Below are 108,541 nucleotides of genomic sequence, written 5' to 3'. Positions count from 1 at the left end.
GGGGTTGGGGATTTAGCTCAGTGGTAGAGCGCTTGCCTAGCAAGTGCAAGGCCCTGGGTTCGGTCCTCAGCTCCGAAAAAAAAAACAACCAAAAACAAACAAACAAACAAACAAACAAACAAACAAAACAAAAAACAAAAATGTGTTTCAGAGCTAAACAGAATTCTCAAGAGAGGAATCTTGAATGACCAAGAAACACTAGTAATGTTCAACATCCTTAGTCATGAAGGAAATGCAAATCAAAACAACGCTGAGATTCTACCTCACACCCATCTGAATGGCTAAGGTCAAAAACTCAAAGGACGGCACATGCTAGCAATGTTGTGGAGCAAGGAGAACACTCCTCCATTGCTGGTGGGAGTGCGAACTTTTACAACCACTTTGGAAATCAATTTGGCAATTCTCAGAAAACTGGGAATAGTTCTACCTCATGATCCAGCTATTCCACTCCTGGGCATATGCCCCAAAGATGCCCCACTGTACCACAGGGACACCTTGCTCTACTACACTCATAGCAGCTTAATTTGCAATAGCCAGAAACTGGAAACAAGTTAGATGTCCCTCAACTGAAGAATGGATAAAGAAAGTGTGGTACATCCATACAATAAGACTACTCAGCCATTAAAAACAAAGACAGCATGAATTTTGCAGATGAATGGATGCAACTTGAGAATATCATCCTGAGTGAGGCAACCCAACCCCCAAAGGACATGCACAGTATGTTCTCACTGAAAACTGGATATTAGTCATAAAATACAAGGCACCCACACTCCACTCCACAGACCCAAAGACACTAAACTAGAGGGAAGGTCCAAGCGAGGATGCTTGAATCTCACTTAGAAGGGGAAATAAAATAGTCATAGGAGGCAGATGGGGGCAGACCTGGGTGGGAGAGGGGATGGGGGGGTTCAGATCATGAGTTGGGAGAGACGGGAGAGAGGGCTAGAGGTTCAGGAGAATGAATACAATTCTGCAGCTAGCAGGATTGGGGTATGGGGGGGCATCTTGAGGACATGCCAGAGACCTGGGAGGGTAAAGGATCCCCAGGAAACAATGGGGGTGACCTTACCTGAGACTCACAGCAGTGGGGATATGGGACCTGAAGAAGCTACCTCCTGTAGCCAGACAGAAACACCATTGGAGCGATAGGGACACCAACCCACCCACAAAACTTTCCACCCCAAATTTATCCTGTCTACAAGAGATGTAGGGACAGGGGCTGGAGCAGAGACTAAGGGAATGGCCAACCAACGACTGGCCCAACTTGAGACCCATCCCATGGGCAAGCACCAATGCCTGGCGCTATTAATGATACTCTATTATGCTGGCAGACAGGGGCCTACATGACTGGGAGACTCCACCCAGCACTTGACTAAAACAGATGCAGAGACTCACAGCCAAAACCTTGCAAGGAGCCCAGGGAGTCTTATGGAAGGGTTGGAGGAAGAATTGAGGGCCCCGAAGGGGATAGCAACTCCACAGGAAGACCAACCGTCAACTAACCTAGACCCTTGGGGCTCTCAGTGACTGAACCACCAACCAAAGAGCATACACAGCCTGGACCTAAGCCCCCTGCACATTTTTAGCAGATGTACAGCTTGGTCTTCATACGGGTCCTCCAACAACTGGAGCAGGGGCTGTCCCTAAAGCTGCTGCCTGTCTATGGAATATACTCCCCTAACTGGGTAGCCATGTCTGGCCTCAGCGGGAGAAGATGTGCCTAGCCCTGCAGACACTTGATGTGCCAGGGCGGTGGAGGGGGTACCTGGGGGAAGGTGCTCCACCCTCTCAGAGGAGAGGAGGATGGAATATAGGGGGAGGGACTGTGTGAGGGGAGACTGGGAGGGGGGCAGCAATTGGGATGTAAAGTGAACAAATACATAAATAAAAACAAAACCAAAAAAACAAAAAAAACAGGTGTATAAATATTGATATATATATATACATACACACACACACATATATATATACACACACATATATATATAATGTATCCTGATCATATCCTCTTCCCTCAACATCCCTTTCCTCTACCCTCAACGCCTGCCCACCTTCTTTAATGTTCTCCTCTCTGTCCTCTCTCTCACCCACTGAGAGCAATTAGTGTTAGCTGTTGGTGGCTACTGTTGCTGTCCGTGACTGCAACAGCTTTGTGCAGAAGATGTCATGCCACAGCTTCCAGTTCTCTGGCTTTTGCACTCTTTCCTTTCCCTTGATGTTTCCCGAGCCTTGGCTGAGTGTGCGTGTTTGACACAGACGTCCCACTTAGGGCTGATGACTTGCAGGTTCTCAGCACTTTGTCGGGTTCTGAGTCTGCCTTCTGCTGTCTGCTGCAGAGAGGGACTTCCCTGGCCACGCTAGAGAGTAGTCCAGATGTATACGGTGAATTGCTGGCGTTGTGTTGCAAGATGATGTCAGATCTCTCTGGCTTTAGAAGGTTCCATGTGCTGCTATGTGTGGGAGGGGTGAGTTCTGCAGTGTGGAGAGGGAGGTTGTGAGCCCTTTCCTGGCAGTTCTCTGGACTCCACTGTGACCTCCTCTGGTCTTAGCATGTGTCAGGCCCCATTCTCCAAAAAAAGAGGCCTGTCATGCGCTTCTTGAAGTCTGTGCAAGATTTGATGTCTCTTTTAAAAGCACACCCCCCTTGTTATCATCATTCTAACCTTTTAGATTGAGAAATAAAAATCTTCCTCACGCATAGCAACTGAATAGAAAACGCAGATCGTATTATGTTCTGAGCATATGATTAATCTTTAAACAGCAAAATTAAAGGATGAAATTTAGTCCCCATAGGACAACCTATGTTGAGCAATGTTGTTTTGTGCTTCCCTCCTGACTTGGCCAAGGAGAAATTCTACAAGGAATTCTTCCTCAACAGTAATCACTGCTCAGGGCCAGATAATTAGAAAGTATAATTTCCAATACAGCCCTAACTTTCATCATACCAATTTATTCCTCATGTGAGTGTCTTAGTTAGGGCTTTCGTTGCTGTGAAGAGACATCGTGACCTAAGAGACGCTTAGAAGGACAATATTTGACTGAAGCTGGCTTACAGGTTCTGAGGTTCAGTCATTATCAGCATGGTAGGAAGCATGGCGGCGTCCAGGCAGGCCTGGTGCAGGAGAGGGAATTGAGAGTTCTATACCTTAATCCGAGAGCAGCCAGAAGGAGATTGTATCTTCCCCGCTAGGTGGAGCTTGAACAACACAGGACCTCAAAGGCCTCCCCCCCCCCAAGTCCAACAAGGCCACACCTTCTAATAGTGTCACTCCCTGTAGGCCAAGCATTCAAAAACTTGACTGTAGGGGTCAACAAACCACTACCTGTGAATTGGCACCATTCATATATATATGAATCATCATATATCAGTATCAATATATCATCACATATATGATATATGAAGGGGGTTAGATAAATAGCTCAGGGGTTAAGAGCACTGGCTGCTCTTCCAGAGGACCCTGGTTCAATTCCCAGTATCCACACGGCAGCTCACAACTGTCTATACCTCTAGTTCTGTGCTGCTTCTTTGTAGGCTCTTCTTTCTTCCACCCTTCTCCATCCCTTTCTTCTACCCTTTCAACTCCCTAACACTAGATAGGAGAGAGAAAAATATAGAGGGGAAAGGGACAACATTATCATCAGTCCTCTTCCTACTGATTAGGGGCATCAAGTTTCTTGGGCTTGGATTCTTAGATTATCCAATTTATTCTTGTTTTTTTGCATACAACTACTTAACAAACCATGGCCAAGAGCAATTAACAGCAACTGACCACAACCAACCACAACCAACCCAACCAACCCTCCCAAGGAGCCAACAACGACCCACTCCCACCTTTTGGGGTGTGTGTGTGGGGGAAGCTAACCCTTATATACCCTCCGGGAAGTTCCCAGAATTCTAAATATCACACAATCACAGAAACTATCTGCAGCTGACAAAACCATGCCTCTGCTAGAGCACGAGGCAAATCATAGTCGGCTGCTGGAGATAATCTGAAGCAGCCCCATATTCCACACCTGAGATTAAAAATGAAAACCTTATAATATTTCAGTTTTTTTTTTAAAGAAACCAAAATTCTCCCAACACCAGGGGATCTGAGAACTTCACCCAGACCTACCTGCAGGCAAAACACCAATGCACATAAAAAAGAAAATCAGAACGTTGTGAGTCTTGTTTAGGTGATTGTAAAGTGATGAATGTCTAGTTGGCTTTTATGCTGCTGTGATCAAACACCTCTCGGAAGCCACCTGGAAAGAAAAGGGTTTATTTCTCATACAGGTATAGTCCGTCATCCAGAAACCTAGGGCAGGAGCTCAAAGCAGGAGCCCGGAGGCAGGGAGTGAAGCAGAGACCTCAGAAGGATTCTGCCTACTAGTTCACCCCTTCTAACACGTGCCGACAACTTGACTCAGCTGTTCTTCATTTCCAGTTTGCTGGTTTCGCCTCTTCCAGTAACGGTGACAGTAGGAAATGACTTTGAAGTTTGATTCCTTTAGAAATATTGATGCTAACGATCAGTTGTTTTCTTGGTGTCTTTCTTCATTGTCCCCAGATCCCTTTGAATCTGATCCCACAGTTTCTGAGGGACATACCCTAAAAAGAGTGCTGAAGACGGTCCCTAGGGGAGGCAAACAAAGAGCAACCAGGGGGATTCACTCATACTGCAGGCAATAGGGAGAAAAAAAAATCTCTCTAAAAGAATCAATGTGGTAGGAGCTCATTCATCTCTTTCTTGTAGTCCATGAAAAGGGTGACATTTATTTATATTTGTGTGTGGGTCTCATGGTATACATATGGAGGTCAGAGGGCATCTTTTTATGATTGGGGGGGGTCTTTGCTTCTACTTTATGGGTACCAGGGATCAAACACAGGTTGTTGATGGCAAATGTGCCTTTACTTGCTGATCCAATTTGCCATATTTTGTATTTGTATTTACTGAAAAACTAAGTATTAAATATTGACTAGATTAATAATCACTTATTAACAAACACACATTCATTAATATCTTAATAATTAACATATTAATCAATCTACTTATTAATAATAAATAAAAATTAAATATTTAAAATAAATATTTTTAAAAGACAGAGTAGTCTTGAACTCAAGGCTACTCTCCTGCCTCGGGGCTCCCATTTTCTGAGATTACAGGTTTTGTCCACCCCCTCACTTCCATTCATTTTATCATTAAGCAGTGGCAGAAGATAATCAGTTATAAAATCACACAACACTGTTTTCAGAACAAGGTTTTAAAACTATTTTATCTGAGTCTAAATGCGCATCTTCTTCGTCTTCTTCTTGTTCATTTGTTTTGGTTTTTCAAGACAGGTTTTCCCTGTGTAACCGAGCCCTGGCTGTCCTGGAGACCAAGCTGGCCTCAAACTCACAGAGATCCTCCTGCCTCTGCTTTCTGAGTGCTGGTTGAGGTCCAAAGAGGGCATCAGATCCCTTAGAACTGGAGTTTCAAGGAGCTGTGATCTGCCTTGTATGGGTACTAGGAATGGAGCCTCTGTCTTCTGAAGGAGCAGCCAGTTCTCTAACTGCGCAGCCATTTCTCAGCCCCTCCAGTTATGTCCAAATCCTGTATGCTGAGGGCCTACAACGTTATAAAACTCGTGCTTTTATAACTCACATTAGGTTCAATTTCAAATTATTTTGGCGGTAGTGGTCAAGCACGTCAGGTTTGTAGTCACAGGGTAAGGCTGTGCCTCACCGTGTAAGAAGTGTAAATAAACAGGAAGCCTGCCACTGTTCTTTAGAAGTGCCTTAGATGTGCAGACAATTAACGGCTTTAGGCTGAGGGGAGTATTTGTACCTCATGAGAGGCAGACATTAAGAAAAGTTCAAGCTTCCTTCCTGGCAAGTCAGTTAACCGCTTTGCTTCAAGGCTCTCGCGGAAAATCGAGGACACCACAGGGTTTAACTGACATCCAATATGACACAAAGATATACGTAAGGTGAAGGTATCATGAGATCTGAAGTCCAGTGTAAAGACAAATCTCTGTGATTTGTCTAGAGAGTTGGCTCACCAGGCAGAAGTTCTTGTCCAACAAGCCTGGCTACCCGAGTTTGAAACCCCCGCCCCCACCCGAACCCACTTAAAGCTAGAGGTTTGATCTCCAGAACCCACTTAAAGTTGGAAGGAGAAAACCGACTGCACCACCTTGTCTGCCCTCTGACCAGCACCGGCACATCGTGGAATGAGTGTGCACGCACGCAACAATAATACACATTTTTTTTTTAAAGAAAAAAAGATAATATCTCTCATAAACGCGAATTCACCGTCAAAACTAGCTCTGGCGACCTTCATTAACTCTGCCAACTCACGAAGGCTTGTTAAACCCACAATCAGTGTCACGGAATTTCGTTGATCTGAATCCAGGCCTTTTATTGGAGGAAAAAGGTTCACAACGTCACTAAAGTCCCAGGACTTGCCAGATGGTCAAGGATTTTGTGGAGCCTCCTGGACGCTCCGGGTCAGGTGGGAAGGAGGACTCGGGCGCGGCGCCCGCGGACGTGAAGCCGGAACTCCCGGCCTCCGCCCATTGGTTGGCATTTCGACCCCTGCCGGGGACTCTTTGCTGCCCGCGTGGCCGCGCCCTCCCGGAACTGGCGGGCGCCGCTGCGGTTCGAGTCATGGAGGTCCTTCCCGCGGGCAGGATGTGGGACTCGCAGCAAGCCGAGGAGGCGGCGGGGCACCCGGCGGGTGAGGGCGACCCGGAGCCGCAGCCCGACGGCCGCACCAGCCGCACGGCGTCCCTAGTGAGCGGGCTGCTCACGGAGCTCTACAGTTGCACAGAGGAGGAGGATGTGGCAGCCGGTGGGGACCGTGCGTCCCAGGGCCGCCCCCTGCGCAAGGACAGCCTGGACAGCTCCACTGAGACCTCGGGTTCCGACGCGTTCCTGGGCGGCCGCGGCGCTGGCGACTCCCGAGTGCTGCAGGAGCTGCGGGAGCGACCGAGCCTGCGGCTCCAGATGCAGTACCTGGAGCGGAAAGGTGAGCGGCGGCGCGGGGACTCCTGCCTATCACTGCCACCTGCTCCACTGCGCCATTTGCGGCACCTGCTCCAGGTGCCCACCTGAGCCATCTGCCCCACTTGTCTACCTGCGCGAGGCGCCCACCTGCGCCCACTGTCCCACTTGAGCACCTGCGCCATCTGCCCCGCTTGTCCACCTGTGCTAGTTGCCCACCTGCACCACGTGTACGCCGCTGCCCTTCCCGCACACCCGGAGAGTGTGGCGTCTCGGTTCATCTGACTCAGGAATCTACTGTCCCTCTTTCCCTAGACTATTTCCTAGTGCTCAGCCCCACCCCCTCTGCAGGTGTGGCTCAGAGCGTGGTCGAGTGTGCCCACGTCCTGCACAGCGCTCAGAAGATCAAGGGTAGGGGCAGTGTAGGCTCTAGCTTTACCTGAACAGCTGTTAAGATTAGTTTGGAGTTTCTTCGGTGTTTACTAGAAATTTCCTAGAGGACCCTGGGAGAAGAGAGGACTTCTAGGGCTTCTCACTCAGCCCCCTTCCCTAGCCACACTGTTTGGACAGGGTTTAACTAGCGAGGCAGAATAATTCGATAATGCATTTTGCAGCAGAGCGCGTGAATTCCGTGCCCGCCAGAGCGTGAGTTCCCAGCAGCTATGGTTTAATCTGGGACTCAGGATTGAGTGGAGTCTGAGCGCTTGGCCTTCGTGGTGCATTTAAATACTGCTGCTACCTTTCACCTGCCCAGAGAGTGGAGCTGAGAAATGGCCTTGGTTTCCTCAGAGCATAGGCTAATTTGATGTTTCTTTTGTTATCAAACTCTGAGGCTCACGTTCTGCTCGAGATTTTTTTTTTCTTCTCAATAATGATAGCTTACATTTCAGGCATCGGAACCAGTATAGTTGTCTTTTTGAATAGATCTAGGAAAACCTCAATTTACAAAATTTAGTAAGCTGTGGGGAACAGAAGGCCAGCCACTATCACATTTCTTGCAATATTGTCCTTGTGCTAAATGACCATGGGAGGGATAAAGAGAATTATCCTGTTTAGCTGGTTCCAGGAAAAAAAAAAAAAAAAAAACAGAAAAAGAATAAATCTGCTTGCTCCTACCTGTGTAAACAATTCTCAGCTACCTTTTCCGGCTTCCTAGTAAAGTGCCCCCCAACCCCCACTTTGAGCAGACATTTTATTTTATGTAATTACCTGACTCTGCTAAAAATTTGTGTTTATGCCCAAACTCATGCTGTAGGGCAGATTCTAACAGAATCAGTTTTGAAAACTGTGACCCGATTTCCTCCTTTTAGAAGGCTATTCACTTTTGTTACCAGGAAGCTTTGAGAAACTAATAATTTCCTTTTAGAAGAGGGAAACTGGCAAGCCAGAGTGTAGAGAGGCCAGCAGCCTGCGAGTGGGTGTGGCATAAGTGGCGGCTCTACTGATCACTCGCAGAACCTGCCAGCGTCCATTTCTTCCTAGTTCTCATCTCATTGCTGACCCCGTTGCCTGTGAACCCTTTCTTTCCTTGTAGTTGACTGTGTTGGATGAGCAAGATGCTGTATATCAACACACTGTTTCTGTGGACAGACATCACTACAACCCTGGGATCAGGGGTCACTGATGCAGCTGTTTGCGGAAATAATGCTCACTGGGTAGTTACCGGTTCCAACCTAAGGGCTGTGTTCACTTAGGGGGCCAGTGCAGCTAACCTGTGCACTGGTTTGCCTCTCTCCTGGTTTAATGTTTCAGTGTTGTATCCAGACAATGCTGGGTGTGGGTCTGTGGTCTAGGGACAACAACAAAGTAGCTTGTAATGGAACTTGGATTGTCTGTGGTGGAGGGGACGAACTGGGAGTCAGACTCCTCAGTTATCTCGCTTCCCCCCCCCCTTTTTTTTTTTAATTAGCTGTGCAGCCTCGGGCAGGCTTGCATCATTTCAAACCCATGTATCATACGAAGGGGAATTTCGAGAAGTTGGTCAGCTTTCGAGCAGACCATATTCTCCCATACCTAGTGAGAAGCAGGGGTCATGGTCCACACAGAGACAGGTTCCGGTGTGGGATGTTTATTTATCTTTTGATATTACTGTGGAAGACATTTCTACATGACAATCAGAATACATCCCTATAAGTAGTATATAATGTAGAGAAATAGAGACTTGTAGGTACTTTAAGAAACAGCAAAAATAAGTTAGGGTTTTCACACACATCCTACTGGTGTATTAGTTTTAAGGCTGTAGACTTTATTATTTTTATTATTAAAGTTCTAAGTTCTTTCGAGTTTTAAAAAAATCTTTTTAAGTGTTTGGGTGTTCAGTGCCTGCCAAGGTCAGAAGACGGGTCAGATCCCCTGGAAGTGGACTTGTAGAAAGTAGCGAGCCACCATGTATGCTAGAGTTGGACCCAGTCCTTTGGAAGAGCCAGCCAGCGCTCCTAACCTCTGATTCATCTCTCTAGCCCAAGAACGTAGAAGTATTTGATCCCTTTAGAGGAAATACATTTTCTGCCATGTATGAAAATTATTGCTGTTCTAAAATGAACTGCGCTAACCAGGCCATTCGAAGACCACATATTTAAAACAAAATCGGCATAGCCTCATTCATCTTCATTACCCAGTCTGCTGGTTACTTACTTTCAATTCACAATTGACAGGGTTCTTTTTAGCTGTTTCTTATTTTTGAGGTCTTGGGGTTTGAACCACCAGGACCTTGCACATGTTAGGCAATGCCTCTACCACTGAGCCCTCTCTTACTTTTTATTGATTCTTTGTGGGTATATGTGTGTATGTATGTGTGTACTTGTGTATGTGCCTGCAGAGGCCAGATGCCAATGGACCACTATAATGGCATTTTCTATGTGGTGCTGGTGTTGGTAAACTTGCACGGTAAGTACTTTACTGTCTCCACAGCATGTACGGTCTTGAGACAGTATCTTGGTTGTATCATTTGGCTTTGAACTAGTGATCCCCCTGCCTTATCGTCTTGAGTAGGTGGGATTATAGGTCTGTGTCACCAGGCTCAATAGCATTGAAAGGTAAATGCAGGCTGGAGAGATGGCTCAGAGGTTAGGAGCACTGACTGCTCTTCCAGAGGTCCTGAGCTCAATTCCCAGCAACCACATGGTGGCTCACAACCATCTGTGATGAGATCTGATGTCTTCTTCTGGTGTGTCTGAAGACAGCGACGGTGTACTCATAGACATAAAATAAAAATCTTTTTAAAAGTCCTACATTACGGGGTTGGGGATTTAGCTCAGTGGTAGAGCGCTTGCCTAGCAAGCGCAAGGGCCTGGGTTTGGTCCCAGCTCCGAAAAAAAGAAAAGAAAAAAAAAAAAAAGTCCTACATTAAAAAAAGAAAAGAAAAAAAGAAAAAAATAAGGCATACCTGGAGGTAAGAGTAAAAGCAGGAGTCTTTGCTTATCTGTTACATATTGCAGCAAGGAGAACGTTTATCTTATAGAATTTCTCTTAGGAGCAAAGCGGGAGATGAGTGGTGGCTCATTAGACTGGAACGTCTTCGCTGAATCCCGTACATGTTATCTGGGATGAAAAGCTAGAATTAGTGGATTTAAATTCATTTTCTAGGCCTGTACCTTTTGACTAATAGTGCGCTGGGTATTTACAGCCCTCTCAAGGGATTTCTTCTTTCTTTCCTGATAGACTCCAGTGAGCTGAAGACCATCCTTCGAGAGCTGAAGTCCAGGGTTGGCATCCAGTCAGCAAAGTTACTCCGGCAGCTGAAGCAGAAAGACAGGCTTCTGCATAAAGTTCAGAAGAACTGCGACATTGTGACCGCCTGCCTGCAGGCTGTGTCACAGAAGAGAAGTAAGTTCAGGGGTACGGGGTGTCTGTCATCCCTTGCCACTTTGGCTAGCAGTGAGCCTGCAGCAGGCGCTGTTTTGCACTGCTTTGAAAAGTCCAGGAACCAACCAAACAGCGCAACTTTTTGTTTTTAAATTTAAAATGAATGCTTGATGTCTAATGTTAATCCCTAGCTTTATTACTCACGAGTTGAGGTCACATTTCACTCTGACAATGGTTACTTTTTTTTTTAATGTGATACTAAATGGCTTTTTAAACAAGCATCAAATGGATGGGACTTAAAGTAGTGTCCTTGTTCCTTTGATCTCCGTGCTCCAATGATTAAACAGTGGGCCTAACCAACGAGAGCGGCTTACAGCCTGCTCTGAAACCCAAGAAGGGCAAGGTATTGGAACAAATGAAACCTTTGTCTTCTTGTCTTGCTTTTTGCTGAGAGCTGTTTAGCTTGGTTAATTGAATTAAAAAAGTGTTCAGTTACTGGTCCGTCTTACTAGATACTTGTGAGTTAATTTTGTGATTCTCCACACAGTCTCATTGTGCTTTACTCTGCTAACGTGTCCCTGTTTTTGTTTTGCATTTTTTTTGTTAACACGCAGCGTGGCAAAGCGGGGTCCAGGTATGGCAAAGACAGCTGCAAAATGTCCTTCTGATAAAATGCCTGGGGCAGTGTCTGGGGTGCATGTCAGAGTTGCTTTTTCTTATGCCTTTCTTCTGTCACAGTTTATATATAAAGTAACAGTTTATGTGTAAAGTAACAGATCAAAGTTGTTGGTTTTGTTTTGTTTTGTTTTGTTTTTTTTTTTGGTTCTTTTTTTTTCCGGAGCTGGGGACCGAACCCAGGGCCTTGTGCTTCCTAGGCAAGCGCTCTACCACTAAGCTAAATCCCCAACCCCGTTTTTTTTTTTTTTTTTTTATTCCAAAACGAAGATGTGCCTGTTTTCATGAAATAGTGTCCAGGGCTTGATTAGTTTTCAGTAATAACATTAGCAGCTTAAAATCCCATCTAATTGCCTCCTTCCACTTGCTATCCTCAACTTATCTATGGTTTTGAGATATAATGCACAGAAAGCCAAACGCTGTTTAGAGATCACAGTGGTGTGATGGTGGTCCACACCAAGAGGAATACAGCCGAGTAGACCGGCTTTCCTCTAGATGGGCACTTATCTGAAGAGCTAGAGAAGGATGAAGGCAGGGTGTGTGTGTGTGTGTGTGTGTGTGCTCTTGCACACGCACATGCATGCATGTTGGCATGCATCATATGTGATAACTTTTCATGGATTCTGACTGATTTGAATGTGTTAAGTAAAAATTATATCCCCCTTCTAATATGAGAGACTGGCTTTGATTTTTTTTTCAAGTTTGCTTTTAGTCTACTTAGTTATTACCTTTTCTATATGAAGCTAAAAGCATGGAGTTTTGAAGCCCGTGTAGGAAGACAGGTGGAGCAGGTGAGAGGAGGCGGGCTTGGTGGACTCATTGTATCTACTGGAGACTGATTAATGTTAGACTTTAGATGCATTTGATTGACAGAAGCACTAGTACTTGTGTCTTTTAGACAAATGTGCCCACTGGCACTCAACTTAATGTGTGAATCTCTGAACGCATCCTCCGACGTATTTTAAATATAGCTCTTCAATTCTAGCCAGCTTTTTGTTTTGTTTGTTTGCTTCATTCTAGAGAATGGGGATGTCCTGAGCCTTTCCCAACAGGTTCAATCCCTCCCTTGGTGGTAGAAATACATTAGAGTTACAGATGTTACAATTGTCTCCTTCCAGTATGTCACAGTCTTTCTAACAAAGTCAATAGCAAACACACGTAGAGTTCTAAGAACCGAGATTCCTTGCCACACAGAACACCTGGTCTCATTTTAGTAGTGTTTGGCAATGACACATTGAAATACAATGTGTTGACTTGCTTTGTTAAGTGCGGAAGTTGGGGCTGGGGAGATGGCTTGGTGGTAAGAGTGTTTGTGTGAGGACCTGATATGTTTGGATCCCCAGAACCCACGTGAAAACAAGTAACTGCGTATACTTAATAGTTTCTTACAAAAGTCTGGTGGTGTCTTAATTACTCTCCTATGGCTGTGAGGGGTCACCAGGACCAAGGTATCTTATGAAAGAAAGCATTTCATTGGGGGCTTGCTTACATTCAGACAATTGATCTTTGACCATCATGGTGGGGGAGGATTGATAGCAGGTAGGCAGGCATGGTGTTGGAACAGTGGCTGAGGGCTTACTTCTGATCCATGAGCAGGAGGCAGAGAGGGAGGAAGAGAAAGAAACTGGGGTTGGAGAGGAGAAGGGGGAGACAGACAGACAGAGACAGACAGACTGGGCCTGGCATGGACTTTTGAAACCTGATAGCCTACTCTTAGTGACACACCCCCTTCAACAAGGCCACACCTCCTAATCCTCCTCAAACAATTCCCCAACTGAGAACCAAACATTTAAATATATGAGACTATGAGGGCCATTCTCATTCAAATAGCCACAGACAGCATCTCTTCAACTGAGCCAGGATTAACACAAGCGTGATCTGCTAACTATGGGGGTACCTGAATGTACTTTTAGTGCTCAGTAGCCTGAAGCAGGAGGGTTGAGATTTTGAGGCTACACTGCCAAAAAATCTCAAAAAACCCAAAAAAAAAAAACCAAAACCAAAAACCAAACCAAAACAAACAAACAAAACAAAAAACCACCCAAAACCCCAAAAACCAAAACCAAAAAAGAAAAAACACCAGCAAGCAATGTAACAGGGTCAATACTTGTCTGACAGAAGAATGTATTTTCCTTCCATATCACTTAAAAATATCTACTTTTAATAATTATTTTAATACTTATTAAAATAGCAGCAGCTGCGGTCATTTATTGAGCGCATGCCTTATGGCCAACTTTTGCTTTCCTATCTAACAACAACTCCTTCATTCACACTGTGTGATAACGTCCAGATTCAGCAAGTTTGACTAATTGGTCAAAAGTCACCTTGTTGAGGGATTGAGAAATAATCGAAAGACAGCGGTCTGGAAACTCCACATTTTCCCCGTTTCCCACTCTAGTTCTGCAATAATTCTGGAGTGTTGCTGAGTTTCGTAATGTGCAGAGAACAAAACGATTCCTGGTTGATAACTAGCCCTGCTTTACAGCACAGTCTGCACAGGAAGGAAGTGTTTATCTTGGCTAAATGATTGCATTGTACGAGTGGTTTGGCGTGTAGGAAAACCCACTTAAAGGCTCAGACAATGAAAGGAATTAAAGGGAAGCCAGGAAGATCAACAGTTGGAGGTGAGACCGTGTTACCCAGTGAGACCCTGACTCATAATTAACAACTCGAAACCTCCCTCAAACTCTGAACACGCAAACAAAACATAGAAAAAGAGTGATTCGGGATCAGTATTTGTCTGACAGAAAAGGATATTTCCCTTCTGTGTTCATCTAAGAATGGGCTGCTGAGATTTTTTTTTATCTTTTCCTTAATCCCCTTCTCCTGAAGGCAGAAGCCATGTTAGCGCCACACAGCTTTACAATCTGCCTTGGTGCGGTAAATACATCAGGCTGGTTGAGCTAGTGAAATGCTATTACAAATCCAGCAATAAAACATGGCGGTGACGTTAAAGGTGTGATAAGAGAAAACACGAGCAAAATATGAACGTATCTAGCCATACGGAAGCCTTGCCAACACTCACAGGATTCCTGCATTTTTACAGTTTCTTAGAAATGCTTGTAAGGGCCAGGTATCTTGTCAAAAAGGTGAGAGTCCTTTTGTGTATATGTGCACGTGTGCAGGTGTGTACTTGTGCATGTGTGCATGTTGTTGTGCACACGTGTATGTGAAAAGCCAGAGGTCAGTTGGTGGGGGTTGGTGCTCTGTTTCTACTCTGTGGGACCAGGGGACTGAACTCAGGTGATCAGGCTTGAAGGCAGAGCCTTCATCCTCAGAGCCATCTCATTGGACACCTTCATCCTCAGAGCTATCTCATTGGACATCTTCATTCTCAGAGCTATCTCATTGGACACCTTCATTCTCAGAGCTATCTCATTGGCTGTCTTCAATCTTGGAGCTATCTTAGCTGTTTTATTGGACGTCTTCATCCTCAGAGCTATCTCATTGGATGCCTTTATTCTCAGAGCTATCTCATTGGACGCCTTCATCCTCAGAGCTATCTCATTGGATGCCTTCATCTTCAGAGCCATATCATGGTTTCACAGTGCGTCATTTTGTTTTGTCACAACATTATAATAGTAAACAGCGTTCTTTCAGTAATGGCTTACAGAAAGAACACATCTAAAATGGCTCTAATGCCTACATAAATTGGCAGACATACTTAAAAGCCCAGAGATATCTTCGTCCGCAGTTATCACATGCTAGTAGCTCTTCAGTAGCTCTTCCTCCACCAACTATGACAAAATGTTGAAGGACCCATTCCTGAGCAGGACACTATAGCTGCCAAGTTCATCTGTGCAGTGGTCACGTTATGGCTAGAAGATGGGATTTTACAGCAATCCTCCCCAATTCAGCCCTTACCGGCTTCCTGTCTCTTCTTTCACATTCTTCTTCAAGCCTTGGCAGGGCTGATGGTGACATTTAGGGACGAACATTCAATAGTTATTTCTTCTCAGCACTTTTTGACTAGTTATGAGTATAACTAGTCCCAACTGCTTTCCATGGCAAAATGAGGCTTCTCTGACTCTGACAGCAACACTATATTTTATGGGTTTAAATAAGTATTTACAAGACAATTTGAGGGCACAAGATACCAGTTTAGGAAAATAACAGTAGTAGCTTGCCCCCTTTAGGGTCTGTGACCTCCCCAGCATGGGCTTTTGATCAGGTTTAAAGTACCATGTGTGGATTTCCTCCTGTGGCATGGACATAAATTTACCTGGCCATTTGATTGTATAGCACGCAGCATCCACAACTAGTTAAGACTGCGTGGATTTCATTTTGCTGGTCATTCATGTAGTTTGGCTTTTTTTTGCATGATATTATAGGCTGTTCTGATAATATTTTATGTGAAGCGTCCGTTTCCCTTAACGAACAGTCTGACACTCACTGTGTCCCACCCACTGGCCCCAGCAGCTTGTGTAGCACCTTGTGGACTGTGAAAGCTGGCCAGCAGGGAGGAAGCATTCAGGCCGCTTCTAGCTTGATTTCTCTGTATGATCTTGAACTTTGGATCCTTCCATCTCCCAAGTGCTGGGGTTACAGGCATGTACCATCATACCCAGGTTATGTGGGGTTGCAGAGCAGACCTGGGGTGTCAGACCAGCACTGTCGTGTTGTATAAAACAATAAGAAAGAAGGGATACGTTTGGTGGAGGATCAGTAAGGTGTGGGGGAAGGGGGCGCCTCTGCCAGCCCATGCTGAGGCATCCTCACTATGGTATAGTATAGAATGGAGTTTATTTAGGGGATGGGGAGGAGAGTAGAGACAGAGAAAGGCAGAGCGAGAGAGCGAGAGAGCGAGAGAGCGAGAGAGAGAGAGCGAGAGAGAGATGAGTCAGGCACACCTGGTAACTGTTGCCAAGCAACTGTGGGGCGTAGCCTAGACAAATTGACAACAAACACTCTATCAGCTGAGCTACTTCCCTAGCCCCTCAATAACATTTCTGTGCAAGAGACTCAGTAAATCATGTTGTCAGCAATACGTTTAAGTCTGGTGTTTTTTCAGTCCTGTATAAAAAAATCTTTTCCTTCTTGTTCTTTAACCGCAAACTCACAAAGACGTGTTAGATTCTAGAAACTTTGTTTTATTTTACGTTATTTGTTCAGCGCCGAGGATCGAGCTGAGCTGCAACCCCAGCCTAAGAGCTTTATTATTTCATGAGTATTCTGTTATCCTGACACAAGCCCACATGTGGTTTTTCTCTTAAGACATCACACTGCATAACAGTTTTGTATCCTAGCTCTGTCATGTGCTTTGCATTTATAGGCATAAAATTATCAAGAATATTTGGGGGGGGGATGTTTTAGAGGTAGAGCTCAGTAGCCAAACTCTCTCATTCCCTCATACACACTGGTTCTGTAGTATGTCAAAAGGCTAAAGCAATTTCATCAAACAATTCACATACTCCTTACAATATGTTCTACTACAAAACGTGGCACTGTGCAGAGGGGCGTTTCAGACACTGTTTTTATTTTAAGGAATAACGAAGGTCTACATGTGTGGACATTTGCTTTTCAAGTTTAAGTAACAGACACTATGAGTCCTCCGGAAGCTCCCAGGTGCTCTTCACTGGGGGAAATCTCTCTTCTGTGAAAGGATGAATTTGACTTTGTTTATACTTCCGCTTTTATGTGTATTCCCAAGCAATGATGTGGTTCCGAAAGAGTGAGTAGCAAGGACAAGGCTGGCTGTGAAAGGAGAGGTAAGGCTTCTATCTGAGAGATAAAGCTCTCAGAAGAGGCCACAAGGCCTTTGGAGCTCGCTCTGCTCTTGGGTTGCTGGGAGAGTTCACATGCTGTCTCTTGGCGGGGGGCGGGGGGACCAGAGGGAAAAGTTAAAAACAACGTCTGCAACATCATGTGTCAGGCTAGTTACCAAATGACCAGCTAGGCTGGTAGGGTCAGCACTCCTGTCTCCTCTCTCTCTCTCCTCCTCCTCTTCTCCCTCCCTCTCCCTCTCCCTCTCCCTCTCCCTTCCCCCCCCCCCATTCCTAGCTCCATACTCTGGCTCAGTTAGCTCTTAGCATAAGTGAATGCCCATTTCTGTGGGTGTGGAGGGAAGAGCGAGCCAGCGTTTCAGTAGCACCTTGCAGGATGAAGTAACCCGGCCTCCTGGACATTCTGTCCATAAGTGTAGCCCAGCTTGTGTGTGGGAATGAGGACAGTGTTCACGAGTCTGCTCCTGCCTTTCACCGTTATGCTAGTTTGGGAGAAATCAAACGTCAGGTCATCAGGCTCGTGTGGCAAGTGACTCAGCAGCCCGGTGTGATGTATCTTTTTTTTTTTTTTTTTTTTTTTTATACTGTTCTAAATCTATTACGATAGAGATTGAAACAGTAACTAGAAAACAGCTGTGCGAAGTCCACTTATCTTACTTTTTGCACCCTGGGCAAAAGCAACTTGGAGGGGAGAGGGTTTCTTTCACATTACAGCTCATAGACCACCACAAAGGGAATATTAAGGCAGGAACTCAATGGAGGAGGCGATGCAGAGGCCATTGGATGAATGCTGCTTACTGGCTTGCTCCCCCTTGGCTTGCTCAGCCTAGCATTTCTTGTCTTGTTTGTTTGTTCAGGACTGTGTTTAGATCTCTCACTATGCAGCTCTGGTTGTTCTGGAACTCACCACGTAGGCAAGAGTGGCCTCTAAGTCACAGAGATCCGCCCGCCTCTGCCTCCCAAATGCTGGGATTAAGGGTGTCCACCGCTATGCCTGAATCAGACTGCTTTCTTATAAGACTTGCCCAGCAGTGGAACCGTCCACAGCGAGCTGGGTCTTCCCACATTGATGATTAATCAAGGAAATACCTTTACAGACTCGCCTAACCAGCAGTCTGATAGACACACTTTCTTGACTGAGGATTCTCCTCCCAGATAATACTAGCCTGTGTCAAGCAAGCAAACAAAACCAAACCAACCAGGACACCAGTCATACAGAAGGGAAGAAACTTTCAAAAAGGCCATTAGGTTTAGTCTTTTCTCAGTCGGACTGGTAATTCTGGCCCATCTGTTCATAGTAATGGGGCTCAAGGGCAGGGTCGACTGACTGTGAGGACCACTGAAAGTAAACTGGATGGAGGTTATGATTTTAAAAATCCCCTTTACTATATTTTTAGTGTGATTTCCCTACCTTGGGAATCAGAATCAGATGCACTCTTTCCCCATGGGCCATTGTAACCTCATGTTCTCTTCGTTTGTATGTGTACTCATGCTTTGTGTGTGTGTATGTGTGTGTGTGTGTGTGTGTGTGTGTGTGTGTGTGTGTGTGTGTGTAAGTCCATTCCATTTGGCGTATAAAAAGAAGCTAACATTTAGGTTATGTTTGATGTATAAAGAGAAGCTTTGTGTGTCTGTTCGCCTGTTTATCTAATCTTTTATATTTTAATATCAGTTTCTTTTCTTCAAGAAATAAAATGTTTGAGCATCTTATGGGTAAGAATTGTGTTTCCACTTGACACAATTTATTCCAAGGTATACTGAGAACTCACACCATGTTTGAGATGTTTCTGTGGATTTGAGATAAGTGATACATTTAAAAAGGACCAGAGTTTCAGGAAAACTATTTCAGGAGAAGGGGAATTCAGTGTGATCTCTCTTTACCCACAGGCCTTGGTTGAACACAGTGAGGCCCGAGGGTTAGAGTGTTGACACTCTCAGCTGGTCAGTGACACAGCCAGGACTGTGCTGTCAGATGCGGTCATTATCAGTTACAGCCAGCAGGGGGAGCACTCTTAGGCTTTCATAAGAAAGGTCTTAAAGTTCATATTACTCGTGTTGTGCTGTCCCAGGAGGTAAGAAAGCCTATAAAATGGGAACTGATATGGTCTGGGACAGAGTATATGAAAAGATTGAGGGAGTCATTTTAAAGTTCACTTTCTGGAGCCTGGAGAGATGGCTCAGCAGTTAAGAGCACTCACTGCTCTTCCAGAGAGGTCCTAAGTTCAATTCCTAGCAACCACATGGTGGCTCACAACCATCTGAAATGGGATCCGACTGATACACCCTCTTGTGGTGTGTCTGAAGGCAGTTACAGTGTACTCATACATAAATTGAATAAAATTCACTTTCTGTGCACACTACTATTTTCACATTTGGTTATGATTGAATACTTTTTGAAGTGAGATGTTTCAATCATTTCGAATGCTAAAAGGAACATCGCCATTTAAAAATATCCTTTCTAGACTATGTGTGTGAAAATATCACTTATTCACTGAACAGAAATTTACGTGTGTTTACGATTTGCCAGACATGGTGATAGGTGGTGAGCAACATGTCCAAGATTAACATCCCATGACTCCAAGCGCCTTTCACCCTAAGTAAACATTAAGATGAGTGTGAGTTCTCTTCCCCAAAGCATAGGTTGCTGTTTGTACAACAACGGTCTGCATTCTTCTCGAGGTGGGTATTGAGTCTACAGCAGCGCGCACAGTGATACGGTGACATACACTGAACGCTTGCTTGTAGGAATTTGAATACAGACTTCAATTCCATTCTTTGCGAGGAATAATTATCACAGGGCTCCAATTTTTTTCATGTCTATTGAAGTTATTTTGGGATTAAAATTAAAAAATCTAATGCTTGTCTCCCCCCGCCCCACTTCCCGACATTCAGATTTGATTGACGTGAATTGACACATTGATTTTTAAGCCTCTGGAGCTGTTCTTAGGGACAGAAAAGTTTGGAAACCCGTAAACTATTCCTCAACATGGACAGATCCCTGAAGAGAAGAAGGAGAACTTATTCTCCTTAATTCCTGCTTTGGAGACGACCTCACCGTTAATCCCAGGCTGGCTGCAGACTCTCAGGGACCACTACACTCAGCCGAATCCTGGTTTTGTGACTGTGGACAGCATACTTGACCTGGCGGGGATCACTAAGGACCATGGCTTGTTTAACTGTGTAGAGTTTACATCCTGCGTGTTCACAGTTCACTTCCATGTACATGCAGATCGATTGTCCCGGTCTCCCCTGGCAAAGCCCCAATCCCTATCTCCCTCATATGTCTAGCATCTTGTGTAAGCACCTGCTGCTGACTGTGACTGGAGAGACAGATTATCTGACCCCTCTTCAGCTGTGCGACCTTCGTTGTCCTATTTTATCTCTCAGGTTCACACCCCTGCCTCTGCCCCACGTTTACATCACATTCCATTTCCTTACCAAAACATACTTTAATAAGGGTTCTTAAAGGCTTTAATCTCCCTTCTAGCCCACCACCCACCTGAGGTAGTGGAAAGGAAAGGTTAATAGGGCAAAGGAGGATGCAGACCTGTTTAGGCATGGTTCTTTGGAGGTGATTCTAGTCTTCGTTGTCAGGATATCAGCAATTCAGCTCACACAAATCGGCAGCAGTAGCTCTGTCCACTCGCAGATGCTACTCATGAGCCAGCAATGCAGCACGATCCAGAAGAAACTGCAAGGCTCCGCCAACCGGCCTGAGTCTGTGGAAGCGACAAGAAGCCACTAGACTATCACGAGAAGTTCTCTGCTGTGTGTCTTTCTACAAGGTCACAACAAATGAAGGTCAGTGGCGAGGAAGGCCAGGTGACCCAGTGCCGCAGTGTTATCAGCAAAGCCTAGCAAAGGCCAGCAAAGAGCAGCAAGGCAAACAATGTCATCCAGCACCGCCCACTGCTCGTCAGGCTCTATTTATACCCTTTCCAAGCATCACATGTTCTCTCAGACGTCCACACTCTAGCAAAGTGTCATATGCCTCTTTCCCAGGCAACGTCCAGAAAATCACCACCATGTGTCTCTGTTCTTCGAAAAACATCCTCTCATAAGACAGTTTCCAGAACACCATCGCATGACACAACTGAGTCTCCAAAGGAACCAGAAATTTTCACTTCATCTTACTTTGTGTTTTTATAGACAGAATATAAGCCATCAAATACAGTTCTATAAGCCAGGTGTAGTGGGAATGCACCCATAAGTCCAAAAGGAGGCAGATAGTACATTGAAGGCTGACCTTAGCTATTATAGCAGGGGCCTATCTGAAAAGAATGAGAGAGGTAGACTGTCCTCACAGTTGTTGCATTAAATAATAAACATGGATATACCATACCACACTATGCTGGGCACCAGTGGGCCACATGGTACCAGTGGGGTGTTCTTGGCACACTCTCTGGCCTTTTTGCTCTGAAATCTCTCCACCTGACTCATTAAGTTCCCATGGCCACGCCAGCCCCATGCAGCAACCGCCCATCTTGAGGTCAGCTGTCACAAAGCCCTGTATCCTGGTAAAACCAAAACTCTAGAGGCTTGTAACTTATCAGTCAGATTTATATCAGTAAATTCTCACCCCACAAAACACCCACACAATGAACTCAGGGCCAAATGATGTTGATATAAGCTGCCCACCTTGACTGGACAAATTGTCTTGTAGTAATCCACCCCTTATATGATATTCATAGCTCTCTGCGGCTATTTAAAGCCACATGTATCTGAGTCGTCCTTCTCTTCCTCCATCTTCCTTCCTTCTCGCCTCTCTGTATTCTCCACCTGTCTCTAAAATTCTCCATGCCCCCCCCCTTTACTGCCCAATCACATGCTCTAGCCTTGTCTTTCACCTACCCTCACCTGCTTACAGGCAGCCATCTACACACAGTCCTGTCTTGAGTGGACATGCTCTCTTCCTAGGACTTGGGATAAACTAGCCACACCTTTGTGTATATTGGGTCGGTGGTTGTCTCTTCCCTACCCAGGAATCTCCACACTTCTTAACTGTTTGTTTGAATCATTTTTTTTTTGTTTTTTTTTTTTTTTTTTTTTTTGAGCTGGGACCTAACCCAGAATCAATTTTTTTTTATTAAAAAATTTGTTTTATGTACACAGGTTTTCTGCCTGCATGTATATCAGTGTGAGGGTGTCAGGTCCCTTGGAATTGGAATTACAGATGGTTGTGAGTGCCACGTGTGTGCTGGGAATTGAACCCAGGTCCTTTGGAAGAGCAGCCAGTGCTCTTAACCCCTGAGCCATGTCTCTGGTCCCTTTTTATCAGTTTTCTATCTCTATATATCTTTAATGAACACCGACACTAGGTTTTGGCCAACTAGTTCAGTGGTAGAACACTTGCCTAGCAAACACAAGGTCCTGAGTTCAGTTCCCAGCACCAAAAGATTAACTAATTAATTAGTTAATTAAATTGGGTAACTCAAGCATAGCGATACACGGCTGTAATTTCAATGCCTGGGAAGGACTGTGAATTTGCATAAAGTCTGGGTCACACAGTGAGATGCTGTTTCAAAAAATTAGTAAGTAAAATAAGTGTGGTATTGTAGGCCAGGCCTGGTGGCATACACCTTCAATCCCAGCCGTCAGGAGACAGAGGCAGGCAGCTCTCTCTGAGTTAGAGGCCAGCTTGACCTACAAATCAAGTCCAGGACAACTAGAGCTATTACAGAGAGAATCCCTGTCTTAAAAGTCCCCCAAACAAACAAACAAACAAACAAACAAACAAAGCAAACAGAAACTAACACTAAAATTGTACTTGAACATTAGACAACCATTCCATTTTTCTATGCTTTTCTTAACTTCTGAAATGAACAGTAATATTGATCTTACGAATCTTAAGAATGTTTTGGAAACAAAACTAGAAGTGTTTTGAAATGTAAAATGTGTATGTATGTATGTATATGTGCATGTATGAGTGTACATGTGCGTGTGTGTGTGTGTGTTTGTGTGTGTGTGTGTGTGTGTGTGAAATGTGGGTATTGGATACCCTAGAGCTTCAGCTGAGTCAGTTGTGAGTTGCCTGATGTGGGTGCTGAGAATCAAACTCAGGTTCTCTGCAAGAAGAGCCCGTACTCAGCTGCTGAGTTCTTGGCTTATTACAGGACTATAGGACATCGGCGTGTAGCAACTGCTTTCTTAGGTTTAAAGCCAGTGGCGGTGTCATCGAGCAAACCCTTGCCTTATGACGATGTCGATGCAATCTTTGCATGTGGGTGGAAAGACGCCAGTGAAAGAGTTGTTCCTGGGGATACAGAGTAGCAAGCACAGGTGAGTTGAGAATGTGCTGTTCACACATCACCTTTCTAACAGCATGGCCGAGTTTAATGAGTGGACAGTCGACCCTGTCTCTCTCCCTGGTGGTAGGAGGTAGTTTGTTTCTTTCCTTTTTAACCTGTTTCCATAACATTTTTTGCCACTGACATTTTACTTACAACGAATGATTTACCACTGAAGCATAATGCCAATTCCCCTCCACCCCCCGGAATGGGATGAGCAAATATCTGTTCATAGCGGTCCATATAGAGAAATTTATTTTGATGTTGCAGATGGAAATTTTCCGATGTATTTCACGCCTAGCTTACTCAAGTTCTTTGTATGTATGGTTGTGTGTATCTGGGCGCGTGTATGCCATTTCATGAATTAATTATTTTTGAGACGGGGTCTCTCGCAGATGTAGAAGTCACTGAATTAGGTAGGCTATCTGGCCAGCAAACCTCAAGGCTTGTCTCTTCTGTTCTGGGGTTACCTGTCTACACCAGAATGCTTGGTGTTGTTCTGGGGACCCAGCTCAGGTCTCCTGCTTATGCTCCAAGTGTTTTCCAACTGAGCCATCTTGGTAGCTCTCTCCCCACCCTCCACCACCCCCATTTTCTTTGTTCAATACTGTCTTCTCCATATATTCACAGAAAAGGATTCATCCAGGGCTTAGCTGTAAAGCATGACACGTGGCTGTGATCTACTTGTAAGGTTTCGGTCATGGATGGAAGTTGTGTAGATGGGTAATGCGGTTTCAGGGCGTGTCCGGGCCTCTCAGTTCAAAGTGGTAGGAAAGGTTACCTCACATCTTGCTGACACTACCTGGTATGTCCAGTAGAGGGCGAGCCAGCTCCTTTCCTTTGTCAGGGGACGTGGGATTGTGACTCCTTTGCTCTGATTCTATTTAGTTCTCATCAGTTTATCAACTTACAGGATCACCAACATTCTAGACTCAGTCGTGTGACTAAAAATTAGTAGGGAAGTGGTACAGAATTATTTTCTCCCCCGCCCCATGCAACTAGACATGTGAAGGAAGTCCCTCTTCAGTGCGCACTCGCGGCTCTCTCAGAATGTTCTGTCTTGAGGCTCTCCCCATAACAGGCATAAGGGACTCAACCTTAAGTCTCTGTAAATGGGAAAAGTTTGGGGTCTTCAAGTGTTGCGTGATGACTCTCAGTGGTTCATCACAGTGACACCTCCTGTTCAGGACCCACAACACTGTGGCTCTCTCTCCTACAGAAGCTATGATTTTTATGTAGCTAAACGTCTTTACGTATCCGTACAAAGAAGGTTTGCTGCTTCTGTTCTTGGAAGGTCTGATAATAATCGTCCCTTTACATGGAGAAGCTACATTTGTGAACAGCACTGGGCTATGAGATTGTGAAGTTAGGAGTTTTCTACTGTGTGTGTGTGTGTGTGTGTGTGTGTGTGTGTGTGTGTCTGCGCTCTTGTGTGAGCCTGCACATGCACCTGCCTGTGTTCTTTTGAGATGAGGGCTTACTATGTAGCTTAGGCTGGCCTTGAACTTAACATCCCTCTGCCTTTGTAGCCTGAGGGTAGTAGTTACAACTGTGCACATGGTGGCCTGTACTGTCTGTGATACTAGGACTTGTGTTGTCCATCCTAGCCCAGAAGGTCTGGGCTCAACTGAGACTCCAGCTTCAGCCTACAGAAGAGCTGGGTCAGTGGGTGTGTTTCACTGTGCCGGACTCTCTCTCTTTCAGGAGCCTGTATTTGTTTGTTTGTTTATTTTAGATCACCCTGCTTGTCTCATTTCACTGTTTGTAAAGCAGTCATTTACCTAGAGACTTTACCAGTGACCGGCGACTCCATTCCAGGCTATCTCATTGGAAGAATATCTTTTCTACATATTGTCTCTCGTTGGGTTAAGTCTACATCAGAGTTCCTGGGGAAATGGTCTTTTCTGCTCTTCTCCTCCTGAACCACACTTTAAAAAAAAATAGAGTAATTCATCATGACACATACCTGTAATCTCAGCCCTCGAGAGCCTGAGGCAGGAAGATCAACTACAGGTTCAAGCCCAGCATGAGCTACATAGCTAGACCCTGTCTCAGAAAATATAACTGCAAATTTATTTCTGTGGAGGAAAACTATTGTCTATGGTGTGGTTCAACTAAGCCCCCGTGAAGGCTAGTGAAATGGAAACACTACTGTGTGGACATCTAGCATTAGTGTCATGTACGAAGCCATGCTCACCACACAGGTAGTTGGGGTCAGGATTCCTTAAGCTTCTTAAATCCATTAACCACCCTCATGCTTCAGTTTTAATCCATGTTTTTCCTGGAAACTGTATTGACAGTGTATATCAGTGTCACAAATGTAGTTAATGTTAGAGGGATCAAATGACCCAAGTTTCCCCAAATCAGCATGAAGTCCTTCCTTAGGACCTGCTGGTTCCCTTCTGCTCCCATGACCTCGAGGCTTTGGTGAATGAAAGTTGTCCTCTTGCATTAGAGCCAACCCATAGCAAAGTCAGTCCAACCCCTCACTTCCAGGTGGTGCTCGTGCATGTGTGTGCATGTCTGTGTGCATGAGTGGGTGCCTGCATGCATGTGTGTGTGTATGTGTGTGTGTGTGTGTATGTGTGTGTGTGTGTGGTTTGTTTTAATGTTCTGCATTGGGTCATCCTACTTTACTTGTGAGATTTCTGTTCTCACTCTTCCTCTTCATTCTCCTGAGTGTCGCCACCATGAAGCTGGAAAGACACTTTGTTAAAGGTTTTGGGGTAATGAAGGGAAACTGTAGCACTGGAGATAATAAGAAATGGTGATAGTGTTGCTCTCAGCTGTTCTTTGATGTAGAATTCTTTAAGAACCTTCTCCTTAGATCTTCATAGTCTATCTTATAGCTCAGCTGTTCGCACTTTTAGGAATTCAAATTCAGGGCTTGGGCCTCAGCTCAATGGTAGAATGTTTTTGTTTGGAGTTAAAACCTCAGTCCTGCAGAGAAACAAATAAAACCCCCACCAAAATAATTGAACCTTACAACGTATCAAGTCACAGGTTTCCTGTCCCAAGAGGCAAACTTACATCATGGTGTAACCTATTTTTTCTTGCACAGAAGAGTCAGCCATAGATAACTTTGCTGCACATAACATCTGTCTGTGTGGTTGCAGTTGACCTGGATAAGTTCAAACAGGATAGTGAAGGAATTCTGTTCTAGTCTCATTGCTGCTGCTAAGGTGAAATACCTCATCAAAAAGCAACGTGGGAAGAAAGGGTTACTTAGCTCACAATTCCAGGTTCCAGTCCATCAGAGCATAGGAAGCTAAGGCAGCAGGAACGTAGAATGGCCACATGACATCCATAGTCAGGAATAAAGAGAAATGAATGTGTGCGCAGGCAGTTGTTTGCTCGTGCTCAGTGTTATTTCTCTATACTTACACAGTCCCTGCCTAGGGAATGGTGCCGCTCACAGTGGGATGAGCACTCCATATCAGTTATCTTAAGACAACTCCTCATAGGTCAACCCAGCGTGGGTTCTGTCCACTTGACAATTAAAGCTGACCTCCACACATTTTAAACATTTCTCCTTAACTAAAGTTCATTTTCAGCCAAACTGTGCACCAGGTACTGTAATGCAAACATTGGACATACGGCCCATGTTGACTCTATCAAAGCTTCAACATGATAAGTGATTCATGTGGTCTTTAATTTTCTAAATTAAGTAGCATGTAATACAATGCAAGATTTTTTAAGCACTTAAAAAAAAAAACCCAGGGCGTTTTAGGTTGAATCATCTCAAATGCTTTCTTAGTTCTGTGACACAGTGATTACAACAGCTGCTTCTCACCGAAGAGGCAACACAGCATTAGCACAAAAATGATTCCTAACTGATTATACCCGGAGTCTGCATCATGGACATCTCTGTATGGAGGGTCCTCAGTTTACCACTGCCTCGGTTAACCACCAGCCTGTTTTTTGACACGAGGCAAGTTAATTTTAGAAATCGATTCTGAAGTTTCTTGGGAAACTTGAAGGTTGACCAGATTTCTCTTGCGTAACTTAGAGGATGGGTTGTTGCTGAGAGGAATGTTTTAGATGTCTCGTAAATGTTTAGTAAAGCTTATCTCCCACGTCCTGACTGACCGCTGTAGGTCGCATCCTGGTGCCCCATGTGCAACAGCCAGGTCTCCTGCACTCGTCTACGAGCTTGTACATCCCCTCTGCTCTTCCGGGGTTTCAGGCTAACCAACGCAGCTGGACTGACCGTGTTGAAGTTGCGCATTGGTTTTCTGTGCCATCACTGTATTAATAAGTAATCTAAGAAGGAGCTGCAGCCTGGGTTTGGTCCCCAGCTCCGAAAAAAGAACCAAAAAAAAAAAAAAAAAAAAAAAAAAAAAAAGGGAGCTGCAGGCCTGATGGGTACCACACTCAGTTGGGAACACAAATGGGGCTGAGAGCAAATCTGTTTTAGAACTTTCCAGAATGCTCTGATCTTGTTCAAGTCAAGTTATCTGGCTGTATCTTATTAGCATAGCTGTTAGAGTATGGCTTTAGTATTAAACCGGGTTCATGTCCCAACTGACTAGCTGTATGGCTCTGGGGGAAGTTATTTCATCTCGTAACTTATTCCCGCTTTTTTTTTTTTTTTTTTTTTGGTTCTTTTTTTTCGGAGCTGGGGACCGAACCCAGGGCCTTGCGCTTCCTAGGCAAGTGCTCTACCACTGAGCTAAATCCCCAACCCCTACCTATTCCCGCTCTTTTTATTTCTCCTGTGGCATTTTCCTGGGAGATGTGAGCAACGTTTGTTCATCATGGAAGGGATACCAAAAGACCACAGAAGTGACTCCACCTGAGATCAGCTTGCTGAGCCAAAGAGATACTGGGGCTAGGTGTGCATGGACGAGAGCTTATTTACAGGACAGAAGGCAGCCCCATTGCCAAAAAGCCCACCCTAGCATGGGCGATGGCTCCTACTAACTGAACCCCTGTAGTTTCCTGTACAACCTATGGGCTGTTGTACCAAGGAGGAGGCTCCTTCCCGGCAGTTAATTACCATTGACATCCGTGGTGAGGGGAGTGTCTCAGAAACCAGATGACATTCTTCTCTTAGGATAAAAAAAATGAGTTCAAGAGAAAAAGAAAACGACAATTTGAAAAAAAAAATCCAGCAAGAGTTAACTACTTATATCTGTTGATTATGTTATGTTATAGTCATTTTTTTCTGTTCCTAATAAAATTCACCCTACTAATATCTGCACTTTCCCCTGAATTTCTGTGTTGCTGAGTTACATACATAGGCAAAGCACTTGTAGTCCAGTGTTTGATCCATGGTCAGCAGCTGACACCTGATGGTTAATACTGCTCTCCTAGACACCTGATGGTTAATACTGCTCTCCTAGACACCTGATGGTTAATACTGCTCTCCTAGACACCTGATGGTTAATACTGCTCTCCTAGACACCGATGGTTAATACTGCTCTCCTAGACACCTGATGGTTAATACTGCTCTCCTAGACACCTGATGGTTAATACTGCTCTCCTAGACACCTGATGGTTAATACTGCTCTCCTAGACACCTGATGGTTAATACTGCTCTCCTAGACACCTGATGGTTAATACTGCTCTCCTAGACACCTGATGGTTAATACTGCTCTCCTAGACACCTGATGGTTAATACTGCTCTCCTAGACACCTGATGGTTAATACTGCTCTCCTAGACACCGATGGTTAATACTGCTCTCCTAGACACCTGATGGTTAATACTGCTCTCCTAGACACCTGATGGTTAATACTGCTCTCCTAGACACCTGATGGTTAATACTGCTCTCCTAGACACCTGATGGTTAATACTGCTCTCCTAGACACCTGATGGTTAATACTGCTATTCTAGTTCCAGCTTTGCTCCTATTTGTAGGCATCTCTTTTAGGATATATAATCCTGGGAAGTTGAGGACGTTAGAAAAATGCTTTTTTGTTTTGAGATTTATTTTTATTTTATGTGTATAGGTGTGTTGCCTGCATGCATGTCTGTGCACCACATGTATGCAGTACCCATAGAGGCCAGAAGAAGGCATTCGATCCCATAGGAACTGGAGTTAGAGATCATAAACCACACTGTGGGTGCTGGGAATTGAACCCAGGGTCCTCTGGAAGAACAGCCAGTGCTGAAACTCCTCTCCAGGTCCCAAGTTTCTCCCCATTTTTGAAACAAGTTATTTCTCTTTTTAGTATGTATTTGGTAACTGCCAATTTGGGAGATTGTTGTTAGTACGTGTAGGCATGTGGAATTTACCAGAAAACTTATCTGTGCTGCAAAGAATGAAAAAAATAAATAATTCCAAAGACTAGAAAACTTCCTATAAATGGTGGGCCGTTTTTGGCAAACTTAAAAAAAAATACATAATGACTCAATTTTTGATAATTGCAGGCATTGTTTAAAGCTCTAATATTGGAGAGAGAGATTGAAAAGAAAGTGGCTCACTTAGATTCTGCTAGGAAAAATTGATTTCCTGTTTGCAATGATCTTGCCAAGACAATGGCTATGAAGTAATTAATATTGGGGCTTTATTAACTTTTGACGAATAGGAAAAAGCTGACTTGTCTGCATTGAAGCAAATGCTCTTTGAGTGACATCTTAGAAAACCAAGATGAGAGATGGGACCAATTTGTCAGTCGAAATGAATACTTTTGAAAATTGATTTCCTGGCATTTTAGATGAGGTCACCAGGTCAAGCTGGGAAGTAATGGAATTAAAAAGTACAGGATCCTGCTCAAGTGACCTAATGTCAGTGCTGGGAATCTGTGACAATGTTGCTATAAGACAAACATGCCAGTGTGGTAGCACATGCCTTCAAGCCCAGCACTCAGGAGGCAGAGGTCGGTGCATCTCTGTGAGCTTTCTCCAAGTTAGCCTGTTCTACAGAATGAGTTCCAGGACAGCCAAGGCTGCATAGTGCAATTAAGCAATTAAATAAGCAAGCAAGCAAACTTAAACAAGTCTTTAAGAGTAACCCACATGCCTTTATACAAGCCTACTACCAATAGAACAAGTAACATTTCTATAGAGAGCTCACTGTTTGACTGGCATGTGCTAAATGTTTTATCTGTGGTATTTTCTCCTCAGAGAACATCTATAGAGTTGGTACTTCACTTGTCCCACATTCAGGGTAAGGAGACTGAGATGCTTACCTAGGTTACCACTGCTACTGAGCGGTCGGAGCCCAGCTTCTGTTTGAAGAGTGGGTTTTCCGCTATTCCATGCTGACTCCCTTTGCATCTACACGGACAGGATGAGCAGGCACGTGTGTGATGGCTGAGAATTGCGCATCTTGTCAGGAGACCAGGAATAGCGTGTGGGCTTTTTTCATTGCACAAATGTTAGTCAAAATAACTGTCCATAAACACATCTGCTCGTTTCTCTCGTAATTGAATGGAACGCCAGTTTTTAGTGAGTGGAAAGCACACATCTCTTGACATGATGACTTTCTGATTTTATTTATTTCTAACAGTCATGTACTGGGTAGCAAGTAGGTACCCAGCCCCATGATAGCCGCGGGCAGGGGCAGAGAGAGATGGAAACAGTGAATAAAAATTCAAAGAAGCTTATGGTTTATGGAGGGGATAAAAGTCTTCATATAAATAATTCAACCACATTGATGAAGTACGCACGGGGGTGGGGGTGGGAGGTGCAGAGCATGGAATACAGGTGTCAAGGCAGGTGCCATTTTTAAATGTCATACCAGCAGGACCATAAACACACTTTGTGTTCTCTAGGCAGAGTTAAAAAGACATCTACAAGATGGGCTCAGTAGTGCACATCTTTAACCCAGCACTCAGGAGACAGAGACAGGAGGAGCTTTCTAAATTTGAGGCCAGTCTGGCCTACATAGCAAGTTACAGGCAGCCAAGGCAAGCAAGAGAATGGCTGTGTGTATCAGTTTTGATGTTAGAAAGCTATTTCCCATTTTCTCAGAATATACAGACTTAACAACCCTAATCCAGAAGTCCAAAATTCAAAAAAACTCAGTGCTAGTATGATGGTAATACAAGGAGAAAACTCCATACCAGAAACTTTATGTACAGTTTTTTTGTTTTTTTGAGTGAGGGTCTTACCAGGCAGCCTAACCTGGCTTCAAACTGTCCATTCTTCAGTCTCAAATTATTTGTTTTTTTAAAAAAAGGATTCATTGATTTATTTGTTATATATACGTACACTGTAGCTGTCTTCAGACACACCACAAGAGGGCATCGGACCTCATTCCACATAGTTGTGAGTCACCACGTGGTTGCTGGGATTTGAACTCAGGACCTCTGGAAGAGTAGTCGGTGCTCATAACCACTGACCCAAACCTCCCAGCCCCAGTCTCAAACTCTTACATGTCAGGATTCTAGGCATGGATCCCCATACCTGGACTCAGGACAATAAAAAAAAGCTGCCCAATGCCACCTTCCAGCCATGTGCTTAAGGCAAAAATAAACCTCAGGTCCCATCCTGTGGTTTCTCACTACGATAGCCAGATAAGTCTGAACCACAGCAACAACAAATCCAAGTTTGAAACCCGCGCGGCCGCAACCATCTTGGATAAGGGATACTGAAACTCTCAGGAAGCATCAGGTGCCAGAAATGTTTAAAATCACCAGGGGTAATTTTTCATTTAAAAAGACGTAATACGTTTCCTCCCCGGGAGCTGGCGCACATGATTGGGGTTGGCAACATGCCAGGTTGACACTCTGCCAGGTGATGCTCTGTGGCGAGCAGGACTAAAGCTGTGGTCATTAAAGGTGCCACCGTAGCTGTATTAGGTTCTCAAGTAGACCCTGCCGCCCTGCGTTGCTTCTCGCAGAGAGAAGGCTTGTAGAAAGAGCATCTGTCGAGATGTCGGCTTCCTTTTCGATCACCGACACTCCAGAACATAAATGTGGACATCGGCTAGGATGCATCTGTGGCTTACACCACCCCAGGCTTCTTTTCTAATGGCGTGTGTGCCAGGGGACGCCCTACATGGAGACTAAGTTATCAGCTTGCACAATGTCACATGTATCGACCTTGACCCCTGCCTTGCTCCATTTACATTCTCCCTCAGGTCGTGCCTCTCAAAAGTGCATTTCATATCTCACTTTTAAAATTGTGTTTTAGTGTTTGAGAATTTTTTTTTTAAGACAGGATGTCTCTACGTAGCCCTGCTTATCCTGGAACTTGCTATGTGGGCCAGGCTGACCTCAAACTCAGAGATCTTCTGTTTTTCCTGTGAGTGTTTGTGCTCCTGAAGGCTAAAACTAAAGGCTTGTTTGAGAATTTCTTACAATGTGTTTTGATCAAACCCATCCCCTACTCTTTCCCCTCCAATTCTTCCCTTATTGCCCCCAACACTTTTCTCTCCTAATTTTTTCATTAATAATTTTATTCCTTTACATTTCAAATAATATCCCCCTTCCCGTTACCCCACAATTCTCCCATCCCTTCTTCCCTCTTCTCCCCCTCCCCTTTGCCTCTATGAGGGTGCTCCTCTACCCACCCACCCACTCCCACCTCAGTGCTCTGACATCCCTCTACACTGGGGCATCGACCTCCACAGGACCAAGGGCCTCCCCTCCCACTGATGTTAGACAATGCCATCCTCTGCTACACATGCATCTGGAGCCACGGGTCCCTCCATGTGTACTCTTTGGCTGGTGGTTTAGTCCCTGGGAACTCTGGGTGGTCCAGTTAGTTGATATTGTTCTTCCTATGGGGTTGAAATCCCCTTCAGCTCCTTCAGTCCTTCCCCTAGCTCTTCCATTGTGGTTCCCAGGCTCAGTCTGGTGGTTGGCTGTGAGTATCTGCATCTGTCTTCGTCAGGTGCTGGTAGAACCTCTCAGGAAACAGCCATATCAGGCTTCTTGGCATCAGCAATAGTGTGGGGGTTTGGTGCCTAGAGATGGGATGGATCCCTAGATGGGATGGTCTCTGGAGGGCCTTTCCTTCAGTCTTCCCTCCTAATTTTTTATTCATTCTTTATCTCTCTCTGTTTCTCTGTCTCTGTCTCTCTCAGTTTCTGTCTGTCACATACAGAGTTTACATACTGCAGCTTCTTGTGTGTGGGCGTAGGACCATCTACTGGAGCATACACAGTATGTCTGAGGCCACATTCCTGAAGAGAGCTGCCTCCCCTCCTCTAGCAGCCACCAGCTGTCAGTAGTTCCTCAGGTAGGGGTGGGACCTCATGAGCCTCCTCCCAGCCATGCTGGGATTGAGAGTCCTGGGTACAACGGCCCTACAGAAAATACTGTTTTGTTGCCTATGTGTACTACCCATTACTCTGACAGTCTTTTTACCCCCTCATTGAAGATGATTGCTCTGTGTGTGTGTGTGTGTGTGTGTGTGTGTGTGTGTGTGTGCATGTACACCCATGCACAGGGGAGGGATGGAGGGAGGGAAGGAGTATACCAGTTTAAATACATGTACCTAAAGAGTTAAACCAAGCAGCACATGTGAGAAAGATGACTTGGGCACCATTTGACTGCCTGAACTTACAGAATCTGTCTTAGACTCATATGCATCAGAATAGTGACCTTAAAGGTATTTTAGGTATATGAGAGTTTTGTCTACATGTATGTCTGTGCGCCATGTGTGTGCTTGGTGCCTGCAAAGATCAGAAGAGGATGTCAGATTCTCTGGAACTGGAGTTACAGGCAATTGTGAGCCACCATGCAGGTGTTGGGAATCGAACCTGTATCCTCTGGAAGAGTGGTATATACTAATCATAGAGTCATTTCTCTAGGTCTGAAACATAAATTCTTAAGAAAGAAATAATTTTTCTTGCTCAGGATATTTTAGTCAAGAATACATAATATATTTATAAACCTTTTATAACGAGGAGGGGTTTACACCCAAAGGATTTTTTGCTTAAGTTTCAGTTTGTCTGAGAACATAACAATTACAGGTGTCTTCTCTAGATATTTGTTTTCGTGCAGCATTGCAGGATTCCAATGCAGTAATAGAATCGTTACTTACCAGCAGGGTTAACCACCGAGAACTAGAGGGATATGAGGGCACACAGCATGCTGGTCTGGCCTCATGTTAAGTGACATGTTCTTCCTAGTGTCCCACCTTGCAGCCTCTGCCCCCGAACTCTGTGGGAGAGGGAGTCTCTGATCCCAGAGATGTGTTTCGTCACAGTGGGAACATCCTTACACTTCTGCTGGTATCTATTTCTCTATAGATCTCACCATTCAGTTCAAACCTAATCCATTTTTGGAGAAGCACAGAGACAATCATTGTGTTCCTACGAAGCAAGTGAGGGTTCTGGGGTCAAAAACAAAGGACGATGGTGTCTTGGGCAGTTGGAAGGGATCTAGTGGTGAACCTGGGTCTTGCACTGGGCAGACCTCAAGGTATAGAACTCACAGTGCCAGGTTTTCCTTTCAGTGATGGCCACATGGACAGAAGGAAGGTGTAAACAGACACCATGACCAAGGCAACTCTTATAAGGACAACATTTAATTGGGGCTGGCTTACAGGTTCAGAGGTTCAGTCCATTATCATCAAGGCAGGAGCATGGCAGTGTCCAGGCAGGCATGGCGCAGGAGGAGCTGAGAGTTCTACATCTTCATCTGAAGGCTGCTAGCAGAATACTGACTTCCAGGCAGCTAGGATGAGGGTCTTAAAGCCCACACCCACAGTGACACACCTACTCCAACAAGGCCACACCTATTCCAAGAAGGCTATACCCTCTAATAGTGCCACTCCCTGGGCTAGGCCTATACAAACTGTCACAGTAGGGTACTTGAATGCAAGTGTCTTCTATGCTTGCTTTGTGCCAGCACTGGATTACGTGTTTGACTTTGTCATCAGTTCTCATCATAAATATCATCCATTCTAAAGATGACAAGGCTAAAGCCTAGAAACTAGGTCACCTGCTGTCATTGTTAGTGTTTCCATTGCTGTGAACAGACACCATGACCAAGGCAACTCTTATTAGCACGACATTTAATTGGGGTCAGAGGTTCAGTCCATTATCATCAAGGTGGGAACATAGCAGCATCTAGACAGGCATGGTGGAGGAGCTGAGGGTTCTACATCTTATTCTGAAGGCAAACAGGAGAAGTCTGTTTTCCAGACAGCTAGGATGAGGGTCTTAAAACCCACCTCACAGTGACAAACTTCCTCCAATAAGGCCACACCTACTCCAACAAGGGCACACCCACTCTAACAAGGCCACACCCACTCTAGCAAGGCCACACCCACTCCAACAAGGGCACACCCACTCTAGCAAGGCCACACCCACTCCAACAAGGCCACACCTCCTAGCAGTGACACTCCCTGGGCCCAGCATATTTAAACCACCACACCTGCCCAAAGACAAGTGTTGGTGTTAGAATTTAAACCCTAGCCTGCTGCGACTGCCCTGCCTGGACTCCTGGGTGGGGTTCAGCTGACACCTGTGTGCCCTCATATACCCTTCCTCAGTCCATACATCTGCACTGTCTCTGAACTCAGTTTGTTGAGAGAAGAGGTCCAGGCCAGCCAAGCCAGTGTTTTTGTCGATTGTAAACTTTCTCTGCTTTCTGATACTTCTTTTTCATTACCAAGAAAAAAAAATTTGAGACAGAGGGTCTTATGCATAGGCTAGCCTTGAACTTGCCATGTAGCCAAAGATGACCTTGAACTCTGATCCTCCTGCCTCTACCTCCTCCTGACTTCTGGGATTACAGACGTGTCCCATCACATCTGCCTTTTGTGGCATGGAGGACTGAACCCAGGGCCTTGTGCTAGATAAGCCCTCTACCAACTGAGCCCAGCCCCAGCCCCAATTGTGTTCCTTTCAAAGGCATTGACCTGCTCCAGTCCATCATTGTGCATATTTTAAGCTAAAGTAAATTGCATTAATTGGTACTGGGAAAGAACCATACAATAGTTTTCTGTAAAGTGTTGGGGGGATCCAAGCTAGATAGTTACAGCCATATTAAGCAGTGGTTTCTCTCTCTCTTTCTTTCTTTTTTTTTCTTTTTTCTTTTTTTTGGAGCTGGGGACAGAACCCAGGGCCTTGCGCTTTCTAGGCAAGCGCTCTACCACTGAGCTAAATCTCCAACCTCTCTCTTTCTTTTTCTTTCTTTCTTTTCTTTCTTTTTCTTTCTTTCTTTTTCTTTCTCTTTCTTTCTTTCTTTCTTTCTTTCTTTCTTTCTTTCTTTCTTTCTTTCTTTCTTTCTTTCTTTCTCTCTCTTTCTTTCTTTCTTTCTTTCTTTCTTTCTTTCTTTCTCTCTCTTTCTTTTCCCAAAGCAATGAGTTTCTTAGTCATCTGGAGAGATAGCACAGCAGTTAAGAATGCTCTCTGTTCTTTCAGAGGCTGGGGTTGGGATCCCAGTACCTTATCAAGTAGCTCACAAAATCCTCTAACTCCAGCTCCAAGTCATCAGATACCCCCTTCTGGTCAACCTTCAAGTTTCCCAAGAAACTTCAGAGATCATTTCTAAAACTAACCCCCCTCATTTCAAAAAGGAAACAGGCTGATGGTTAGTTAATGGAGGCAGTGGTAAACTGAGGACCCTCAAAAAGAGAAATCTTTTTATGGTCAACATAAACCTAGCTCAAGTACAGGAGGAAGATTGTCATTAGAAAATTCCAAATTCCGGGGTTGGGGATTTAGCTCAGTGGTAGAGTGCTTGCCTAGGAAGCGCAAGGCCCTGGGTTCGGTCCCCAGCTCCAAAAAAAGAACCAAAAAAAAAAAAAAAAAAAAAATTCCAAATTCCAAGGACTCCAAGACACAAAGTTCTTCAGCCGATGGGACGCCACTGCTACACATGGAAAGTTCCACATGACCTCATGGGATGGGCCATACTTAACACACAAGCAGGCTAAACATATTCTACCAGATAACCTCAACATCATGTGTATAAGATATGAGGGAAATAGAAATGCAGTTTAGACTGACGTCTACCTCCATGCTAACTCCATCTATATATACACATCTATCCATCTGTCCATCTGTCTGTCCATCTATCATCCATCCACCCATCCATCATCCATCTATCCATTCATCCATCCATTATCTATTTATCTATCTATCTATCTATCTATCTATCTACCTACCTATCTATCTACCTATCTATCTACCTATCTATCATCTATCTACTTATCTACCTGTATACCTGTGTGTAAATATTTTAAAATATTAACAAACCCTAAACACATTTGGTCTTGAATGTTTTGGATAAAGGCACCTGGTCCTCTAATAGTAAATCCATATAAACCATTTTGAGGAGAGAAAGTGCTTCACCTAAAATAATAGGTCAAAAGAGTAGTGGTGGGGTTGGGGATTTAGCTCAGTGGTAGAGCACTTGCCTAGCAAGCGCAAGGCCCTGGGTTCGATCCCCAGCTCCGAAAAAAAAGAAAAAAAAAAAAGAGTAGTGGCTACAGAGGCTTCATGTACACTCCCTAGAGTAATACTAAAAAAAAAAAAAAAAAAAAAAAAAATCAATTCTGCACTGCGAATTAAATTATAACATTAGACACATTTAAAAATTTGAACTTCTGATTTATAAATTAAGTGATTTCTGTTTCTTAAAATACATCTTCCAGAATGAGTGTGTTTAGGGAGAATTTATGCTTGGGAGTATTTTTTTTTTAAATCTTATTGAAGTGAATGTTTCTGGGAAGCATAAATAGCACCACAGAGAGTGGAAGGACGGGGCTGAGTGACTTGTTTTTGGAATCTCAGCGCTCCTTTGTTCTGCGTGTGTTGGTGATTTTTCTCTGCATTTAACAGAATATAAAAGCCACGCCTCATTGTCTTAAAAAGGACGCCTGTGTTTAAATAGAGAAAGTGTTCTTATGACTAAGATGAGAAACATCACATAAAAAGAAAGTAAAATGTTCCGTGTGCGTCATGTGACAGGGTCAGGAAATTGTGGGATTTTTTTTTCCTCCCCACTCAGTTCCTTCTTGCTATTCAGCCCCAGTGTCTCTTTGGTGGAGGAAAACAATGCTCATCACTGTGAGTTTGATGCAGATGGCTGCGTCCTGGGTAATGAGTTGATGGAACTACTTATTAAACTCTACTTTTAAGTAGGCTTGAGGAGAGTGTTAGCTTTCTAGGGAAGTGGCTGTCAGTATTCGGTCAGCTTTCCATCGCTATAACGAAACGCTTGAGATAATTAAGACATGAAGAGAAAAGGTTTATCCTGGCTCACGGTCTTGGAGGCGCCAGTCCATGATCTTGTTGTCTCTGTGCTTTGAACCTGAGGAGAGTCAGGAGTGCAAAATGCTTCCCTCATCACAAGCCACAGGGCAGAGAGAGTTCCCCTTCCCTTTCAAGGGCATGTCCCCAATGACCTCAGGAATGGCCATTCAGAGGCCCTTTCTCCAAAAGGCTGACCAGCTCTCACTATTGCCGAGGGCAAGCCCACCACTCACGATGAGCCAGGCTATAGCAGACACTGGGAGATGCATGGAAATGTTGCCTTTTACCAAGCAGTAGGGAGAAGGGGGAAGGAAGAAGCTTTTTCTATGCTGGCGGTTGCCTGTTGCTTTTAGTAACTGTGAGGGCAAGACATCCGTACTCATCTGTTGCCCAACATGAGGTGCCTTGGATGTGATGATCTGTGAGATCTCCCTGACCCTCGGAGGCTGCCCTGGGGATGAGCTCCAAGCCCAGGCTCCCACAGCAGCCTGACTCCCTTGTGGTTTCCCTTTCTCTGAGCAGCAGGCTTTCTGGGCCTCTTCTCCTTGGTAATTGCCAGGACCAGCCCTGTGCTGTCCCTGAGGATAAGCACGTAGGCCCTTTTTATTTTGAGATTTTGTTGTTAAGCAGAAATAGCAACAGGAAATCAGAAAAATGTCTCAGACCCAATTTCTTTTTGGAAGCCCCTTGGGATGAGGCTTTTATTTCTGGTGTTGGGCTTGCTTTTCCTTCAGACTTCTTACTTGTCTCCCATTCAAGGCAAAGTTTCTTTTCAAGAAGGCTCATTCCCAGCCAATAGGCTGAAGGATTCACAGAATGGTCCTTAAGTCACTAGTCAGCTTCTAGGAGGTTCCTCAAAATGTTCAGGATGCCTCCTCGAAATGTTCCCTTTCCTTAACAATAGGAGAGACACTTTCTTATGTGTGTAAAGGAGTATTTTGAGACAGAGTTTCACTGCTCAAGCTAGCCCAGGGCCTGACATGTAGTCTGCGCTGGCCTCAAACTCGTGATCCCCTGCCTCACCTCCAGACTCACCCACTATTTATTTTACATTGAGCGTTTCCACACATTCAGCTTAAATCATAGCTCCTCTGGATAGTTCCAAGGTGTGATTTACTCAAATGGGAATCCACTGACATTATTCAGTAGGGAGGGCCATTTGTTGAGGAGAGACTAATGATGGGTTGGCCCCGCTGCTGGTAGCGTCAGGCAAAGGCCACGCTGGTTTGTTTTTTGAGTTGACTTCAGATGACATCTTTTGCTTTTGGAAAACAATATCCCAGACATGAAATAAACCATGAGTCACATAATAAATATAATACCAGGCTTGTGCTGGGGCTACTTTTAGAGTATTGTATCTTAGCACTAACTTAATTATCTGTTTGCTACAAAAGTTGGCAGTCCTGTCTTTCCTCGCCAATGTAAACAAAATAACATTGTTTAATTCCTCCGCTATTTATTGCTATAATAGTAGAAACACTGCACACACACACACACACACACACACATACACACACATGCATACACATACACACACATGCACACACACACTCACACACACACTTACTCACACACACACACTCACACATACACACACACTCACACACACTCACACATACACACACATGCACACACACAGTGTTAACTTATATACAATTTGAGAATGGGAAGATTTCAAGGAAGCCCCCTTTTTTTTAAAGCTCATTTTCTCTTATAATCTGAAAGGAACAAAATGGAATGTTTGTTTGTGGGGAGTAAGCTCCTCCACAATGGGGAAGGAGAGCATTGTGAAGAATTTCAGAGAAAAGTCTTTTTGTCAGCCCTGACCAGCCCCTCACCCCACCCAGGGTTGGAGTTCAGCTGTAATAGCTCAGACCCTTGGTCTCCTCGGCCAGCTCAGCATCAGCTGAACTCAGGGGTGGTGGCTGTCATTTGCTGTGTTCAGTACGTTCATTCCCTTCTGGGCAGCAGCCCTTTCTGGAGCCAAATGATAATCAGAGGTTTGCCTGATGAGCGTGAGGTCTGAGGCAAAGGGTGTGGGGTGCCCTGAATGGCATGTGTCATGCAGCCTCGGGCTGTCCTTCCCACACCAGAGGCTCATTCTCTTGGCCCATGAGGCTGCCTCTCTTGCTGGCTCAGTGAGATGCAGCGTGAATAGCATCCTTTGTTAAAAGAAGACACAAAGCCCTCTAACGAAGGCTTGGCTGAGGAGAGTTCTGGAAGGTAAGACTGTGTGCATTGGACACTTGTCCTGGAGTTTTCTGCTCCTGCAGTTCATCATCTTCAGCCTCAGGACCCTCTAGAACATTGTGTAAAACACCAGACCTTCCTGTGGTCCTTAACATCACTGAGAGGCTGGGATGGCGAAGGAAAGCTAAAGGATAATGAATACACACAGTGTAAAAGCACTGGTCCAGTGAACGACAGACTTCTGTACCTGAGCATGTTGAGGAAGGTCAGATTTGATGCAAATCTGGAGGATACTCTGGCTTTATTTTATAAAGCAACGGTTTCTCTGTGTAGCTCTGGCTTTCCTAGAACTCACTCTGTAGGGCAGGCTGGCCTAGAATGATCTACGTGCCTCTGCTTCCCGAGTATTGGGATTAAACGTGTCTGCCACCACTACCCAGCATAAAGCAACACTTTAAAGCCACACTTTCTGGGAGTTCAAAGACAGGTCAGGCAGTGAAACCATGTATCCAATGTGCTTTGTATGTCCCACTTGCTTTAGCAGCTAACCTCATGTTTACAAAGTTTCATTCTTAGAGTTACACCATTCCTGGCAGTGTCCTCAAATCTGGGTGGGGCTCTTCACAAAGCCTGTGATGTGTGGACAAATAAGTGTGCTAGAGTCACTGGGAGAACTCCTTTGCCTGGTCCCTACAGCGTAGCATTATTAAAGCTCTCACAAGATGTTCAGGGTTTCTTCAGTCAAATGCAGAGGTCGATTTTTCTCCTTGATTTGTTTCATGTTTGCCAATGGAGGACCCTGTTTATGTGGCTTTTGTGCCCCTGTGATGTGACCTTATTCACTCCCAGTGCATCGAGAGGCTGTAGCTCACATGTGCTTTCCCTGGCTCAGGCCTGAGTCAGTCACTTTTCAAGGAAGCCATTGCTCCTTTTAGTGGGGTTTAGGGACCATGACCTGAGCGCTGGATTTTTACAACTGCAGAGTTGGCTGCCCTTAAGTTTGGATTCAGTGAGCCAGTTGATATTTGAGGGGAAAAATTAGTTTATGCTAGTATTTCCAATTTGTATACATTAATTGTAAGTCAAGTGTGGTATCATATATCTCTAACCCCAGTATTCCAGAGGCTGAAGGAGGGGGATAGCAAGCTTGAGGGTAGCCTGGGCTACATAAGGAGATCCTGTCTAAAAAAAACCAAAACCAAAAACAAACAAAAACAGAAAACTTCCTCCAAACAAATAAACATTATATAGTATTTTAAAGAAAACATTGTTCATTGTATAGTTATACACAATACTGGCTCCATTTGCCTTCTCCTATAGCACATGAGTTAAAAATACCAGTATTGATAACTGCTGAGTAAAATTTCAATTTTTCAGTTCTACTTTTCTTTACAGTATATATCCCTGTTTAAGTACAATCATTTCCCCCATATTTTTATGCTATAAATTTAGTTAGGTTCATTTGTTTTTCTTTATTTCCATAGTTTCATTTAAGAACTTAAATTTGTTAGCATTTAATTAAACATGATTTCAAAGTCAAAACTGTTTAAGGCAATCTAGGCAAATCTCAATTTTCCATCCTTGTATCCACAGTATTCCTTCTTTTGAAAAAAGTTTTTGTGTATTCACGTGTGTATGTACACATGTGTATATGTTCTGGGTACATGTGTGTGTACACATGTGTATGCATATATGTGTATGTGCACATGTGTATGTACATGTGTGTATATATATGTTTGTATGTGTACACACGTGTATATGTGTACATGTGTACTTGTGAATGTACATGTGTATGTGCATTGTGTATGTGCACATGTGTGTACATGTGGGTGTTTGTGTATACTTGTACATGTACATGTGTATGTACATGTGCATATGTACATGTGTGTATGTGTTTGTGTGAATGCAGGTATAGATGGAGGTCAGAAGACATTACTGCTCTTCCTCAGACCTTGTCCACCTTAGTTTTTGAAACAGAGACTCTCATTGACCTCCTCTTCCATGGTTTTAAAAATTCTACTTTCCCCCTCCCCAAGATTACCAAATACGAACCCTTTTGATGCTCCAGTGCTTTTTGAAGGCAAACACGCCATTGTGCTTTAAGAAAGACATTTCCTTCTCTAACAGCAACAGTGGTGAGCATGAGTTCAGGAGCACCGAGGGCGTGAATGATGATGAAACACCTATAGTGTTTTGATGCAGAGTTTCAGTTTATTAAAAGATATTTTAATATAGATTTTAAACAGAAAGATTAAGAGGAGGATAGATGTTCAGGAGGAATGTGTGACGTGCCAAGAGAGGGCTTGTCAAAGGAGACTGAGAGTTTGCAAATGGTAAGCTTAGCATGCACACTAGGGAGGGAGGGAAGAAAGGAGGGAGGGGTGGAGGAGGGGGTGCTCAGGGAAAGAAGATGACACACTCAAGGGTGGACTGGGGTTCTCAAGGGAGAGTCACAATTAAGTACCTTAGCATCAGTTATATATTCTATTTTGGTAACTCTCAAGTTATATCTCCAAGGGTTGCTAAGAAACAATTTTCTCCTCTCTGTCTTTTATTTTTAGATAGGGTTTCACTGTGTAGCCCCAGATGGCCTGGAACTTGCTATGGAGAAACCATTGTGGAAAGAATTGTGAGCCATTGTCTTGTTCCTGATGAAAAGATTCAGGTGGAAAATGTACTGGACCTTTGGAGTGCAGGTCCTAGGACAAACATTGTATCTTAACTAATTAAGTGTTGACTTGGTACCACCTGGGCATGAAAAACACAGGCACCTGTAAAGTGTTGGTGGAACCTGATCAGGGTCTTGCAGGAGCTGCAGAAAGCCTTTGAAATTCCCACAGGGAGAACAAATGAAGCGGTTTCCAGCTCATCTCATCAGCAAAGACAAGGAAAGGCTAGAGTTAATAGAAACGTCCTTTCATTCATAAATTGTTAGGTCCAGGCCACATGTTTGTGAAGGTTAGCTGGTCGACCAGTACTCCCGGAGAACTTTGCTGAAGAGTCTGGAAGGGCATTCTGTAGGCCCAAGGCAGTGGAAAGAGATTGTGGAACAGGCGTGCCAAGGGAGGTTCTGAAGGAGTCTGTCTGGACGGCTTGCTAATGATTATGAAGCCAGACTTTGCTGATATCTGGAGCTTTGGAAGATTTGAGAGCCGAGATTCAAAGAATGCAATGAGAAAGGGGGCGCTTTGAAAATTAAAGATACCTAGCACGCGCTAGACACCTCCATACCTGGCTACCATATTACTTTTACATGAAATATAAGCAGAAGAAAAAAAAGTATCAATCAAGCCAGGCCTTCGGGCAGGGATTGGGGGGAGATATAGTGCTGTAATACCAGTTACTCAGGAGGCTGAGTCAAGCGAATCATTTAAGTTCAAGGCCAGTCAGAGCTCCTTAGTGAGACCCACGACTGAAAAATGGAGTATAGAGCTAGGCGAAGGCTGCACAGGTAGCAGAGCGACATTCAGGTTGGCAGCCGGGTCTCCCTGTCTCCCCAGGCTTGCTAGCTTGAAACAGCTCCGGTAGCAGCATCATGGGAGGTGGAGCGCCTACATGGATAGGCTCAGGCCGTTTGGGACTTGTCAGGATGTGGCCATCAACCTTCATGTCAAGGCGGCAGTCCCGCGGTAGTTATTTCATCTCTCCAGTCCACCTCCTTAAGCCTTGACTCAAAACTACACTCTTTCAAGATTCTTCTGAGTTTTTCAAGTCTGGCAGATAACCTGGCCCCACCACGCCCCCGGAAACACTTCCTTTGAAAACTGCTTCTTCAACAGGAACGTTTTCTTAGGATTCCGTTTTCCCAAGAGGAACTATATTGTTATTTAACATGGTTCTTTGCCTCTCGAAGCGGCCTGGAAAGACATGAACGCAATTTGGGCTGAAGGTTGAGGTCACCATCTGCTAGCTTCTCTGCCCCGAGGTCTGCTTCGTGCTGCCCTGGACAGGCCTTGCCTTCCCCAGGCTGCTCAAACCAAGTGGGCACTTGCTGCCTTGCACCTGCGACTCCTCCATCCCGCCCAAGCTTAGGAGTGTGGGGCACTCCTGCCTTGTTTCTGGTTTCTGTCCACGGAGCTGGCTCGGAGCTCCGGGGCTCAGACCGCCTTGTCTTCTCAGGCTGATGCCGGGATTGGGTGCCGAGGCGCCGCCTCCGTCTCTGCGTGCCCGCGCGCTCGCTCCCGCCCTCCTCCCCGCCCCAGCTCGCTCGGGTCTCAGACGTTTGGGCTCCGCACTGCAGATGCCAGCCGGTCTCCCGAAGCTCATCGGCTCTCTCTGATCCTCTCGACTCCGGAGCTCCGGCTGCGCGTTCGCAGCTCTCCAGGGAGCCTCGCCGGCTTGGACTCGCCGAGCGCTGTGTGCGGAGTCGTTCCAGCGCAGCACCAGCAGCAAGCACCGGGGCGGCGGACGGCGCTCTCGGATGCGGCAGGACAAACTGACCAGCTCCCTGCGTCGCGGCGGGCGATGCCTGAAGCGCCAGGGCGGCGGTGGCGTGGGCACCATCCTGAGCAATGTGCTCAAGAAGCGCAGCTGCATCTCGCGGACCGCGCCCCGGTTGCTCTGCACCTTGGAGCCGGGTGAGGCGCGGGCTGCGGATGGGCGCAGGGGTGCAGGTGTCTGCGGAACACCGTCGGCCTGGGAGGGATGGGAGCAGACCCTGGCCTGGGTGCATTCAGCGGCCACCCGGGCACGGAGAATGCGCCGTTCTGCAGAAGCCACCCGCGGCCTATGAGCTTAGCCTCCGTGCACGGTGGGGGAGTGAGGGAGGCTGCCCCCGCCAGCCGAGGCCGCGTCACCTATTGTGCTCCAGGTTCCCTGGAAGCCAGACCTCCAGAGGTGTGTGGGTTGGCTGAAACAGCCTTGACCCTACAGGTCAGAGGGAAAGGTAGCGACTGCGAAGGGCGGGCGACCGATCGAGGGCATGTTATCCCGAGAGTGCCTGTGGTGTGTTTGTGTTGGGGTAGGAGAGGGCACGAGCTCGGTTCTGTAGGTAAGGTCCAGGAGCCCGCCTAGCCTGGTGAGCACAGGCCCTCCCTACCATCAGCTTGTATTTACACTTCCCTGCTTCTCCCGGCTCTGCCTGTCTCCGCACCAGCTCCGTCACCTGGCATCGTTGATCGGGGGTTTTAAGAGCCTGGCTCTGGCGCCGGCGCTTGGCCGCTGAGGATTCTGGCAAGGGGTGGCCGCAGAGAACGCAGTTTAAGCTCCGCGCTTACCTTTCCCTTGAGTGGCCCCAGTTGCCTCCAGGCAGTTTGTGGTCTTTACAGCACCCTCCCCCAACCCCCATCCCTTCTGTGACCTGCATCCACCCAGCCTGCAGACTCTGCTCAGGCACTGGGTCTTAGAGGGTGGAATGCCTTGCTGCCTCTCCGAACCTCGTGGTTTCTTTGTTTTTTGTTTTTTTTTTCCTCTCCACCGAAGTGTCTAATTGCCGAGACTGTAGTATTTATCTGCCGTGTTCTTTTACCATCCCCCCCCCTTTTAAATCTCCTTCCCACGTTAAATAGTGTTTTGTATTTCTGAATCCGGAACAGCTGTGATTATCAGATGAAACGTAAACCTCTTTTCCTCTCGTTTCACTTGGAAGAAAAGGGGGTGAAAATGACCTGATTTAAGCCTCTGCGTGAGGGTAGCAAATGATCAATTCTACTTAAAACCTGGCTCATTTTTGATTACAAGAAAAATAGTTGTGGTTTTGACTTGACTAGCCCCAGTTGGCGTTTCAGCACAGGAAAGCAATGGTTTATGCCCAGTAGGTGGCTCCCCAAAGTCAAAGGAGCATATTTGGTCAAACACACTGGGAATCCAGTGATTTTTTTTGGCGGGGGGTGCAGTGGCAAAGTCACCATAGTGCCGAATTTCTTAGTCTTTGTTGTGATAACGCAATAATCATAATCATAAGTTCTTGCATTCAGCACCCCAGGCCTGGACAGCACTCTCTCTACAAAGTCCATTCCATTGGTTGGAGCTGGAGGCTAGGCTGTCTTGATCCCAACTACAGAGATTGGACGAAATTCATTAAAATCATTTTTCGGAGATGGGAATCAGTGGGTACTTGTATCTTCTTGGAGAAGAAAATCACCTATCCAGTCATGGCACAGCTTTGACTTTAAAGCTTCAAAATGTCAGGGTATTATCAGATGCCCTGGATTCTTGACATGGGAAATCTAGGTGTCGGTACACTAGAACACTTGTTCGGGGCTCTGCATCATTACCAAAGGCAAGAACAACAAGAACAGCATCACCACCACCACCCATCTGCTTATAGTCATGGGCTTGGGCAATGCGGACATGTGTTTCCCACTTCTCGACTTCATATGCCCTGTAGACTGTTCCTTTACATACTAATCTCTAAATGCCCCTGTCCATGTCAGTATCCAAGTAGTGGAAGTTGAGAGGTTTTTAACATGGAGGCAACAATGAGATGACTTGATTTTTCTGAATATTATTGAGGAGGCTTGACATTTCTTGGTCCTTGAACTTGTAAGGAATAAGCATTTTCTAAATTGGCTAAGAGGGCTGGGGAGGTAGATGGCTTAATGGTTAAGTGCTTGCTCTGCAAGCTCGAGAACCTGAGTTTGCATCCTGAGAACCTTTGTAAAAGCTACACAGTGCATGTTGGTAGTCTCAGCATTCCAGGTGTGTGTGTGTGTGTGTGTGTGTGTGTGTGTGTGTGTGTGTGTGTGTGTAGGATTGATCACATCTCCGGAGTTCATTGATTAACTTAGCAGCTTGACTGAGCTCCACGGTGAGAGACTATGTTCCAAAGTATAAAGTTAGAGCAATTGAGGAAGACATCCCCTTGTGCATGCTTACTTGCACATATGTGCACACATACAGACATATGTGAAGACAGTCACATGAATGCAGAGTGTGTGTGTGTGTGTGTGTGAGAGAGAGAGAGAGAGAGAGAGAGAGAGAGAGAGAGAGAGAGCGAGAGAGCAAGAGAGAGAGAGAGCGCGAGCTTAAAGCTAGGTATGATGGATATTTATAAGCCCAGTACTTAGAAGATACAGGAAGTGAAGACCAGGTAGATCTTCACAGAGAGTTTCAGGCCATTAGGGGGGAAACAATGCGACTCTGTTTTCAGAAACCAAACAGTGCTTTCAAATGATTTTGAAACTATATAAAAAAGGATGTATTGGGGTTGGGGATTTAGCTCAGTGGTAGAGCGCTTGCCTAGCAAGCGCAAGGCCCTGGGTTCGGTCCCCAGCTCCAAAAAAAAAAAGAAAAGAAAAAAAAAAAGGATATATCATATTTTCATATTTAATTATATATATTTATAGAATTTAAACAGGAATAAGAATTGTTATGGAATTTCTCTTCAATAGCAACACATAATTCTGTGGCAGATTTTGAATAAAGGCTAACCAGAAGTAATAAAAAATTGTTCTTCTAATGTACTTTCACACTTCTGGTGTACAGATTTAGGATCTAAAGCAAAGAAAATTAGAGTGATGGATCACTTAGGATTAGAATTCAGTCCTATCTTTAAGTTGTAGTCTAGAATCTAACATACTTTTAGCATCAATGAATAGGTATATTGAGACAGAATTAAAATATCTGGAAGTCATCTAATGGAGTGGATATAATAAGCGGAAAGAGGTGTGGGTAGGTGTAGCTCAGGGATGGGGCACTTGCCTAGCATGTGCTGGGCTAAAGGTTTGATTCCCAGCATTGCCAAATCAAAGCAAACAGAAAGAACAGATAGACAGACATAGTCTGTTCTTCTGAGACACTCACCTTGAACACACACCAGGCATCAGCTCTGCCTCCCTGCTACATTCACGGCCTCCTGAAGGTATTTCATAGCTTTTGGTGTTCTAGTCCCTCCGACTCCTGTGTTGGGAACGGAACCTAGGGCCTCACACATACCCAACAGTTGATCTACTGCCAGGCCTCAGCTCCAGCCCCTGAGTTTTTTCCAGTGTCTTAGTCTATGCAGGTGCTGCAGAAAAACAAACTCTGTAAGTAGAGACCTCCCTTCTGTGTTTTATAACCGTTAATTACCCAGGTGAGGGTATTTGCAGCCGTCACCGCAACAGTCCTCTGGGGTGGAGCTTGCTATTCTTACCTCAGCCATCTGGGGCCTGCGGTCCAGGCAGGACAAGCAGCTCAGGACGCAAAGTTGATGCAGGTCCGTGTCTCCAGCCTGTGTGTCAATCACTGTTTTGTTTTTGCATTGCTCTAGGTGTCTGTGGAGGTCTCCGTCCAATGTTTGTAATTCCATTTTATTGTCTTAGTCATTTTTCTTTTTTAATGTTCAGTGTGTTTTAATTTTAATGAAATTGTCCAAATTTAGTAAAAAGAAAACCACTTAACTTTTTTTAAACAGTAATTCAGTAGAGCCAAGTGTTGAATTTATCTAAGATGTAACTTTGTTATAATGCCCATAAATAACAACTACTTAATTTTCTTCTAGGAGTTGATACAAAATTGAAGTTCACACTTGAGCCATCTTTGGGTCAAAATGGTTTTCAGCAGGTAACTTTGTTTTTTTTTTTTGCTTTTAAGGTTTTTGTTTGTTTGTTTGATTGATTGATTGATTTGGGAGTATCAGGGTACATTGTTATATATTCTTAAAATGGAAATATTCACATGTATTTTGATGCACAAGAGCTGTCAGTGTCCCGGGCGTTGTGTTAAGCTTCTCACATTCTATAGATGCTGTGTTAGTTGGTGTTACTATTGCTCGGATGAAACAACATAACCAAAGAGGTTGGGGAGGAAAGGGTTTACTCAGCTTACACTTCCACAGCACTGCTCATCACTGAATGAAATCAGGACAGGAACTCACACAGAGGCCAGGGAGGATGCTGCTTATTGGTTTGTTTCCTATGGCTTGCACAGCCTGGTTTCTTAGAGAACTCAGAACTATCAGTCCAGGTATGGCCCCACCCACAATGGGCCGGGTCCTTCCCCATTGATCACTAATTAAGGAAATACCCTACAGGCTTGACTCTAGTCAGATCTTATAGGGACATGGCATCAATTGAGGCTCCCTCTTCTCCAGTGACTCTAGCTTGTGTCAAGGAGACATAAAACTAGACGGTGCAGATGCCAAGATGAAGAAAGCCTGAAAAACATTGCTTCAGGTTCATCTTATTCCTTTCCTAATATTTCTTTCTGGTCCTAGTGGTATGATGCTCTCAAGGCAGTTGCCAGACTGTCAACGGGGATCCCAAAGGAATGGAGGAGGAAAGTAAGTGTTTTCTCACAGGGCTAGAATACTCAAGGGCCATCGCTCTGTCCATCGATGTGTCTGGGAAATCTAAAAGTGTTTGCACCATTAACCATACCCTGGGTGTTTATTATTCATGCCAGGCAACGTTCTGGGTGTGCGGGATGCAGCAGTGGAAACCACAGTGGGTGGAATACTTTGCCCTCGTAGAACTAACAGTGAATCAAAGACAGTGTGTCACACAGTGATAAGCGCTGTGGTTAACAGACTTAAAGCAGAGAGTGTGGGAGAATAGGGGTCAGGAGGCGGAGTTTTATATAGACGCTGAGTAGGGCCCTGAAGGAAGTAGGTCAATTATGCAGCTGCCTGGGTAGGCACTGAGGTGGGAAGCACCTGGGCACCTTTCTCAGGCAAGTAAGAGACTAAGGTGGGCGGTGCTTAGAGGCTGGGGGGAAGCAGGGGGCGGAGCATCTAGCTGCAGTGTGAGTAGCTTGGTCATGAGTCCCTCCCAGGCTATAGAAGCAGAAAGGCTCTTCTGTGCCATTGTGAGAGGCAAAGTACTGGGAAATTCTGACCAGGCTATTTCGTCTGCTGGTGAGCATATGAGAGGTTAGGCTACAAACCAGGAAGCAAGTAGACTATTATAATTCAGGCAAGAAATAGGCCGGGGTTGTGGTAGTGGAGGTGGTGAGAAGGCTTAGATGTGTTTCGATGCCTGAGTTAAGGTGAATGTTCAGTAGAATGGATATAAGATGTACATGGGGTGTCAGGATTTTGGCTTAAGTGGGTGGAAAGGTAGTTGGGAGGAATAGGTAGGGGTGTGTGTGTGTGTGTGTGTGTGTGTGTGTGTGTGTGTGTGTGTGTTATGTGGTGTGAGATAATCTGCCTGACATCTCTTACTGTTGAGATGCCTCATTCATTTCTAACACAAAGGTATCTGGTGGGCATTTGGGCAGGACTCTGGTGCTTGGAAGTCTACTTAGAGATATTAATCAATGCTGTTCCTGCCAAATTATGTTCAAATATTGAAATTTAAAATGAACTCTAAAGTTATTAATTTATAAATCTAATCTTAACATTGGAATTTGAACACTGAGTGTTTCTCAAGTGAATATTAACATGGGATTATGAAATTCATTGTTCAGAGTTAGATTTTCTTGGTCAGGTAAGGGAGTTAAACTATCCAGTGACTCTCTAAGAAGTTATTCACTCTAGGAATTTATCTGTCAGAATTGTGTGTGTGGGTAGGATATGTAGGGAGAGGTTTAAGGCGGAGGTCTCCATGGGGGGAAAATGGTCCGTGTGTGGCCAATTAGCTGTTGCCCAAGCAGAGAACGATTTAGAATTAAGCAAAACAAGGTCATAGAATTATACAGTCTATTTAATTACCTGGAATATAAGGGAAAAAATTCTGTTTATTTTCCTCTCTAATGATTGGATTATTACTTGGTGGATAATAGGAACTCAACACATATTTATAGCAAGGAAGAATGAAAAGCCCCACAGGGTTCACTTTAATACAGCAAGCGAGACTTGTGTGCACGAGCTAGCCCTGGCCTCCAAACAGTTGCAGCTAGCCCTTCCCGAATGCAACCCGAGCTTTCTAATAAAAGCGACATATTCTGCTTCACCAGTCCTCTCTGTCTGCACCGCTTCAGGTTTGGTTGACCTTGGCGGATCACTATTTGCATAGTATAGCCATCGACTGGGACAAAACCATGCGCTTCACTTTCAACGAGAGGAGCAACCCCGATGACGACTCAATGGGGATTCAGATTGTCAAGGTAATGCTGCGACCGACCTCGGCTTCCCTTTCTAATGCAGGAAGAAGGATTCTAAGAGCCAAACACTCCCTAGAGGAAAGACCAGACGACCTACAGCCTCACTCCATCAATCAGTAGCTTTTGTATTGAGAACCTGACTGCACCAAGTCTTCATAAATTTAAATGTTGCCAGTTAAGGGGAGACTGTGAACAAGCTCCCATACAGATCCAGTTTATCTAATTTGGCCACACGCTAGGAGGAATTCCCTTTTTGTTTTCTCTGGTGTGGGTCAGGGATACCCACTGTACTTTTAAAGTCATTGGACTGAGAAATTTAAAGGTGAATTTATTTCATATTAGCAACGTTGGGCTCTAGTTAGAGTTTTTGCTGGTCTAACTGTTAGTTTATAGGTTGGTTGTTTGGCCGACGGATCTGCCTTTAGTGTTCTAGTCCACTGTGGGGTGAGCTCCTCTTGCATATCTCCATCATGGCGGTTGAGAAGAGCCCGGTGCTGAGCCAAGGATGTTGGTTTCCTTTGGTACCAGAATAATCCTTGTACATAAGGCTCAGGCATGTGGGCTCTGATTTTCATGAGTGTTCCACAGTGGGATGCTAAGCTGGGATTTGCAAAGGAAGGCTGTCTCATCTACATTTTGGCCAGCACAAGATGGCTAATGTGCTGGCACATTTAAATTCATTTTTTTTTCTTTAAAGGAGGATGAACAAACTAAAACGAGCTACTTTCTGATCTAGCTTGGTTTGTTTCAAGTGAACATTTAAAGAAGCCACGGCATTGCACGTTGCATGCCGAAGCCCTTTGCACCATTCACATCTCAGTGCTCGATTTGGACTTCCAGCATAGGTTCCACAGAGACAAAATGTCACATTTGAAATATTCCCCTTCGGTTTAACTTACAAATTAAGGCCATGCACTGTAAACACATTATGTTATTTTAGTGTATGGTGTTGGGGTTTAAATCTCGGCTCACCGTCCAGACAGACCACACCAAGCCAACCTGGCTCCATGTGGAGAGGTTTAATGGGAGAAGAAGAGTAGAAGAGGGGAGAAGTAAAGGCTGACCATGAGTACGTGGAGGGAAGGGGGAAGGGGAATGGGGAGAGAAGGAACAAAGGGAAAGGGGCAAGAGAGCAGAGAAGAGCAAAGAGAGTGAGGAGGGGGCAAGGAGCCCCTTATATAGTTGCCGGTAACTTTGGGGTGGAGCATGCCTGGCTGTTACCAGGTAACTGTGGGGGTGGAGCTTAGACAGAATACCAACATATGGGTTTCTTGTCAGCATGTGTGTCTATATCATTCTGGTACCTATGGAAGCCAGGCGAGGGCAATGGGTCCTGCCGTCTTGAAGTTGGGAATTGAACCCATGGTTTCTGGATGCACGCACACACACACACACACACACACACACACACACACACATATATATACTAATATACATCTTTAAAAAGGCTCCCAGGTCACATGACATTATAATGGAGTTTTGTTAATAGAGTAACGTTTGTTTTGTTTTGTTGTTGTGTTGCTTCGGAAGCACTCTGAGGATCATTTGCCTGACTAAACTTACCCTTTCGACTCTTTCTCAGATTGCATAGTTGAAAGCAGTAGGAAACCAGAAAATCCAAACGAGTATTTGGCTCATGAGTATAAGTTGCTTATGAATTAAAAGCAAAGGAGGGAATATCCATATTCATAGAGGTAAAGGGGAAATGAAAAAAAAAACAATTCAGGAATTTTTCCCTGAGGGAGTCAGTGTTATGTTTGCTAGTCAGCTTTCAATCACATGACCACGCAGTGACAAATACCTGTCAATTTACAAGATATGCATTTGGCTCACTGGTCAGGAGGTCTGTTGACCCAGTGCTTTGTGTCTGTGTGGGCAGCCATCATGGTGGGAAGTGTGCACAGTCGAGCCAAGCTCCTCACTCCTTGGAGGCCAGGAAGCTACAAGCTCCAACCACAGCGGGGAGGTATTTAAAAACTGTTTTCCCTCCCTCTTTAGGATCTGCATCGCACGGGCTGTAGTTCCTACTGTGGCCAGGAGGCGGAGCAAGACAGGGTGGTACTAAAGCGGGTGCTATTGGCTTACGCCCGGTGGAACAAGAACGTTGGGTACTGCCAAGGCTTCAACATCCTGGCTGCCCTCATTCTAGAAGTGATGGAGGGCAACGAGGGGGACGCACTGAAGGTGAGTGTCAGGTTCAGACCAGGGCAACAGGAATGCCGAAGTTGGGGGTACGACTCTTTCTGACTCCTTTCTGCTTCGTCCCTCCCAATCAGTTTGTAATTACCTGTGATAGGATTTTCCCCAAGTTAAAGCCATATGAGATGACAAAGTGCTGTAGCTGTCAACTATGACTGTTTTCACGCCCATAAGTCACTTTAAAAGCAAGTTAAATATTGAGTGTGTGTGTGTGTGTGTGTGTGTGTGTGTGTGTAACAGGTTATGTGATTGTAACACCAAGTATATATTACTTCATAGTTTCCTTGAGTCGGACATCTGGGCGTGACTGAGCCAGCTAAGGGACACATCACTCTGGTATTTGTGATGGTGGCCACTGTGATCTTATTTGAAGGCTCACATGGCAGAAGTTTTTGTCCGGTGTGTTCCTGTGGTGGTTGGCAAGGAATTCCTCACAGGCTGTTGAAATGAGGGGTCTCAGGTGTTCTGTGGTTGGCTGAAGACCTTGCCATGTAAGGTCCCCCATCTCAGACTGGTGACTTATATCCCTAAGAGTAAGGCAGAGGAGATTACAGATTTGCAACCAGATGTCCCCTGTGGTAGCCCTTGTTTTCCGTATCCATGGTCACTGGGTCAGTTTATATCATAGGGGAAGGGTTTGTAGAAGGACTGTGAAGCCAGGGATGTTGCTCAGGTGGCACAATGCTCACCCGATCTTCACGAAGTTCAGTTCCCAGCGCTGCACAGACCAAGTGCGGTGGTGTAGTTCTGCAACTCCAATACTCGGGGGGCAGAGGCACGAGCATCAGGTGGCGTTCAAGACCATAGTCAGAACATAATGAAGTCAAGGTCAGCCCAAGCTACTTGAGATTTGTCAACAGAGAGGAGAGTGGTAAAGAGACTGAAACAGAGACAGAGACAGACTGAACACACACACACACACACACACACACACACACACACACACACACACACACTAGCAGAAGAGAGGGACCACTGGGGATCTGTTAGAAGTGACCTGCCCAACTCAGCCGCTTTACTTGTTTGTATTTGGGGCAAGGTGTATAGGACGTAAGCAGACGGTGTATGGGAGGTGGCTGCATACAGAAATAAATGTGTCTTTGAGTCTTCGATGTCTAAGACCTGTTTTAGTTGAAAGCAATTCTGAAGGCACTCGTGGTGTAAGATTAGAGGTCTGAAGGTGGGTGGGTAAGTCACCACAGACTGTCTTGGTCACTGGTCTCTTGCTATGAAGGGACTCTATGACCAAGGCAACCCTTGGTAAAGAGAGCATTTGATTGGGGCTTGCTTCCGGTGTCAGAGGGTTACTCCATGACCATCATAGCAGGGAGGCCTTGCTACGCTGGAGCAGTGGCTGAGAGCTTGTATCCGGATCTGCAGGCAGGAGGGAGAAAGAACCAGAGGGGAGGAGACAAGAAGGGGAGGGAGGAGAGAAGAAGGGAGACAGAGAGACACAGAGACAGAGACAGAGACACTGACTGACTGGGCCTGGTCTGAGATTTTGAAATCTCACAGCTCACCCATAGTGACACACCTTCTGGAAGAAGGTCACAAATCCTAATTCTTCCTAAATAGCCCAGCAACTGGGAATGAAACACTCAAATATACAAGCCTAAGGGGGTGGGGGATGTTTGCATTCAAACCATCCCAGTATAGATGGAAAAATGAAGGCTTTCAAACGTGGTGGGCAGGGGCCATTGCCTGATATGCTCAGGACCCAGTGAGTCTCCATCTCGTAGCTGAACCTTCACTCTGATGTGGACTGCAGAGTTTGTGCCATATGAGATCTAATCTTTGCCTCCACCTGCTAGACTGTGGCGAATATCTTGGTGATATGGAAAAATAAACAAATGTTCCTCCTGGTTGTAGACGTATTGCGGTAGACTTAATTATAAACCCAGCCTGAGTGCACTCACCATCTCTCTTTCTCTGTCTGTGTATAGAAGGCAAGAGCTTCGAAGCTACTTGTTCTTCTAAAAGGTGGCGGGGTTGAGAAGCATTGACCAGTCCAATGCGTGGCTTTGGGATGCTTTAAATTAAGAAGCAATTTTAGCTGGACATGAGAGGCAGAGACAGGAGGCTGCTGTGAGTTTGAAGTTAGCCGGGTGAAAAAACCTATTTTATGTATTCCATCTACTGCCTCTAGTGTTTTTCCTAATTTGAGTGTCTAAAATAGGGAGTGTTCTGTGGAAAAGTTGGAATAAGTGGTTCTGTTTGGAGGTGGGACCTAGAGGTTTAGGGAAAGGTGTATGTGTATATGCCAGTCAGAACTCAAATGGACTCAGCAGTGCCTGAGAAATTAACAGATAAGAAGGATGAACTGGACTTAGCAGAGGTAGTACCTAATCTAGGTACTTGGGAGGTGGGGGCAGGAGGATGGGGGGGATTTTTTTAAATGATTTTTTTAATCTTTATTTTATGTGCATTGATGTTTTGCCTACAGGTGTGTCTCTGTGAGGGTGTCAGATCCCCTGAAATCAGAGTTGTGGGCTGCCATGTGGGTGCTGGGAATTGAACCCAGGTCCTCTGGAAGAGCAGCCAGTGCCCTCAATCACTGAGCCATCCAGCTAGAGGATCTGGAGTTTAAGGACAGGCTTGGCCATATAACAAGTTCAAGGTCTGATCCTGCTTTAAAAGAAAAAACAAAACCATTGCTAAACAAAATAAGAAAGGAAAAAAAAAAAACCCAACAAAACAAAACCCGAGTTCAGAGCGTTCTGTGGGATGCCATGGTGGATTGTGGTTGGTACATGATGATGTGCAGACCTTGGCAGGTATCTCACATGCAGAGAGAGGCAAGGTTCATGAAGGGACCTTCCTGATGCCCAGGAAATTATTGGAGATCTGCTTTTCTAGTAGCCATTTTAGCCTCTGCAAGCTAAAATGACTAATTCACAGAAATGAGCAAGCCACTTTTCCTCTTCCTCAGTCCTTGCCACTTTTCCTTTGTAGCTATTTTGTTTAGAAATATAATTAAAAATTAGACACGTGGGTTGGGGATTTAGCTCAGTGGTAGAGCGCTTGCCTAGGAAGAGCAAGGCCCTGGGTTCTGTCCCCAGCTCCGGAAAAAAAAAAAAAATTAGACACGTTCCCATTTCTTCCTCTTCCTCATCTTAATTTAGGACCTAAGACCTGATGCTTGGAATTATGGGTAGAGTGAGGGAGGGCTACCTTGTGCTTGGAATTATGGGTAGAATGAGGGCGGGCTACTTGATGCTTGGAATTATGGGTAGAATGAGGGCGGGCTGACTTGATATCAGAATTTGAGAGGACTTTAGGCTGACAGTTTTATTGTGTTATAGAATTACCAGCACAATTGGGGCCAGAGGGACCGCTCAGCAGTCAAAACGGTTCAGATCCCCGGAACTCACATAAAAGTTGGATGACTGTGTGGCCTGCCCGTTGGAGGCGGAACCAGGCAATCCCTAAGCAAACAAGCTAGCTAGCCAGACTATTTCTGGGCTCAGGCAGAGATCCTACCTCAGTATATGATGACGGGCAGAGGGATCGAGGAAGACATCCGGTGTCAACCTCGGTCCTCCCTATAAACACGCAGCTCCCACAGGACACCCCCCCATCACACCTGCGTATGCACAAAAAAGGAATTACAGCATAATTGAGAATTTTTTTGTACTTTTAAAAAAGATTTATTTAATACATATGAGTACACTGTAGCTGTCTTCAGACACACCAGAAGAGGGCATCAGATCCCATTATGGAAGCTTGCGAGTCACCATATGGTTGCTGGGAATTGAACTCAGGACCTCTGGAAGAGCAGTCGGTGCTCTAAACGCTGAGCCATCTCTCCAGCTCCTTTTTTGTAGTTTTAAAGAGGACACAATTTCTTAATAGAAATGTGCCAGCCTGGGTTGCAGCTCAGCGGCAAGGTCGATTGCCTAGAATACAGGAGACCTAGTATGTGGGCCTCTGGTAGCCCATGTGGTTGTGAGTGCATTTCCAGGTCTGCCTTGGTGTGGATGCTTTATTCAGGCCTGCTCTTGGGATTTTCATATTGCCTAGTTATAGTGGTCCCCAGCACCATAACTAACTAACTAACTAACTAACTAACTAACTAACTAACTAACTGTGTATAACTTAGAAGTGTCACGACGTGCAGACTATGACCTTTAAGTTTGCCATTACTGTTTCTATCACTTTCTCCTGACCCATGTCCACCAGAGCCTTCTGCATCCGCATCTCCCTCCAGGGACTGGGTGGACTCCCTTTTTCCCTGTGGCTGAGCTGCCTCTCACAGGATATGTTTACTCAGTGAATCTTGTTCTGATGTAACAAAGTCGTGGCTCCTAGGGCCTGACGGTCCTGTATGGAAGGCTGCCAGGGGGCTTTTGATCCTTTGAGGCAGGGACTCTCCCACTAGCGAACAGAACTAGCTGTGGTTTTGGTCTTTGCTTTTCAGGGAGTGGGGGGTGGGGCATCACAGAGCATTCAGGCTGCCTGCAAAAGGCTACGCACAGAACTGACCCGGGCGTTGTTGGGTCACTTGAGCGGTTTTTGACATTTTAGAAACGCAAGCAGAAGAAAGCAGTCAGAAGAAAGTGGTAATTTGAGGAACTGGAGTGATGTGGCTCTGAGAGAAGCGACAATTAAAAAAGGCAGCAAGTGTGCAAACAAAACCTAGTGCTGTTCTCCGAAGCCTGGGTCGGCCACCCTGATAGCCCAGGTGGCCGTGAGTACCAGGGCCTGTCTCAGCGTGGGTGTTTTATGACGGGCCAGCTCTCGGGACATTCATATCCAGGCTGTAAAACCGGTGACATCAGGAGCGAGGACGGAGGACCCTGCTGAATGCAGGGAACCTGTTCCCATCTCTCCGGGAAGCTGAGGGTTGCATAATCGCAGCTACATATGGGGTGAACTCAGGTCTGGCAGCCATTCTAGAACCCTCACAGCACAGCTGACTTTGGGTTACTTAGATAATTATGCCGCCCTCTCCCTGCGGGGTGGTGGTGGGAGGGTAGGTGAGTCCTGAATTGGTTTCTGACGCATCAGGAGGAACTTTGGTCAGCTGCTTCTGTCTTTTTGCTGTGCCTTTTTATTTTGGGCATATTGGGATCCTGGCAGGTATGAAGCAGGCTTGTCATTTATTCATTTATATTTTTTTTAAGATTATGATTTACCTGATTGATAAGGTGCTCCCTGAAAGTTACTTTGTCAATAATCTCCGGGCACTGTCCGTGGATATGGCTGTCTTCAGAGACCTCTTGCGACTGAAGCTCCCTGAGCTGTCTCAGCACCTCGACACTCTTCAGAGAACTTCGAACAAAGAGAGCGGAGGTAAGGAAGATGCTTGGCTACTGTGTTTCCGAAAGCATTTGGCTCGGTTCTGCTCTGTGTTATGAGTTTAGGGGTTCTGGAGGGAAACAGGTTGCCAGGTGTTTCTGTTTAAAGGGCGTAGTATAACCACACCTTCATTTCCAGAGAACAAACACAATACCGAGAATATGTAGAGTCACATGCTGGAACTGTCGGCAGGACCTGGATGGGTAGCTGGTTAAGAGCCTGACTCTACGTTGGTTCTGGGTCAGCATATGTTCAGCTCTACACACTGAGTGGTGAATACGGTCCATTCAGTTAAACCAAACCAGCACAGGACCAATAGGACTTTCTAAAACCTGAGCTAGGGGAGCACTTTGGCATAGACTGTGACCTCGGTAGAAGCAATAGGGTTATGGAAAAGAAGCTCTAGGGGAACGGGAGGTGTCACTGACAGGTAGTGGACATCCTCCTGAGTCTACTGTGGCTGCTTTTCTGCAACGGTGTTCTCTCTGAACACCAGAGACTCGTCGGATGTTTGCTGAGCTTCTGTCTGTGATCCCCGGTTGCTGTGGTAGACCACACACACAGTCTGGCCTGACTTGTACATTTAAAGCTGGGAACGCAGGGCTGGGTTGCAGCCAGTGATGACTCTTATCCAGCAAGTATCAGGGTCCTAGGTTCACTCCCTGGCAACAGCAAGAGGAAGAAGCGAGGTGGAATGAAGTAACAATGGGGGCACATTAAAGGATGCTGTTTCCGAGACGTGGTCCTACTGTGTATGCCATGCTGGTCTCAGGCTTAGCGGAAATCCTCCTGTCTCAGTCTCTTGATGCTGAAACTACAAGTTTGTACCAATATGCAGGACTATATTTAAGGGTTCTAAAGACCTAGTTATTATTAAAATACACCTGAGGTTTTAGAGATAGCTGAGTGTCTAATGATCTTGTATGATCCGGCTGCTGCATAACTCTGTGTCTTCATGGTAGTGGCAGACCCGGTTATTGACATGCAGGCTTTCTGTCAAGTCCCTTTGCTCCTGACCTTGAGGAATAACCTTGGGCTCTCTAGTCTTAGAGCATACATTGTTCACAGGAGAGAAGAAAATGAGTTCAGGGAACCTATTATTTTTTTGCTTGCCCTGAGGTAGTTGTACTGTTGACAGTCATTGGAGAGATGAGGGTGAAAATCTAATAGACACTTCTAGTCACGTGGGGTGGAAAAGAGTGCTGAGATTTTAGTGGATTCAGAAATTCCAAAATGGGATGGATCTGTCTTTAAAAGTCGTGTATCACTTAGTTCAGTTTTTCAATTTAAAGTTGTTTAAGACCTAAGTATTCTGGAATCTTTTCCTGCTCATTTTCTGTTTCACTCTATTGTGATCTCGGAATTATACAACTTAAGGGATAAGTAATATATGGTAATCAATTTCAGTCCTCATAGCTAGCTGCATTTGAAGTGGGAACTGTAAGATTTTGAAAGTCCGCTGGTGTTTTTGGCTTGTTTGTTTGTTTGTTTCCTTATTGTTTGGCTCTTCTGGGCCTTGAACCTAAGGTCTCATAGGTACCAGGCGAGCACCAGCCCCAGAGTTTGTGTTTGAGCAGATGCAATGGCTTCTCACTTTTTTTTTTTTTTTTTTTGAGGAAAGCTTTCTCCTTCATTTTAAGCAGCCTTTAGTAAGTATGGCCAGATCTGGTTCAGGTAAAAACTTCTGAAGTGTGGCAAAGAATTTAGGACTCTCATGTCTTGCAGCTTTCTACTGAAAACGTTTCCTTTAGAAACAAGGGAGAGGAAAAGGAAGAAACCCGTTAAGGGATACAAAGGAGGCAGCCAGGAAGCAGCACTCTCTGGGTTGGCGTGGGGGAAAGAAAGGGCGCCACGGGCCATGCACCTTACATATCTGCTCTTTCAAGGCCTTCTGTGTCCTTTCTGTGTTTCAGGCGGATATGAGCCCCCGCTCACCAATGTCTTCACGATGCAGTGGTTCCTCACGCTCTTTGCCACGTGCCTCCCTAACCACACGGTTCTGAAGATCTGGGACTCAGTGTTCTTTGAAGGTTCAGAGATCATCCTGAGGGTGTCGCTGGCTATCTGGGCAAAACTGGGAGAGTGAGTGATTATCTCTTTTGTCCTCCGCTGTTAGCCGCCTTTGGGCTCCTCAGGACACTGTGAGAAAGCAGGCTGTGAGCTGGGGTGAACTGTGGCCTCCCACGAACCTCAGCAGGCTCCTGGCTTCTTGCCAGCTAGGCACCAGCGATCTGGGTCTGCTCCCAGCCCGGTACTAGCCCTCGGGGTTTCTCCTGGCCCGAGTGTTTCTGCTGACCCAACGCCTCTCCCACAAATGCCTGGTCTGCCTCACCAGAGCTTGGAGATCTCTCTCTTGGTCCCTGCAGCCAGATGCTGGCAAACGCTGCGGGTCCGCTTTCGCCAGCTCGCGCTCTGTTGCGGTTACCTCTCCCCTGGACCTCTCTCCTTGCCTGTTCCAAAGCCTGGCCAAATTCTACCCGGGCTATGTTTTTTCCCTCTGGCCCAACTGAGTCGCTGCGAATGCAAAAACACCAGACAATCTTAGTTTAGAATCGACAGGTGACACAACCGCTGGGAGCGGAATCTATCGTTCTAACCCATTAACTATTCTAGTTAGAAATCTGCTGGTGGTGGGATCTGCCACCAGACCTAACAGGCCCCACTCTACATCTTGCTTGCTTTCGCTTCACCTCCTAGTGCAAAAGAACAAAAGGGTTTGCTCCCTCCTGCATCCTCTCTTCCTGTCTCTGACCCTGAAGCCCTGCCTCCTTGTCACCTGGTGATTGGCTTTCTGCCGGCTTTATTATCCAATCAATTAATTAGGGGAAAGTGCTGCTACACCGACCTGCAAACTTCTTCCAGGTTCCTCATCTCTGTATCTGGCCCCTTCCTCAGCAGAGGCTTTCAGAACACTCCTGTGGAGGAGGAAAGAGGAATTAGCTAGAGAAGAAACTTCTGTATCTGGAAAGAAATAGGCAGGTTTGTTGGTGCATATTGCAATTGGGATTATTTCATTTTCTTTCTTCTTTCTTTGAGGTTGAGTTTTATCCAGTGTAGGCTGGCTTTGACTTACTATGTAATGGAGAATGACCTTTACCGCCTGATCCCCAGCCTCTACCATCCCCAAACTGGGATTGTAGATGTGCATCGCCACATCCGGCTCTTATTATTAATCATAATTATTTTGTTCTGACTTTAGAGCAGTGATAAATGAAATTCCCTGAACAAAGCATATCTATGCCTGTACAGTCTGTAGGAGAAGGTGTACCTGTGCCTGTACAGTCTGTAGGAGAAGGTGTACCTGTGCCTGTACAGTCTGTAGGAGAAGGTGTACCTGTGCCTGTACAGTCTGTAGGAGAAGGTGTACATGTGCCTGTACAGTGGGTAGGAGAAGGTGTACCTGTGCCTGTACAGTGGGTAGGAGAAGGTGTACCTGTGCCTGTACAGTCAGTAGGAGAAGGTGTACCTGTGCCTGTACAGTCTGTGGGAAGGTATACCTGTGCCTGTACAGGTAGGAGAAGGTGTACCTGTGCCTGTACAGTGGGAGGGAGAAGGTGTACCTGAGCCCTGTAGTGGGTGGAGAAGGTGTACCTGTGCCTGTACAGTCTGTAGGAGAAGGTGTACCTGTGCCTGTACAGTGGGTAGGAGAAGGTGTACCTGTGCCTGTACAGTGGGTAGGAGAAGGTGTACCTGTGCCTGTACAGTGGGTAGGAGAAGGTGTACCTGTGCCTGTACAGTGGGTAGGAGAAGGTGTACCTGTGCCTGTACAGTGGGTAGGAGAAGGTGTACCTGTGCCTGTACAGTGGGTAGGAGAAGGTGTGCCTGTGCCTGTACAGTGGGTAGGAGAAGGTGTACCTGTGCCTGTACAGTGGGTAGGAGAAGGTGTACCTGTGCCTGTACAGTGGGTAGGAGAAGGTGTACCTGTGCCTGTACAGTCGGTAGGAGAAGGTGTACCTGTGCCTGTACAGTCTGTAGGAGAAGGTGTACCTGTGCCTGTACAGTCAGTAGGAGAAGGTGTATCTGTAACTGTACAGTCTGTAGGAGAAGGTGTACCTGTGCCTGTACAGTGGGTAGGAGAAGGTGTACCTGTGCCCATACACGCAGTAGTACAATACAAGATGCTTCCTCTCCATCATGAGAAATTTTCAACATATTAAAATCTGGTTCTACCAAAAGAACATAAAACCAACCAAATTTCACTTCCTGTCCCTAGTAGTAGTGAGAAAAGTGACATGTCTGCTCCCTTATAGTCAACTCAAGAAGCAGAGAAATTTGCAGTGAATGACAACATGCATGATAGGTAACGATAACAACATGTCAGAAACTAGTAAGTCAATGGCAGTGTTTTAGATGTTTTTAAAATTACACTCATTTATTTGCCTGTCTTCATATGCATGGGCACCATAGCATGTGTATGTTGGGTAGAAGACAACGCACAGGCCTGGTTCTCTTCGGCTACCATCTGGCTTCCGAGGATGGAGTTCAAGTTGTCAGGCTTGGCATCAAGCTCCTTTTCCACGGAGCCATCTTGCCTGCTCTGTTCTAAGGATTTTTTTTGCTCTTTTTATTTATAACTTGTTTGTGGAATGTAGTTTTTTAAAGGGAAAGATCTGGCAGCCATCAGTTCGTAGGTTTAAAAACTCATTAATGTATGTATTTGTAAATATTACACAGCTGTCGTCTTTTACTGTATGATGATTTCCAGACAGATGAGCCAGTAAGTCTGTGTCTGTGAGGCGCTCAGTGCTGTTTGCTTGCCTTTCTACTTCCTCCCAGGATGCCCTTCTTTCTGCACTCTCCACAGTGTAGGCCTTCTGAGGGTGCTAACCCATGACTGCATAATTGTCTATAGCTGTGGAGTAGGTGCTGTACCCTAGGATGGGTCAGTGCTGGTCACTTCTGCTAGTCCTCAGTGATGAGGCAGGAACAGAGGGGGGTCCTACTGCTCCCCTCTGCTCACTTTCTGTCACATCAGAAGTTATTCCTAGCATGGCAGCAGGATTGGCACTGGTGAATTCATCGCTTTAGTAAGAGCCAGCACTCAGGGAGTGCTCCAAGTGGGCAGCATGTGTGCTTTGAGTGCTGTGCATGAGTGCTCTGCATGTGTGCTGTGCATGTGTGCTGTGCATGAGTGCTGTGCATGAGTGCTCTGCATGTGTGCTGCTCATGTGTGCTGTACATGTGTGCTCCATGTGCTCTGCATGTGTGCCGTGCATGTGTGCCATGCATGTGTGCTGTGCATGAGTGCTCTGCATGAGTGCTCTGCTTGTATGCTGTGCATGTGTGCTCCAAGTGCTCTGCATGTGTACCATGCATGTGTGCTCTGCTTGTGTGCTGTGCATGTGTGCTGCTCATGTGTGCTCTGCTTGTGTGCTGCTTATGTGTGCTCTACTTGTGTGCTGTGCATGTGTGTTGCTCATGTGTGCTGTGCATGTGTACCGTGCATGTGTGCTCTGTTTGTGTTAGCTCATTAATGCTTTCCATCATCCTACATGTGTTGTTCTTTTACTATCTTCATTTTAAAATTTATTATATCTGCACAACTATGTTTCTATGTATGAGTGTGTATGCATGCATATGTACATGTGTATGTGTGTATGAGTGTGTGTATGTATATGAGTGTGTGTATGAGTGTCTGTGTGTATATGAGTGAGTGTGTGTATGAGTGTGCATGTGTATGAGTGCATTCATGTGTGTGTGCATGAATGTGTATTTATATGAGTATGAATGTGCATGAGTGTATGTGTGTATGAGTGTGTATGTGTATGAGTGTGCATGCATGTATGCATGCGTGTGTGTGAGTGTGCATGTGTGCGTATATGCGTGTGAGTGTGTGTGTCGTGTGTGTGTGTGTGTGCAGAGGTTCAGGGATGTCAGAAGAGGGTGCTAGAGCCTCTTAGAGCTGGAATTGTGGCAGTTATGAGCTCCTAGAGATGGGTCCTGGGGACTGAATCCAGAGAGCACTCTAACCACAGAGCTACCACCTTTCTTTACAGCCGTGAGAGCTGAAGCACGGAGTTCAGTGAGAAACACTGTGCTGAACCTGGCTCTAGAATTTGTGCTTTTCATTATGCAAGTCTCCTGCTCAGGAATGGCTGCAGTTTATGAATTGTAAATGTTTCAGGGGCTGTGCTGAGGATGATTACACAGCTCTTCAGCTCGTGGCTCGTGAGGAGCGAGGAAAGGCCACCGACATCCATCTAGTGCTGACAGCGCCTGTCATTACACGAGGCAGTTTGAGTATATTATCTCGTTTGGTTCTCTCAATAACCCCTCGGAGCAGAGGAGATTGTCCCTCCCTGTCTTTCCGAGTGAGAAAATTATCTGAGAAGGTTAATTAACTCATTCACAGTCACGCAGCTAATGAGAAGCAGAGCTGGGACTTGTGCCTGGAGCTCTGGACCCTAGTGCTATAAAGCTTCCCCAGATAACGCCGGGAAAACATCCACCGTGCATGGGTAGCCTCGGGTCTGTGAATACGTGAATAACGTGTGTGCCTTGTATTGTCTGTGGGTCCTCCTCTCTAGTTGCCTTCCTCCCTTCTACTCAGCAGAACCATTTGGGATTCTCGACCGGCTCGCTGCAACAGCATGCTTTTGTCTGTCTTTCTCTCAAGACTTCCGTAATGGCACACTCCCTCACACTCAGCCTATGTCCTCCTCAGTCTTCCTACCTGTGCCCAAACATGCCAAGCCATCTCTAAACCAACCTTGCCAAGGGCATGGCTGTTTAAAAAACCCTTGGGTCACTTGTGCCCTGGAGAGGCTCCAAAGGCAGATAGGGCCTTTGGGATCTGCTCTCCTAAGCTCTTGGTCTTGACTCTCAACAGCTCCCTCTGGCTGTGCAATGACTTCCCTTCCATGAACATCAGTTGATCTCAGGCAATAGCAAGAAGTTCCCCGGACAGTTCTGCTGTCTTCTACATCAGGCTTTGCAATGCTTCTTCTAGATCATTAAACAAAAACAAAAACAAACAAACAAACAACAACAACAACAACAACAACAAACCCTAAAAACCAAAACCAAAACAAAAAACCCTCCCATTTATTATGCACTGTCTGCATTTATGCCTGCAGGCCAGGAGAGGGCGCCAGATCCCATTACAGATGGTAGTGAGCCACTACATGGTTGGTGGGCATTATTTTATAATAAGACTTCCACACTGTGTTTCCCTTGCTTGCTTACACAGTGGTGTGTGTGTGTGTGGGGGGGAAGCGGGTTGGGGGAGATCTAAGTGGGGAGAGATTTGAGCCTGGGATCTCCCCATTACATCTGTGTTTTGAATGACTGTGTGGAAATTGCCTGACATTAGCGCAGATCAGAACAAGCTTTATGGTCGGTAGGCAAACAGGATTGTCTAACCGTGCAAAAACCTCTGGGACAGATCAGCCGGAAACACCCAGAGCCTACTATTTTATGCCGTTCCTCTTCCGCCTCTTTAGAGGGCAGATTAAAGTCTCAGCAGTGCCACAGGTTCCCAGATGACAGCTGCCTTCCCGAGGAATCAGCGAAGCCTGTGGAGACAGTCTGTAGACAGGACGTAACGTTCCCACAGTCTACTTAGCTCGACTGTGGTTTGGATTCAGTCTATTCATGGTATCCTCGCAGATTAAGTCCGACCAATTATTTCTGTGTGTGTGTGGGGGGGGTAATTGCTTTCAGTTCCCAATTTTGTGGTTCTGATTTCTGGTCACTGGTGTGTGTTCTGATGCACTCACAACTCTCCTCACGGGGAAAATAAAGACACCCTTTGGGGCTACGAGGCTCCAGAAGCTATGCAGAGGAGATGCGAACTCATTCTACAATGACTACCTCAAAATCCTGTCTGCTGTTAGTTTTGTCTTCACTTTTTTTTTTTTAAATTAGCTCTTGCTGTGTTTCCATGGTTGACCTTGAATTCTTGCACTCTAATGATCCCCCGAGTCAGCCTTCCTAGTCATTAGTAGGACCACCTTGCCCTTGGTGATTTTGGTCTTTGCTTCACAGCAGACTGCACTGTGAGAGTGCCCAGGGCTTTACCAGATGGTAAGAGGCAGTCCCTGGACCCATCATGCAGCATGCGTGCCCTGACTGAGGTCTTTTTCTGCTCTTTTTTTTTCCCTCTCACCTAGGCAGATAGAATGTTGTGAAACAGCAGACGAGTTCTACGGTACCATGGGGCGCCTTACCCAGGAGATGCTGGAGCACGATCTCTTGCAGAGCCATGAGCTCATGCAGGTGAGTGACAGCCCGGGCAGCTTGGGATGGGAGGCCCAGGACCAAGGAAAGACAGTTGGTGTTGTTCTGAGGACTGGCCTTGGGGGGAACGTATCAGCCAGTCCTCCGACTTAGCTTTTCCACCAGCCAAGAGTTTATAATTTGATAAGAACCTTTGTCGCAAGAGAAAGGAAGACACGAATGACTATTTGTTGCCTAAAATATGCTTAGGTATACAGTTAAAAAAAAAAGCTGGGGGAAAAAATCATCAGTGCTTATTGTGAATCCGACTCTGGGATTTAAAGACGTCTGTATTTGTTGTTTGGTGTGTGTGGACATGGACCTGTGTGTACCACGCCATCCTTGTGGAGGTCAGAGGACAGCCCTCAAGAGTTGTTTCTCTCCTTTCACTGAGAGGTGCAAGTTTGTCAGACTCGTGTGGCAAGCCCTTTGCCTGCTGAGCTGTGTTGCTGGCCCTACTTCTGAGACTTGTGCATGGTGACGTATGGATGAAGTATTTATGAGGGGAAAGGAGTGACTAGGTTTGGGGTGGAGATTAACCTGCATCTCGGCTTATGTTCAGCTGACAGTATCATGTATTACAAGTGCCAACGTGAGAGGCATGAGGGGTTTGGTTATCTTTCTGGCATGTTTTGTCAATAGGTTCTGGGACACCATTTTATCCTCAGCCCCCTCCAGTCCTTTGGGTCCCTTCTAATCTTTCTGTCTCCCCTTTTGTTCCCAATCAATTATGGATCGTACCCAAAGCTGTTCTTGGGACTTGTCTTTTCTTCCCGGCTATTTCTCTCTTCTTTCTCTTGGTTTCACCTTTATGTTGGGTTCCTTGCCTGTCTTAGTCAGGGTTTTTATTCCTGCACAAACATCATGACCAAGAAGCAAGTTGGGGAGGAAAGGGTTGATTCAGCTTACACTGCCACATTGCTGTTCATCACCAAAGGAAGTCAGGACTGGAACTCAAGCAGGTCAGGAAGCAGGAGCTGATGCAGAGGCCATGGAGGGATGTTACTCACTGGCTTGCTTCCCCTGGCTTGCTCAGCTTGCTCTCTTATAGAACCCAGGACTACCAGCCCAGGGATGGCACCACCCACCATGGGCTGGGTCCTTCTCCCTTGATCACTAGTTGAGAAAGAGCCTTACAGCTGGGTCTTATGGAGGCATTTCCTCAAGAGAGGTTCTTTTCTCTGTGATAACTCCAGCTTGTGTCAAGTTGACACACAAAATCAGTCAGTATGTTGCCTATGGCCATTTTGGGGACTGGGATTCAGTCAATGGACTATAAGACTCAGACACCACTGTAGAAATGAATATCACCCCTCTACTCACTCCTCACTCCTGGTACCCCAGCTCCTCCTCAGGAAGGCCTGCTCCTGGCTGAACCTGTCAGATTTGCTGGGTATATGGATAGTATGAGATAACTTCCCTGGGCATTTGTATTTGAATGTCAGTGCTCTGTCAAATCTCACCCCTCCTTCCTTCCTGTCTCCAAAGAGGAACTGTTTGGTCCAACAGCTGGTTTCTGATTCTAGCTCTTCTTATACATCTTGGTCATCGCTGTCCTGTCTTAGATGTTTTCTTTTTTCTTTTTCTGTTGAGATTGTTCTTTGCAGCACAGTTCCATGTCTTACTTTCCATGCATGAAATCCTTTAATTGCTACAAACTGCTAGAATCCTGTGCTCAAAGCAGGACTTGGAGAGAGACAAGGCCTTCTTTCTCACCCATGGAACTCCAAGGGCTCCTCACAGCCCACAGAGCTCACCACCAGAGCCTCAGCCCCTGCTCTGACTCTCTTCACCTCAGGTAGAGTGCCTGTCCATTCCTTTTGTACCCCATCCTTGTCAGGTTGGGTCAAATTGTTTTCCACGCTTGACCCATCACCTGGAAGCATCCCCCTGCAGCCCGCTGTCCTCCTGTCCAGCTCTGCTTCTCCTGCCCTCATACATCTTCCTCCAGGAACTCTCTGTGCTTCACGAGGTTCTCCTCATCATCCCAGAGGACACCGTTCTCTTCATGTTTTCCTTCACACCTCGCACGAGAGCCTTGACCTCATTCTGTTGTGGCCAAGACTGCATCTTATTTCCTCATAATGTTGCGAGCTCCTTCAGGACAGGGCCTGTGCTTAGCGTTTCGTTCTTGATGCAAGTTGCTCAGAGAGCGTTGCCTCTGCCCTGGACTGCAGCTCACCCACCCTACTTGCCCTTGGGGGTCGGAGGTGAGGTGGTGCAGAGTCAAGATGCAGACTCCGGGAGCAGGTGAGAAACAATGAAGCAAGCACATCTGAACACTGCTGCAAGCTCTTTAATCCCCTCCACCTGTGCCCCATTGGTCCCAAGAAAGCATCTCTTCTAAACAGCAGTTCCCAATTGGCTGGCATTGTCTATGTCAGCAATCTTTGATCTCTCAGGCAGTTCTCAATTAGGTCCTCCTGCAGGGAATGCTTTTGCAGCTGCACAGTCCCTGGCATTTACCTAGAGGTTACCCTGACTGTACAGGCTGGTTTTGTGTGCCAACTTGACACAAGCTGAAGTTATCATAGAGAAAGGAGCCTCTCTTGAGGAAATGCCTCCATGAGACCCAGCTGTAAGGCATTTTCTCAACTAGTGAGTAAGAGGGGAGAATCCAACCCATCCCTGGGCTGGTACTCTTGTGTTCTATAAGATAGCAAGCTGAGCAAGCCTGGGGAAGCAAGCAAGTAAGTAACATCCCTCTATGGCCTCTGCATCAGCTCCTGCTTCCTGACCTGCTTGAGTTCCAGTCCTGACTTCCTTTGGTGATGAACAGCAATGTGAAAAGTGTAAGCTGAATAAACCCTTTCCTCCCCAACTTGCTTCTTGGTCATGATGTTTTGTGCAGGAATAGAAACCCTGACTAAGACACTGACGTACCTGCTACAGGAGAGTTTATTAATTTATGAAGCAAAAATTTATTGAGTCCATGGCTTGTTTTCTGTGCTTTTCAGTCAGCATTTACTGAGCTAAACAATACTCATCATAGATGATGGCCCTCCCATAGTCTCTCAGCTGATGTAGTCTGCATTTTGCTGCCAGAGTTCTCATTCTCTTCTTGCTTTAGTGGTCGCTATGTTGTCCTATGGATTGGAACCTTTTGTGTGAGAATTTTCTCCTGGGGAGAGAGGGGTATAGTAATATCTACTTCTCTCCTCACAGTGTTCCAATGACAGAGCAGAGTTTGAGTCTGCCAAGGTTCACCTTAGTAGAACCAGTGAGTTTATTAGGCAAATTACAGAGCATGGTTGAGGGGTTATGGGTAGAGCATAGGTGACCTTAAAGCCACCACTCTGAAAGGTCTACATCCAGCATGGCTTTGTAGACAGAGCTCCCTCCCCTACTCATTCCTCACCTGTATATAAAGAGTTTGAGACCACATGTAATTAGGTCAGCACACACCTGGTTGGGAAGGGCGGTGGATATTCAGGCCATGGTCTTGGCCCTCCCTGCCCTCTCCTTCTATGACAGTCAACAATCCTGCTAGGATGATCTGAGTAGGACCAGCCAAACTCCAGAAGACAGTGGCAGTTTAGATGGGAGGATAGTGCTGTTGTACCACAGTGTCTTTGTTACTTCTGTTGTTGTTGAGACAGGGCTGTAGCTCAGGCTGGCCACGAAGTCCTGGTAGTCCTCCTTCTATAGTCTTGAGTGCTGGAATGGCAGGTGTGTGAAACTATGCTGGGCTGTCACTACCTGATATAAACCAAATGCTCTGGTCTCAGGTTCTAGCCTCTGTATAGACAACTCAGTATTTTTTGACTATCCCTAAAAGTTAGGTACTGTGCTTAAATCTTGAGACAATGTGGGAAGAGAAAGTTGGGGCTCTGCTCTGAGACATGTTTGAAGGACTGAGAAGAGAATTAATTCCCAGGGGAAAAGGCAGTTAGGGAGAAGGCAGATGACGTCACACGATGTTTTCATGAGGGAATGAATCGATGTCTGGTGCCTTTAACGATGAATAGGAGTTGTCTAGCTCTGTGTCTGAGTGCTGGGGGCTGCACATGCATGTTACAGAAAAATCTCTCTCTCTCTCTCTCTCTTTCTCTCTGTGTGTGTGTGTGTGTGTGTGTGTGTGTGTGTGTGTGTGTGTTTCCAATTCAACCTAAGTTAGGGCCATGTGGGAAAAGGAACTGCGCTTGAGAAAACACCTCCATCAGATTGGCCTGCCTCCATCAGATTGACCTGTAAGCAAGTCCTGTGGGGGCATTTCCTTTATTAAGGGTTGATGTGTGAGGGCCCAGCCCACTGTGGGTGGAGCCACCCCTGAGTGGGTGACTCTGGGTTGTATAAAAGTGTCAGTTAGCAAATCAGTGAACAGGGCTCCTCCGTGCTCTGTCCTTGGTTCTTGCTTCTGGGTTTCTGTTTGAGTTGCTGCCCTGACTGTCCTCAATGAAGGACTGTGACCTTGAGACCATTCCTTTCCCCTGAGTTGGGTTTGGCTATGATGCTTACCACAGCAACAGGGAGGCAGAGGGCAGCGTGTGTTGACGGCATCGGTGCAGAGGTGATGGACAGTGGTCTCTGTTACAGTTGCTTCCCTCACTGCTGTGACAGAGACGACAAAATGCAACCTAAGCGAAAGCTTCCTTTGGGCCCTGGTTTAGAAGGCACATTGTGGCCGGGCAGGTACAGCAGACTTCACGGTGGCAGCAAGACACAGCTGGAGTTCCTTACATCTGGGAAGACAACCGAACAGAAACAAGGGTGTCGGGCCTTAGTGTTTTTGTTTAGTTTGGGATTCTAGCCCCCGAAAGGTGATGTTTATCTTCAGGATGGACTTTCCTTCCTCAGTTAAATACTCTCTGGAAACATCCTCATGGACATGTCCACAGATGTGTCTCCTAAGTGAGTCTACATCTAGCCAAATTGACATCGAAGACGAACAAGTCTACCCTCTTGTCAACTTGAAAACCAAATGTTATCACTTTGTATCTTAGCAGTGGCTGAGGGGACAGCAGGAGCAGAAGGTAGAGCTGAGGGTCGGCAGGTAAGGGGCACCATCGGCGTGGATCTTCAGGGACTGGGATGTGGAAGACTCCAGCCACTGCACAGAGCCTGATTATGGTCAGGGATTGTGCTTCCTGCTGGTGTAGGTAGCATCTTTTTGCCCTCTGCTAAGGGAGAAAGAAGAGCTGTCGATCAGAAAGACTTTCAAGGGTGGGAGTTGTGTTTTCTGCCAACCATTTGGAAAAACCATAGATTTGGAAAATTCGACCCGACACCAGGAAGACCTGTGGGGAGGCCATGGAGGGTGAGGGCAGGAATGGGACAGAGACGTCACCCCCAAGGTGAAACCTACTAGACAAGGTCATGGACACGGTGTAGGGGTGAGGGAGAAAAATGGGGAGACGAGAGCAACCCTGAGTTCCTGGCTTACGAGAAAGCAGCGTTTATGAAGGAGGAAGGTGGGCTTGTTTCCAGACAGCAGGCTTGGAGGTGTGCTGTGGGCTTCCCCATCCCTTAACTGTGGCCCTCTGCACTGCTCCCCAGCTGGATCTCTCACTCATGCCACAGCTCTGTTCTTGCCCAAGCCTCTGTAGGCTGTGCTTCTGCTGATGCTCTGTCAGGACAATTCTACTGGTCTACCTGTGTCCTCCGCCTCTTTGTTACCTCGGCCCTCAGTGACAGAGCCTCCTCTGGTGGTGCGTCTTTGGTATTGAAGATGTTCAGCAATTGCTTTCATATTAATTGTAGACTCTCTGGTCTTGTTTGCAATTTTGTGAAGTGTGTGAACCTTCTAAGGAAGACTAGGTCCTTTAATGAAAGGGGTCTTGTGTTGTGTTCTCCATAGTGAGCCGTGGCATGCTACGCATGGAACTGGCTGCTTAGGGAGACACAGAGCCATAGCCTGGGCCAGAAGACAATTGCTTTCAAAGCAGAGACATCTCAGGAATATAGTCAGTGCCAATGTTGGTCAGTGGGTACTTCTGATGCAGGTGGGTCTTAGACCCCTTAGAAAAACACTGGCTTGAAAGAAACCTAAGATCACAGCTAACATAATTCTCTGACGTCCTAGAGAGGAAACAGGGTTGGATTGTGAGCAGTTTGCCAGCTGCTTGCTTGTTTCGTTGCTGACCCAGGACTGAGCCCCACGTCCCTGACTCCTGGCCTAGTTTGTGCTTTTCCTGACCAGCCTGCACCTTACTCTAAAGACGTCTTTCTAACAGTGAAATCCTTAGACGAATAGCCACGTATCAGTTCACAGAGAGTTTAAATGTGGCCAGAAGGAAGGAAGCATGAGTTTCTAATTAGGCATCAGAAAAGAGATGGCTTTTTAATCCTGCCTTCTGAGAACTTAGAGGGAGAATCGTAGGCCCTGGATGGTCTGCAAGACTACATGGGCGTCGTTCCTCCTGTCCTGTGAGGGAAGACGTGCTAGGCCGAATTTTATGCATTATATGTCCATGTTTCCTATAAAACACATCAGTAATGGAAAAGGAAACATAATTGCTTTTCGGCAGGGCCTAAATATAAGTGTCTATTTAAATGTACACTGGTGGTTCAGAGAGTAAAGAGACTTATGGATTTTCCTTGGCATGAAGGGATGTTAGAGAGAGAAGTGGCAAATACCATTCCAAGCCACTTTCTGTTCTTTATTCACTCTAAAAGCACTTAGTGGCTGTGATCTGGCTTCGGCAACAGTTGTGAAATGACTCCGTGTGAAATCCATGAGCTGGCTGGATAGAAGGTCTTTAGTTTTGAGCTAAGGAGGATGCAAGGATTCTCCCACTTGGAATTTCTCTAGTGCTTTCTAAATCTACACAAACTAGGACTGGAACCCCCCTCCCCACCGCATAGACCATATTACTTTCCACTAGTTCTGCAGTGGCTACTAGTATACATTTTAAACATTGTATTATGTATTTATTTGTGTCTGTCTGTCTGTCTGTCTCCACCCCCCCGTGTGTGTATGTGTCTATGTCTGTGTGTGTATGTATTAGTTGGTATACATGTGCCACAGTGCATGTGTAGAGGTCAGTGGAAACTTGTCAGTTCTCTCCTGCCAAGTGGGTCCTGGGGATTGAACTCAGGTCCTCAAGCTTAGCAGAGTCATCTTTCCGGCCCTTCTGGTTTTCTGTAATTGATAGTATTAGACGGGCGATTGGAGTGTGCCAGTGAAGTAAGGTATCTGGATCACGGTAGATTCCAGATAATCTCGGCGGTAAATTCCTTAAGGACCATGGAGGGAGGGTCGTAGGTGTTTCGAAAACCTCACCTTGTTGGGGAACGATGGATTCATCTGGAGGCAGCAGCGCCTGCCATGGAGAGGGCTCTCTGCCCACAAACCGCACTACCACACTGTCCCTCCGCACCCCCACACCCCCGCCCCCGTCCCCTCAGTGGGTTGGAAATGCCAAGGATGTAGATGCTTGTTCAATGGAAGGACACTGTTTGATTGATTAGTTCTGTCAGAAGCTGACGCCATCTGCCCCACGCAGTCGAGTTTACCCATGCTCATAATGTTTAAGCAGTGCCTTTGAGGCCATCTGTTGGCCATCTCCACAGGGGATCCTGTGGGACGAGGAGGGGCACTGAGCTAAATTATGTTTCCATTCCTTTCTCATGCTAAGACTTTATTACTGGACTGCATGCAGACTCTCAGAGGTTTAGTGAAAGGCCCCACTTGGGGTCGTGGTAATCTATTAACTCAGATGCCTGAGCGCTCCACGTATCCAGCTCTCTGGGTGAAATGCCAGTGTGCTCAAGCTCATGGGACAAATGTGCCTTCAGACATGTGAGACCTTCACACGAGCGTGTCCACGTGAAGGAGGATTGTGGGGGCGCTTGCTTCAGGGTGCAGACGGCTGCTTTGAGGTACTAACCACAAATAAACAGCAGGAGGAGAGAGCCAGGGAGCCGCGTGCCTGTCAGGGAGCTGCGTGCCCAGCCGAGTCCCCGTTCTTTTTGGTCAGGCACTTCCTGTCACCTGAGTGACTCTGAGTGGAGCACAGCCATCTGCCCCAGGCAGGATGGGGTCAGGTTGGGGGCATGAAGTAGCCTCTGCTCATCCAAAGCTGGGTCAGGGGACACCGCAATTCCTGGTGATGAAACTGGCTAAAGTAAAACATGGGTAACTCCTCAGCCGTGCCCCAGGCTTTAGTCTTTAGTGAGACATCTAGAATAATTTTAAAAGCAACCTTGAAATTGTTAATGCCAGTAATCACATTTTTAGGGGAGGGAGATATTTTTTTAAAAACACTTTTTATTGGTTCTTTGTGAATTTCACAGCATGCAACCCAATCCCACTCATCTCCCCTCAACCCCGTACCCGATCTATCCTTGCAACCTTCCCTTAGAAAGAAAAATAAAACCGTACTGTGAAAGCCATAGTCAAAGGGTGTCCCTCAGTATACCGTTTGGTCCACACTTCTTTGCTTGCGAATTGGCCCCTGCCCCATCAATACTGGACCCTCACTGGGTCTCCTCTTGGATAGCCTGCTGCTGCTCAGTGCCGTGGAGAGCATGTAGTCTTGGATGTGTAGGACCGGCCCCTTCACGAGCTCCAGCCGTCTGTCGATGGGATAGATGTTGGGGTGGGCCCACCAGCTCTCCCATACCCATACCACCAGGGGGAGTTTTCCAGTGCTACCCCAGCTAGCTCAGCCAATGCTACAGACAATAGGGGACAGAGCCAGCTCTTCTGCTCTTACGGCTTTGGGGCCAGCTCATCTGTGCTCAGATGAGGGGCTGGGCCAGCCAGTGAGGGGACAGAGCTAGGTCTCCCATGCATATGACCCCATGACCTATGGGCCAGGTCTCTAGCGGTGGGGTTAGAGGTGGGGGTGGGATGGGAGGGCATCTCCCTCATCCACTGCATTGCAAGGCCTGCTTTCTCAGGGCTGGCTCACCCTTGTCCCCACCACCAGGGTCAGCTCTATCGTGCGGCTGAGGCAAAACCCAGGGTCTGCTCTCCCAAGTGCTGCAGTGAGTGAGCGTCAGGGCCAGCTCTCCCACTCTTGTGACCCTGGGGGCCAGCTCTTCTGCCTGCTGCAGAGGGGTGTGTGTGTGTGTGTGTGTGTGTGTGTGTATGTATGTATGATCTTTTAAAACAAAATGTAAATGATGTGACTTTCTTAACTATTTGAATCAAGTTCTTCCATTGTTAAGTCAAAGCTGTACACAATGGTGGTGTCAGGTGATTCTTGGCTTAGTCCTCAGCTAACATTTGGTGTGTGTGATGTCAGGTACACTTGACTCCATTCTCCCTGACTGACATCTAAGAGGAGGTACTTTCTTGAGTCCAGTGAGGGTGCCGAGAACAGGTCTCTACACCTTCGAAAGATCATGTGGAGCAAAGAGAATTCTACACCGGGAATGAACCCATTGGCTACCTTTGTGAGATCAAACATGAGAAGCCACTGTTAGTATAATTACACGTAGCCCTTCAGGCACATAGCGTGTTAACCACGGTATCACAAAGTCTACACCAACACCGCCCAGGTTAAGAATCCAAGCAACAACACTCACGTGCACACCCTGCGCATGCCCTGTGCACACCTCCCTCTGTGTTTTTAACTACCCACCTCCTGCTGGAGGGAACTGCCACCCTGGGTTTCACACCCCACATTTTCCAGACTAAGCACGGAAGCCCAGAATGGCTGGGGACTGATCATCTCACACGCTAATGAGAACCACAAGAAGCCTTCGCTGCTGCTGCTTCGGGTGTGGGGAGAACTGTGAAGTGTTGCTAGATTTATACTGCGTCTCTCGGCCTGTGGCTTATCATGGATGAAGTGTATGTGAGGTGCTCCCTTACAAACGATGTTGGTGCTCCCTGTAGGCTGTGAAAATTTGCACAAGCATAACGCATCGTAGAGGAGGGACTGGAGATCTCAACTTGCTTGAGATCTAGAACTGGCATATAAAACATAGAGGTACATGTCGTGAAGTTAAGGGACAGAGGGACAGATGCATCAGAACTGCAGTGAACTGTCACAGAAGCATCACCAAACTACAAAGGGTGCCAGCTGAGCCCGTCACACTCCGTTCAGGGTCCTTCCCTTCCTACTCACGCAGCACCTCAGCTCCAGAGGTCTGGGCTGAAATGGGGAAACCACTGAAGAATGTTTCCCTAGAATAGGGTCATCAACATATCTAGTCTAGAAAGATTTATGTTTATTTTATAAGCATGAGTGTTTGGCCTATTTGAACGTACGTTCACTGTGTGCACATGCCTGAGGTCCACAGAGGCCAAAAGGTGGTGTTGGAGCCCCTGGAACTGGAGTTACAGGCTGTTGTGAGCTGCCATGTGGGTGCTGGGAACTGAACCTCAGTCCTTCTAGGAACAGCAAGTGCTCTTAACTTCTGAGTCTTTTCTTTGGCCCCTTCATCAGGATATTTGATTGGCTTCTGTCAAGAAATGATAGCATTATTGATGTGCACTTGCTGGTGAGGGAAACAGGATGGTTGAATGGCTGAGTGTGTGGCAATTAAGTTTTACTAGTAAGAGAACCAACCAGATCCTTTTCTTCATGCTGAAGCAGAGTTTTCGAGCTCTAGTGTAAGCCCAAAATTCTCTCCCTTTCTCACTCCCCCTCCCCTGTTTCGGATAATATTAAAAATATCCTCTGACCCTCACTTGCAGGCATCATGGAGCCATATAGCATTAGCGGGGTACATTCATCTCAGTGGTGCCTGGTTTTAGGGCACCACACCACGCTACCTCTAGCTATTCTCTGTCCCTAGCAGTCTCTCTGCCTTGAACTCTGCTCACATGCCCTGCAACCCAGTAAAATCAGGACTCCAGATGCTTGTAATTTAGCAATCAGATTTATATGTTAAATTCTCAATCTACACAATAAACTCACAACCAATTGATAATGATATAATCTGCCTACCTAGATAAGATAAATTGACCTATAAAAGTCCATCCCTTAAGAAATATTCATAACTACCTGTGGTCATTTAAGGCCACACGGATCTGGGCCGTCCTTCTCTGCCTCCAACTTGGTTCTCTCCCTCCTTTCTCCTCTCTCTCCCCTTACCAAAACCTCTGTGCCCGCCCCACTATTTCAATGTCCAATCACAGGCCTCGGCTTAATTTGTGCCAGCCCTCGTCTGCATATAGACATCAACCTACACTCCCCTGGTTTGGAGATAAGGATTTCCTGTCTAGCCTTGGCTGTCCTGTAACCGTAACTAGCTGTGTAGATTAGGCTGGTCTGGAACATAGAGATCCGCCCACCTCTGCCTCCTGAGTGCTAAACACAGAATTTGTAAGTCATACGATGTTCCCACTTGTATTTGAAGGTAGTACTATACCATATTCTGAGTATATCCATGTTTTGTCTGTAACCCATTGCATAGGTCAGGTGTGGAATTTCTTTGTTTCTTTTTTAGACATGACATTGGTACTCCGCATTTTCATATTTTAGAATACTTTGCATCCAGGCTTGGCGATGGTAACCCCTCTGCAATATTCCTGGGTTTTAGTTTATTTAGATAGGATCTCATGCAGCTTAGGCTGGCCGCAAATGCACTACTTAGCCAAGGATGGTCTTGAACTTCTGACCTTCTTTGTCTCCCTCCTGGGTGCTGGGATCAAGTTCCACCACACCATGTTTATGTGGTGCTGGGGACTGAACTCAGGATATACTGGGCGAGCTACATCCCCATCCCTGCCTCACACTTTCATCTGTCTCGGAGGTAGATGTTGCCTCTCCCAGTGGCCCCGTAAGGAGCCATCAATCCCTGTCTCTCTGGCTTCAACCTTCTGGAGTTTTACTGCCTTCGATTTGGGATGGATGAAGGTTGTGAGGCCACCATTTGAGACTTGGTGATTTTGCTTTTGTTTTCTAGACAGTGTATTCGATGGCCCCATTCCCATTCCCGCAGTTGGCAGAGTTGAGGGAGAAGTATACCTACAACATTACACCATTTCCAGCCACAATCAAGCCCACTTCAGTTTCTGGGTAAGTTTTTTTTCTTGTTTACATCATGGAAGAACTAATATCTTTTTTTTATTACTTTCATAATTTTACAGTCCAGTCATCACCCCCCTCCCGGTCTGCCCTCCCACAGTTTCTCATCCCATTCATCCTCCCTCTGACTTCGAGAGGATGCCCCACCCCCACCAGGTCTCCCGTGGAGCCTCAAGGAAGACTTAATATCTTGATTTATTAAACTAAGTTAATATTTATTAAGCCTTCGAATGTATGCAGACTTACTCAGCACTTAAAATCTGAACAACTCTTCCCCAAAGGTTTGTAGACTTAGATTCAAGAGAACTTTTCAAATTGTGCTTTCCAGAACAAAATGAGACATGAACTGAAGGGAAATGTAACAAACTTTCAAAGCTGTAAAATACTCCGGGTCTCAGTAGTTTAAACAGTGTGAAGCTGGGGTACCAATTAGTGAATTAGCTGTTTTGGAATACTCTTTATAAAGGTCAGAAGGCCTCTCCCCTCTCTCTCTCAATCAATCAATCTCTCTCTCTCTCTCTCTCTCTCTCTCTCTCTCTCTCTCTCTCTCACACACACACACACACACACACACACACACACACACACACACACACACACACACAAATGAATGGTCCTAACCCATTGAAATAGGGAAGAGCTGCCTCTCACACCACACATCTGGATGAATCCCATTTGGGTTGAAATGTTAAGTGGAAAATAAATATATAATGATAGAATAAGAAATACTTAGCAGAAGAAAATGTCAAAGAACTCCCCTCTCCCCCATTTCTTTGGAATGGAGGCAGACTTAGTACCTGACTAAATAATTCAGAAATGGAGGGGAAAGTAGATTTACATACATTAAAAGAATTTCTTACATGACCTAAACCATAAAAGAACAGGCCCTCTATAACCAGACTGAAAAACATTTGCAGAAATACATTTTTTAACTTCTGGAAAATAGAGACTGATCTCTCTAATATACAGACTTCCTAAAAATTAATCAAAGATGGCCTCCGGGCTAATCAAAGCATTGGGGCAAGCAGTTAGGGCAACTCTGTTAGCACTAAAAGAAACCCAGTTTAAAATAACAGATTCTCTTTGGTATGTTCGTCTGTCTTCACTGTCTGAAGGGCCTAAGTTCAAATGTTTGGTAATGTCCTCTGTTGCTAAGGCTGTGAAGACACTTTTTTTTTTTTAAATGGAGTTCTATTTCATGTTCAGCAATGTGCAGTGTTTGAATCAGGTTAAATATTTACCCTTCGATAGCTTTTTAAAAATACATTTTTATTTACTGTGAGGATTTCCTTGGCGAGTGTGCGTGTGCGTGTGCGTGTACGTGTGTGTGTGTGTGTGTGTGTGTATGTGTGTGTGTGTGTGTGTTTAAATCATATCCACCTCTCCCTCCCTCCTCCAGCCCCCTTGACAGCCAAAAGTCCCCTCCCAATGTAATGGCCTCTCTTTTACGGTCACCTTCTGAGTTTGATTAGCGCCCATATGCATATGGGTGTGGGGCCAGCCATCTGAGCAATGGCAGTCAGTGATTAAATGCTCAAAGAATGGCTCTCCGTGCTCCGGTGCTCATCAGCTGCAACTAGCTCCTCAGCATGGCATGGGGATCTCATAAACTTCCCCACCTATGCTGGAATTTGGACTGGCTTGACCTTGTGCAGGGAACCACAGCAGCTGTGAGCTCATGGATGTAATGGTCACATCATGTCCAGAGGACAGCATTTCACAGCATTCCTCTGATCCTTCAGAGCTCCTCCCATCCTCCAACGCCCCTCCAGCACCTCGCCCATCTGCCAGAAGCTCCTCCCATCCTCCAGAGCCCCGCCCATCCTCTAGAAGCTCCTCCCATCCTCCAGCGCTTACACCCCCCACCCCCCATCCCCATCTTGAATATCCAAAAGTTACTTCTTCTGAGCACTTAGAACAGTTTGGAATCTTTATGTTAATTGCTGCCCACAGTAAAGCAAAACTTCTTTGACCATGGTTGAGAGCAGCACACCATCTGTGGGCGTAAACATAAATATTTAACAAAACAACAATAGTTGGTCCTCCCACCCCTCAGGGCCTGTGTCCTCCTCAGCCATAGGCTTTGCCCGGCTTTACAGTACCAGGCATGAATTCTGTCCTGTGGAGCAGCTTTCAAATCCAATCAGAACGCAGTTGGTTATCTGCAACAGTCATGCCATTTTGTTCATAGCTTCTCTGACAGTCCTGCGTTGTAGTGTGCAAGGTTCACTACTGGATAAGGTCGTGCACGAGGTCAGATACTCTTATACACTGTGGATCAGATGTTATTTAGGCTTTGTGACAATCTGGTAGTATTTGACCCAAATACTGATGTGTTTCCCTTTACTCAGCAATTCTATATATGAATTCCTCCAAAGATTTATTTTTATATACAAAACACATAATTTTTTTCCTAGGATAATACTGGAAACTACTCAGGTGTGCATCCTCTAGCAACTATGAACATGGGCTGTGTAGATTTAATACAACTATGAAAAATATCAAGGAGGCTCTATGTAAAATATTGAAATATTTTTGTGATTGAAGGTATGAAAGACCCCCGGAGTGGGGAGACCCTCACTCAAGTCTCGGGATGACGAGATCCCCCAAGAACTCACACAAGACCATCCTTGCTGTAATCACATGAGGTTTATCGATAGGAACCAGTGCACTGGGGTCGAGACTTGTATCCCATGCAGGGGCACAGGAGTTCGACCCCCAGTAGCTGGGAGAAGGGGTATTTAAAGGAAGAAGCCACAACCCAAGGGGGCAGGAATGGCGTCATTGGAAAATGTGGAGAATACCAGTGAAAAATCACAAGGAGAAGCTTCCTGTCTCTCAAGATTGTTTTTAAGATTGTAATCTAACTTTATGGTCAGCTAGTTCCTGGGAGAAGCTTTCTGTTATCTTTACTAGGTCTAAGGGCCTTGTCTTTAAGCCCTTTTATCTAGTTTCTGGGAGAGCAGGCTCAAAAAATGTGACCTTTTACCTACTTACAGGTAGAGAGCAGGGTCTGGAATTTGAGGTATTTAGGGCTTCTTAGGGGTGAGATAGCATTTCTAAACTTCTGACTTTTTGGCTGTATTTTTTATTCTTTCAGGTACAGAGGGATATATATATATATATATATATATATATATATATATATCCATATCCACAGTTATGTCTCTACCTATACATAGATAACTAGAGAATATAAAAGAATTGCTAATAAACTTGACCTATGGCAATTAGATAGGACAAGACCCAGGGAAAAATTGGCAGGGAAAAACCGGAAACTTACAAATACACACACACACACACACACACACACACACACACACACACACACTGTCACACACACCATTTAAATCCTGTGAGTCTATTCTTTTAAAAGTTGATTTTCACCATTTCTTTTCCTCTATGTTTTCCAAGGCGACACAGTAAGTCCAGAGATAGTGACGACGAGAACGGCCCGGACGATGAGGATGCTGTCGCTAGTGCCGTGGGGTGCCTCGGACCGCTCAGTGGGCTCCTGGCTCCTGAACTGCAGAAGTACCAAAAGCAGATTAAAGGTAAAGAGGGGCCTCGTTCAGATCCGGATAGAGTTGGTTCACTCGAACGAGGCATTGTTACTGTGTCCTGGAGAAGTCTTAAGTGATTCTCTGAGTGGTTACCACCACCCATAGCCTCTCTCTGCAGGGTTAACCTTTGGCAGGATCTGCCTGTATCCTGTGTTACCCACAGAGTGCCCCTTTCATTTCCTTTATAGCTTCTCTTGCTTCTGCTTGTTCATCGTCAGCGCTGACTGCTCCCTACTTAGAGTAGCCCAGCGTAGAGCATGTGATCTATACGTCCTCCTGGGGTTTAATTCAATTCACTGAAGACTGGCTTCCTTCCGTGTTAGGACTGAATATTTCCATTTCTTGATGGCAAGAAACTAATCGCTTCAGAAGACACTGCTAGGATCTACCCAGAGCCTTGGGCTCCCACTGCTCCCTTCCAAAGCAGCAGAGCATGTTTGGCCTCACTGTCTCCTAAGGCTCTCTTAAAGGACCATGTTTAGAACGCTGATCTGCCTGCCTGCCTGTGCCCGCCTGCCCTTCCGCCCTTCTCTCTTCCCCATCTTTCCTGAATCCTCTCTCTTTCATGCCGAGCCCAGAGCCTCGCACACGCGAGGGAGGAAGAGCTCACTCACCCAGCTGTCGCCAGCCTCTTAAAGAGCTCCTTTCTCACTGAGCTAGGACTCCAGACCTCCTGGTACTCTATGAATCCACCCTGGACGTTCTACGATTTGGTATTGCCTCTGTCGAATGTGGTGCTCCGGATCGATGACCACACTTTATTTCCCTCACAGAAGCGACTTCCTCTGGGCTGTACAGTCCGGTCTAACGAGCTTTTAGAGGCTAGCCCGTGGTTGTCCCACTGGGTCCTTTCCCGTCTTAGGTGGCAGCTCTGACTTAGAACATTTACTCCGCCTCTCCGAATTAAGAGGCCCATCCTCTCGTCCAAAGGGGACAGAAATGTGCATTCAGAGACAGACACATGGGCCCCTGTGCCATATCTTTGCCCCCTGCCAGCTTGGCTGTCTTGACATTACTGAACATCTGTTTATCGTTGTTTATGATTTAAAAGGTGGCTGCTGGCACTGCCTTTTGGTTGTGTTAGTTTTGAGAGTTGTACCCAAGCCTGGACTCATTTCGAGATTGTTTGAAGCCATCTTTGTCTTACTTTTCTATTGCTATGATAAGATGCTGAGACCAAGGCAACTCATAGAAGAAAGAGTTATTTGGGGCTTACAGTTTCAGAGAGTCGAGTCCAGGGCCATCATGGCAGTGAGCATGGCGGCAGGCAGGCAGGCAGGCAGGCAGGCAGGCATGCAGCTGGAGCAGTAGCCAAGAGCTTATACACCAAGGTAAGCACAAGGCGGAGGAGAACACATGGGGATTGATGGCTCTTTTGAAAGCTCAGAGCCTGCCCCCTTCTCCAATAGGCCACACCTCCTAATCCTTTTGAAACAGTTCTACCAGCAGGAGACTCAAATATAATGAGCCACCCTCCTATGGGGGGCATTCTCATCCGAACCACCATGTGTCATATATCCTGGGCATTACCTCCTCCTTCCAAGTGCTGGGACTAGAGTCACGCCCGACCATGCCTGGCTTGTATAGTACTGAGGATTGCCCCCAGGGCTTTGTGCATGCTAGGCAAACTCTGTGCCAGCCGAGTTACATGCCCAGCTGCGAGTTCACCTGCTTAGAGACTGGGTTCATGTCTAGACGTTAATTCACTGAGTTGGATAGACTTTGGGTCTGATTAATTCCGGTGTATGTTTTTATTTACATGCAAGGCTTTCTTTCTTTCTTTTTTCTATAATAATGTTTGTACAATTATAAAAAGTTCCACTGGGGAGTGGGGAGGGCTGGGTTCACACTGTTCTCTCTCTCTCTCTCTGTGTCTGTGACACGTACTCTTCTCTCAGCTTTTAAAACAAGCTTTGAAAATCTGAGCGACACAAGGTCCCTTTGATTTCTGTGACGCTTTCTACGCCCTTTCTTGTCTGAATTTCAGCTTCTCGGTTTTTAGACATGGACTCAATTATTAATATTAAAGCTTTTTTAAAAGATTGATTTATTACATACACAGTATTCTCCCTGTGTGTATGCCTGCATACCAGAAGAAGGGACCAAATCCCATGACAGATGGTTGTGAGCCACCATGTGGTTGCTGGGAATTGAACTCAGGACCTCTGGAAGAGCAGCCAGTGCTCTTAACCACTGAGCCATCTCTCCAGCCCCAATGTGAAAGTTGTTTTTTTTTTTAATATTTTATTATTTTGCTATGTAGTTTCTTATTGACCCTTTGTTTGATGATTTATTTGACTGATGTGTGTGTCTGTGTCCTTGTGGACATATTTGTGTGGACTCTTGTGTACACGCAGAGGCCAGAAGAGGGTGGTCAGATCTCTTGGTGCTGGAATTACAGATGTTTGTGAGTCTCTGAGCTACATAGTGAGTTCTGAGGTTTGAACTCTGACCCTTATCATTGCATAGCAACTGCTCCTAACCACTGACCCATCTGTCCCCCAGTCCCAGTGCTAAGGGATCTAGAGTCTGTGATCTTGGCCTCTGGTCAGTTTTTCTTTCTGTGCAATTATAGACCAGGGTAGACATCACTTTCTCATCAATAGTGCTTCCTAGTGATTTTGTTCAATGTATTCTTTTTTTTTTTTTTTTTTTAAATTCTCTTCCCCTTAGAGAAGTGATTTTCGGTAACTCATGAAGTACATTTATAAGATGCCCAGAGTTTCCCTGGAGACGTTCCCAGCAGACATCAGCTGAGCTGAGATCTCTGTTTCATTGGTTCCCATGCTCAGTACCATGTGGTGCTTTAGAGAACTCTGGTTTCCTCTGTGCTCACCTAGGCAGCCTGTGAACGCACACACTCACCAGAGCAAGGCTCTCTCATTCTCTGGTGTGGTCTTGATCTTACTTAAGGGACAGATCTGCTAGTTGTAGATGTCACAGGGTCAGAGACCATATCACACAGAACTCCACCACGACAGACAATCAGAAAATGCTGGTTGAATGCACAAAAGGATTTGCTTCTCAGGGCACAGTGGTCTAAGTTTTCATACAGTCATAAAAGGTATTACTTTAAAAAAAGAAGTATTGAAAATGTACTTGGGAAAGTCCACAGACGGTTAATACATTCTTGGGCAGGCATGAGGGTGATCATACAGTAGCTGTCATGGTATATCTTGGTACTCTATTTTTCTGAGGGTGTTTTAGGAAGTGGCATGGATTTTTACCTGGAGAGAGTTGATTGCACGTCTGCATCATGGAAAAAGCGCCCACAAAATGGGTCAGCCCAGGGCTCATTTCCGACCCGCAAGCTCATTAAGGGAGCGCAGAAGCAAATCAACACCAGTGCTAGGTAAATCCCGGAGGACGGTTTCCTAGTTTAGAATCTCTTGGAGGTTAAGACCGGCTGTAGGGTAGTTCGTTCCCATCAGGTCCTCTCCACTGACTTTGTTCCTTCCTGGGGCACAGAAGGGACGGAGGAACAGACCCTGAGGTCGAACAACATCGCAGAGCTGAGCCCAGGAGCCATCAATTCGTGTCGAAGTGAGTACCACGCAGCGTTCAACAGCATGATGACGGAGCGGATGACCACAGACATCAACGCCCTGAAGCGGCAGTACTCGCGCATTAAGAAGAAGCAGCAGCAGCAGCTCCACCAGGTGTACATAAGAGCAGGTAAGGGGGTTCTTCCAGCAGTGTGAACCCCATCCCAGTGTACAGTGACCCTAGGGTGGCCTCAGAGTTCACACTATGGTGGCGGGTACCCTACACGAGCCAAGTTAGGGATCCCTTTGTATTGTAGGAGGGCCCGGGGTCCATCGAGGAGGGGAAAGCAAGGTTGTGGGAGGGGCTGTAAGGGGGCGGGGGAGCAGCCGGAATGTGAGGGAGCCGCCATGCTTGGCCTGCAGTCAGGGAACAGAGAGAGGAGAGAGAGGTGAGTGCTGGTACTTTATATCTTTCCTCCTTTTTTATTCCGTCCAAGACCTCAAGGGATGAGGCTGTCCATGATCAGGGCGGGTCTTCCTTCCTCAGGGAACCTCGCTGGGTACCTCACAGATGGGCCCAGAGGTGTGTCTCCCAGGTGATTCCAAGTCTAGCTGACCGTGAAGATTAGCCAACACGATCACACACGGGTATCAGGCAGTCGCATATCTAGAACCTCATTTTCAACTTTATTTTATCAGGATCTAAAGAAGAACAGGACCTTGGGTTCTTCTTAGGTCCCGAGGATCAGGCCATGGATGGTATCATACTCTGTTTACTATGCGTGCTTGCCGAGAGGATTTACAAATGATCAAAGTGCTGCTGAGCTATGCAATCCTTGGACTTGAGAAATCTTAGAAATTCAAGCGTGGGCCAGGGAGATATGTGTGTGTTGGGGGGTGTTTTTGCACAGGCCCCATGACCTGAGCTCAGTCAGTAATACTGGGGACTGACTCGGAAAGCTGACCTCTGACCTCTGAGTGTGTGCAGTGGTCCACATATGCACATGCAAACAAATAAACAGGAAGAAAAGTAAACACCTGAAAATGGGATATAGTCATCTGTGCATTTGCAAGTCAAGTAGTAATTTAACAGGTACAGTGACCACGGAAGGTGGGAGACAGAAAAAAATGAGATCTTGTGTCTCACGGTTAAGCCAGCTTCAGTGTCTTGGGACTGTGTGAGGAGAACGATTATTGGGTGACAACGCTCTTTTCCAAGGATTGTCAAGCTTCTTTCCCCCCTTTATAATCGCTCAAATCACAGTGGACAATCCACCTTGCTGTTTAATGTATGCTGATTTGGGAGCGATTCTCCTGTTCCTAATGAAAATGTTGTCTGTCCAGAGTTCACAAAAACATAAATTCGGCCTATGGCTTCAGAGCATGTGACTGATCTCAGACAAACACTGAGAAAAACCTGGAGAAAACATCAGAAAGAAAATAGGGAAATCCCGAAGGCTCTTACTCTATCGACTTTGACTCATCAAGAAGGTGATCGATCATGAAAGAAACTCACAATGACAATGTTTTAGTTTTCAAAACCCTGGCCCACACATTTCCTCCCTTTGTCCTTATATCTCCCAGGAAGGGTTAACAGGTTAGCGTTTGTCTGGGGTTTACAGTGATTGTGAGTGGTCAGGCCACAGTGAGAGTCAGAGCACTGCCATCTTTAGTGTAGTCCTTTGTCAGAAATATCCTTGAGAGAATGGTGAGCAGTTGCTGCTGGGTTTTAAGTTTGTCCGGTAGCTTGTACTTTAGTCAGGAATCAGCAACTTAAGGTCTAAGACCAAATGCTGCCTGGTGTTTGTATAGTTTTTGTTGTTGTTTTTTGTTTTTTGGTTTTTATGGAATAAAGTTTTATTGGAACATGGCTATTCCCATTTTTTCACCTTGTTTATAATTGCTTCAGTGCTACAGTAGTTAAAAGATTTATAGTCTGGGAGGTTTGCTGATCCCTTCTCTAGAGCTCCCTTTGTTGTCCTTAAAGAAGGGGAGATTGCAGCTCAGAGGCAAAGTCGTGGAGCGTTGGCATTTTAGTTTTAGGGTGCCCGTACAGCCATTTAGAGATTGGCTGAAGTTCAGAATGTGTTTCAGCAAGTTTGCTGATTCTTCCTCAGCTCCTGGGTAGGGCCTGGACTTTGAGTAGTAAGGTTTTAGAGGAGATGGGAGGAGATGAGATTAAATATGTGAGTTACCTTTAAGACACAGTAAAAGACTTCAGCTTTTGAGAATGAAAGGGTGATATGAATAGTACTTGAGATACCAGATTCCTAGGGTAAGGAAAGCCTGAGGTACCAGATTCCTAGGGTAGAAAAGACAGAAGTCGAGGTCTTTAAGACCTGAGAGGTTCTGTTTTCTCGGGAAGATTAGGAGAAAGGTTATTGCATGGAGTATGGTGGAAGAGTTGAGAATAAGAAACGTAAGGGCAATAATAAAGATTGGGATAAATCATCGAAGGGTTTGAGAGAAGAGGGGAAAGGAGGAAAGATTGTTTGGTGACATCAAGGTCCCAATGGAACAAGAAGTCATGAACTTGAAGGGCTAGGATTTAGAGAAGAGAATGTAGGACTTCGATCTGGGGTTGGAGCTTCTCTGGGAAGTGGCAAAGGCATTGGCTGGGATGTATGATTGTTAGTGTGGCCATTGCTCTGCTGAGCAGCACACGTGTAAAACATGTGCTGGGCAATTTAAGGATGGACAAGGAGCTGAGAAAGTAGGACAGAGGCAGGCATCTACCAGAGGGGGGGGATGCATTTGTGTGCGTGCGTGCGTGCGTGCGTGCATGTGTGTGTGTGTGTGTGTGTTGGTGGTGGCAAGGTGGTTCAGGACAGGCATTGGAGGGAGAGCAACCATCAGGCAATGGGCACGTCCATCCAAGAACAGTAAATTTGCTGCGGAAGATGGCATCATGTGAGGTGGAGATGTGGGTAATGTTTTTAGTGAGATTGAGGTGTGACTGGAGATAAATGATTAGAGTTGAGAAGGGTGGAGGGAAGTCGGCTAGATGGCACAGGCCTCAGGGAGAAAGGGAACTTAGCTCAGGTGGGGAGATGTCTCCTCAGTGCTTCTGGGCATTGCCCTCATTCCTGGGGCTCGTGGTGTGAAATTCTACTTCATAGACAGGAATCTGGTCACAGCCTCAAGAGGAGGAGACCATCAGGCCATCAGTGCCCCCAGGACACTGCTGCTCTAATTGTCTTTTGGCTTCCAAAGCCCACTGTGCTGAGGGCACAGGTTTCATTTTAGGGCCAGGCCTGGGGACAGCGTGAGCCCACTGGGTGTATTCCCTCTGACAAGGTCTTCCGAGCTGTGCAGCGTGCCGCTTTCCTGCCTCTCAGAGTCCGATGACTCGTTAACTCACGTCGTTACAGTTTATTGTATTGTTTTTAAAATTTTTTTCCAAGATTTTCTAGATAGCCTGACCTCTAAGGTGGCTTTTCAGAGATAGACACTCTGTAAAAATCATTAGGAAGTCTGAGCTTTCTTTAGGAACGCACGGGGTCAGCAGAGTCCCTGTTCTGTTTTAGGTCTCTGTTAGATTTTTCATGACTGACCATAACTGAGAGGAACAGTTTGAAGGATGATGGGGCTGATTTTGGTTTGAGGGTCACCAGGTTTCAGGCTGTGGTCAGTTGGCTCCATCTCCATGGCCTGACGTAGTGAAGACGAGGGTATAGGAAGAGGTCATGGCAGAGAAAAGTTGCTCATGACACTGCAGCCAGGAAGCAGAGCCACAGGGAAAGAGACTGGGAACAGGATACACCCTTCAATGGCTCCCCCCTCTCCTGTGACCCACTTCTACAGGGTCACCTTCAACCACCTCCAAACAGTTGATTCAACTGTAAATTCTTTGAGGAACAATTACCTCATGATGTTAGGTCAATGGCATGATGATGTCATCAGCAACTGGGTCTACCAGCTGTGGAGCAAGCCTTCCATACAGGAGCCCTTTGGGGGAATATACCCATTTAAACCGTAACATACCCAGCCCTCGGTGCTCTCTTATCTGAAGAAGGAGGGACTGGGCATCCCAGGCAAACTAGGGTTGTCAGTTTCTACTGTCCTCAGTCACATGGCTCTGCCAGCATCCGGAAAGCTTTTGGGGAAAAGATTTGGGGAAGGAATGCTCTGTGAGATTGTCCTGAAGACAGATGTGTTTCTGCATGATGTGTTTCACACAGGCTCTCAACCTTTCTTGCAGACAAAGGGCCAGTGACCAGCATCCTCCCATCTCAGGCAAATAGTTCTCCGGTGATCAACCATCTTCTTCTAGGGAAAAAGATGAAAATTACAAACAGAGCAGCCAAGAATGCAGTCATCCACATGCCTGGCCATGCGGGAGGAAAAATATCTCCTGTCCCCTACGAAGACATTAAGACAAAGCTCAACTCTCCATGGAGGACTCACATCCGAGTCCACAAAAAGAACATGCCAAGGACCAAGAGCCATCTGGGCTGTGGAGACACAGTAGGGCTAATAGAAGAACAGAATGAAAGCTGTAAGACCAGCAGCTTGGGGGCAGCTGAGGAGTTTCCCTCCAGTTGTGCAGTAACAGCTCAGAGTGAGGGCAGCAGCGGTGACAGCGCCACTCCGAGGACAATCGAAGGGCAGTCTCCAGAGCCCGTATTTGGGGATGCTGACGTTGATGTGGCTGCAGTTCAGGTGAAATTAGAAGCCTTGGAACTTAACCAAAGGGATGCTACGGCAGAAACTGAGTCCAAGGGGCAGCAGCATGCCCCAGAGTTAGCCGATGCCCCTGGAGAAAACCAGACTGCCAGCAAATCTCTCCCGGGAAGCAACTCAAAACCCCCATCTTCAGCCCCTTCCCCAGTGTCAAGCCGCTGCGAAAGTCAGCCACAGCCAGGAATTTGGGATTATATGGCCCTACCGAAAGAACCCCAACCATGCACTTCCCTCAGATGAGCAGGGGCTTCAGCAAGTCAGGCATGGGGAGCAGCAGCACCAAGAAGCGATGACGCCTCCTAGTGGTTGGCTCAGCGGCTAGACTCACGAGGCGAGGCATGGCGGCCAAAGCAAGCTAGCCAGGCCCTTCCTGTTTCATTTGTCCAATAAAAAACGAGCTGAGAGGTTTAGAGCTGAGCACCAACAGTCTATCCAAACGGGAACCGGAAGCTCCGTGGTGGGAACCAGATGGGACCTTTCCCCACCTTCTGGGTAACTTGACAAGTGGATTCTTGTGACTAAATAAATCTAGTGCTTCTCAAGTATGGAGTTTTCCCCAATTTTCCTTGTGAGCTCTTTAGAAAAGACAATCTGTAGACTGTTAAGTCCTTTTCTGGCCTTCTCAGAGCCTTTTTGGGATCCCTGAAACAACACATTCCTTGGCCTTTCCGTCCTCTGGACGTCACTTACTAAAGCATGAACGAATACCAGCTTGCTAGAACTAAAACCGTAGAAAGTAAGCTTCTTAGTTGCAAAAAACTTCTGATGTTCCTCTTTCTGCTCTGTTGGGGACGGGAGGGGATTTGTGTGTGTATGAGCTAGAGTGCCTGTGTGTGCGTGTGTGAGCATGTGCAAGCATATGTGTGTGTGTGTGTGTGTGTGTGTGTGCGCGTGCGTGCGTGCACGCACGCACCTGTATACTTTAATACTTGTCTTCAGATTATTTTTTATTTATATGCTAAAGCATAGCAGAAATGTCAAGATAGCCTTTCTGTAACTTTCTATTTCTACCCGTGAGAAGAAAACCTTTAAATCAGTTGAAATTGAAGTTAATAACCAAATCGAAGACCGTATGCAGAGATCCACGTGGGCTATGCATTAAACAACTACTCTGAACGGTTTGCTGATTTCCACCTTTCCCAAGGCTCATTTTCTTCTCGAAAGGACTTGATGGGCTCTGTGTGGAACTTGAGCATCCTCTGAACGTGGTTCTGATAGCTACCAGCTCTCACTCCATTGCAGACGCGCAGCTCAAAGCCAGGACACCGCACAGTGACTGTTACTTGAATTTTGTGGTTTTGGGTTGTGGTATTTTGTTACTTTGTTACTTGAACACTGCCTTTCTCTGGAGAAGGCCCTCTTCCCCTAGTTCTATCTTTCCACTCCTACCCTGGTCCCAGCAGATCCGAGAGAGCATCTCTTGTCTTTACTATGCAGTCGGGAACTCCCTGAACCACACAGGTGAAACGGCACTTCAGTAACTCGAGGTAAACAATCTAGTGCGCCACAGGACCTCACTCTGTTCCTTCTAGTACGATAACCTGGCTTACTGCTCTTTGTCCACGAGTACTGACTTTGAGCTTGTGGGAGCCGAGACTAGGAAGCCATATTTAATACACAGCCTCCTGACTCAAAGGCTCTTTCTCTAGATGGTATAGAGTCCTGGAGTGGTGTTCACAGAAGGAGCTGTGAAACTGCCTCACCTTTGAAAAAAATTAGTTCCTTTTCAACATGCTTCATGCATCTATCCTTTGGATAAATGAAGGGCTCTCCACTCAGTCTCCGCCGTCATTAGCCCAATACGGCGCCATCTTAACCTTCCTTCCCCAAAACCTTGGGCGGTTCTGGCAGGAACTCTGTTGAAGCCGGCAGCGTTGGTTCAAGTGAGTTGCTTTGCTATTTCTGAAGCCAGGGCTGGTTTCAGAAGGTTTTTTACAATGAGAAGTACTCATTTTTTAATCACATAGAGTAGAGTTGTGTGGGCTCTTTTGAATGAAAAGCTGCTACAGGATTGACACATTTTATCCCCCACATGGTATTTTTACCCCAAAGGACAGGAAGATGAAATAGCTAGAAGTCGTTACAGTTTGTTTGGTCCTGAGTTCGATCTGAAGTTATCAGGCAGCTTCCCTCTGCCTGGAGGGAAGGCCGGGGTAGGTGGGTAGGGGGTGGGGTGGCCTTACTTTGAATGCCACCCCCAGGTGATGGGACCCACTGTTTTCCAAAGTTAAGCACAAGAAAAGAATTTCTTTTATCCACTAAACTTCATTTACAATGACCACCTCATTATCCTCTTTTTCCTTGATCATTCGAATCCCCCCACCTTCCCCCCTTACCCTCCCCCCCACACCAAGCCTGACTTGAATAGAAAATGTTTCTCTCCCCCAAGAGCTCCCTGGCTCCCCTGAGGTCTGGGTGTTTGGAGGGAGGAGATGGGAAATCAGGTGGGGCTGTCTACCAACTGTTCTCTCAGTATCTCTTCCCGCTATGTCTTGAGAAAGAGCCGGGTGAGACAGCACAGGGTGTGGACGAGTATCAGTTGTACAAATAGCTGGGAGAAAAAACATTTTTTTTTTTTGGTGGTAAAAATGACCAAGTTGACTTAGGAAACCCAACAGACCCCTGTTAAAGCTCTCTGTACTGACCATGCGCATGCACCGTGCCGGGCAATCACAATGTGAACCGATGGACTTTTAGCCTTGCCACTTAGAACAAGAACTCTGTAATAGCCTCCCCTCCCCCACCCCGCAGCATGTACAAAGGGGGCGGATATGGACTGGCCGTCTTCCCCAAGTGTCGGAGACTGTATGCGAACACCGGAAGAACTTAATGGTTGCAGCTTATTTCCGAGTCTGCTCTGTACCCTTTTCACACTTTTCTGGATGTCAACTACACCTCAGTCCTCTCCAAAAACCGATCTAGATCTAAACCTAGTTTGTAATGTCGACCTATGGCTGTAACTGTTTGGAACGATGTTCTCTCTCTCTCTCATCTGTCTTGTTCTGGAGAACTGTACTGATCACAGATAATATGCATAAAGATTCTCACTGTCTGTGTGGTGTCGTTTCCTGTCTGACAGTGTGTGCAGAAACCCAGCTTCTTCCTCTCAGTCAGTTCTCAACCTTCTCCTATATCCCGCTTGATCACAGGAATGAGGGAAACTCATTTAGGCTCGTGAAGTTCTGTGCATTCCTGATCTCACCACTGAGTACAGGGTGGCACCTGTTACCTGCCCAGAATGGGGAGAGGAGCAGGTTCCTGAATAGAGGAAGGAACCCAGGAGGAGAGATTCTATGTATATGGTGTACATATAGATTGACTTTAGACCTACTACTTTACTTTGTTTACTAGAAGAGAACAATAATATACATTTTACTTCATCTTCAAAAACCTCCGCATGAATGGAGAGCTAGATCACGAGTCCAGCTTGTGCTCTCCCAAAGATAAATTTGTATGTATTTCCAACCTACTTCATGCCACTATGGCAGTCCTTTGAAGCAGCATCTCAAAGACATCACTTTTCCTAATTCGAAAAATGGCATGTTTTAGAAACTTTCAAAAATACAAGGGTTCATTCATGTTTGGATGTGGATCTTTTTCAGTAAGCACGTATGCATATGTGTGTGCTTCTCACAGCTTCCGGGGATTGAACCCAGGTCACTGGGCTTCCATAAATAAGAATTAGAGACCGTAGAGATCATTGAAACAGGGGGTGAGGGCAGGGAGCAGTGAGCATTTGGATCATAGCATTGGAAGCTTCTGTTTCCACATGAGATAGTTCTATTAAAGTCAGCAACATCTGTGACCAGGAGCCTCTGCTTTAAAGCTATGGATGGGACACGTTTTATAGATGATGGTTTCACTGATGAGGTGGGCTGTACCCACTGCATTGGGGACTCGATGAATTCTGGGCCAATAAGAGTCTAGCATCAGCTCCCACATAGGATACTGAGCATCCCGCCCACTGTCATAGCAAGAGACCACAGACTGGTGGCTTCATCAATAAATAGCTTTGGAGTTCTAGGGGCCGGAGGTCCAAGGTGAAGGTATTACAGGCTTGGTGTCCAGTGAGGAAGCACTTTCCTAGTTTGTGGGTGAACAGGTGTGTGTGTGTGTGGTGGGAGGGGGAGTTGCTCACCATGTTTTATCATATTGCTGCCAGAGGGTCCTGGAAGAGTAAAATGTTAACAGGTTCATCTTTTCCTATTATTCTTTCTGGAGGATTAAAAGCAAACTCATCAGTTGATCCTGGCAGTAACCATTCTCTACTGTCTTCTTGTGGCCTTCCTATTTGTCAGCATTCTTGATTTAGCATCTCCAGAGCAGTACTACTGAGCTTTTGCTGGGCCTCTGTGGGTCAGGCATTACTTGCCCCTCAGGGGATCACTATTCCAGGTAACAAAACAAGGTGGTTATAGTCTTGCCATTGCCACCCGACTGGTGAATCACAGAGTGTGCTGTCTGACCGCCTGATAACTTCCTTTGCTAGCTGCCTGACAAGTAGGTACATTAATTAGTTTTGTTATTGTGACAAAATACCTTAAATAATCAAAAAGATTTTGTCTCATGCTTCCAGAACCTTCTATTGGTGGTTGATTGGCCTGTGCTCTTTGGGGTATGTGGTAGGATGGTGGTGGTAGTGAGAATAATGTCAACCACCTCATGGTCAAAAGCCACCAAAACAGGAAAAGCTTTAGCTCCTTCAAGGGCACCCAATGACCTGGAGACTTCTCACTAGTTATTTGAATTTTTCTACCTGTCTCAAGGGGTGCACCAGGGTGGAGACCAAGATTTTAACACACAGGCTTCTGGGAAAGATTTACTATGTAAACTATAGTTTTTACTGCATAGTTATACCTATGGCTGTCAAATAGAACTTTAAGTTCCAGCCTCAATATTTTCATCCTCCTTGTTGATAGAGCCTTAGACCACCTCCCCCTGCTCCAGTTTGCCTGAGGAACAACCTCTGCTCTCAGTTTGTCAGTCTCGAACATATCACTGAATCGCATGCCACTCCTCAATGACAAGGGCAGTCATTTAGCATTTGGGGATTTTAGTATTCATATCTGTATAACAACCCAGGTTCGTGGTTGGCTGTTGTGGTCCTATGCTATCATTGATTAGAATTCACCACCTTCCTTTCATAACAAAGGCTTGGTTTTGCCTGGCGTGAGCTAGCCCCCACCTCCCTGTCTGTAAACACTGTGAGATCGATGTCCTGGGGCACAAGGCCTAAGCTGAGAGACACTCAGCATCTTCCTCCACCCTGGCTGCAGTGACTGATCTTTGGCTCCTGCACGAGCAAAGCAACTCAGTTCCTGGCTCTTCCTTTGAACTTTCTTGTTCTGCTGGATTTGAATTTGGAAGGAAGAAGACTAAAAGGTGATGCTACACTGTCCTTTTATCACAAGGGGACAGCTTGTTGGAGAATCGTGGAGCTGAGAGACAGCAGGCTCGTTCAAGTCTGCCAGCTACCTCAGAACTAGACTTGACCCATGCCATTTAGATCCCAACACCTTTCATGACATCAATTAATCTTCCACTTCTTGGTGATAGCCAGTCTGGTGTAATTTCTATCAATGGTGGAAAGAACTTCCCGGGTCACAGAGGAGTTAAATCTATGCCTACCAATCAGAATGGCAACAGAGGATGTCAATGTCTGTGAGTCCACAGTGTTTACTGTAACACAGACGTCTTCTGAGATCTCTGTTCTCTGTGTCTTCACCATCCTTAGAACAGAAAATATGGAGAAGTGAGGGTTGGAGAATTACAGGGGCAGCTTAGGGCAAGCATGGTGCCTTTAGGCTCTTTGACCCTCTGTTGGCCTCGATTCTTCTCCCTTGTGGGAAACAATAAGTATGACCCACGCCCACCCCTATCCCCATCTGGTCTGCCGACATCTGCTGCTTTCCTGGCTGAGAAGTGTAGAGTGACTAAAAAGGAGAACAGTTTTATTTTATTTTCTCCCAAACTCAACAAAAGTTAGGAGCCCCAGTAGCATATATGGAGCAGAATGGAATTAGAGGAATTTCATTTTACCCCTTCCTCGTGACCCAAAGCTTCCTTTCTGAAAGCTCCATGCTTCTCTGATGTAGCCAGAGAGCTACATCAGCGATACTGTGTCTACAGTGTAGCAAGAGAACTGAGGGGGCCAGCCCCTCTCCCCTGGGGGTTCAGCAGAGTTACTGGAACATTCACTGGGAGCACATGAGAAAGGTCTCTTGAGAGTTGAGGCAAATCTTTCCATGCCAAGGGGACAGAAGGACTGTAAGCCCTAAAACTGTAAACCCATTCTGGAATCACTGGTGCTAATAGAAGACTTTACTTAATGGACCAAAGGGTGCCAAGGTCTGAGAGAAGCTGAGTTCGTTTACAATCCAGGGCACTAACTGAAAACGAGGGTGTGCTTTGGGGCGTACCCCATGTGGCATGCCACCATCTGTACATCTTAAGAAAACAGTACTACCACCATTGATAAAGCAAAAAGCAATGGAACAAATATAGTGATTCTAAAAAGAGGACCCGAAAGGAGGTGTTTTGAATCAAGGATCATTGTCTCTGGGAAGCCAGACCCAGCGAAGTCTAGATTTAGAGGCACAATCACATGTTTAAGTCAATACCAGAGGGGCAGGCTCTGCCCATTAGAAAACTCACTGATACATTATTTACATCAGCTGAAAATTGAGTCCCAAGTATACCAAAATGTTACCCCCCGGAAATTCTGAAGTCTGTTTTCAGATTCCTTGACCAAATAGAAAAGCAGGATGATGTCTCATGGGCCCCAGGAGACATGTGCTTAGCCTGCATGTTAGCACCTGTAAGATCGCTTCAGTTCAAGTATGCTGTGATCTTGGTTTCTGTTGGAATTCTGGTGTGATTTGAGAGGTTATACTGATAAGTTGCTTTACCTTATCTACTGAGGTAGATACTTAAATCCAATGTCTTGTTAAGGTTTTACTGCTGTGAGCAGACACCATGACCAAGGCAAACTCTTATAAGGACACATTTAATTAGGCTGGCTTACAGGTTCAGAGTTCAGTACAGCATCATCACCAAGGTGGAGGTGGCAGCATCCAGGCAGGCATGGTGCAGGCAGAGCTGAAGTCTACATCTCATCTGAAGGCTGCTAGCAGAGCACTGACTTCCAGGCAGCTAGGGTGGAGGGTCTTATAGCCCACACCCACAGCGACACACCCCACTCCAACAGGGTCACACCTCCAAATAGTGCCACTCCCCCTGGGCTGGAGCATATTCAAACCATCACATCCAGTAAAAATGAAAAATCTGCTAAACAGTTCTCATCACGTTCTGCCACAGGTTTTGTTTCTGATGCCAGCCGTAAACAGCTTGACAGCACGTCACAAACAAATCTTTTCAACACTGGTCCTGAATTAGTCATCTTTCCTCAGAAAACAAACGGCGTGGGCATAGTTAACATCAACCATCTTAAGAATTCTTGGAGTCAAGGGATGACTTAATCCCTTGCTCTTATGGAATCAGAGTCAGATGATGCTGTCACCTTTCATACCTTCGGGGCTCCAGAACTGTGTGCTGTATAGCAGTGAGGTTGAGCCTGAGCTAGTGTGGTCCTGCCTCAGACTAGTTTTTTTTTTTAAAGATTTATTCATTTATTATATAAACACACTGTTTACTGTCTTCAGACACACCAGAAGAGGGGCATCAGATCTTTACAGATGGTTGTGAGCTACCATGTGGTTGCTGGAATTGAACTCAGGACCTCTGAAGAGCAGTCAGTGCTCTAACCTCTGAGCCATCTCTCCAGCCCCCTCGGACTAGTTTTTGAAGTCCCTGATACCACCAGTAACGGACTAGGTATGTTGACGACAGACAAAGCCCCTAACTTGCTCTTCCTGCTTCATCCATCATGACATAGATGTGTCTTTTAACTGCACTAAGGCCATTTCTTTAGAGACATTACATTTATCATCGGGCGCCCTAATAAAAAAACAACAGAGTGAGTCATTGGCAGAATCAATTCTGGTCAACCATCTACAAAGCTGAAATTGGCAGCTCTACTTCAAACTCCTTTTATTAAAACAACAACAACAACAACAACAACAATGTAACAACAACCCCATGTATGCGATTATTTCTGCACGATTTGTCTGTGTTCTGTTCCCTGAGGAGACCAGAAGAGGGAAGGCTGATCGCTTGGAACTGAAGGTTGGGGTCTGAGGTCTTTAGAGATTTTTTTAAAAAATTTTAATTTATTATTTTTTATTTATTACAGTCCATCGTTGCCCCCTTCTTAGCCTCCCCCCATTCCTCATCCCATCCCCTCCTCTGGAGATGCTCATTGACATTCTCCTTCCCTGACATCCCTCCCGCAGAGGCCAGACCAGGTCTCTGCTGGGCCTGGGACCACCTGTGTGTGCTGCATGGTTGGTGGCCCAGGCCCGAGAGCTCCCTGGGGTCCAGATTGAGCTGAGACCGGTGGTCTTCAGGTCACCCTCCCTTAGGCCTTTTCATCCTTCCCTGATTCTTCCATAGGGGCCTTTGAGATGCTTTTAGAAGTCATTCAGGGGAATTGCGATCAGAGAAAGGACTGCATTTGTTATTAATGAAGTGTCGACAGGAAAATAGGAGGTTTGGCTTTTCCATCTCTCAGCCCTGGATGCCGAGCTGAACTGGAAAAATCAGCAGTCTAATAATCAAATAGGGAGTACTTTCTTGTCTCAAGGGCCGGTGGGTAGCTCACCGTGTTCTGCAATTCTTGTTGGCTTTCATTATGGGCAGCCTGGATCTCCCGGATCCTCGCTGACTCCTGTGGGTTGTCTTCCCAGGTCCACATGTGTGCTGTGGCTTTTTGGCCCACCCCACATAAGTAATAGAAAATAATAAATGTAACAGAAACCGACCTCTGAGCAGCTGTCATACCTATCATCTGGGTGCTAGAGCATTATCGATATGAGCTGTTGCCTGTCTCCCTAGGTCATGTGAGCACAGTGACGTCTCGTTGTCCAATCCACTGTCGCACATCTGGAGCGAACATACTGGAAGCTGCAGCCCCGTAAGATACAGTCCGTGCCTGTGGAAGTAACCGAAGCGTGCATGCCATGTAATTTTGGTGATTTTGACAATGCACTGCTCCATCCAAGATTCCTGAGGCACCTTGCAATCAAGTTAAAAAAGGAAAACAAAAAACCAAAAAACCAAAAACAACAACAAAAGTCCCAAAAAAGCGAACAATGTTTCAAAAGGGATTTCAACCATGTGTTGATGGATACCGTTCACGACTACTCTTGAGTGCAGGGGACCCATAGGCCACACGGCTGCTGACCTTCTTAGAGTAAGAGGGTCGAGGCTCGAGTCCCGAGGCTGGCGAAAAGGTCTGAAAGCTGCTTCGAGCTTAGCATGTTACAAATCTCTTTCCAGAGACAGGAAGATCTGCGTCGACATGCACTGGCTTTCTTCTTCCGGGTTTATTTCAGCATAGCGTAATCCTCCAGCGTCGCTGAGGCTGGCCTGTGTCGACGACGGCTCCTTCTAAACTGGAATTCTGTTGCTGGCCAGCCCCAGCCTCAGCTTTTCTTGTCAGCTCAGGGGCATGGCTCCTTCTGTAGGTGTCTCTCTGTCTGCCTCCCTCTTGCTGGAATCTTGCAGGCCGCTCACCCTCTGGACCTGGGTGGGGCCTGCCCGTCTCAGTCCGGCTGCAGGCGCGGGAGTGGCAGCACGCGATCTCGGGTAGGTGCAGAGTAATCTCGGAGAATACTGGATGCCCTCATTGTAGAGAGTACCAGTAGAAATGTCTCAAAGCAAACTCCATCCCTCACGCAGCCTCAGAGACTTGAGGGGACTCATGGCCTTCATGAGCGTGAAGGTTGGGCACGTTCTTGTCTGCCAGTTCGGGGTGTTTGGGCATGTGGACGTCTTTTTGGCAACCATCACCTTCAACAAAGGGTTCGTAGATGGCAATCCGGTTCTTCTTGGGCATCAACATCCAAGGCGGCACCTAACATCCTCGAACAACAGCACCAGGAAGAACTCCTTGTTGAAGAAAGGGCAGCAGTGTCCTGGCCCACCTGCCTACGTTTGGGTGGCGCTTGCGTTCAAGGCTGCCTTTTCTAGAGGCTTCCCACAAACAGGGGTGTCTGCAAAGACTCTCAGACTACAGCTAGCTTCAAAATTTCAAATTTCTAGGCCTCTCTCACTCCAGTCATGTAGACGAAGTTAAGACTTAGGACCATTTATTTTCGCATTTGCTACCTTCTTTTCTAGCTTTTGATGTTTGTATGGTTTCCTTTTCTGTGCTTGTATCTTTCTGGAATTCGCTTTAGGATGTGCATTAAAGCGTCATCTTAACATTATTTTCCCAAGTGTTTTACCCTTGCGCCCACACCATTTGTCAAGTGGTCCCTTCTATTAGTGATCGAGGCTGTCTTTACACCATGTGAGTCCCTGTGTTTCTTAGGGTGTATTACTGGACTTCCAGATTGACAACAGATCCTGTGTTCCAAAACTACATTTACCCAGGCAACAGGCACTACTCTGGGTGGGTGGGGATAGGAGGCCAGACCCTCCTCATTCCTTCTCTTTCTTGCCTGATGACCCAGAAGCTGGTCTGAGGTGATCTTGGGAGTTCTGGAGGTCGAGTTTGAAAGTGACCAATTTGCCCACTGTGGTTCTCACTGAAGATCAAGAATCTCAAGGATGTTGTGTGTGTGTGTGTGTGTGTGTGTGTGTGTGTGTGTGTGTGTGTATAACTTCTTGTGAAGAAGTCCACACATCTAGAGGTCTGTGGCCCCAGCATTTTCTAGTTAGGCTTTTGCAGAAGGATTTTTTCAGGAACAAGGGAACAGCATTATATAGTTCTGCGTGTCTATGTCCAGCTATCAGCATAATTACAGATGTGGGAATACAAATGGGTACACTGGAGACAGAGCTGGGGCTGTGCGTCTGCCTGCTGCTGTGGTGCCCAGGAGACCAGCATGCTGTTCAGAGCAGAAACGGTCCTGATCAGGGTTCTCAGTCAGTTTTTTTTTCTATGGTGCAGTAAGCACCTGGGATGGTTGCTGTGGTCCCCAGTGTCCGTGTGCCAACGTGCTGCTGAGGTACCGCTGGGAGTTGAGAACGGGTCCCAGGGTCTACTTCCCCTCAACGTGTCCTGCCAGGCAGGAAGAGGAGGCTGAATTGGGACGGGGCCGGGCAGGGTTGGTTCAGGTATATGAAGGGCTGGAGAGAACGCCTCCTCTGGGAGATTTGAACATGGACCACTACCCCCCACCCCCACCCCCACCACAGGGCGATTCTTAAGAAGAGACAATCGGCTGTCCAAACTTTGATGCACAAATGCATACACTTTTGCTCCAAAGTGAACCAGGATTAACACTCCCCCACCTGGAAGGAGCAGCACGTTCAGGAAGGAAAGTCATTGGCTGAACACTCAGGACCTATCTAGATACTCATTAGTACATGAACTCCCAGACTTTTTTATGCTGGCATTGACAGATCCTTGCGGTCTACTCAATGGTGTTGTGGATCCGCTCCCAGACAGGTAGAGATTGGCGAGCTGCCTCTCAATTCCGATTCCTGGGCCATACCAGTTCTTCTGTCTGGGTGGAATAGGCCACTTGCCCATAGGGGAGGACGTCAGGGATATCCTATCACCTACACCTTGTTCCTTGAGACAGAATCCTCTCCTTAAACCTAGCCAGTCTGGCCGGCCGACCTGCAAGCTCCCCCTCCTGTCTATCCCATGGTCCCCTGCATTCTTGGTTGAAGAGGTGGTGTCTTCTTCATGAGGAGCTTTGAGTTTCATGCAGTGTATTAAAATGAACAACCCCAGCCATCATTAGATGTTATGTGTTGATTTCATATGCAGTACACCAACAACCCCAAATGGATCTGCATTCTGGAGAGGAATCAATAATTGTCTATCAATATCAAGGGAATAAGGGTAAAGAGTTGGCCACCATTCTGGAATGGTGTTTAATAATTCTAGACAGGTCATGTTAATGATTATCTGTTGCACTCATTGTCTAATCAACTTCCATCAATTTACATCTGCCGCTTGAAGGAAAAAGCAACCTTCGAGTTTTCCCATTCTCTTTTACCCGCATTAGAGAACTGCGATTGATAAAATCTGACCACTAGATGCCGCTGTTGCTTCGAACTTTGCCCTTACACGCCTCAGTGCGTTGGCTGAGAATTACCAATGGTGCTTCCCTCTTGCCCTGTAACAGGTTACAGGGATGGTTCCTTTGTTCTCCTACGTCCACGTGCCCATTTTGTTCATTTGCAAACATATGTGAACTTCGTTTATTGGGAGAGAGGTACCCAGGTACAAAGAGTTCCCAGGCAAGAGACTTTCGCGTCTTGATGGAGTGGTTTTCAAATAACTTCTTTTAAAACTCTGTCAGCAGAGAGGCTCACTGAGAGTCTGTCTGCAGTACTAAAGTGCAGCAGTGCAGCAAATGGAATATCTCTGAGTGTTCCAGAGACCTCGGAGCTGTAGCACCTTTGTGGGAAGCGGACTAGTTCGACCTCCCCTTTGCCTGAGACAACAATTTGTTCAACCTCATCAGTAGATACAAGTATTGCCTCTAGTGAGACACCAATATCCCGCACGAGATGCTGAATCTAAGGAGGGCGTTTGTTAAAAGGGCACGATCTGGTGTATTGTTCTAATCAGCTGCCTTCCTCTGGTGCCCACAATCTCTCTCATCGATATCTGCAGTGTCAGAGGTAATTCAATGCAGTTTTGATTGAGCAGTTTGAGGTCAAGGTCTGTGCTAAGCTTTTTCTAGAGTCAGGGAAACTAGGACTCTTACCAGTATTTACCGCCATATATCTCTAGGAAGAAACATGGCATTCCAAGGGAAATTAATTCACATGCCGAATGTATGGTACAATGATGTACTCTCAATCTGGAAGCTTTTGTCCAACAGGATTTCAATGACATATAAATACCAACAATGCTAATTTATTTGAATTTAAGGTAGTTTAAATGTCTGATCTTTCCCCCCATCTGTGAGCATATAAGTTTGGCCTTCAACTTGTGCTTTAAAAAAAAAACAAAATAAATCAAATAAGCAAACAAAACAACCCTAACAAATGTCTGAAATGAAACCAAACAAAAAAAGGCCATTGTTTGCATGGTGGCTAAATTGCACTTAACGACAGTCATCACGTCCTGAGCAAGAGATGGGGCAATCGGTCTTCCTTCTGCACGCTTTTCACCTTTAACGGCTCTCCAAGGTTGTGGCATTAACTTAATGTGTGTTTGACTTATTCTGACCTCAATCTATTTAAGCGTGCTTCTTCCTGTGAGTTCCATGGGCACTTTCGGACTGATCTGACTGGTTTTTCTGAAATACAACTCTGTATCTAAAGAAGTAAGCTTGCTCAGCCTGGGTTTGGGATCCTCATCTAGGGGTTTTACCGTCTCAAGTGGTAGCAGCTCCGCAGTTTGTAGTAAAATCTGGTACATTAGGCGTCTGTACAGGGGTGTGCCGAACAATAGTGTGGGCAAAAGGACATCAAACGGAGCAGCACAAGGTGCCTTCCTCGCGCGATATCTGTTCAAGTCCCTCCTTTTCCCTCCCCTCCCCCTCTCTCTCCTTCCCGTCCTTTCTATTTCCTCCATGGACCTTCCTTCCCTTTTTCATTCAAGTCTCTCATTTTTTCCCTGTCCCCCTCTCTCTCGTGTGTGTGTGTGTGTGTGTGTGTGTGTGTGACTGTGTGTGAGGCCACCACACCTGCGTGATCTTGCTTCAGTTGGGCTCAATTGTTTACAGAGGCACAGCGCTGAGGGCCCTCTTCAGTGACAGTCTCTCCAGGAGGTCCCACTGTGAGGCGATCCACAGAGGCCAGGTCGTCAGTCTTTTATGTGAGGTGGTTGGTTGGTGAAGCGTGTTCTACAAGAAGTCACCTTTTCTCTAAAGGTGATGACGCTTAGCTTGTGGTTTCGTTTGTCTGCTGGCTATAGCGGCTCACATCCATGTCTACGCATGATGGCTGGACCACGGCATGGGTGTGGCATCCACTGGAAGAACTAGCATATTCAGCCAAGCCACCCTGGTTCTAAGCGTTGAAACCCATGGAACCTGAATGGATAATTAATGCAGAGTAAAAGGCTTGAGTAGGGCAGAGGGACTCCACAGGGAGATGGGCAGGCATAAGAGAAGGAGGTAATGGAAGGGCCAAAGTATAAAGCAAATACGAAATATACTGGAGTATTAGCCATCCGTGTGATTACGCATCTTTGCTCACATGATGCTTACGCTAAGGAAAACCTCTGCTCCTCAGGCGCAGTCTTAACCACCCATTCCATAGTGAGACACAAGATTAGTCACCCGATAATGCTCCAACTTGCAGATATCAGGTAATCATCTTGTTGTATTTCCACCATGAGTCTTGCCACGCACCCTATCCAGACCCCCTGATTTATCTAATGAAACTAGAACCCTATTTCCACAAACAAGAGGCTGGTATTCTCTGGGAGAAAAGAATTATAGCACAGACACGTAGCTGTGGTAAAAGCAGGTAAATGGCGCTGAAGACATATTTATGGTGCTTGTCATTTGGGTATACAACGATTGATTCTGTATTCTCGGGAGAAAGTTTTCAGTAGCTTGGCCGAGAGCCTGACTTTTCTAGTCATGCGACTTCTGCTTCCAGCTCATCTTCTGTGACTTCTTTTCTTCCCCTCATTTTATCTGATTGTATCCTGAAGCTCAGCCTCGCAGTCGCTGATCAATATCTGCTCCATTGGAGACCTATGCTAGGCTGTGTTTTAAATACTGTTTTTACGGTAACTTCAAACAGCTGCTTTCAGCCTACAGATCCTTAGTTTTCAAGTTACAGACTAGCTTCTCTCCAGTGTCTACAGCTGAACCATTTCAACATGGACTCTGGTCTGCCTTCCCCTTCTGTTCCTTTGGCTTTATCCCATGGAGAGCTCTGGAAAACTTTAATAAAGTCAGAAAGATTAGGGGCCAGCTCACACTGGGTTCACATGGAAACTAGACTTTCTCAGAGGGTCTTATAAAGATACAGGTATTGTTTGGAGTAGCATTTCCCAAAGGCCCTTGCTGGAAGCGTGGTTCTCAAATGCAACAGTGTTTCAACACATGGGAGCTTTGGGTTATACATTTGATCTAAGTTTGATCTAAGACTTAAGCCCTGAATAAATCCACTGATAATAGTTTTGTTATTCAGTGGCAACTACTAGTATAGAGTTGTGAAGAGGTAGTCCTTGAATCATGTTTGGAACATATTCTATACTCAGCCTCTATCTACTTTTCTCCCTCCCTCCCTCCCCTCCTCCACTCCCTCCCTCCCTTTTATCTTCTTCAAATAGCCTGGCTTCAAGTTAGCTAAATAATCCTACTCCTGGCTCTTCCAGCGACCTCTTGGCGTCTACCTCCTCCTCAGGCCTGCAACAAAGAAGCCGGCTCCTGCAGCTGGAGCCTCCAAGCATCAGCCCAGAAACAGCCATGAGGGACATGTGACAGAAAGTATGAGTAGACTGAGCTTGTGGTCTTGGGCAGGCGGAGGCCAGTGGAACTGGTGAGCTGACATTCTCCCTGTTGAAATGAGTTGTGGAGGGTGCAGAATGTGAAAACTAGGAGACGATTGAGAGATGACAGAAACCCCTAGTCTGAGCAGCTAGAAGGGTGGAGTCATGAGAGGTGGGTTTGAGATTAGTATTAAATATTGGACAAACTGAATGGGGAAACTAGAGATTTATTTAGTTCTGGAGAAATCTGCTCTGGATATGGGATTGCAGAACCACCAATAATGGTACTATCTAGAACCTGAGTGATGGAAGAGAGCACAAAATCTAAAACAACAAAGGAGACTTTCCTGTAGATGGTGGCGTTGGTCCCTAAGCACGTGCATGCCTCTTGGGCTCTTAGGCAATGTCTAGAGACCTTTCTAGGTCATTCAGCCCGGGGCAAACTGGCCTGTGGTGGTGAGAGGCTAAGTACCACTGTGAGACCTGATGCGTGGGAACAGCTGGAGTACAAGAAAAATTATGCAGTTCAGTATCAAGAGTGTCAAAGCTGGAAGACCTTGAGTAGAGGAAGAGCAGTCAAGCACTGAGCTGTGGGCTCTGAGCATTTAACTAGTTAACGACGAAACCATAAAAGAAAAAACTGAGGCGGGGGATCTTAGAGCACGTAGAAAGAAACACAGTACCTCCCAGGAGGTGTGCCAGGTGTTGTGGTGCACTCGATGAGAAACTGGGATCATTGTACTCATCCGCCAATGGGATCTTGACAGAAAACTTCTTTATGGGCTACTGATGAATAAAACTAAATGAAAGAACAGGGACTCGGGCAGGCAGAGCGAAGGAGTCTTTGGAAAACTTTGTTGCAAGAGGAGCAAGAACTGGGGCACTATCATCTGTCTATTTGTCCGTCTGCAGCAGTCCTGAAGTTGTGATAACGATAATTCTGGAGATTTGAAACATGGAAATTTACTTAGGGACTTCTAAAACGAAAAGGCAAATGTCTAGAATGGGTTGTTGGGGCTTGGTTTCCACAGGCCAGGAGAAGGGTTGGTGGCTTGGACCAGAAGCTAGACCAAACTGTTCAGAGATGTTGTTTGCAAAAATATATTTTATCATCCTATAAAGGCCTGGGTATTCTATGGAATCTTCATGACACATCCTTTGGCTTTCCTTGACTCTTTAAATTTGTAGGAATGCTTCTTTTGTGATGTTTTTGGGGGTACAGGTGTTGTAGGATAATGGGTGTCAAATCAGGTGGTTCTCAGCATGTGGGTCTTATTGACCTTGGGGTCGTTAGATGACCCTTTCACAGGTCTCTTGAACCATGGGAAAACACCAGATGATATTTACATCATGATTCATAACCGTCTCAAAATTACAGTTATGAGAGATTTGTAACAAAACAATTTTTTGAAAATCGCCTGGGGAGCTGAAGCAGAGGTCCGGGAGGCTGAGAGCCACTGCAAAGGCTGTGGCCACTGACCTGGCTCAGTTTACCTTCCTTCAAGCCTGTCTCTTGGAAGAGGCTTCTCATGAAACTAACTCCGTGCATCATTTCCTGTTTAAAACAGAATCTACTTTTCCTTCCCTCTTTGGCCCCACTGGATTCATCTCAGTTGACCCCTGCCTCTGGCCTCGCCTTCTTCTTCCTTCACCTTCCTCTGAGCAGCCATGTTGTTCTGGACGGTCTTGTGTTTCCAGATTTCTGTCTGGGTGTCAAATCGTTTCTCTGACGCCCTACATTTGGACTTCTTCTTCTTTCAGCCTTTCTTCAGGCTGTGAATTAAGATTAAATTTGCTTCGAGAAGCTTAAAAAGCACAACATGGAATGGACCTCTTGGTAGGTGAGGGAGGAGAGGCCGGATGAATGCTTCTAGAACCTGCTCTTAACAGCCATCGTTAACACGGCCTGCGAATTACCAGTCTGATGTTTTTTAGATTTGGTTGTTGTATTAAATCTATTGTTGCCTGGTATATAC

At 46.0% G+C, this 108,541-nt stretch overlaps 1 protein-coding gene across 1 annotated transcript; it reads left to right on the top strand.

The window, feature by feature from the left end:
• The first annotated feature begins 6,486 nt into the window (after positions 1-6,486).
• LOC116909493 (TBC1 domain family member 30-like) lies at positions 6,487-91,557 on the top strand. The gene is given in 14 exon segments (XM_032913095.1): positions 6,487-6,992; positions 10,628-10,792; positions 49,173-49,234; positions 49,887-49,952; positions 51,590-51,715; positions 53,711-53,896; positions 59,035-59,203; positions 61,123-61,291; positions 67,321-67,426; positions 79,232-79,344; positions 82,768-82,907; positions 86,385-86,591; positions 90,603-91,199; positions 91,202-91,557. Coding segments are annotated over 14 exon segments (2,643 nt in total). The 5' UTR covers positions 6,487-6,631; the 3' UTR covers positions 91,378-91,557.
• The last annotated feature ends 16,984 nt before the right edge of the window (positions 91,558-108,541 follow it).

This window comes from Rattus rattus, chromosome 1, assembly GCF_011064425.1.
Source record: "Rattus rattus isolate New Zealand chromosome 1, Rrattus_CSIRO_v1, whole genome shotgun sequence".
In the NCBI taxonomy this organism is placed as follows: Eukaryota; Metazoa; Chordata; class Mammalia; order Rodentia; family Muridae; genus Rattus; species Rattus rattus.
This window is presented reverse-complemented; position numbering and strand designations above follow the sequence as displayed.